This window comes from Oncorhynchus kisutch, linkage group LG17 (genome assembly GCF_002021735.2).
Source record: "Oncorhynchus kisutch isolate 150728-3 linkage group LG17, Okis_V2, whole genome shotgun sequence".
Taxonomy (NCBI): domain Eukaryota; kingdom Metazoa; phylum Chordata; class Actinopteri; order Salmoniformes; family Salmonidae; genus Oncorhynchus; species Oncorhynchus kisutch.
This window is the reverse complement of record NC_034190.2, coordinates 60539961-60684139: the sequence shown is the minus strand read 5'-3', so window position 1 is coordinate 60684139 and position 144179 is coordinate 60539961. Positions and strand designations below refer to the sequence as shown.

Sequence of the window (144179 nt, the reverse complement as noted above, 5' to 3'; positions counted from 1 at the left end):
TAATAATGATATATTTGATTGGTCAGAGAGTCCACTCCCCTGGCGTCCCAGGTCCCTGATTAGACGGACAGAATGAAAACCAGAAGCATTTCATCCCTCCATGACCGCAGTACAGAAGCCCTGTCCTATTTCTGTTTAGAAAAAGGTATTGAACATACCCCCCTTTCTTTTATGTTTTTTGTTCATACAGTGACCCTTGCCTGGCCACTGACTGTAAGTACTCCAACAAGGTCCACTTCCACTGTCTCTTCGGGAACTGCAAGTACGTCTGCAAGACCTCGGGAAAGGCCGAATCCCACTGCTTGGACCACATCAACCCTAACAACCACCTGGTCAACGTTCGAGACCAGTTCTCCTACTTCTCCCTCCAGTGTCTCTGTCCCAACCAGGTAGGTCCCCACCTTCCCTCTCCAAGCACCAGCAAATGACTGTCATATCATCAAGTTTTCTAACCATGAAGTATACAATCTATTAGACCTGTATTTGAGGTGATTTAACTCCAGTCTTTCAGAACCGCTCCTCGTCTGTCTTCTGTCTGCTGGGAGACGACAGTCGACTCACCCCGTAATGTCTGTTTATATGTCAATGATGTCATTTTGACTGCCGCATTCTCCCCTCAGAAAAGGCCAATTTAGCTGATATTACCTAATAAATCATTGTCAGCCGCACAATAAACAAGGCTGTCTTGAATAGGGCAAAATTTGGCAAATGTTTCTCAAATTAAACCCCTTAATGGAGGCTCCTGCCTGCCTCTCGTGAGCCAATATTTGGAGGATTTTTTGTATTTTATTTCATTAATAATGTGTCTAAAATCATCCTCTCACTTAGCCCCCCCCCCCCCCCCCCCCCCCCATATCCACCTCCTACCCTCCCTCCCCCTACCCACCTGAACTGAGATAATCCTATATAGCCTGGCTCCTATGGGGGACACAGGCCAGAAACAGATAGTGGTGTGGAGGCAAGTTTAAAAAAGGGAGGGGTGGGTTAGAGTATTTGATAGACCGATCCTTCCAAATGTACAAGGGGGTAGTTGGTGTCAAGGTGTGAATTGTTGGTAGAGTAGAGTAAAATAGATGTCCATTTGAGCAGTCAGCAGCACCCCAAAATCTGTTTATTGTAGGACCTGCAGTAACTATAAATAAATACAAATAGGGAAACAGAAGATTCGTTGAACAGACATCAGAACAGAAACTGGTTGGGAATTCAGCAAGCTTATCTCGCAACATTTTGTTCTGTAGTTTGTATCCACAAGTCAAGTCGATCAACAGCAACTTAGGTTTAAAGTCATTGTTCTAGCCTGTTTCCCAGTCTTACATTAGGATGACCGCCCCTCTGTCTCTCTGCCTTCCTTCCTCCAGCACTGTGAGTTCAGAATGAGGGGCCATTACCACTGTCTGCGATCCGGCTGCTACTTTGTCACCAACATCACCACCAAGCTTCCCTGGCATGTCAAGAAGCATGAGAAGGCAGAGAGACGCGCCGCCAATGGCTTCAAATACTTCACCAAGAGAGAGGAGTGTGGCAGGCTAGGTAAGCTTTCAATTTAAACTAGTCTCTTTTTCTCTTGTCTCTTTGTCTCTCACTCTCTCACTCCCTCTTTCTCTTTCCGATTCTCACTGCTAGGCCAGTGAGAGATGTAAGGGTTAAGGGTGTGAAATCAAGAGAGATGTAGTGATGTTTCCACATTGATTTTCTGTGGACGCTCCGAGCAGATATTCTCTCTATACGCCTCAACTGTCACAGAGAGAGCTGCTCCCAATCCTGGCAAACACATTGTCACGCTATCACAGAGCAATTCACATGGCTTAAAACAAGTCTGGCTCGTACTCAACGTTTTATGGAATGTTTTGCATAGGCACTATGAATGTGAAACCTTATTTTCCTAGTGATTACATTGTCGGCGCTGTAACATATATATTTGTTGCTTTCTTTCTCATATAACTTAAATATCTGGCTATATGTTATACTAGACTTGAATGCATATGTATATATTTATAAGGGACAAACCCACTAAGGTTGTTTAAAAAATATATATATTGTCAGAAATGAGCGATTACATACTTGTTTGTGTTTGCTGTGTACTTTTCTCAGTCATCCCTCATCATCATTCCCAAATCATTTTAAAAGTCATGTCTTATTTCTGGCTGTTCTAAAATGTTCTTCTGAACACAAATGAAAAAGACAAAAAAGGAATTCCTGTCTTCTATCCTGATCAGCCCTGTTGTATTGTTTTGAAAAGGTAAAAGGGATCACTAAAGCAAGCACTCAAGTTATAAAACATTTATGGGTTTGGTGGTATCCATGGCAGCAACATTCAACTGAACACGGCCGATTAAGTTACCTGGAAGAGTCTCATAAAGGCCCTGAATGTCAGTGGCTACAGTTATTGACTCAACTTTGCATGGTTAAAGTATATGTGCAGTGTTACTGTGTACAAAAGCTATTGTTTCGTGCACCTGGTCCCATGGTTACTGACATGCTAGCACCTGCCCAGCATTTTGCTCTTTCAATTATTTCTGCCTGCTTTTATATAATGATATTTGGAGGAGCCGACGTTTAATTTGAAATCATGAAGCAATTCGAAAATGGCTCCCTAAAAGTGAGGAAAAGAATAAAAGAGGAAGAATCCAACAACAACACAACAGTGCCATGGCACAAAAAATGAAAAGACAACAATGGCTCGATTTTGAAAAATGAATTTAATATGGGAATAATTGTATATTTACTTTGGTTTGCAGGGGTGTGTGCATTATTGGCCTACACTGCATAGGATAATGTATTTATGTAAATTCCTAATTGAATAAAGGATGTCACTGTAATAAAAGAGCTCCACAGGTTTAGTCCACGGCAGCCTAGACTGGCTCAGTGTGACACTGGAGTCATCTAATCTAATATGCCTCCTACATATACGGTTGTTTTTGTCCCTGCTATGTCATGATGCTGAATCTAAACCAAAGTAGAGCTTCTTAAAGACAGGATTTTACCAGGTTTTCAGAGCTAGTTAGAGGACATCTTTAAATGGACACTTACACTTCACATTGTACAATAACTGACATTTACAGCTGCTTTGTAGTTTGGGCGAATCTCTGAAATGTGCCAGGCAATAGTAAATTGTGAAAACATCACATTTCTCACGTAGCATTGAGTTAAACTCTGTGAAAACATCATATGTAACAAATTTTTTAAAAGTCGATTTCTTCACCTTGTGATAGAAACCGTGTCATTGTCTCTATGCAGGCTGCAAGTACAACCAGGTGAACAGTCACTTCCACTGCATCCGCGAGAGCTGCCAGTTCTCCTTCCTGCTCAAGCACCAGATGACCTCGCACTCCCGCAAACACATGAGGAGAATGCTGGGAAAGAACTTTGACAGGGTTCCATCCCAGGTAACGAAAAGTGTGTGTGTGTCTGTGTGTGTGCGCGCGCCACATAATGTTCTGAACAGTGCAATTATTAAGACAAATATGTGGGGAGTTTCCATAGAACCATTGCCGGTGATAGTTTGCATATTGAAAGTATGCAAAAACACGCAGTTCCTCACACACCCTTTCACTGAAAAATGTGACTGTGGCAGATCATGTCATAAGGTTTTGGGTTTTATAATTTTCCATTGTGCTTCCTGATTCCTGAGTCAGATGCATGGATAATGAGTAATGAACACCTTTGGTGACACTGTGCATGTTTTATTTGTTTTAACCTTCATGTTACAGTGTATCTATGGGATTTGCTGCTAATATGCTGTCGTTCTCAAAAAAAGTATCATGGAGGTACATTTTTCCCACTGAAAGTGTCTCTAAAGAACTGTGTTTTTACATACTTGCAATATGCAAACCACCGCCAGCAATGTCATTGTTATATCAGTACTCTATGGTGATGTAGTGCCAGTATACGTATGCCTGACAGTTGGTGCCCCATGAGAGAATATCTTACATAAATGGGGAATCCCTACATTTAAATATGTCAATAAATATAATGTTTAAAAAAGAAGAATCCTGTGTGAGGAACATTCCCTACAATATGTATTCCCCCCTGTGTGGTCCTCTATAGGTGGTGTCCCATGGCCAGAGGGCCGATGACATGCAGCACTTGTCGGGCATGGGCTCGGGCCTCATGGGCAGCCACCCGGGGATGACCCATGGGTTCTCCAGCATGATGGACGAGACGGATGACTACATGGACTACATGGGCGGGGGCAGCCCCCTGTGCCTTTCCTCTGAGTCCTCCAATCAGGACCGCAGTTGCAGCAGCACCCCCGTGGGCAATGAAAGCTCCCCAGCAGGTGAGTTGAGGAGCGGGGGCAGGATATAGAGGCTAGGGTTAGCCAGACTGGTTGAGGAGTGAGTATTAACATTGTGGCCATAGCAACTTGCATACAAATGCATACTGTAGAGTTGATAACAAGAAAAACAATGGATTTATGGACGGTGTTGCTTAGTGAAATGATGGCGATATTGTTTAATTTCAGTGAAAAGTAAATTGTCTATCAAGTTCTATTAAAGAAGCATGTAAAACTTGGCTATGAAGTTAGAATGAAGTAGTGTGTTTGTATTGTAAATCCAGCGTCATTTACAGTACCATTAAAACTCACAGGACACAGCCATGTCAATTCATGTCCATATCTCATCAAAATCATAATTTCCTGATTTCGTAGTGGATTCCATTTTTACAAAAAAAAAAATCAAACAATAGGAAGAGTGGGAAACCAATAAAAATCCATAAAGTATCTGTTCTCTTATTCGGAGGCCATTTATTTTCTATTATTCATTTTCTACAGTAATAACTTATGGCAATGTAAATTTGATATAGTAGACTACATTTCCCTTTTACCTGAAAGCTATCCCTGTGGCAACAAACTTCTCAGATTCTCTGCTTTTCAAAATCTGATCTTGCCTTCATCAAATGAGTTTCACATTTCCATTATTTTGTGTCAAATGTTATCCACCATTTTCATCATTGTTGCTTTGGCTGGTGTTTGCTTTCTTGATTCGGCTTCATTTTGTATCATTCTCTTATCTTTTCCCTTTTTCCCTTCCTTCCCTGTGTGTTTCAATGGGTCTGTGTGTGTTTGAATGGGTCTGTGTGTGTTTGCGTCTACCCGTCTGTCTGTTTCCCTTCCTGTCTTTCTACACTTCCTGGTCATCCTGTCTTTCCAGGACCAGGCTGCCCGGTCACTACTGCTCCCTCTACCCCCGCTGACACTAGCGCTCCCCAAAACGCACCTCCTCCACCACCTCCTCCTCAGCCTGGACTTCAGTCTCAGGCTCCATCTTTCCCTCCTGCCCTCCTCCGACCTCCTCTTCCCTCGCTCCCATATCTCGTCTCTCCATCCTGTCTGTCATACTCTCTGCTCAGCGCCTCTCTCGGAGCCACTCGGAGTGTTGTCATGCCAACCAACACACCAGCTTTCAGCCCCATCATTGCCACTCCGTCTCCGGTTAAAAATGACGTCCCTATAGTGCAGGATGCTGCAGGTACTTATCCCGACGCAAACCAACATTGTAGCTGTCAGTGTCAATTGGTGTAGATGTAGTCTACTTCAGTGTGTACTTGTTTGATCCAGTATGACTTCTCAAAATTGTTGTTGAAGCTTGAAAGAAAGTCAATGGGGAAAGTCACCATACAAACATTATTTGGGAAAACTGTGAAAAAGATGAACATTTGGGAAAATATCTGTAAGTTAGCCTGAAAAAGTCAGGATATACGGTCTAGATGAGACATAGAAACGTTTTTGTTTGCTTAATCTTTATTTTCCATTTGAGCCATTCCCTTATTCTCATGGAGCTTGGTCTTACGTCTCCATTACACGCAGGTTATGCACAGTGTCCCCCTTTGGTATTTACAAGGCTGTGGAAACAGCACTGTAAATTCAGCACCTGTAGTCCAAAGCCGTGGCCTTGTTTAGCTTCCATTAATGGGCAGCGCATCAGCCGCCTCTTATTTTAATCGTGCCCCCACTTTTATCGAGGCCCCTGCTTCCTGTCGAGCCGAACAGGGATCACATCATTAGCAGTGACTCCAGGGGACTCGGCAAGGTAGGCTACCCCTCGTAAACCAAAGGCAGATAAGAGGGGCCGCCAAGATCCACATCTCTGCCACTGTTTGGAGGCTGTAGACACCCAGTAAAAATGTCAAGTACCGATTAGCAGCAAAGTCAATCTATCATTTAACCCCCCCCCCCTTCCCTTCTTCTTATTCAATAATTTGTAAAGACAAAACAATATACAATTGGGAATGCAGGACAGCCTCTCAGAAATTCCGCAAAGGAAGATCTCCCCTTGGCCCAGCTTGTTTAGTGTGCTGTACCACTAAAAGTTGATCAGTTGTGGAGTCCTAATGTTCTTTCCTCTCTCTGTAGGCAACACCATCTCCATCCCTACGGCCACCGGCGCCAAGAAACGCTTCTGGATCATCGAGGACATGTCCCCCTTCGGCAAGCGGCGTAAGACGGCTTCTGCTCGCAAAATGCTGGATGAGGGCATGATGCTGGAGGGCTTCCGCCGTTATGATCTGTACGAGGACTGCAAGGACTCCGGCTGCCAGTTCTCTCTGAAGGTGACCCACTACCACTGCACCCGCGAGAACTGCGGCTACAAGTTCTGCGGCCGCACGCACATGTACAAGCATGCGCAGCACCACGACCGTGTGGACAACCTGGTCCTGGACGACTTCAAGCGTTTCAAGTCATCGCTCAGCTGCAACTTCTCCGACTGCCAGTTCTCCGGCAACAGCACCCACTTCCACTGCCTGCGCTGCAGCTTCCGTTGCACGGACAGCACCAAGGTGACTGCCCACCGCAAACACCATGGCAAGCAAGATGTGATCAGCGCCGCTGGCTTCTGCCAGTTCAGCTCCAGCGCTGACTGCGAGGTTGCCGACTGCAAATACAAGCTCAAGTGCTCACACTTTCACTGCACCTACCCCGAGTGCAAGCACACTGTAGTCGGTATGTCCCAGATGGACTCCCACAAGCGCAAGCATGAGAAGCAGGAGCGCGGCGAGCTGCCGTCGGTGTCTCCCCGTCAGGAGGGGGCGCACCACATGACGGGAGGAGTGTCCGCGGTGCCCCACGCCTCCATGGGCCTTCTTCCAGCCTCGCCCGGTGGCCTCCCAGGACTCTCCCACCACCACCATCACCACCATAACAACAACAACCATGCCCCCTCCATGCTCTACCCCCCAGCCAGCGTGGCATCTGACTACAACCACCCCTATCCAACCTCCTTGGTCAGTCTGGACAGTTCCCTCAACCTGGGCACTGACACCAGCAGCTCCCTGTTCTTCCTGAAGAACGCCGCTGGCCTGGGCCTCAATGACTCATTGGACCTGAGCAAAAAGATGCAGCATCACCATGACCCGAGCCTGACCATGGCTGCCGGGCCCAACCCCATGCCACCGCTGGGCTTGCCCGCTCCTCAGGATGACACCACGGGAACATCGGGCGACCCCGAAGATGACCAGTCACCCGAGGAAGAGGCCAATGCAGAGGAAGATGAGGAGGATGAGGATGAGGCGGAGGAGGATTTGAACACTGACTCGTACGAAGATTCGATGCCACAGCCCGACGGCGACAACAAGGACAATGACGAGAGTTTTGACGCTTCCTTAAACCACACTGACACTTCCCAACTGGAAAAGCAAGAGGCCGACCCATGAAAGATACTCTGACACTGAAGAAGAAGTATCCTGTATACTATGAACAAACAAATTAAAGTGGCCTCATTTATCAAGGTTAGAGACACTGCAGATGACAACAAGAAGACAACAACAACAACCACAACAACAAGAAATTATGGCCCAAAATGATTTACGATGATGTTTACAAGATGACCAACAATAGAAATTAAATTATGCATAAAAAAATGAACAGAGAAACAAACAAATTAGGCCCTGTTTTACACGTGGGGCAGCAATGTAAACATTTTACTACACAGCAGTCTTTTTGTGTGCGTGCATGTTTGACTTTTAATTTATTTTACTTTTATTTTTAACCTTTTTTGTGCGTGGAAAAAAACGATAAGAAAAAAAAATCTCTATATAACTATATATGTAAGTGTGTGTGAACTTTTCTATACAAAGGAAATGACTGGTTCAGTCTTTACAGGAGCTGCAGGACCCTTGTTACCAATGAAAGGGAAAGACATCACTGTTCAATTACATTGAGGAAAAGTTCTAAAGCAGAATGTGTTTGAACATTTGATCCTATTTCTGTATTAATATTATTATTATTACTATTATTACTATTATTATTATTATTACTACATTAAGTGCAGGGGTCTGCATTAGTGTTTTGGCTTGTACCCTTCTCTCTTCATCCTTTGCAAGGTTCTTTTTCGTTCTCAATGTACATTTTCAAATAGAAGTGACCAGTGACTGTGTCCTCAGTCTCAACTGCAGATGGGCATAGATCTCTGAGCGAGCATTGCTCTGTGTATGCAGCTACCTGGGAAATTATGTTAAATTCTCACCAAAATCAAGCTTGTGGACTTGCAATTGTAACCCTTACCCCCTGTCGAGGAACCTATTAAGTTTGCATTTGGATAGTGCACTTTTATATAAACGATGATAGATATTCAAACATATTTTTGTTACCATATGCATCATTGCATTACGATTGCGTTATACTTGCATAGTAAAATCAGACGGCTCGGAATATTGATTTAGAACTAGGCGAGGAACCATCATGACTAACTAGCTGGGGGTCTGAATGAACTGACCAGAGGAAAAGATGAGTCACTCAGATGCAATGAGGAATGACAGAGGTAGCGTCAGGGAGTGTTTGTTTGAAATGTACAGACAGAAAGCAAAATGTGTCAATGTTGGACATTTTGTTTTCCATTTACTATGGCTGTGGTTTAGCGCCTATTGTAACGGTTTTATTTAATATTTATGTGACCTTGCAATGAGACATTTTTAGGGTGTTCTAGCACTTTTTTAGATTTATCTTCAGAAAAAATATGGCATGCATCTTTTAACAGGGAATTTGCTTTAAGATGTCGTTTTAGTTCACTTTGCTTTGATGCACAAATAGTTGTTAAGTGTGACAAAGAACTGTTGTTCTGTGTTTTATTTAAAGTAAGGACTGATTTTATTTGCTTCTGTGATTGGAGGATTTAAATATGAAATGGGCATGCCCGAGTTATGGTGGCCTAATAACGACACTAATAAGAAGAACTGTGATTTCAATTAATTATTAAAAACATGACAATGCTCAGATACTGTAGTACTAAATTATCACACAAAACACGTTAGTCTAACCTATCTTCAGGTTTACTGGGGGGTGAAAATTGTTATGATGAATTATTTCTTGAATATGGCTTTGGAAAAAATAATCATAATATAGGGAATTATGTGTGTAGATTGTTATCCACAAAATATTGTTTAGAGAAGAAAAAAAGGTTGTACAGTATTTTCTTCTGTAAAAAGACTATATATGAACAAAATGCTCTTTGATGAACAGCTTCCTTTAAAAATAAAACAATTAAAGGAGAAATGAATAATAAAAAGTCAAACATTGAAATAACCCCACTATAGTTTGCTTGTGTGTGTGTGTGACCTTTTTTTAAATATAATTTTTCTCCCCCCCTTAGATTTCTAGAGGAAGTCAGTAAACATTGTTAGGACCCTTGCCATACTGTAGCACTGAAGGCAGTAAGGGGATTCCGTTTTTTACCTTGACATTTTCAAAGCTAATACAAAAGAAAACACTGATTTAGACCTACTAATGGATGTTTCTGGTTTATTTAACACTTTGTTTTATTCATTTTTCTGTTTGTCATTTTTGTGTGTGCTTGTAGTTTTTCCTTAATTTGATATTTTCTTTGACATTTTACTTTGCTGTGGGCATACATGCCTCTCTCACGGACTCAAATGCAAGGCAGTGCATCACTTTTTATTTATTTTAGTTTTTCTGACAACATTTTGGGAATAGCTATTGGGCTGGAAGATATTGTGCACTTGAATACAGTTTATGTGTGCGCCTGTGTGTGTGTGTGTGTGTGTAAAATAGCAGGATTTGTAAAAAGTTGAAAATAAAGAAACCATAATTATTATAACGATACATATGTTCTGCTTAGTAGTGCTATAGCCCGATGACGTCTGGGGTCATGTGTTGTGGGGGAAGTCCCAGAATACTGACACTATCAAAACCTCATGGGGAGAGAGACTAACCCATATACGGTAGCTAGAGCAAGTCATGAGGGCAGAGAACTGGTCTCTCGTTCTGTGATAATACTTAGTGTCTGGCTAGTCTCTCTCCCCCCGGATAGAGACCGCTAATAGCAGAGAGACCTGTGGAACTGCTCTGGTCGCTTAGAGCTACAAAGCCTCGCTTCATGTGACCTTTCCTCGTTCTATTCTTCCAAATGCTTTTGTCCCAGTAGACATTGAAGTAAAAGTTTGTCCCAGTAGACATTCAAGTGAAACATCTGCATCGTTGCAGATAGCAGAGAATCAACAATATTTGTTGTCAGGCCGCCCAATGAGGGCTCGCCTCTGGTCAGAGATTAACCAATCAGAACCAATACAATTCAGAGTTTGAAATGGGAATAGTCTGGGGATGAAAGGAGAAATTTGCTGGTGCCAACAAGATGGGTCTCTGTGTCTCTTCACGAAAGGAGTACACTTTTAGTTTCTGGTGGGGTTTTTTCTTTGTGAGCTTTGTGCTGTTAGGTCCCTTCCTCTCGTTCAGTGACACACAATGACCAGCGCGCCGCTCTGGTGGTGTCTGTCCTCCCTCAGCCTACAGCTGTTGCCGTCTCTCCTCCTCCTCTTCCTTGTGATGTTTCTTTAAATAAAAAACGGGTAAAGGCATCACCATCTGTCAGCCAGCTGGCATCCTGTATATAATCTACGAGAAGGAAAAAAATAAACATGAAAATTATATTACACAAAAACCAGACGGAAACAACCTCCAAATCCTACATAGGCTGCTGCTGAAACGACAGATTGCTTTACCGTTTTAATTAACGGGGAAAAAGATGACATGAAAACAGAAAGAAAAACTAAATGAGATGTCTTTTCTCTGTTGCGTAATAATGTACTCAAAAAGCAGTGTACTACTACGGCTTGGTGGCAGACAAATAGAGAAAAGTTGTCAAATATTTTGCACTCCAGGACTAAAAGCCATCTCTAGCTCATTTTCTTTTTGGTTTTATTTCACAACCACACAGGGAGACAAATCAGACATTTTGTATGAAAAGTAGACAGTGAAGTTAATGGAAAAGTATTTGAAATTACTTGAATTTGCTGCCCTCTGCACTGGTGTTCATCACTGCATATTTACCACTTTGATTTAGTGCTGTTTAGTCCTTCAATGTGCTATATTCGTTTTTTTTCTTTCTGCATGTCTTATGCAAGGGTTGAGCTTTTCACTCAATAAAATAAAGATGTATTGAACAAAAATAGATGTATGGCCTGTTTCAATGTTGTCTTTTAACAGTCCAGTAAGAACATGAAACGTTATTTAATGATGACTTATAGGCTACCACGCTTGATTGCATGACATGTTTGGGCCAATGTGAGTGGTGCACATGCATGTATACACGTGTGTGCGTGCGTGCATGTGAGTGCATGTACGTGTGTGTGTCTTTGCCTCAGCTTGTCCCAGGTTGATGTGCCAAGAACAGTTTGTGCAAGGGGACAGCAGCAGTGAAGAGACGATCGTCCCTGGGAACACACACGACAGGTGTGCAGTGCATATGTGGTCACATGATGGCTGTGAGGCAGATTAGGCCCCAAACAGATGAAGCGCTCCTTAATGGCAGCTTTTATTAAGTTCACAATGTGAGGGAGGCAGGCAGGGGAGGGGGGGCAGAGGAAAAGCAGGTGGCCTTGTCTCTACAGTCATGGATGAAGATACATCTTTGTACAGCCAAGTCCGAAGAGGACGGCCACTACCGAAAGATTTATTGATATTTGATTGCCCTGGCCTTACTGTCTGGTTGTCCTGAGTTCAGCAGTAATGGCTGTAAAGGAACTACTGCAAATGCTCTGAGAAAAATGTCCCATCTAAGAAATATTGCACTTGCCACTGATCATATCATGTAGACCCATGTATGATGGAACACTAGCTGCACCATACACATTCTATATAAGTCGGACAAACCATTTACGAACAAGAGAGATTACATTGTGAAAGGAGCGGCTCATTTTCTTTCTCCACCCACCCTATCTTCTTGTTGCTTCTCTTTTAATCCACTGCCCTTTGCGTTCATTTATCTATTTTGGCACGTGTATGGGGTTATTTTCGAGTACCTCTGGTCATGGGGTAAAAAAGACTGGGTGTGCATTCCAAATGCACCCTATTCCCCATATAGTGCACTACTTTGGGCCCTCGTCAACAGTAGGGCACTTTATAGGGAATAGGGTGCCATTTGGGACGTAGCCTCTGAGGAAGGCTGCTTTGCCATTGGTAGCAGCTGTTGCTATTGAGAGACCCCAGAGGAAATAGAGAATTGGACACACATTCAGCCAATTTAACATTAACTAGACCTTATTGGAGGCTGGAACACATGGCAGAACCATGCAGCGCTACCGTATGGGGTTCTGTTTATATATGCTCTTACTCTCCCTTAAGGAGTATTACGGGGTTGTGTGATGGCATTTCAAGATGAAAAAGAGATGTTGGAAAAGTGCACTTATAAGGTCACTAAGATCGACTAACAGGCAAAAGCAGACGGAATGTGTAAATGTGTAAAATAGAATCACAAATGTATATCTAAGACAAAAGTACACAAAAGAAACAGTTCAATTGTCAATCTGCATTTATTAATATACTTTTTCCTCGCTTGTGTATCCTTTTGACCTTCTCTTATTGAATCACATATAAGGGACTTGAAAGTAACCAAAATAATTTTGACTGCATGAACCTTGGAGTCTAATATGGAAGAATAAAAACTTTGAGCAGTTTTAAGATGAGATCATTTAAAATATCAAACACTGTTGTTTTACACTGATCTTAAAAGAGATTTCCCATCCGCTATTTGACATTTTTTCCACTGTTCAATCAAACCACAACATTAAATACTGTTTTTAAGGTTCCGTCTTAGCAACCATTGCTCAGAGGGATCGTGACTTTAAGATTCAGTATGATTTCATCCTGTAGCTTTAAAATAGATACAGTATATAATTATTTATTACAGTATGTATTATTACACATTTCTGGAAGTGTACAGTACATATTACATGTTATGTCCACAAGTTTTTAGGCTTATGCACAGTATATGTACTGCATTTAGAGCTGATGCTTTCTTATTTTTTTTTTGACAGACCTGAGTTTTTACAAGTTTCAGGTTGGGTAACATTTCTTTTCAGTAACATGACACATTCTCTGGGAGTGGTGAATCTATAAATATTTGCCTTTCAATGTATTGTTCTTTTCAGACCTCAAGATAACAAGACATTCTTTTCTCAGCTCAACTAGAATATTCTTTCAGTTCAACACCTGCATGTGTACTTATTTCCTTGAAAAACTGGAAAGAAATCTGTTAAGCGGAATGAGAGAAACATCAGAAAATCTACCAAAGTGTTTACTTTTTTTCTTGAAATGAGAAACAGGACAGAACCCTTCACTAAAAGAAGCATGAATCTTGTATGTTCCGTCATTTGGGTCGTTCCATGAAATGAGTTCCTTTTGCGTCCGTTTGATATTTTAAGTAGAAATTCCTTACAAATATAGAATTTTAAAAGCCTGTTATATTAAATGAAGTGCACTTTAATATAGACCACATGGATAATTCAATAAATCAGATTAAAAAATATAAAGAAAGACGTGCTTAAGTAGGAATATTCAGCATTTTGACATGTCCCTCCGTCAACCCTGTGTCACTTCTAGGAACATTTCAATCCACTTATCCCAAAATGTCTCATTGCTGCATTGACAGTCATTTCTGAATATTATTATTTATTTTCATGTGATTAGTGATGCATTTTCATCTGTCCCTCATTTGAAGGTAAACCCTGTTATGCAAACAATTAACCACTTTAAAATAATGTACCATTCTACCAAGTTAAATGATTCACAGCAGGTGACATCGTTTGGGTCTTCTGAACAGCATGGTGGAAAAGAGAGGAAGTCTTCTCTCTCTTCGGTCTATTTATAAAAGAATGTATCTTTGACTGAGGTGGTTGAGCTCAACACGTCAACCCTGTTCGCTTAATTAATGTTAGGACTTTAATCATATGTGGAAAATATGTATAATTTCATGAACACCATGTGGTCCCATGATTTTCATCACTTGAGGAGTAGTGGCCGATCTTCACCTAAAACCTCAACCCTGTTATCGTCAACCCTGTTAGAGGCCCAATGGTAACTTTATCAGTTTGATGTGAGTTTATTTGTACAAGGCATACTTAAACAATGAGAAAATGTTGGATTTATATCAAACAGGCTTTTAATTAATAGTCAGAAAGCTACATACGTATCAGTGACAGGGTTGACAGACAGTGTGGTAAAAGTGAAGCTGAAATGCTCTTAGTTCATAGGATTGTAATGCCTCAGATGGGAAAAGGTGTTTTTTTTCCGTAAGCTAAACATATCCTCCGTGCAATTGAATGTTGAAAGATAAATATTTGTAAGTTCATTTCTTAAATGTTTGCATGTCCAAAAGGCACCCATTTTGTGGAATGACCCATAGACTGTATGTTTGAAAAACAGCATTACGTCTTATGAGAGACCTGTGTAGGTTGTTCATAACTAAAAAATGTATTCCGACATCGATTGAATGTCCTTCTGCATCATGTCACTGCAGCAGATGAGAATGTACATTTGATGATTCAGAAAAAAAGCGAGGCCATTTATCGATATGAGCAAAATATATTGTAAAAAATGGATTATTCTTGCTGTTAACCTACACTATTATGTTAAAGAGCATACATGACTGTTCTTGTAGGTACAAAACCCTCTCACAGGCTCGCAATTCAGAATACTTAACTGCCTGCTGATGGGTCATCAACTGGATTCCCATTGTATTCAAACAGGTTGGGTAGGTTCTCAGAATAATCATACTTGGGCAAATCAGCAAGCAGTTCACAAAGCAGTGGCAAAGAAAAGGAAACCATCACACAGTTGCAGTGTTATTCATAACATCAATATGATATAGATATTGGTTCCAAAAACTACAGTGCCTTCCGAAAGCATTGACACTCCTTTTTCCACATTTTGTTGTGTTACAGCCTGAATTTAAAATGGATTGAGATTTTGTGTCACTGATCTACAGACAATAGCCCATAATGTCAAAGTGGAATGATATTCAAAACATCATTATTATTATTATTTTTTACAAATGTATTAAAAATGAAAAGCTGAAATGTCTTGAGTCAATAAGTATTGTTATGGCAAGTCTAAATAAGTTCAGAAGTAAAAATGTGTTTAACAGGTCACATAAGTTGAGGGGTGTTATGTTGCAGTGGGAGTATTTTATTTGGTCAACAAGCAGTTGTCCGCATCTGTCAAACACAAACACAATCCAATGGAAAGATTAGTGTAGAGGCCCTATAAACAGCATTTGAAAAATGAGACGCCTGTCAACTCCGTTACATAAATGTTTACCAAGGAATACCAAACATTGTGTTCTATTTGTTTTAGTTAGCCCGAAGTTTGCGCCTCACCGTAAATTAGTTTTACCCAGTGTTCAACAGGACTTTACAAAGAGAACAAACAACTAGCATCAAACAGCGACGAGAAACAAGCACATAAAATGGTTAATCCTCCGTGGCGAGGAGCCAAGGAGCCATTAAGTTTCAAGTAGTTTGCTTAAAAAATCTGACGGGAGGTCTCCAGAGCGGAAAGGAGAGTGTTTCATCACTTTATAACTCTGTCCAAAAAGGAGAGAGCTAGGAGCAACAATCAAATGCCCAGAGCTAGCAAGCAAAGAGCCAGAGCCATTCGCATTCAGCTTGAGCCGCCACAGCGCACCACTCACTGACGAGAGAGAGAGGCCCGGTTTCTTGGCAAAGGAAGAAGTTCTTAAGTGCTAAGCTGTAAATTTGCTTAATTTGACGTGAGTCCGAGGGGAATGGGATCGTTTTCTTTCAGGGAAAAACCCTGGCAGATTGGCTGACAATGAGCTGCAATGGTCCAACATGGTGTATTGCTGTGTGATGATGGGAAGAAAGCAGGACTGGCAGCATTTGACAGGGCAGTAAAAGACTTCGACCCTGGCACCAGCCTCTTATGACTCACTGGGACATGCATACTGTAAAAAACTGATCTGGCTAATTCCATAGTAAACAAACCTGACTATTTACTTCGAGTGGCTTCTTTCTGTAAAAACATTTCAAAATACTGACATATCCATCATAACATGCTATGAGAGTTTACACCGATATAGTTTTTACTACATACTGACAGCCTATTCTTAAATGATTTGTGGGCATCGATCGGATTTCGACTTAAAAAATGTGATATTGTTCTTCTAAGCCACTTTTCTCTTTGTCCTTGCCCAATATGAATCCTAAAACAGCGACCCATGACAAGAGCCTTTAAAAATACCGGTTTCAGTGACAGCTGCGTCCTTCATAAAAAAGTAGGTGGACAACAGGTGAGCATGATGTGTGTGCTAATCTTCTACATTATGGCTGTTGATAACACTCTGCGTCCAGCAGCTCAGTTATTAAAACGCTGTAATTTAATATGGAATACATCAGCAATGTGACATTTGTATCATGGAAGAAGGAAAGGTTTCAAAGATTGGACTGACGCTAATAATAGAAAATGTCTATCATTGACTTTGGTTTCTGTTACCAAAGGAATTTTGCGAGTACCACACTCCTTCCAAAGTCAGACGTTGGGCATCCAGTGAGGGATTGTGGGATTCTTTTTTTCACTTGCTCTGCCTCTCTCTGAGGGCTCAAAAATGAGGATTGTATTTCGCAGTGACAATCCATGCCAATTCTGTAGGACAAGGTCGTCAAATCTACATCCCTCCCCCTTTTCCTAGAGACCACCCTTCTCTACCCATCAGCGCTTTGAGGAGAGTTCAGGAAAATGTGGCATCCAAAACAACAAATGATTCAACAGTTATGATTAGGAAGACACTACTGTACAGTATATCAAGAAGTTAGCATCAGCAAGCTACATTTATTTACTACATGCCTACTACATTTAGAATACATTATTAGGGATCAGGTGCAATATAACCAGAACAAGTTGTTGAATCCTGATGACATTTGGAATGATGAGTGGTGTTACTCATATCCTGAATAACCATATATGACTCTGGGTGTATTTATTGGAAGCAGTAGTTTGAGTGTGTTGCTCAGGTTGTTGTAGTGCTTTATTGCCTCTATGCAGAACATAGTCTCAAGGGGAACGTCACCACTACTGTGCATTGTGTGAAGAGGAGAGTCGTAAAGAGGGAGTATCTACTCCATTTTAATTTCCTCTTGTTCCCTTTCCTTTTTATTTTTTTCCATCCCTGCCTCCCTCCCTCCTGCCTGGCTGCAGTCAGGCCCTGTGATTAGTGTAATTTGCAAAAACGTTGGCGAGCGCCGCACCTGTTGCCCCTGCGCTGCCTGCAGCCCTGGGTCCTCGACAGACTGACAAGCACACCCCTGGATAATCCATTCTTCTCTCCACCAGTGCAGGACAACGGCAATTTTTCTCCCCCCTCTCCTTCGTCTCAACTTCGTGTTCTCATATCTGCCACACTCCTGATGCCTCATTACTGGGCCATTCATAAATATCGCCGGCAGTATCCCCTACTTCCAGGGGCTTTCGGTGCTTGAAAGATTTATCGGCCTCTTTTACAGCACCACTATTGTTTTTCCTAACACTTTCCTCTCTCTGTCGCTCTCCACTGCAGACACCTTCACTTACCTGCCAATAAAGCGACAAAAGCTTTCCACCTGGTTCACATACAGGGGCCCCGTAGCTCCCCCACATGACAACCCTAGCGGTATATGGTGTGTTCCATTTGGATTTGACACGGTGCCAGGAGGAAAATCAAGTGACACGGGCCACACAGGAGGGGAGAAATGTGATCCCACTCCATTGTGGAGAGTTTATATAACGAGTGATGACAAAGTACTTTATGACTTTGCAGTGTTTGTCGGGCTCCGACTGTGATAGAGGCCTTATACAAGCAGGCCCCCGGTGACCTTGACTTATCAAGCGTTCTCATTTTGATCAGAAAGAAGCCCGTGTTCAGCTGCTGTTGAGGATTGTTGTGCTGCTTTTAGAGAGACAGTGATGGCTACAGTACAAAGGACTTTTGGAGGTTACCGGGTTCTCCCCACCCTTTCACTTTGAAATAGTATTGACTAGGAGCATGTCTGTCTGAGCAGGTAGAAGCTTTTGGATTGCTTCAATGATTTCAGGGGCTATGCCAAATTTACTTAGATATAGGACGCTCCCATGTGTCTCAACAGCCTATGCTGGGAAAGTGGCATGCAAATGGTACAGTACCTGCTTATATAAATAAAATAGTTAAAACACACGAAATTCAAGTGCACTCCATACTGTTATTTCAATCTTCAGATGCATTTATCCCCGTGATATTCAATAAATTATAGGATTTTGTCATATTTTTGACTGTGTGCGGGTATCTATTCTTTCCATTATACAGCTTTTTTAAACATACGCACCTGTGACTAACATTTTGCATTAGGTAGTCAAAAATAACTATTTATTTAACAAAATTGTAACATTCTGTCATAAATAGTGGATGTTCAACTTCATAACAAACATGTTTTCCCATGCATTTTTTTGGGGTTGATGATTTAATCTTAAATCAGCCATTACTCCCCTTGTGACATGTGGAATGGAAAAGTGTGCAACAGGGAGGTGAAATAGAATGCAAGCCTAATAAAAAATATTTGAACTTGATTAAACATTTCTAGCCCATCTATGGGTCACAGGGTTGACGTGTTACGCCCGACGTACTTTGTTTTCCACCACAGAACACCAGTTAAATGGCCAAAAAGAGAAGGGCAGGATTCAATTCGGTTGCTGAAGATCCGTGTTGTAGTGTGGTTGACATTTAAAGGTAATATCTGATTTATTCAACATCTGCAGCATTTACTTTGAATGTGATCTCTGCGACTGCGGTTACATTGCCTTTAATGGTGCATAGTCAAAAGGGGGGGATCGTATTGAATTGCGGCCAACAACCAGCTCACCTGCTTTTACACTACAGATGTAGAATCTTAATTTGATCACCCTGTTGCAGGAGACCTTTCCTGCAATGCAGGACATTTAAAACATGTAGTGTATTTGAGGTTTTTAAAAGGCATCTTAAATTTAAAATGTCAGACTTGATTTCCCCTTGTATCAACCCACATAATGTATAATCCACATTTTCTGTTGCTGCAGGATTATTTTCCTGCTGTAGAAAACTGGCTCAAATGAAGATCCTACATTTGTATGATTTGACTATTAGATGTTTGTTTATTTAGATTTTCTTTTTTAAGGAATAGCTTTACCATATTAAAACGATAGTTCAGTTCACATTACAGGGTTGACCTTAAGCCTGAGGGACAAATGTAAATTAATCACTAATCACATTCAAAAAGTAACAATCTTCTGAAATTACTTTCCCAAAGCAACAAAATAACTAGGGCTTTATAATGATGGTGAAAACTTGGTAAAATATAGGTTAAGTGGGGCTAAAATCATCCCAAAAGTCAAACAAACATGATGTGGGATATTCCAAAATGTAGATTTAGCTGAGAAAACATATATTTATTTTATTGAAGATACACTGCTATTGGAATTGTTAACATGATTTTGTTCAGTTAGAGTGTAGATGTACAGGAACTGCCAAAATAATGGAAACACTTGAGCAAATGAGGGATACCTAGTATATTGAAAGCAGGTGCTTCCACACAGGCGTTTTTCATTAGTTAATTTAGCAATTAACATCCAATCATGCTTAGGGTCATGTATAAAAATGGCGGGCAGGCCATTACTATGTCTACCATGGCTATGACCCCATAGGATGACATTGCTCCGATCCACAGGGCATGAGTAGTCACTGAATGGTTTGATGAGCATTAAAGCGATGTAAACAATATGCCATGGCCGTCTCAGTCACCAGATCTCAACCCAATTGAACACATATGGGAGATTCTGGAGTGGCGCCTGAGACAGCATTTAATATCACTTTATTTGGATAGTACATCTGTAGATGCTCTACAGAACATCAGCAACATTTCATCTAACTATCTACTAACCCTAACCTTAACCTAAACTTAACCTTTGTAAGCAGTTGCTTATCAACAGAATGTTTCTTGATAGTATGAACCTCTGTAGAGCATATGGACTATCCAAATAAAGTGTGAGGCAACAGGGTAGAGTTCCAGAAACGTGTAGAATCTACACTGAGTGTACAAAACATTAGGAACACCTTCCTAATATTGAGAATGACCCTATTAATAAGGACTATAAAAGAGTGCAGACCTTGTTTCTAAAGTCATTCTTCCCCAGAGAAAGCAGCATAGTGAATGATCTCATATTTTAAATAATAGCCTCAGCGTGCCCTTCAGATTACGATACAATCTACCCAAACACAGATTTCCCGGGTGTAAGAGGATTTTTCGAGAGGAGAGAGAAGCCCCCCGGTGATGAGACGGGGCTAGATCCACATAAGTGTGAACATCAAAGAGTTCCAATTCCACCCTCTTGATGCTGCGATCCACATACATCTTATCTCAGAGGGAAGAGGAAGAGTATTCCACCATCACACCATTGGTCTGCATTGTCTGTGACCTTTCCAATGCAAAGTGTTTTAGGCCACTTCACTTGCACTGGTTTGTATTCATTAGACCATACCTTAGCAAAAAGTATTGCAACGGAAAATGAAAAAGAGCTGTTATGTTTCTTAACTTCGACAAAGTTCTGTTTTCTTCCATTTGGTGCCTAATGAACACAGTCCTGCTGTGGTAGATACTTCAAATTAGTGGATTCAGCTATTTCAGACACACCCGTTGCTGACAGGTGTAAAAAAAAAAAATTGAGCACACCGCCATGCAATCTCCATAGACAAACACTGGCAGTAGAATGGCCTTACTGAAGAGCTCAATTACTTTCAAAGTGCCAATGCCATTGGATGCCACCTTTCCAACAAGTCAGTTCGTCAAATCTCTGCCCTGCTAGAGCTGCCCGGTCAACTGTAAGTGCTGTTATTGTGAAGTGGAAATGTCTAGGAGCAACAACGGCTCAGCTGCGAAGTGGTAGGCCACACCTCACAGAACGGGACCGCCGAGTGCTGAAGAACGTAGCGTGTAAAAATCGTCTGTCCTCGGGTTGCAACACTCACTACCGAGTTCCAGGAAGCAACGTCAGCACACTAACTGTTCATCGGGAGCTTCAAGAAATGGGTTTCCATGGCCGAGCAACTGCACACAACCCTAAGGGGGCGGCAGGGTAGCCTAGTGGTTAGTGCGTTGGACTAGTAACCGAAAGGTTACAACTTCAAATCCCCGAGCAGACAAGGTACAAATCTGTCGTTCTGCCCCTGAACAGGCAGTTAACCCACTGTTCCTAGGCCGTCATTCTTAACTGACTTGCCTAGTTAAATAAAGGTAAAAAAAATGTTTTAAAGATCACAGTGCGCAATGCCAAGCGTCGGCTGGAGTGGTGTAAAGTTTGCCGCCATTGGACTCGAGTAGTGGAAATGCGTTCTCTGGAGTGATAAATCACGCTTCACCGTCTGACGGACCAATCTGGTTTTGGCAGATGCCAGGAGAACGCTACCTGTTCATAGTGCCAACTGTAAAGTTTGGTGGAGGAGGAATATTTAATGGTTCAGGCGGCTTAGTTCCAATGAAGGGAAATTTTAATGCCACAGCATACAATGACATTCTAGACAATTCTGTGCTTCCAACTTTGGGATGAATTGGAATGCTGACTGCGAGCCAGGCCTAATCGTCCAACCTCACTAATGCTCGTGGCTGAATGGAAGCAAGTCCCAGCAGTAATGTTCCAAAATCTAGTGGAAAGCCTTCCCAGAAGAGTGGAGGCTGTTATAGCAGCGAAGATGGGACCAACTCCATAGTAATACCCATGATTTTGGTATGAGATGCTCGACATTCATACTTTTGGTCATGTAGTGTATGTATGGTAGCCAGGAGTGGATGGTGACAAGCCTTCTTCCAGGCTGATGTTGCCCATGGTCTCAGATCAGTTCAGCCGATCGAATCCTATCCTCAAGTCAGTAGGATTAGAAAACAGACCTAATCCTGAATCAGTCATTAGAGACAGTCATCCACCAGCACTTCAGCAAAGAGCCTCTACAAGCAGCAGTCGTGTGTGTGTGTGTCTGACAGTGCGTGTGTGTGTGGCAGTCAGCACCACAGTAGCCCCCTCACAGACCAGGCTGGTAAGGGCTAACAACCCTCGCATTGATCCGAGGAGACACTCAGCCCTCTAACCTGCTGAACAATGGAGTTCAGAGGCGCGTCGATACACTATCCTATTGAGTGCTCTCCGTTTAGCAGCAAGATTGATGAGGTTAAGTCTTCTAACCGGGTGCCAACCAGTGTCAAAACCAAGGTGCTGCTTGGACAACAAATTCGGAATTCCTAAATCTGGAATGCTAATGTGGCTGTTTGTTTGGGGATTCTAGACCCTTCACACTTGTTCGCGTTATTTGGTGCTGGCAATTAACTCGTTTTGAAATGAGATGCAAACTGGGGTTGAGTGTGGCGACTGACGGACGGGCCAATGTCCCCTTCAGATGGAGATGAGAAATGAAGATTAGGATAGATGAGGGTTATGTCCCAAATGGTACCCTATTCCCTACAGAGCCTATGGGTCTTGGCCAAAAGTAGTGCACTATGTAGGGAATTGGGTGTCATTTGGGACGCACACCAGGATAGACGAGGGCTTTCTGGGCCAGGAATGCAATGCAGGTCCCATAAGACACTAAATGACGTACAAGCGCATTTATTACAGTAGGCCTCTATAAATCTAAGGTTGGCCTGAACTCCAGGGAGAGGTTAATGGATTACAAAGGGATGCCGTATCGAGCCACCAAGAAGTTTCACCTCATCAATATGTGAAAAGCTATTGATCATTCAGACCTTGACAAATGAAATTCATAAACTTGATAATGCACTGGAATATTCGTATCACCTGAGGAATGGGTATTTTTTTAATAACGTTTTGTTGTTGTTGGGGGAGTCAGTATATTAATAATTCTGGAGATCAAATAGAAAATACTGATTAGGAATGATATATTTTATGTGCTGCATTGTAAACAGAGTAAAACACCACTCAGCATGGCCATGATTCAATCCAAGGCGCAGCGCACCAGACAGCTGACAATACGCCTTTTCAAGGCATTTTCCCTGACTTTCGCAGAGACTGCATTCACGGTAGTCTGCGCATTTTGTCTCGAGCGTAAATTACTTTTAAAAGGCTGTTATAGTGTGCTGCTCTATGAAACCTGAAACACACAGCAAGGTCTTTTCAATACTGAGACCACTGTATATACTCTTACCACTGCTACACAATAAAAATAGACCTTTACATTTAGAAAAACCCACCGAGCCTCGAGGAACTGAACGCATCGATATGACTCAGAAACATTTATTCCAGTGCTAAAATTGACTGAAACATGTAAGTAGGATATTTTGGTCAAAGGCAGTATCTTCTAAAACTGAGGTCGTCACCATTTATAATTGGGTTGGGTTTGGATTACAACCTTGCCCACTAACATGAGATGAAACAGCTGCGCTGATTGTGCCCTTTCCAATTGTAGCTTCCAGACAGTAAGACAGACCTGCCCACTGCTCAGTGGACTAGTTTACATAAGACAACACCTTGCCAATATTATGTTGAAAGAACTCTTGGCCCCTAAGCCCTTTATGGAGGGCCCACTTGCTGATGTGTTGGATAGGGATCACTCCAGTCTGCCATTGTTTTGGGTAAAATGAAAATTGAAACTATGCACACCTGCATCCCAACTGCCACTTGTCAATATTCCAGAATTCTAAACCCATTCGCAAGTGACTTGTGCCCCTCCGCGACCTGTTTTGTAACATTATTCGCTATGAAACACTGCCAGACAGAAGTACACTCTTGTAATAGATAGAGAAAGTTGTAAAAAAAAAAAAAATGGAACCCGAAACAGACGTTGCCACTCGCCAGTGACTTGATAAACTGATTTAGCTAACGTGGTCTGCCTGCTCAATGTGCCTGCTAGCTGCTACTAGCTAACTTCATTGACAAACACAGAGATGGAACTTAGCTAGCCATCTAGTGATAAACAGCATGTAGCAGCTTGTGCTTTATTTACAATAGTTTGACAGCTTGCTGATGATGAAGTTGTACACAGGTTCTCAAAATCAGTCCTGAGCACAGTCAGAACCACCTGACTCGATACTGTCTGCAGTGCACTAATCTCGGTTAACCCAGAACTAAAATCTTGCGTAATTTGTCAGACGCTCAATTGAGTTCTGGGTCCATACAAGTTAAAATAATAGATAGAACGCGGATTGGAAATGGAACGAAGAGTTCTACCCTCTCTCTTTGCAAGTTAAGTCTATGGGTCAAATGTTCACTCACCTTTCGAAATTCGAAAGATTCTAACAACTGCGAAATCGTGATTTGTCCAAAGCACTGGAACTAATCCTGCTCGTTATCTCATGCATCATTTAATTACAGATTTCTTGATTATCTTAATTCTGACTATTCTGAGGAAGTGGTAGTGGCTATGTTGTTGCTACAGTAACTGCCAGGGTACGAAATGCGAACATAACACACCCACATCAAACCACACACCCCCAAAACCAAAATAGTATTTTTCTTAATGAGCAGCAGAAAAACAAAAACATGCTAACATGTTTGTTTGAATTAATGTAGCAATGTCTTTGTTAAAAAGACATACGACTGGGGCAGGGATTCAATTTGATCGCCCTTGTAGACAATGCGACTTTTAAAGGCAACGTTAACTCATTCACAGATGTCGGCTCAATTGGAAATTACCTTTTATATGACAAGGGTGTAGGGGTGTAACGGTTCGGTATGTATTGCGGTTTTGTGGTCACTGTTCGGTTTCGGTACAGTGTGAAAATTAAATGCCATTCAATGTTCAGTATTCACAATGTTCCTAGCATTGTCTGTTGTGAGAGGATTGTTGGGCCTCTCTGCATCTGCCAACACCTCAAATGTGTTGATACATTTACGCCAACATCACCGCAGTATACTGGAGCAAGATGGAAACGCAAAGAAACTACACAACATCGTCTCCCCTCTGCATTACAAGATCGATAGGTAGGCTATGTTTATATATTTTACAGGCTTTGTTTAATTGCCGCGGATATGTGCCCATTCTCGGTGGTTGAGAATAGGGGGTTTCGGCACATTGTGAAAGTGCTCAAAAGCCATGATATAAACTTCCCTTTTGCGCCAATTTCAGCAAACCGGTTGTATCCGCTCTATATAAGCAAACCAAAGCCGAGTTTTGCAATGAATTGACCAATAACTGTTATGTTTACTCAACAGTGACCGCCCATCACGTTACCCCGGAGTGGGAGATGTACGGTGCTCCAGACATGCCGCCTTTATGAGTCAAATGTGCGCATCTGGACTAAAGGAGGCAGTGTCATGGTGCGTTTGTAACCACGTGTGAATTTACCATTTGGCTTGGAAAAACCACTTGAATGGTCCTCAAACTGGTCATTTAAAGTGGGAAACTCTCCTTTCATCCTAAGAACCCACTTCTCCCACATGTTGACCTCTGACGTCATCTACTAAGGAAATGGCCTCTATAACAGCATTTTCAGTAGTTAAATGCAACAAAGCAATCTTTAAAAAAAAATGTTTACTCAAATTTGTTTACAAGCATTATAGCTGATCTCTTTAGTTTATGGTTAATGCAGCTTGTTGGCCATTAGCCAATCGGCGTTTCTCAACGAGTTCAAATCACATGAATGTATCCAACTGGTATTTACGACTTCACAACTGATAAATTCCCACCTCCCACATGGTTACAAAAGCAGCATCAGAGTGGAAAAGATGCATAGGCAATTTTCATTGAGAGTGGCGACATACTGTTAAAATTTTATCCAATTTATCTCTGTCCATCGCCGTTGTAATCTACTGGGAAGCCAAAATGTTCCCAAACTGGAGATTAAACGATGATTGAGGATCCTCCAATTCTGGTTTATTGACCCCACCACTCGCTATGATCGTACAGAACTAGTTCTCGGCTGCGTCTCACAAATAGACAGTTTGAAATGCGGCAATTACGATTAGAATGATTTGCTTACAACCTGCGCATAAACTCTAGTTGTTTTAACGGAATAGCCTGAATGTGTTTTTTTTCTCAGCCAGATTTACTCAAGAATCAGACATACAACGCAGTGTAGACATAGCCTATAGGCCTAGTGTTATTATTTTGTCATTTAAAAAATTATGTATTCATTCAGGTTCACAGTGCGAACCGAAGTCACCTTACCAAACAGTTTGGTACAAACATGTGTACTGTTACACACCCCTACAATGTCGCTGTGCCCCAGTGTCAGATTGAATCACGGCCTAATTGATTCGATAAAAAAGTGGCAATTAAAGTAACTTGAGATAAACCAAATTTATTACAATAATATACATTTCTGTTTGATATCAGAAGCTCATACAGTCACAATTATAAGCTGGGTACATTTTATACATAGAGGACCAGTCAGTGAAACTGCAGTAGTTTAAAAGGCATGAGTGACACATGGGGACCTCTCATTTTAGCAATTCTGCCACATTATCAGCCAGTGGTCTTCATTCGCAGACAAATTCATAGATCAGAATGTCAGATCATGTCCAATACAATTGCAAACAAAATAATCTCTCATGACAGTATCATACTTCAGATTCTTTACTACCTTGTTACTTCTATTCTAAAAGACACAGCGTTTGCGGACTATGACTGCTGCCACTTAGAAAGGTTCACCTCCCTCTACCGTTATTGTGTTACTTTGAAGGCCCTTTGATGCAAGTTAAAATACCACAAGAGAGCTGATACCCTCATTTTCACTCGTGGACCTTTTTTCTCTATCTCATCAGCTGGCGAGTGAGTAATTTAATAAGGTAAGTATTCATACATTACTTTCAGTTCCCCACCCGCCCCCACCTCTGCCTTCAGAGCTAGATTCCCACCTGCCACAACATCCATGGCGACATCCATTGTTTTATACGGTTTAATTACAAAATATTGGCGCTGTTTTAGCGTAAAAGATTACTCACTGTAGGAGGCCTATATAATTTGGACCGGAGGGTTTGTCATGAAATAAAATATAATACAACAGGGCTTTCACGATTAGATTTCCGCTTTTAGCCTCCTTGACATTTCAAGCTGCATGAACTAATACATCTGTTATTTGTTGATCATTTGATTATTAACATACTTCATAAACCAATTCAGCTAGCCCTGCTGGAGACTGAGATGCAGCTGAAGAGGCAGGCTGGGATCTCTCTCACCACATACAGAGTGACAGAATGCACGAGGCAGCCCCTTTAGAAAGAGGTAAAAAAACACATTTATCTTCCCTTCCTTTCAGCGCTCTTGAACGCTCGTGGAACAAAACCCGTCATCGTGTTCTAATCTCAAATTTCAAGGCTTTTATTTCAGCCCAAATGCCACCTCCTGGCCTTTCTGAATTATTGACAGACTGACACCAATGTGAGGGGACACATGAAAGATCCTAAACGTTGCCCTAGCCTAACGCTGCCCTAGCCTAACGCTGCTTGTCCTCTCCCTCGGCTCTGTTGACAGGCTGCGTCTGAAATGGCACCCTATTCCCTATGGAGTGCCCTACTATTGGTCAAAAGTAGTGAATCGGATAGGGAATAGTGTTCTGTTTCAGACGCAGTCCCAGTAATATTTTCAGTGATCTCTGGGATGACTTTGAGACGAGTACAGGGGGACAAGCCGTCTGACTCCTTACATAGAACTGAAGAATATAGGGGAGCATACAATTTCTTTGGTGTCCAGAACAGGTTACTCAGGCTGAGTACCAAAGGGCAACCTATTCCCTATATAGTGCAATACTTTTGACCAAAGTTCTACAGACCCTTGTCAAAACATAGAGAATAGGGTGTCATTTGGGACACAACCTACATAGGGAATAGGGTGCCATTTGGAACACATACTACATAGGGAATAGGGTGCCATTTGGAACACATACTACATAGGGAATAGGGTGCCATTTGGGACACACCCTCAAATGATTCTTCAAATGAGCTCAGATACATTGGAAACCAAGCTCACTACACCAGGTGATTATTGTCAGTCATGAAAATTGACAGTACCAAGTGCCACACAAGGAATAAGAGAAGGCAGGATTGCAAATAATTTTTGATAGTAATTTGTATTGAATATTGCTCTTATCTCCCCCATCCTGCTGAAACGTCACATTACTTTCCCAGGCATGCAATCGTTTTGTTTGAATGATGAAAAGTAAATTGATGTAAGCCAGGTGCTTACAAGGGCCAGACACACCAACATGAACCTTTTTTTTTTGCTATGTTTCTCAAACCTTCGCTCATAATTGAGATTGTTCACTATATAACAGAGGCAAAACAGTACAGTTACAGAAAGGATGGTCAAATGGGACCAGACTGAAACAGGACCTTCAAATGAAATGAGAACCATAAGGAAAAAGGGGTTTTGTTGTGCTTTGTGCTCACGGTCTGGTCTAATCCACCTCGCTCTCGTTGCTGGCCCCCTCGGGCCTCCTCAGCTTGTCCACCTGTTCGTTGATCTGTCCGTCCCCCCCTCGACGATCCTCCGCTGGCACGCTCAGATGCTCCTCCTCCTCCACATGGCTCACGTCATCTTCCTCCTCCTCTTCTTCCTTCACATCCTCCTCTTTCTTCTCCTCCTCACCCTGCACCTCCATGCGGACCTGATCCTTAAGGTCCAGGGGGGGCAGTGTGGCTCCTCCTCCCAGCCCCACGCCATTCTCTCCGTTGAGGCCGTGGGCTCCGTCAGGACCTCCCAGGACGTCTTGGGGGCTGTGGCGGCCATCTTTGATGGGGGAGGAGGAAGCCGACTCGTTGCTGACGGGGGAGATGTCGCTGCTGCTGTTGGTGTGGTTGATGGAAGGAGAGCTGGTGGAGATGGTGGCCGGCTTCAGGGGCATCTGCCAGGATGGAATCTTTGGGACGGATGGTGATGCGGGGAACTGCCTCCTGGAGAGAGATAGAAGGCAGGGATATTCGTTCAACACACATCATGTCATCCAAATCAAAATGTTGTCATCACAATCAAAAACTTGTACACTGAAAATCGAAATAAGCACAGTGGAAAGATCACTGTTTCCCATAGTAGAAATGTTATTGGTTTTGAAAGAAAATAACATTTTTAGTCCATTAAAATAACATCAAATTGATCAGAAATACAGTGTAGATATTGTTAATGTTGTAAATGACTATTATTGCTGGAAACGGCAGATTTTAAATGGAATATCTACATAGGTTTACAGTGGACCATTATCAGCAACCATCACTCCTGTGTTACAATGGCACGTTGTGTTAGATAATCCAAGTTTATCATTTTAAAAGGCTAATTGATCATTAGAAAACCCTTTTGCAATTATGTTAGCACAGCTGAAAACTGTCGTTCTGATTAAAGAAGCAATAAAACTGTACTTCTTTAGACTAGTTGAGTATCTGGAGCATCAGCATTTGTGGGTTCGATTACAGGCTATTCCATGCAAGAAATTGCCAAGAAACTGAAGATCTCGTACAACGCTGTGTACTACTCCCTTCACAGAACAGCGCAAACAGGCTCTAACCAGAAAAGAAAGTGTGGGAGGCCCTGGTGCACAACTGAGCAAGAGGCCAAGTACATTGAGTGTCTAATTTGGGGAAACAGACGCTTCATTAAATAGTACCCGAAAAACACCAGTCGTCAACAGTGAAGAGGCGACTCCGGGATGCTGGCCTTATCAGTGTGTGTATATATAAATAAATAAGAGAAAAATAGGTAGAGCTTTTTTCAACAGCCAGATGTTCTCCACACCTGCTAAAGATTGGCCAAGATATTAAATTATATTCATTAATTCTTTCAAGATCAAAAAGAAATGGTTACGCCTTAAAAGGGATCTGCACTAAAGGAATACAAAATGTTTACTGCCTAATCAGGTCATTTGAAAATAGGGAAAGAGAGAGAACAAGTTTGGCGACAGATGGTGCTTCTGTGTTTTTCTTCGCTGATTAACCCCTTACGCAAAACTTATTGTGAAAGTCAGGCAAAGGAGAGTGAAACAAAATACTTAAAAGCTTATTAGGATGTACACAGGAAAACAAAACATGTACAACCTGACAGTTCTGAGGCAATTTTCATCTGGCTGATTTTTCCGACGTAAACTGTTGCTTTGAGCCTCATTAGCGGCACTGAGTACATAATCATGCATGCTAATGACTATTACAAAACAGAATCCATTTTCATGCTGTGACAGACAGACAGTGCCAAACGGGGTAGAGCTGAAGGCGCTGCGGAGGAAGGTAGTAGGATGAGCTTCGATAACGATTCCCTATATATTTTTTATTTTATTTAACAAGGCAAGTCCTACTACCTTTTGCCAGTAGTGCACTAGATAGGGGATAGGGTGCCATTTTAAATGAAACCACAGTGTTTGAGTTATTACCTGCCGAGAAGCAAGCCCTTCAATGACCCTATTTCAGCTTTCAGATCGCCGATGGTCTGGGTATCCAGGATGCGGTTGGTTGAAGAGGATGCCTATTGGAAGAAGAGGGAAGATAAACTATAACATACCATGGGTCAGGGAGCATACAGTACAGTCTAGGTCCATAAGCAACATTAAAAGAGGACAGAAAGCTACTTTCGTCAAGCATGTTGCTACATCTCTGTGATCTTCATTTGTTCATGCGACCTAACAGGATAACACTTTCAAACGAGAGAATGGTTGAGAGGGCAGCGATGTAAACAAACAGAGCAAATGCCTAATGCCACACAAGCTGGTGTGTAATCATATCACAACAGCGTGTGAGTCTACATACAAGTCCCCATGTGACGGGAGAGGGGTGGTAGCAAACAACAAGCCTCTGGACTAAAGTTCATCTTTGTAGACAGGATCGTCACAAAAAGGTAGTGGTATTTTCCCAAATGGCACCCTACTCCCTATATAGTGCACTATTCTTGATCAGAGCCCTATGGGCCCTAGTCAAAAGTCGTGCAGAAAAAAATTGGGTTTCACTTGACTGTGGATCATTCCAATTTTTACATAGTTTTCCATATTTCCCAAAATGGATTAGGGCAGGATGGCAGTTTTGGATAATGAACCTTATCCTGAACAATAGGGGCATTCATAAGGCAACCATAAGTTGACAGCTATTTTTCTTCTTTTATCAAAGGTGAGTGTTATCACACACAGCCTGGCATGGCATGAATTGCGACAGGGAATGACGGCTAATTGTAGTGGCCTCTGGCAATATTTGAATAGCAAATAATTTTTTAAAAATCCATCCATTGTATTTCTGTTCCAAGCAGACGTATGAAGTCATTCGTCAAAAGAAAGACACAATATGTGAACATGTAGCCAATAGCGTTGATTTTGTTTGTTTCTATGACATTTCAGTCCTTCTATGCAACTGCAATAGCCAGCGTGAACCGAATTGCTTTTAGCTATCACTGTCTTAGCGAAAATCCACATTTGGTTAAAGACAAATACACTTTAGCATTTGTAATGGACACTCCTCAACTGGGAAAATACTCTTAAAACCAGCCCATATTCACCTGGACAAGCAGGTGCTTTTGGACCCTTGGTAGTCTAACCGAACAGACCTGCACCTCTATCCTTTTTGTTTCTGAAGGGGAGAAGGGCGGTATATGGATGAGACCAGAGAAAAGGAGAAAAACAAAGTGGGGAAAGCAGGATAAAATAATACTAAAAAACTGTAATTAAGAACTCCAGACTCACTAGAGGCAGCTAGTTAGGAAGCTGAGACACCCTATCACGGTGAGACGGATAACTTGGTCTCTTTCAATTGTAATTACATCTAAGAGAAATTAATTGAATCACATCTGAGAGGGATCAGACTCATTTACATCGGAGGGAGGGAGAGTGCGGTGTTTTCCAGGGAACATCAGGGGCTGTATGTATCAAGCTTCTCAGAGTAGGAGTGCTGATCTAGGATCAGGTGCCCCCTGTCCATGAAATCTTATGAATTGTGATCTAAAAGGCAATACTGATCATAAAATCGGCACTCTTACACGAAGACGCTTGATTACATAAAGCCCCAAAACCGTCCTGGGTGTGCATCGGTAGGAGCCTTGGTGAAGACATTCATGGTTCACCTCATTAGAAGCATCTTAATCCCAGGTCTCCCCAAGGCCCCCCACATAATAAGGTTGGAATGTGCTTCTCTCTCATTTTACCTTTGGAAAGAAAAAATGTTATTGCTCCACAGGCTGAGGCTTCTTCTAGACTTCCAAGACGTAAAACTCTTACCTAAGAAACAGGGAAACGCTTCACAGTCATGACGCCTACTTAAAACTGTGGATACAACCCAAATGGCACCCTATTCCCTACGTTGTGCACTACAGCGAAGGTTGACGCAACCGTATGGTAGTTTTGGCCGCAGACATAATATTCCTGCATTATAACCACGCTTATACATGGCAACATGACATATGTCAGCTGGCATTATACACCATGCTAACTGAACATAAGGTGTTAGTTATGTCATGTTGACATTGTGATTTCAGAAATAGCCATGTGGTCATTTCCTTTGTCATATGTGGCATGACACCATGTTCATAATAAAGTAATGTACAGAAAGCATTATAGCAGCATAGTAAGAATTACATGCACATAATTGAATCTTCTAATTCTATTCATATGATTATAACTGCCCCTATAATCACTTTGCGTACTCTGGCTTAAGAACGGAGACTTTGATCTATGACCAGTGCTGTTAAGCGCTATACAGTTTCCTCTTAACTGGTGTAATAGCTGTGTTCCTAATCTGTCTTGAGTGGTTGCTTGGGTGTGATAGGGGTCAGCCCCTTTCTGCTGCTTAACTAAGTGGTTCCAGAAAAATATATTACGAGCAAAAGAGAGAAAAAAATCTAACAACTCCTCCATGGATGGCAATGCGTGAAATAAATGAAGATAAAATGCCTACGGACCATTAGCAACAGATAGGATCTTAACAAGCCTTGTTTCAAAATGTCTAAAGGCAAATTAATTCACAGTTACTCCACCAGCCGACTGTGTTGTCTTTTTCCTTGTAATGCATGTATATTTATGGTAGAATTAGCTTCAAAAGAAATCCCCGAGGAGCGTTTTCCAGGGAAAACACGGGCGCAATTGATTTCAGTCTATTTATTCTACTTTCCCAGTGCCGGAGTGCTTCTTCTGGTACAGAACAGCAGTTTCTTAATCTTCTATGTGCAGCCACTAATAAAGAGAACTATCACTGAATTGAGACAGCGGAGCAAACACAGTTAACTGGCAGATTTGTAATGATAATGGGACCAAAATAGGGGGCTACCCCTCCTGTTAACATTGGAGACGAATTACCCTGAAGCCTATTCATTCTTCACCGAGGCATTTAACAGTAGTGGTATGATGTAGCTAGGTGATCATTTTCAAAATAAGTCATGATTATAGAGTAAATACCCACAGAGTACATTTTGCTGGGCCCTCTGAGGTTTGTAGGCAGAAATATATCATATGTGTGTGTGAGTGTGTGTGCGCAATCTCTCACTTGTATAATGACATCCCCAGTCAGTTTGTGTTGGGGTGCCATATACATTGCAATTCAGCGGTTTCCAAACTTTAAGAACTGTTTACTTAGCAGCTGATGAAACAGAAGTCGGCATGTGTTTCGGGTTAAATGCACATTTCCGCGTTGAGAGGTATAATTGCCAAGAGTGGCGCACTTTGAGCGGCGAGGGGAGAAACCCAGAAAGCCGCTAACTGCAAACGATAAGTAGCTCGGCAGCTCCAACATGTGTTCTTAATCACACGCTCCGGACCTGAAAACAATTTCCCAATTTCCCATATGGCCTGGGAACAACAGGGCTTCTACGTCTCTCTGTGGAAAATTTAAGATCAACACTATAGCTATAAAGCAGAGTTTATGATTTGTTTAATGGGTGTTTTGATGTGAAATATACTTTTTATACACTGCCGCCTTCCAACAAGGCACTCATAGCAAATGAAGCGGGCACTTTTTAATCCAATCTGTGTTTTGGCAAAAAAAAAACATCTCTTGTTCTCCAGTGCTGCAGATGTAGTTCATTGTTTAAAGTGGGCTTAACAGTGACTGGATCGGACTGGGGCTTGCCAGGACAAAGAAAAATGGTACACACAAAGTTCTGTTTGCATAGTGGCTCAGTTAGGGTTTTGTCCACCCCCTCCCTCCCTCCCACCCAAAAACACAACTATCCTTTCAACTCAGTTTAGGAAGCGGCGTGGGGGCAAGAGAGACTCACTCGAAAATGAGCTATGAGTCGGCGGTTTTGATTAACCTCATCCAGGGGAGAGATTCATATTTTTCTCTGCCGTTTGCAGAAACAGATGCGTACGCATATGTTTTCCTGCGCCATCCAGATGCTACAGACGAACACCCCATGTGCTTAACAAGCTGTGGACATAAAACATTGTCTGAGATGGTCTTGATTCCAAGGGAGTTTTTTGGGCCGATGATCATAAAACGATTTATGACAGCGTGATAAAGAACAAGTAACATTTCATACTTGCACTTAAGTTCACCAATTTTTTTTGACATGACGAGTTTTAAAACAATCATTCGGCCCTTAGCACCTAAACGGTTGTAACTGTGGATTGTGAAAGTGGACGATAAAATTTAAGCCAAGAACAGAGTTATGGCAGAAGATGATAACATCATGGATGTCATGATGAGATGACAAACTGAATTGCTTTCATGGAGAACTGGCCACACAATTTATTTTCACCAAAGTTGCTAAGAAAATGTTGTGATCCATTTAATAAAGACTAGAGACCAGCACAATTAAAATAAAAAAAAGGTGTGGCAGTAGCAGGAACAGCGACATCTAGTGGGCGAACTTCGTACTTCACTTATGGAAAATAATGCAAGCAACTTCAAAGGATTATTTCTCTATAAAAGGGAGAAGAAAAAAAAGCATCACCAGATTCACAGGGAATACATTACATAGGATGAAGAAGCAATACTCCAAGCCACACCACCATACTACTTGTGAGACAGAGAACTAATACAGTATACTGGTTGTTGGGTTGGGATTGGGGTGTGGGGGATCCGTGGGTGGATTTTGATCATTTTATTGGATTTCTCATGCGATACTCATTGTTAGGAAGAATTATGGTCCAAATCAGATGTTAGGTACTATATTTATTGAAGATTATATGAATCCTATAAATGAATATGAAAATGTTTTGTTCAATCAATTTGCTTAATTTTCTCAGAGATCAAATTATATTTTAACAAAATAATGTTTCAGGAATGCTAATCTTATGTTTCTAACACATTTTGCACAATCTGAGATGGTGGTAGGAATATCTATCCAGATATCCAAACGGACGTTAGTAATCAATTACTTGAGTGAGTACATTTGGTAGCAAAAAAAATGTGTAGGCCTATTTGGACAATTGAAAAGCTTTGTTATAAATGTAATTACCATTGTGTCATTGTTACCTACATGGATATACCATGACATTTGACTTAATTTAATAAACAAAACTTTGAATGTAGTTTTTATAATGTCTTGAGAGCTAATACTGTGCATTTAGCCCTCCAGTCTGCCCTGACATCGGTATGCTATTTTCGGCGCTTCAAATAGCAATTACAGGTGTTCACCTAACCGAGTTTCCACAAGGCTAGGCACAGAGCAATGCAAAACACTCATCAGAAAACCTTTTTTGTAATAGAGTCAAATCAAAGTTAATTTGTCACGTGCGCCGAATACAACAGGTGTAGGTAGACCTTACAGTGAAATGCTTACTTACAGGCTCTAACCAATAGTGCAAAAAAGGTATTAGGTGAACAATAGTTAAGTAAAGAAATAAAACAACATTAAAAAGACAGGCTATATACAGTAGCAAGGCTATAAAAGTAGTGAGGCTACATACAGACACCGGTTCTATCATGGCGAAATTCAGACTTCTCTTTCCCCACAGTGTTTGGCTAAAACCAACAGTGAAAAGCAGCATGTTCGCTGTTTACAATTGCCATGTGCATTTGAGTCAGTCTGATTGGTCAAGAGAGCTGAGAGTTTTATTTTTCTTATTTAGACTATTCTGATATCTGAAAAAATGTCATGACATTATTTGAATTGTAAAATAATCTCAAATGCCCATCCCTTAGATGGTGTCGAAATTCTCTTGTGCTTTTTTGTTGTTGTTATTGTTGGTAAGGGCACGTTAAGTAAGCATTTCATTGTTTGTCTACACCGGTTGTTTTACAAAGCATGTGACAAATAAAATGTGTATTGAACCACCTTTTTCGATCTTGTCTCATCGCTGCAACTCCCCAACGGGCTCAGAAGAGACAAAGGTGGAGTCACGTATCCTCCAAAACATAACCAAACCGCACTTCTTAACACCGCCTGCTTAACTCGGAAGCCAGCTGCACCCCCAATGTGTCGGAGGAAAAACCATTCAACTGACGACCGAAGTCAGCCTGCATGCGCTCTCCCCACCACAAGGAGTCACTAGAGAGCGATGAACCAAATAAATCCTCTGTCTTGGGTCATGTTCATTAGGGCATGCATCGGAAAACATTTTCAAATGTTTCACAATGGAAAACGAAGTAGTCCCTCCCTGCGTCAGTGCGTTGTCTTTCATTTGGTGCCTTATGAACAAAACCTTGAACTTTCCACTAAAAACAGCAGACAGGTGGAGTGTGTTCTACTTCTTTTTACCACTGGCTGTAGCCAGACCAGACCTGGTTCAAATACTAAGTCAAACACTTTCAAATACTGGTATTGCATTTTTTGTTTTCCCAGTAAAACAGAACCAATGAAATTGTCCCAAAAGTTGCGGCCTAAAAAAATCAAGCACCACTCAAACACATAAAGTATTTGATCTACGTATTTGACCCAGGTCTGAGCCAGACTAGTATGTACGGCACCAGTAGCCTGAGAGACAGGTGAGATTAAGCATATGTGTTTGAGTGTGTGTGTGAATATGATGATGTCGTACCTCAGAGGTAGATAGCTCCTGAGACAGGTCATGCATTTTCTGCTGCTGCTGGACCAGGAGGTCCTGTACTGTAGCCAGGGTCTGCTGGAGCTGGGTCACTGCAAACAGAGACAACAAGTACACTTAAAACGCTAGATGTCAGCTGATACTAAAGTTTTATTTAGTGGAAGCATAAAGTAGAGGAAGCTGGAACATTTTTACTTTCAGTTAAGTTAGTCCAGAGAAGTCCAACTCAAATACAATATCTGTAAAAAAAAAAGTATAGGCTAAGTCATTTATTAAAGTTGACCTCTGATATTTATAATGATATCCAATAACCAGTCAAATTGGCCCCAGCTTTTCAGTCATAGATGCTTTGGGATATTTTTGACGTGTAAAATAAAGATATTAATCTCTGGTGTCTGAACTTAAATCAAATAACAGTCTCTAACCTTCCATTATCCATGCAGACACTGGCTTCAAATGCATCTTAAATCCTCAAACGATCAACAAAGGGGGGAAAAATGCCTCATTTGGGTGGAGGCTGCCAGACAAAATGTCCCGCCTAATCCCAATAAATATTGCTCTTTTCTCATTGACTTTGAAGATTGAATTATTTCAAGTGTTGGTGTAAGAAGAGGGTGTATGATTTCAAATAACACGAGCCCCAGTTTGTTGGCCCCTTGCTTTCCAGTTGCACGTGTATTACCAAACAATGCATTAAGTTTCACCGACTGATTCTATTACCGAAAGACAATAAACATTCATATAAATCACTGTCGTGCAAAGTGTTAAATCAAGCCTAATCGCATTAACATCAACAGATATTGTAGCTGCGAACACTTGAGGTTGGTGTCAGCGAATGGTTAAAAGCTTGCCTACTGTGCAAGACTGGACAGACACCAATGTGCCAGTGCTGAGCTTTAAGTATCCGTTTGACGAAAATGGGACCCTGTTAAGACATGACGGAAGAACTTTAGGTCACCTGACATACACTCTCCTCCGTATTTATTTGGACAGTGAAGCAATTTTTTTTTAAACATTTGGCTCTATACTCCAGCATTTTTGTTTCGAGATCAAAATGAGGAGACAGTGCAGAATGTCATCTTTTATTTGAGGGTATTTTCATACATGGTTTAGTAGAAACAAAAGCACGTAATGTATTTACTCCCCCCCATTTGAAGAAGTCATAAGTATTTGGATAAATTCACTTTTAATGTATTCAGGTGGTCAAAAGATTAGTATTCGGTCCCATATTCCTTGCACACATTGAATACATCAAGCTTGTCACTTTACAAACTTGCAATTGCAGTTGGTTTTGGTTGTGTTTCGGATTGTGTTTTGCCCAATAGGAAATGAATGGTGAATCATGTCATTTTGGAGTCACTTTTATTGTAAATAAGAATATAAGATGTTTCTGACCTGTTTCAGAACACTACAATAACGTGGATGCTATTTCGATGAGAAATAATCATGAATGAATTGTGAATTACGATGAGTGAGAAATGTACAGAGGCACAAAGATCATACGCCCCCAAAACTGTTAACCTCCCCTTTTATTGGTAATGGTGAGAGGTTTGCATTCTTTTGAGGGTATGATATTTCTTCATGATTGTGGGGGTCATTATTCATGATTCAGTCATAATTATCAGTAATCATGGTAGCATCCTCATGAATGTAGAAGTGTTCAGAAACATCTTCTATTCTTATTTACAATAAAAGTGACTCAAAAATGACAAAACATTAATCCCCACTCAGTTCCTATTGGGCAAAACAAAATCCAAAACAACTGCAAATGCAAAGCAAACTTCAAATGCATAAAACAAGTTTTTAGTCACAAGCTTGATCTAGTCATTACATGCTAGGAATATGCAACAAATACTACACTTTTGACTACTTTAATACATAATACATGAATTTGTCCAAATACTTACAACTTCTTCAAAAGGGTGGACAAGATATATAAAGTGCTTTCATTTCTAAATGTTAAAAACAGACATGTATGAAAATACCCTCAAATAAAAGGTGACATTCTGTACCGTTGGAAAATTCTGGTTGAAAGACTCCCGGAATAATGTGGGAATAAGCAGGACATCTAAAATCCTCATACCACTATTTTGGAAAAACAATTTCTGGGTAAATTTTCCAGAGCCCACAACCTTGTCCCCCCCAAAAAAAGTGTTAGTGACTTCAGGGTTTGTAAACTTCACATTTAGTTGCCCAATGCTCATTACTGTAAATGGCTACTGCGACACCGCAATACATCAACAGTTCCAGATGTTGGAGTGAAGTCGCTAGCCACTACGACTATACTTTCAAAATGATCATTGAGACTGAGGCGCAAAGAGTAAACTGCTTGTGCAGATCTTGCATGCCGCCATTTTAGTCCATCCAGTTCTTAGCCACTGTGTATTGTTACCCCTCGCTATCGCAGATAGAAGCCAAGAATAATGAGGTCAATGACTTTGGCTGGCTTGAGTCATCAGAAGGAGACTTTGTAGCTGGGCAAGAGCATGAATTTGAGAGACAGAGCAGGGGCTCGCAGCTGCTGCCGAAGTGGCCGACATTGTGTATTCAGTAAATTATTCAGTAAATACCTCCATATAATGTACACTACATATGTCCAGGCCTGTCTCCGCCTTTAATGGCCAGCTGGTCACCAATATGGTTCCCACTGACAAAGAGGGCCAAACAACCGCACAATTCCATTACAGGCTGTGTGTGCTGAAGTGCTTCCAAGACCCATTCATTAATTGTCCGTGTGAAGTTGTAGGGAAATCATAATGGGAGTCAAGGCCCTACTCTGGGCGAAGAGAGTAATGCAGTTGTATTCAAAAGGATACATCACTTCATTGCGCCCGGCACTAGAGCAATACATGAACTTTAACAAAAGGGGTTCAAGCAATTGGCAGCCAGGCAGTCGGACGCTATTACTCAGCGTTGTGAAGAGAAAGAGGGAGAGAAGGGGGGGGGGGGACTCTCAGTGTAATTGCAAACCCTCTCCCCAACTGTTAACTGCAACAGTCATTAACTACAATAGCAGCTTGGCTACTGCAGTCACAGCAAATTAGTTTGCCGTGGTGACTGAGGGAGACGACAGTGGGTTTTCCATGAGAGGGCTTAAGGTCTGGAATATCAGCTCCCTAAGGAATACAAGGGACTCTTATCACGGAATCGGTTCTTTAACAATAAACAAAACAGGACTTATGTTATACGGAGGAAATGTGTTTGCATAGCTGGGGCCAAAATGACAATAAAATAACTAATTTGTTAATCAGATTGCAGGAGGCACACCTTGCACACAATCTCATACAATCGACACGCACCCTACCAGCTATCCACCTTCCTAAAACACAATAGAACGGTACGATCCGATCAAACTGACAGTATGAGCACTTTCCATTCACATTCCTTCCTTGACTGTATGTAATAGTTTGTTTGATTGGATGATATAAACTCAGCAACAACAAAAAAACGTCCTCTCACTGTCAACTGCGTTTATTTTCATCAAACTTAAAGTGTAAATATTTGTATGAACATAACAAGATTGAACAACTGAGACAAACAGAACAAGTTCCACAGACATGTGACTAACAGAAATGGAATAATGTGTCCCTGAACAAGGGGGGGTCAAAATCAAAAGCAACAGTCAGCTGCATTAAGTACTGCAGTGCATCTCCTCTTCATGGACTGCACCAGATTTGCCAGTTCTTGCTGTGAGATGTTACCCCACTCTTCCACCAAGGCACCTGCAAGTTCCTGGACATTTCTGGGGGGGAATGGCCCTAGCCCTCACAGTCTGATCCAACAGGTCCCAGGTGTGCTCAATGGGATTGAGATCCGGGCCCTTTGCTGTCCATGGCAGAACACTGACATTCCTGTCTTGCAGGAAATCACGCACAGAACGAGCAGTATGGCTGGTTGCATTGTCATGCTGGAGGGTCATGTCAGGATCAGCCTGCAGGAAGGGTACCACATGAGGGAGGAGGATGTCTTCCCTGTAACGCACAGCATTGAGATTGCCTGCAATGACAACAAGCTCAGTCCGATGATGCTGTGACACACCGCCCCAGACCATGACGGACCCTCCACCTCCAAATCAATCCCGCTCCAGAGTATAGGCCTCGGTGTAACGCTCATTACTTCGAAGATAAACGCAAATCCGACCATCACCCCTAGTGAGACAAAACCGCGACTCACCAGTCCTTTTTGCCAGCCCTGTCTGGTGCAGCGAAGGTCGGTTTGTGCCCATAGGCGACGTTGTTAACGGTGATGTCTGGTGAGGACCTGCCTTACAACCGGCCTACAAGCCCTCAGTCCAGCCTCTCTCAGCCTATTGCGGACAGTCTGAGCACTGATGGAGGGATTGTGCGTCCCTGGTGTAACTCGGGTAGTTGTTGTTGCCATCCTGTACCTGTCCCGCAGGTGTGATGTTCGGATGTACTGATCCTGTGCAGGTGTTGTTATACGTGGTCTGCCACTGCGAGGACGATCAGCAGGCGTTTCACAGTACGGACATTGCAATTTATTGCACTAGCCAAATCTGCAGTCCTCATGCCTCTTTGCAGCATGCCTAAGGCACGTTCACGCAGATGAGTAGGGACCCTGGGCATCTTTCTTTTGGTGTTTTTTAGAGTCAGTAGAAAGGCCACTTTAGTGTCCTAAGTTTTCATAACTGTGACCTTAATTGCCTACCGTCTGTAAGCTGTTAGTGTCTTAATTCCACAGGTGCATGTTCATTAATTGTTTAGGGTTCATTGAACATGCATGGGAAACAGTGTTTAAAACCCTTTACAATGAAGATCTGTGAAGTTATTTGGATTTTACGAATTATGTTTGAAAGACAGGGTCTTTTTTGCTGAGTTTATACTGAACAGAAATATGAAAGCAACTTGCAAGAATTTCAAAGATTATATGTACTGTAACTCATTACAAAGGAAATCAATCAATTGAAATCAATTATTTAGGCCCTGATCTATGGATTTCACAACTGGGCAGGGGCTCAGCCATGGGTGGGCCTGGGAGGGCATAGGTCCACCTAATTAGGAGCCAGGCCCACCCACTGGGGAGCCAGGCCCAGCCAATGAGATTCTCGCCACAAAAGGGCTTTATTACAGACAGAAATACTCCTCAGTTTCATCAGCTGTCCGGATGGCTGGTCTCAGACAATCCCGCAGGTGAGGAAGCTGGATTTGGATGTCCTGTGCTGGCGTAGTTACACGTGGTCTGCGATTGTAAGGCCGGTTGGACGTACTGACAAATTCTCTAAAACGATCTTGGAGGCGGCTTATGGTAGAGAATATAACATAAGAATTCTCTGGCAACAGCTCTGGTGGACATTCCTGCAATCAGCATGCCAATTGTACACTCCGGTTGGACGTACTGACAAATTCTCTAAAACGATCTTGGAGGCGGCTTATGGTAGAGAAATTAACATAAGAATTCTCTGGCAACAGCTCTGGTGGACATTCCTGCAATCAGCATGCCAATTGTACACTCCCTCAAAACTGAAGACATCTGTGGCAATGTGTTGTATGACAAAACCTCACATTTTAGAGTGGCATTTTATTGACCCCAGCACAAGCTGCACCTGTGTAATGATCATGCTGTTTAATCAGCTTCTTGATATGCCACACCTGTCAGGTGGATGGATTATCTTGGCAAATAAGAAATGCTCACTAACAAGGATGTAAACAAAGGTATGCACAAAATCTGGGATCTTTTATTTCAGCTAATGAAGCATTTGCCATTTGATTAATTGTATTAATTGTTCAGCAGTCTTATGGCTTGGGGTAGAAGCTGTTAAAGGAGCCTTTTGGTCCAAGACTTGGCGCTCCGGTACCGCTTGCCGTGCGGTAGCAGAGAGAACAGTCTATGGGTGACCGGAGTTTTTGACAATTTTTTGGCCTTTCCTCTGACACCGCCTAGTATATAGGTCCTGGATGGCAGGAAGCTTGGCCCCAGTGATATACTGGGCCGTACGCCCTACCCTCTGTAGTGCCTTGCGGTCAGATGCAGAGCAGGTGCCATACCAGGTGGTGATGCAATCCGTCAGGATGCTCTCGATGGGGGCAGCCGTTGAACATTTTGAGGATCTGGGGACCCATGATAAATATTTTCAGTCTCCTGAGGGGGAAAAGGTGTTGTCGTGCCCTCTTCACAACTGTCTTGGTGTTTTTGGACCATGAAAGTTTGTTGGTGATGTGGACACTAAGGAACATGAAGCTCTCAACCGGCTCTACTACAGCCCCGTCGATGTTAATGGGGGCCTGTTTGGCCCGCCTTTTCCTGTAGTCCACGACTTGCAGTCCTTTGTCTTGCTCACATTGACGGAGAGGTTGTTGTCCTGGCACCACTCTGCCAGGTCTCTGACGTCCTCCCTATAGGTTGTCTCATCGTTGTCGGTAATCAGGCCTACCACTGTTGTGTCATCAGCAGACTTAATGATGGTGTTGGAGTCGTTTGGCCACGCAGTCGTGGGTGAAGAGGGCGTACAGGAGGGGACTAAGCACGCACCCCTGAGGGGGCCCAGTGTTGAGGATCAACTTGGCAGATGTGTTGTTGCCTACCTTTACCACCTGGGGGGGCCCGTCAGGAAGTCCAGGATCGAGTTGCAGAGGGAGGCGTTTAGTCCCAGGGTCCTTAGCTTAGTGATGAGCTTTGTGGGCACTATGGTGTTGAATGCTAAGCTGTAGTCAATGAACAGCATTCTCACATAGGTGATCCTTTTGTCCAGGTGGGAAAGGGCAGTGTGGAGTGTGATTGAGATTGCGTCATCTATGGATCTGTTGAGGTGGTATGCGAATTGGAGTGGGTATAGGGTATCTGGGATGATGCAGTTTTGGTGAGCATTGATCAACCTTTCAAAGACTTAATGGCGACCAACGTGAGTGCAACTGGACGGTAATCATTTAGGCAGGTTACCTTCGCTTCCTTTGGCACAGGGACTATGGTGGTCTGCTTGAAACATGTAGGATTTACAGACTCGGTCAGGGAGAGGTTGAAAAGTCCCGGTAATCTGTCTGGCCCCGCGGCTTTGTAAATGTTGACCTATTTAAAGGTCTTGCTCAAATCGGCTACCAAGAGCGTTATCACACAGTCATCCGGAACAGCTGGTGCTCTCATGCATGCTTCAGCGTTGCTTGCCTCAAAGCGAACATAAAAAGGCATTTAGCTGGTCTAGTAGGCTCGCATCACTGGGAAGCTCGCGGCAAGGTTTCCCTTTGTAGTCTGTAATAGTTTTCAAGCCCTGGCACATCCGACGAGAGTCAGAGACGGTGTAGTAGGATTCAATATTAATCCTGTTTTGATGCTTTGCATGTTTGATGGTTTGTCTAAGAGCGAAGCAGGATTTCTTATTAGCATCCGGATTAGTGTCCCTCTCCTTGAAAGCAGCAGCTCTAGGCTTTAGCTTGATGCGGATGTTGCCTGTAATGCATGGCTTCTGGTTGGGATATGTACATATGGTCACTGTGGGGACGACGTCGTCAATGCACTTATTGATGAAGCCGATGACTGAGGTGGTATACTCCTCAATGCCACTGGATGAATCCCGGAACATATTCTCATCTGTGCTAGCAAAACAGTCCTGCAGTGTCAACTGACACACACCCCCACCCCTCGTCTTACCAGACGTAGCTTCTCTGTCCTGCCGATGCATGGAAAATCCAGCCAGCTCTATATTATCCGTGTTGTCGTTCAGCCACGACTTGTGATCATTGTTACATGATCGCAAACTAACTAGATGCTTGGCATCACTCTGCAAGAAGAGTTTGTCATATTAACAATGTACCATTGCTGAACGACTGGCATTTAGAAAATTAAAGGGATAATCCATTCAAAAACTATTGTTACTTATGTTAATACAATCCCAACTGCATGTCAGCAGCAAGGTTGTTATAGTGTGTTTTTCTATCAGTTTTTATTTCTATTAATTTTAAGATTTTTATTTGAAATTCAGTTTAGTTTCAGATAAACTAAATAAATAAAACAGTGTAAGTTTTATTTAAAAAATATATATATTTTGTTTGTAAATTGTAAGATGGCGCCGATGGGGTTCCTTTGGAAACTGTGAGGTATTATTTCTTACATTGTTAGTCGAGAAAACCTTAAGTATTATTACATACAGCCGGGAAGAACTATTGGAAATCAGTGACCAGGAATGACCAGGAATACGACTTTCCCAAAGCGGATCCTTGTCTTCACCTCCCAGGGCATTTGAACTGATTCCAGAGGCTGACCAAAAACAACGGCGTGGAAGAAGAAGGTACCGGAGTGGTCCCTAGTAAACAAAGTCAACGTAATTAGGGCAAGAGTTGCTTTCCAAAGAGATATCCGAGATTGTAACATACTCTGTTTCACAGACACATGGCTAGCTAGGGACATGCTGTCAGAGTCCGTACAGCCAACAGCATTTTCAGTGCATCGTGCCCACAGGAACAAACATTTTTCCGGTAAGAAGAAGGGTGTGGGTGTATGTTTCATTATTATTGACTCATGGTGTAATTATAACAACATACAAGAACTCAATTCCTTTTGTTCACCTGACCTAGAATTCCTCACAATCAAATGGCGACCGTATTATCTCCCAAGAGAACTCTCCTCGGTTATCATCACAGCCATGTATATCCCCCCACAGCGGATACCAAGACGGACATCAAGGAACTTTATGCAAACTGGAAACCATATCGTTACAGCCTTATTCTAAAATTGATTAAATTGTTTTTTTCCCCTCATCAATCTATAGACAATCCTCAATAATGGCAAAGCAAAAACTGTCTATAATTTTTTGCACATTTATAAAATAAAAAAAACATATCACATTTACATAAGTATTCAAACCCTTTACTCAGTACTTTGTTGAAGCACCTTTGACAGCAATTAAAGCCTAGAGTCTTCAGGGGTATGACGCTACAAACTTGGCACACCTGTATTTGGGGAGTTTCTCCCATCAGGTTGGATGGGGAGCGTAGCTGCACAGCTATTTTCAGGTCTCTCCAGAGATGTTCAATCGGGTTCAAATCCAGGCTCTGGCTGGGTCACAAGGGCATTCAGAGACATGTCCCAAAGCTACCCTTGCGTTATCTTGGCTGTGTGCTTAGAGTCGTTGTCTAGTTGGAAAGTGAACCGTCGCCCCCCAGTCTGAGGTCCTGAGCACTCTGGAGCAGGTTTTCATCAAGGATCTCTCTGAACTTTACTCCATTCATCTTTCTGTCGATCCTGACTAGTCTCCCAGTGCCTGCCGCTGAAAAATATCTCCACAACATGATGCTGCCACCATGCTTCACCATAGGGATGGTGCCAGGTTTCCTCCAGACGTGAAGCTTGGCATTCAGGCCAAAGAGTTTAATCTTGGTTTCATCAGACATGAGAATCTTGTTTCTCATGGTCTGAGAGTCCTTTTGGTGCCTTTAGGCAAACTCCAAGCGGGCTGTCTTGTGCCTTTTACTGAGGAGTGGCTTCGATCTGGCCACTCTACCATAAAGACCTGATTGGTGGAGTGCTGCACAGATTTGATTTATTTAACTAGGCAAGTCAGTTAAGAACAAATTCCTATTTACAATGACGGTCTACCCCGGCCAAACCCGGACGACACTGGGCCAGATGTGCACCGCCCTATGGGGCTCCCAAACACAATATGATTTAGCCTGGATTTGAACCATGGACTGTAGTGACGCCTCTTGCACTCGGATGCAGTGCCTTAGACCAATGTGCCACTTGGGAGCCCTTTAAATGACGGTTGTCCTTCTGGAAGGTTCTCCCATCTCCACAGAGGAACTCTGTCAGAGGGACCATCGGTTTCTTGATCACTTCCCTGACCAAGGCCATTCTCTCCCAATTGCTCAGTTTGCCTGGGCGGTGGTTCCAAACTTCCTCCATTCGGCTATTTCAGCCACAACGGTTGCTGACAGGCACACAGCCATGCAATCTCCATAGAAAACATTGGCAGAAGAATGGACTTACTGAAGAGCTCAATGACATTCAACATGGCAATGTCATAGGATGCCCCCTTTCCAACAAGTCAGTTTTTCAAATTTCTGCCCTGCTAGAGCTGCCCCGGTCAACTGTATGTGCTGTTATTGTGAAGTAGAACGTCTACGAGCAACAACGGCTCAGGATGCCAGGAGAACGCTACCTGCACCAATGAAGTGCCAACTGTAAAGTTTGGTGGAGGAGGAATAATGGTCTGGGGCTGTTTTTCATGGTTCAGGTTAGGCCCCTTAGTTCCAGTGAAGGGAAATCTTAACGCTACAGCATACAATGACATTCTAGACGTTTATGCGCTTCCAACTTTGTGGCAACAGTTTGGTGAAGGCCCTTTCCTGTTTCAGCAGGACAATGCCCTGAGCACAAAGCGAAGTCCATAAAGAAATGGTTTGTCAAGATCGGTGTGGAAGAACTTGACTGGCCTGAACCAAGCCCTGACCTCAACCCCATCGAACACCTTTGGGATGAATTGGAATGCCGACTGCGAGCTAAGCCCAACATCAGTGCCCGACCTCACTAATGCTCGTGGCTGAATGTAAACAAGTCCCCGCAGCAATGTTTCAACATCTAGTGGAAATCCTTTCCAGAAGAGTGGAGGCTGTTACAGAGCAGCAAAGAGTGGACCAACTCTATATTAATGCCCATGATTTTGTAATGAGATGTTCGGCGAGCAGGTGTCCACATACTTTTGGTCATGTAGTGTACATGTGATATTTGAGGCCCTCTATCACTAAGTGAGGTACACAAATCCCAGCTAGCATATAACATTCTGAGAACCATATGTTTCTTAGAGATTGGTGAGAGTGTAGTTGTCCTATGGTTATTTTGTGCAGGATACCCAGCAAGCACATCATTTTGTGAGAACCATATATTTCATAGGTGGGAATTTCAGTACTTCAGCATAACCTTTCAAAAGCTTTCCCCATGGTTCTATTTAAAGGCATGTTTTCAGAAAGTTAAGAAACGACGTTTTTCTGTGGGAATTTCAGTACTTTTCTGCAGGTTTCTCAGAACATTAAGACAACTTTCCATAACAAACTAATTGGCCAAACCTGATCTTAACGAATGCTTGTTTGCTTTGAAATGTGGTGTTTCAATAAACAAAAATTAACAGCTTTGCATGTGTACAAAAAACGTACATTGCATACTAGCTCCATCCTGGTGGCACAGTTGACTAATTCTATGTATAAAGAAAATATCATAGGTTTGAATGTCACTGACACTGTGCCACAATAAAAAATCAAATGTGTCTGCATGATTAATGCCTAAGAAAATTAATTTCCATGTGTCCTATCTGTGCTTGGAGTTCAAAAAGTGAACCCAAACTAAGCTAAAAGTGTTACTCAAAGTCTTGTTGAACCATGTTCTCAGATCGTTATTTAAATACCTTCAACTAACTTATAATATTTGTTCTCAGAACCTCCCTGCAACATAAAAATGAAGGTTCCCAGAGCAGGAGAAATCACTTTTGTTTCCCAGAACGTATTAAAACAAACGTTCATTTTTAACACTCAGCAAACTTAAGGCTTCATTCCCCAAACCAATGGGAAACCAATATCTTGCGTTACAACAACTTCCAAGGAACCAAATGTGGTAGCTGGGATTATATTATGATTTCAGTTTGTGAGTGTGTGATATGGGTGTTAGATACAGTACAAGTTTATTTCGACATTGTGAAAGAAACGCACACCTATTTAGGCGAGGTTCTAGCTAGCGGAGTGGAACACTTAAAAAATAAAGGGGAGCCGCACACTCTAGGAGCACAGATGCAAAGTTTTGACAGACATTACAAAGAAAACATTTTTAGAAACAATGCAGACCTGGGTTCAAATACATGTGTATTTGAGTATCTGGTATTTAAAATACTTTTTCTGTGTATTTGAGAATTTTCAAGTACTTTTAAATGCATGGGAGTGTATTTGAGTCAGTGTTTTTGATTATTTTCATATACTTTCCAAGTGTATTTTCAAATACATTAAAAGTCAGATAAAATATAAATCGGAATACTTTCTTTGAATGTATTTGGAAGTAATTGAAATATTTTTGAAATATTATTTGAACCCAGGTTTGAAACAATGGCAACACTGCCATGTTGATCTGAGCCTTGCTGTTGGAAAACCACATTAGTGTCTTACTTTTGGCTGTAGCAGATGCACACACCCCGACTTCACTCCTGGACTTCTGTCTACATTCGGATACTTTAACCTTACCGATAAAATGCGGCCAACATCTACGGTGATGCTTGTGGCAACGTCATCTGGCTGAGTCTACCTTTAAATGATAAAGCCAATCTCAATGTGACCAGCCAGATTCAGAAGCTTGAGAACCCCATTGAAAAACCCATTTGACCCCCCCCCCCCCCCCCCCCCCCCCAAAAAAAACATGACATCATTTTTTATTGTTGTTAGTTTTGGAGTCAAAGTTAATAGTTTCAGTATAGTTTAGGTTTTTGAAACAGGTTTGTTAATTATTTTATTTCAGATTTTTAAAAAGTTAGGTGAATATACAAGTAAAATAGTTGCACTGTAGAGCCCTGGTAAAGGGTTAATTGAATTGTCTGCAAACGTGAACCCTACTTGAAATAAACCTACCCTTGAAATCTTGTTGTTGATTTGTGGTTGCATTTTTTCAACCCAAAAATCCATTGATGTTCAATGTCAGTACATTGAAAATAAATTACATGAGTTTGATAGGTTGGTTCAACATACTTATGCCCCGTGTGGGTATAGCTTCTACTATGCTTTTGATTCATCAGTACCTCCTCTTCTCATGATTCAACAGCATACCTCTTACGGGACTATTTCACTAAGTGTGATCAACTCTTCTGTCTCAAACCAAGAGATCCATCTCGCTCAAATGAAAAGAGACGGGGAAAAAACAGCCCAGAGTTGAACAACGCTACGCTAATAAGACAAAAGTTGCTCTCTGAGGTGTCCCTCGTTCACGCTTCTTCCCACCATGTTTAATTACACTGACGCCGAGCGAGGGATGCATCTCTTTCTTCCCTCCCCCCAACGTTCTCTCACTCTCACACTCAGTTTCTGACAGCCAGGTTGAGATTCCTCACCTGTCCAACATGGGAGACGCACCTGTCACTGCACACTTAATCACTAGGCCCTGCGCTGAGACCAGCCGCCAAGCATCACACTTCCCAGTGCAAAATTAAAATGAACTTTCTCACCACCGAGAGAGAGAGAGAGACAGAGGGCGAGACAGCGGTATAGAGAGAGAAAGAGGGTGGGTGGGAAGGAGGGAGGTAGGGAGTGACAAAAAAAAGTTGTCATTTCCCAACCCCTCATTAATATTCTGAGGTTAAGAGCTTTTCAGCGAAACGTAATTAATTGAGGCCGAGCCTGACAGTAAACAAGCAATTTCAAATTAAAGCAAAATGACAGCAGAGTCGTTTGTTAAAAACACGCGGCGGCGATTTTGGCGACAGATAAATGACGGAAAATGTTAAGGAGGGAGGGAGAAGTGATGAAGATATTAATCTTCACCTGTCTGTGTCAGCGTGCCACTCATCTCGGCGATGTTGCTCTCGATTCTCTGCAGATGCTTCTTGTCCTCTTTGCTGCCCATAATGAGGGGAAGGATGTATTTCTGCAATTAAAAACATGACATGCTATTACACTTCTTGCCAGGAAGGGAGAGAAAGGGTGTGTTCTAAATGGAACCCCATTCCCTATATAGCGCACTACTTTTGACCAGGACCCGGGGGGTTCTAGACAAAAGTAGTGCACCATATAGGGAGCCATTTGTTACACAGATTGAGAGGCAGGGCGAGGCATGTTAAGCAGTTTCAACTCTGAATGGACAAAGTCAACGTCTTATGTTATCACAGTGTGGCCTAAACTGTCTAAAGGTCAATGTTGTAGATTCAGATTTTCACCTGAAAAAAGGAACCAATAAACAAATGAACTGCAGTCTGCTTAAGGAAATTCAACTATTGGTGTGGAAAAGGATACTGAGGGGAGGAGGTAACATCTGACAAAGTGACAGAAAATGCTAAACCTACAGTATACCCAGAATATCAATCTCACCACTGTTTTAATATCGAAAGACATGATTGAATTGAGCGATAGCACATGTACAGTACCATTCAAAAGTTTGGACACACCTACTCATTCCAGGGTTTTTCTTTATTTGTACTATTTTCTACATTGTAGAATAATAGTGAAGACCTCAACACTATGAAATAACACATATAGAATCATGTAGTAACCCAAAAAGGGGTTAAACAAAAAGTGTGCAAAGCTGTCATTAAGGCAAAGGGTGGCTACGTTGAAGAATCTCAAATATAAAATATATTTTGTTTAAAAAATAAGAAATTGGTTACTAAATTATTCCATATGTGTTATTTCATAGTTTTGATGTCTTCACTATTATTCTACAATGTATATAGTAAAAATAAAGAAAAACCCTGGAATGAGTAGGTGTGTCCAAACGTTTCATTGCTAGTTTAGACAAATCTTTGATCCAATGTGAATGTGGTGGCCAGATGAGACATGAGAAGGCTGACTGTGTCGATGACAGTCATAGGTTGGCTTCATTATTAGACTACACAACGTTATAAAATGTTTCGCAACAGAAGATGAAAAGCATTGAACAAGTCTAGCTAGTCCCTCCCTGTTTCAGTCTGTTTTATTTCATTTGATGAATGAACACAACCCTAGAAACATGTGCGTAGTTGAACTCTGCACATGTTAAATGGGCCTCTAGACCAGGGATACTCAAATACACTGAACAAAAATATATGCGCAACATGCAAAGTGTTGGTCCCATGTCTCATGAGCCGAAATAAAAGATCCCAGGACATTTCCATACGTACAAAAAGCTTATTTTTCTCGTCTTGTTCACAAATTTGTTTACATCCCTGTTAAGTCAGCATTTCTTGACAAAATCCTCCATCTACCTGACAGGTGTGGCATATCAAGAAGCTGATTAAACAGCATGGTCATTACACAGGTGCAATAAAAAGGATGCTCTAAAATGTGCAGTTTTGTAAGATAACACAATGCCACAGATATCTCAAGTTTAGAGGGAGCGTGTAATTGGCATGCTAACTGCAGGAATGTCCACCAGAGCTGTTGCCAGAGAATGTTAATTTCTCTACCATAAGCCGCCTCCAACGTTGTTTTAGAGAATTTGGCAGCATGTCCAACCGGCATCACAACAGCATGTGTAACCATGCTAGCCCAGGACCTTCACATGCAGCTTCTTCACCTGTGGGATCGTCTGAGACCAGCCACCTGGGCAGCTGATGAAACTGTGGGTTTGCACAACTGAAGAACTTCTGTACAAACTGTCTCAGGGAAGCTCATCTGCGTGCTCGTCGTCCTCACCACAGTCTTGACCTGACTACAGTTTGGCGTCGTAACCGACTTCTGTGGGCAAATACTCACCTTCGATGGCCACTGGCACGCAGGAGAAGTATGCTCTTCACGGCTGAATCCCGGTTTCAATTGTACCGGGCAGACAGCGTGTATGGCGTCATGTGGGCGAGCGGTTTGCTGATGTCAATGTTGTGAACAGAATGCCCCATGGTAGCGTTGTGGTATGGGCAGGCATAAGCTACAGAAAAAAACCACCATTGCATTTTGTCTGTGTTTACAGCGTTGGACTAGTAACCAAAAGTTGCCTACTTAAATAAAGGTCAAATAAAAATTGTAGCATGTTGGGTGTATATTTTTGTTCAGTGTAGATTAGCAAGAGGGCCACATTTACAAAATCACAAGAGGTCAGGGGCCAATTATTAAAAAAATATATATAGTGAGCTACAAAAGTATTGGGACAGTGACAAATGTTGTTGTTGTTTTGGCTCTGGATTTGAACTGATACAAAGTGCAGACTGTCAGCTTTAATTTGAGGCTATTTTCATCTATATTGGGGCGGCAGCGTAGCCTAGTGGTTAGAGCGTTGGACTAGTAACCTGAAGGTTGCAAGTTCAAACGCCCGAGCTGACAAGGTAAAAATCTGTCGTTCTGCCCCTGAACAGTTAACCCCTAAGCCGTCATTGAAAATAAGAATTTGTTAAATAAAGGTCAAATAAAAAAACAGTTTTTGTACATAACAACCCCCCCCCCCCCCCCCCCCCCCCCCCCCGGCCAATTAAGGGGACCAAAAGTATTATGGGAAAAAGTATTTATATATGCACTAAAGTAGTCAAAAGAGTAGTATTTGGTCCCATATTCCTAGAATGCTATGATTACCTCAAGCTTGTGAATCTACAAACTTGTTGGATGCATTTGCTGTTTGTATTGGTTGTGTTTCAGATCATTTTGTGTCCAATAGAAATGGTAAATAATGTATTGTCATTTTGTACTCACTTTAATTGTAAATAAGAATATAATATGTTTCTAAATACTTATACAGTCATGTGGATGCTACCATGATTACGGATAGTCCAGAATTAATCGTAAATAATGGTGAGTGACAAGGTCACAGTTGCACAAATATCACACCCCCAAGATATGCTAACCTCTCACCATTACAATAACAGGGGAGGTTAGCATTTTTAGGGGTGTGATATTCGTGCATACAATTTTTTAAACCTTCAAAGTTTATGTTTAGGTAAGTCCCACAGATGGATTTACTGAAATGTCTTTCTCTTTGGAACGGAGCGTGTGGCCGTCAGGACCAGGTTGTCCCTGCAACACCTGAGGCTGGGTGACGCCAGTCCTAGTAATAAACACTTTTAAGTTGAAAAATATTAAATTAGTGTCAACAGCGAGTAATTAATAAGTAGGCTACTGGGAGGGCTGTGTTTACATGGCGCCTTTATAGCATAAATAAAGTATGGGCAGACGGAGCATATGGTGTGGCTAGCACTCCGCTCCTGTGACATGACAGCAGGACGCAGCTCCGTTAGGGAATCCCAACTCCCATGCTACGAGCTGGTGGGTCTCTCGCTCGATAGAGAGTAGGAGAGACTGGTACAGGTAGGGTGTGAGAGGGTGCGAGACAGAAAGAGAGAGAGAAAGAAAGATAGCGAGAGATATTTTTAAAAGTAGAGCGAGTGAGCAGGACAGCGGGTACGGAAAGGTAGGGTGTGAGGGGGAAAAAAATAAAATAACCGAAGAGCCCATACTGTATTATAATGCTGGGCCTCTCACTAGATAGAGAGCAGGAGGGGCAGGTAGGGTGAGAGATAGACGGCCAGAGGACAGGTAGGATGAGACACAGAGAGGGCCAGAGGACAGGTAGGATGAGACACAGAGAGGGCCAGAGGACAGGTAGGGTGAGAGACAGAGAGGGCCAGAGGACAGGTAGGGAGAGAGACAGAGGTCCAGAGGACAGGTAGGGTGAGAGACAGAACTAGACAGAAGGAGAGTTAACAAGACACCAAACTATTTTATAAAACTGTAGATTATAATTTCATGAAGTGCTACAAGTGGAGACATGTTATATGGATGCTACTGGACAAGCTCAATGTAGAATAGTGATCATTACATCGTAATGGAACATATTGTAGCTTAAGGGAACTTGAGCGTAAAGTAGTCACTTGAAGGAATGTAGCAGAGTATAGGATAAACTAGTCTTCAGATAGCATTACTGTACTTGTTAATTTCACCTCTATAATTAGAGAATATATTGAAATAGAATAAAACCCCAGTACTCTATGAAGGAAGGTTATTTTCAGATTTCCTTTGGTTCAGAGTAGTAGATTTATTATGGCATATAGATCATGTACTGCTGGGGCTGGCTCCATAGACAACTCCATGGATGTGTCCCAAATAGCACTACATTTGACCAGAGCCGTATGTGCCCTGGTCATAAGTAGTGCACTACATGGATAATAGGGTGCCATTTGGAATGGAACCCATACACACAAACTCCTGCCATGGCACCCGCCATCCACAAGAAACAAGTCTCAGGCCCTACACCCCCAGAGTCATGACATCATGGGAGCGTTGTGATCCAGCAGCTACACACACACACACACACACACACACACACACACACACACACACGATGGCTGGTCATACTGGTTGTAACGGCTACTGCTAAACTCTCATCCACCTATAAAAGAGAGTAATGGCTTCCACATGCCACTCACAGCAATACGAACAGCTACAGAGGGATTCATGTCAGTGAGGAACAAGGAGCCTCCCAGGCCCATGTTCAGGGGCTCTGGAGCGTGATAAAAAACCAAGGGCGATTATTTTTGGAGGGCGTAATATCAAAAGAGGGTCGTGTGCTGTGCTGGCAACTTTCTTTTTTTTGCAATAAGGAAAAAAGGATTGAGAGAGAGAGAGACAGAAATAAATATAATTAAAAAGAGGGGTTCAAATGAGATCATGTGATTGGGCAAGCCAGACATGAGCTTTTAACAACCAGGCAAGACTGATGTACGGAGCGTTTGGCATTAGAATCTAACAAAGTTACAATTGACTGATGTACCAACAAACCCCACTAATATAAATGTAATATTGGGGCAAACTGCGTTGACAGAACTCACTGGACTGTGTAAAATAAATGGTTGGATGAAATAGATCCTCTAGATCAGAGTCTTGAAATCCGGAATACTGCTAGTTCTTTTCTCCCTGGTAATTATTTGATGAAATGATTGATTAATATCACTGATTGGCCAAAGAAACCAGTGGCGCTGCAGACCTTGAGGCCCAGTCTAGATTATGGAATATGATATCAGCCACCTTTCAACCTTTAAATCCTTTGATTTCAACAGGAATGTCAATAAATGCTTACTCAAGGAATAAGCTGACAGAATGCAATCAAGGGCTGAATGACCACCCAATTAGGAGATAACAGAACAGGTGCTTAAAGTAGGTATGTTTAAAGGTACAGTCTGGGATCTGGGAATCTGTTCAACGGCCATCTCAATTCTTGATATTTACCCATTGATTACTGAAGATCATAATCTAAAATATAAGAACACAACAAAACGTAGCCAAACATTGAATATCTTCAAAAGATGGTTTAACTATACTTTTGATCTCATGGATTGTCAATCCTTGCATCCACAGCTCCATCTAAGAATTTGAGAATGGTTACATTTCTCCAGCCCCAATTCTCAACTTTTTACCAAAACAAGTATGCTCCCCCCAGACAGTAGCTTTCACTTCCTGCCTACCGGAAGAGACATTTCTGGACCGAATTAAAATGGCGTACCTTGTAGAGGTGATGGAAGCCAAAGGCCATGCCCATCATGATGACAGTGAGGGCACCGTAGTCTCTCCATCTGTAGCCACGGGGACCTGAGGAGAGACAAAAACACAACATCAAATCCCTGAGTAAAGGTGACACCCTGTCATGGTGAGAAGACCATGTGCTTTGTACTGAGGTAACAAACTCATGGTAGGTTGAATTCAGTATTTTAATAGTTGAAATCAAACCCAAAAGATCTTGAAAACAGGGATGGAAATCTGCAATGTTTCCAATCAGAAATTGAATAAAACATTGCAATTAAATCAATTCTGTAAACAAACCAACCAAAAAACCTTGAACTAGCTAAAAGTAATCTCTCAAGTCAAGACAATGCCAGACAAAACACTTATGTTATATGTGTATGGGTTGAGAAAATAAATCACAGAGAAAAAAAAATACATCTTAGATTGTGCTTCTATAAACATCTAGGAGAGGAAGAACCTGTAAGGGTTGAAAGGTGAGTGTGTCTGTGGGACTGGAACTAGACAGTGTGTATCTCTGGAGGACAGAGTGAAAGCGTGTAATTGTTTCACTGTTTGAGCTGTCATCTGGGTGGGCCTGCTGTTTCGCTGAGTGGAATTTCCCACATCACAGCAACATTCAACATTCAACTGAAAATGTCCCTAAACTACAACTAGTAGAGTGTTGTTTCCCCTAGATGTTTTTCTAGGCGGGAAAAAGAAATCTTAAAATGGAGGGGATGAGGACAACTAGGCTAGTTCAAGAAGTTTAATGTGTGTGTGTGTGTGTGTGTGTGTGTGTGTGTGTGTGTGTGTGTGTGTGTGTGTGTGGTGAGGTGAGGTGAGCGAGTGTGCTGAGGGAGTCATGTACCTGTATCTATAGTACATCAAGATGAACCATTGACCTAACATTCAATTCCAAATTCTATAGCAAGACTAAAACCCCGTAGGACATGACTGTAAATACCATATTTCACTTAGGTGTATCACCAGGGCCTGCGTTATGGGCATGCCTTAGGGGACCTGGCTCGCCCTACCGTACCTCCTTGCCCATCCAAATAAAATATTGAAATATTGAGAATTTATTTGACCAAGACGCGCCGACAGAAAGACCCATCAATCTCAGTTAAAGCATCCGAGCGAACGAAACAGCGCCCCTCTGTCTCAGTATGTGTAGACCACGTATCTGATGCTGTCTGGACCAATAGAGTATGGAATGTAATACTATTTCTGTCCAGACAGCATCAGATACGTGGTCTACACATACTGAGACAGAGGGGCGCTGTTTCACTCGCTCGGATGCTTTCTCCGGGGATATAGGTTCAGCAGAGAGGAAGAGGCGCTCTCACCAAAATCTGTCCACTATAAGCCCAATGCGTTTCTATAGGAATAATATGCAGACCTAAGCTCGTCGCCTGCATTCCCGCCTTTGTGACAAAGACTCCTGAGCGTAATTTGCAATGTGTTTACACAGCGGGAAATGCAGAAGTATTTTCTTTTTTCTATGATCAGCTTGTCAAAAAAATTGACTGTAGCCCGATTGTCCATTGCATATTGTCCATTTAACTTTGACCTGTCCTGTTTTTAGGATAGGCTGTTGTTTGTTAACATGTAATCACATTCTTTATTTGATTGGGTGCCATTTAGGTTACGTATTTGATCAGAGAAACTTGTATGGATAGAAAAATGTCTCATGACATTGTCTCTCCAGCCTGTAGGCTACAGAAAAGGACACATGCTCTTTCTACCATATGCTATATCTGCTACAAGATTTACGTTTGATCATTTTTTTTGATGGAATGTTGGTGGAGTGTACAGCGATGCATCTCTCCAACAGCACCATAGAGAGGCACGCTGGGAATGGACAAGATAAATATTTAGCGTCCCTGCCACTTGTTGAGAGAAATTTTCATTGTTTTTGGGCAGAATTATGTGAGGTTTTATAATGTTGCTGGAGCTCAGAAAATGCTGCTCTCATCAATCTGCCACCATGGGAGGCCGCCTAATCCTCCCTAATGAGTGGGCCGGCCCTGCACCCATTTAAAAGATGCGTGCACACATAGGAGGTCCCGTGAAAAAATGGTCCCACCTATGGAAATGAAATTCCCGTCCAACTGATTGGTTCTGGCGCCGGGTCTGTGTATTACACATTAAATGATCAGAGCATCCAGTTTTCATGTGATTCTACAAGGGATTTGATTGATCTTATTGCTTTGCCACTTGTGTGATTTGCATGTCAAAAAACCCACTGCTGGTCTACTGTACATCGTCAAGGTGAAAAGGACGGCCCTCTCCTTGGTCAAGGGCACACGTCAACACAAATGCAGTGACGACAGGAAGAACCGGCAACCTTTCCCATCAAAAATTCTAAATCACTCTCCCATTGTCCATATGGTATACCACATACATTTGAGTCATCATCAACATTATGGCTCCCGTGGATCGTCGCGTCTGGCTATAGCGTGCCGCTCGGCAGGCGGAAGAGTCCTTGAGGTGGATGGTTGACCCTGGCTACCCAGTAAACCTCTGCATCAACTGGGGGGTCTCGCCACTCACCAGTCTCTCTTCCACCTCCTTAGGTCCCCCCATTACCTCTCTCTACTCCTCAATACTCTTTTCCCACCATCTCCATCTCTCCTTTTTTATTTGGTCACTTAAGCCATGGATGGAGCTCGAGTCTCCATCCCCCGTTTTTCCAATCTCCTCTCAAATTTATTGGGTTCAGAGGAGGCCTTCCTGTCCTTCCGCCGGTTGGAAATAGAGATCAGAGGATCCATTACTCCGACAGAGATGGATGCAGGCCCCTGTGTGGCGTCCCCATAACAAGGATATCAAAGAGAGGTAGCCCCCTCTTTTAGGCATGACCCCCATACAAGACTCCCCGGCACTCACCTCATTATGCAGCTTCCCTTATAGCCATTTTGATATAAAAAATAAAAAAACAGTATGGAATGGTCCGAGCCAGAGCCCCTAACTACATGGCCATCCCATCAACATCACTTCCATTACAAAACATGAGATGCCGGGGGAGTCAAGGACAGTGCAGTAATAAATGAGGGTGGAATACATTGGGAATCATTGTCATACAGGTTAAGCATTATGCGGACTTCATTCTGCATTGGTAAATCAGTGGACAGCACTCATAACCCGAGCAGTAATAAAGATATAGGTTGTACCAGGGCCTTGCTTGGGGTGAAACCCCCTGGTATGAAACATCATTGGGAGAGATTTCACGTGATGGAGGGGCGACGATATTGGTGAAATAATTACTACGCGAGGCAAATGTGTTGCTTCTGCTACTGGTAAGCACACTTATCATTGGATTGAGGGTAAAAAGGTAAGAGTGCATGTTGACACAATGAATATTACATGTTGTGTAAAAGGCGGTTTTACACCCACATTCACTAACTTCCATTCACACTCTACTTTTACTGTAGCATCTTGTCATGCAAATGGTCTTCTGTTTGCAGTTCATGGTATCACAGAACATTGAATACTGTGAGTTACTGAGTACAGAGTAGTAGTCAGTAGTAGAGATTGTGTATATATACAGTTGAAGTCAGAAGTGTACATACTCCTTAGCCTAAATACATTTCAACTCAGTTTTTCACAATTCCTGACATTTAATCCTAGTTAAAATTCCCTGTTTTAGGTCAGTTAGGATAGTTTAAGTTTAAGAATGTGAAATGTCGAATAATAGTAGAGAGAATGATTTATTTCAGCTATAGTTTCATTCATCACATTCCCAATGGGTCAGAAGTTTACATACACTCAATTAGTATTTGGTAGCATGGCCTTTAAATTTAACTTCGGTCAAACGTTTCGGGTAGCCTTCCACAAGCTTCTCACAATAAGTTGGGTGAATTTTGGCCCATTCCTCCTGACAGAGCTAGTGTAACTGAGTCAGGTTTGTAGGCCTCCTTGCTCGCACAGGCTTTTTCAGATCTGCCCACAAATTCTCTTTAGGAAGGAGGTCAGGACTTTGTGATGGCCACTCCAATACCTTGACTTTGTTGTCCTTAAGCCATTTTGCCACAACTTCGGAAGTATGCTTGGGGTCATTGTCCATTTGGAAGACCCATTTGCAACCAAGCTTTAACTTCCTGACTGATGTCTTGAGATGTTGCTTCAATATATCCACATCATTTTCCTCCCTCATGATGCCATCTATTTTGTCAAGTGCACCTGTCCCTCCTGCAGCAAAGCACCCCACACAACATGATGCTTCCACCCCCGTGCTTCCCGGTTGGGATAGTGTTCTTCGGCTTTCTTCGGCTCCCCTTTTTTCCTCCAAACATAACGATGGTCATTATGGCCAAACAGTTCTACTTTTGTTTCATCAGACCAGAGAACATTTCTCCAAAAAGTATGCAAACTGTAGTCTGACTTTTTATGGCGGTTTTGGAGCAGTTGCTTCTTCCTTCCTGAGTGGCCTTTCAGGTTATGTCGATATAGTACTCGTTTTACTGTGGATATAGATGCTTTTGTACCTGGTTCCTCCAGCATCTTCACAAGGTCCTTTGCTGTTGTTCTGGGATTGATTTGCACCAAAGTACGTACATCTTTAGGAGACAGAACGCGTCTCCTTCCTGAGCGGTATGACGGCTGCATGGTCCCATGGCGTTTATACTTGCGTACTATAGTTTGTAATGATGAACGTGGTACCTTCAGGCTTTTGGAAATTGCTCCCAAGGATGAATCAGACTTGTGGAGGACTACAATTGTATTTCTGAGGTCTTGGCTGATTTCTTTTGCTTTTCCCATGATGTCAAGCAGAGGCACTGAGTTTGAAGGTAGGCCTTGAAATACATCCACAGATACACCTCCAATTGACTCAAATGATGTCAATTAGCCTATCAGAAGCTTCTAAAGCCATGACAATTTTCTGGAATTTCCCAAGCTGTTTAATTAAAGGCACAGTCAATTTAGTGTATGTAAACTTCTGACACAGTGGAACTGTGATACAGTGAATTATAAGTGAAATAATCTGTCAGTAAACAATTGTTTGGAAAAATTGTCCTAAACGACTTGCCAAAACTATTGTTTGTTAACAAGAAATTTGTGGAGTGGTTGAAAAACGAGTTTTAATGACTCCAACCAAAGTGTATGTAAACTTCCGACTTCAACTGTATATATGTGTGTGTGCATGGAGGGGATGGTGTACTCACTGTAGGGTATAGGTGCCAGCTGGGGGGCAAGGAGAGGGTACTGGGGTCCCACAGGGGTAAGGGCCAGGGGCTCGTCAGTACTGCCCGAGCGCTGGATGGCAAGCTCAATCTCCTTATCATTCAAACCTGGAACAGAACAGACATTTACCACACAGGGTTTCATCAAAATGAAAGAAAAGTTATCTTGCAAATTCAGCAGGCTATGGTGTGAAATAGGCTATTAGAAGCGCTGTCTTTCTTTTATTACATATCGTTAATGCAGTCTTTGGTGTGCTTATCAATGCACAAGCACCTTTTTCCCCCCACTCCTATCAATAAAATAAATATATGATGTCATACAAAAGTTTTACTGTGCGTGAAGCTTCAAATGCATTCGGTCATTACTAAATGTGTAATGTGATAGGTATTTTAATATTACTATTTTTTAACTCAAAAAACATTTGATTACTAAAATATTTTGGTCTTCCTCAAATGAAAGGAATGATGACGCAATCTTTGCAAGAGGGAGGGAAACTGATTCCATTGGTCCTCAACTCACGGCTCAGACACTTCATTCAGGATGAATGGAGTTAGCCCTGAGTTAGCCAACGCTTCATTGTCATAGAAATGTACCTGGCCAAAAGGAGAGCAACATTCATGTGACTGGTTGAACTCAGAGTTGACCAAAGTTACCTCGCTCAGTAGGCCTTTCCACTCACAGCCCCGGTCAGTCCGCATAGGGGTTGAAAATGGAAGATTTCATCACCGATAAGTGCATAAATAGAACATGTTTCATGACCTGAAATAAAAGATCCCAGAAATGTCCTATATGCACAAAAAAATGTATCTCAAATTTTGTGCACAAATATGTTTACATTACTGTTAGTGAGCATTTCTCCTTTGCCAAGATAATCCATCCACCTGACTGGTGTGATTAAACAACATGATTATTACACAGGTGCACCTTGTGCTGGGGACAATAAACGGCCACTAAAATGTGCAGTTTAGTCACACAACACAATGCACAAAGCAATTGGCATGCTGACTGCAGGAATATACAGCAGAGAATTTAATTTTAATTTCTCTACCATAAGCTGCCTCCAATGTCGTTTTAGAGAATTTGGCAGTACGTTCAACCGGCCTCACAACCGCAGACCACGTGTATTTTTTTCTTTAATTTATTTAACTGTGTGGCGATGTGTGGGCTAGCGGTTTGATGATGTCAACTTTGTGAACAGAGTGCCCCGTGGTGGTGGTGGGGTTATGGTATGGGCAGGCTTAAGCTACAGACAATGAACACAAGTGCCTTTTATTGCTGGCAATTGGAACGCACAGAAATATCGTGGCAAGATCCTGAGGCCCATTGTCGTAACATTCATCCACCGCCATCACCTCATGTTTCAGCAGGGTAATGCACTGCCCCATGTTGCAAGGATCTGTACACAATTCCTGGAAGCTGAAAATGTCTCAGTTCTTCCATGATCTGCATACTCACCAGACATGTCACCCATTGAGCATGTTTGGGATGCTCTGGATCGACGTGTACAACAGCTTGTTCCAGTTCCTGCCAAATTTACCACGGAACCCGTACTTGAATGCACTCATGACTCCCATTCTAGGCGCACCAAAATTACAAATAGTTTTTCCTGAAGTGCCTTGTGAAAGCCTAACACTGTAAGATCGCATTTTATGACTGAGCTAGTCATGTTGGCAATAGAATACCCAGATTGCGATTTATAGTGTATTTCGATTGCGTAAACAACAACAGTTATTGTGTGATCGTGGGAGGCATGGCTATGTTCTAAACAAAAAACTATAAGTGTGCTTGCTTCAGTTCCTCAACGCCACAGCTAGGAGAGCAAAATAATAATAATAATTTAAGACTCTTTCTTTGAGTCATAAAAGTGCATTGAATTACTTAGGAACTGATCATTTCCCCATAATCTCCCAAGTGTTCTCTTTCAATTGCTACCATGGTTATGCATATGCTTTCTATATTTATTCTGTTAGAAACATTTAAATTTGGCACTGTCCATGTAGGCCAATTCCCAAAAGAGTAAAGGGTTAACTCTTCAAACCTCATTTGTAGTATAGGGCCCTGGGCTGGCTGGGTTATGCGTCCACCATGGTAGCTGGAATTGTGCAGTAAAGAATCATGTAAAAAATTAAATATCTTAGCTAGCACAGTACGGTTAGGGTACACCCTATAGTGTGAATCAGGCATTGGACAGCACCTCTTCAGTTACCCAGACATCTGCCTACAGCAGACAGCAGAGCAGGATCAAACAAAGAAAGCTGAAACCCCGTTCTCACTAACGGCCACCAAAGGCAAAGAAAATCAGTCTGTCCACTTCTCCAGTTATATTTCCCAGGTGGAGATCTCATACACCCCAGACAGAGAAAATGCATTATTTTAATTTCCTCATTGTGATGTAAATGTATTACATAATTTTGCAAATGCCAATATAACTTAATCTTCAGATCTTTTTTAATGATTTTAGTGATGATTAAATTGCAAAGAGCTCCCTAATGGAGAATGGGAGGGGGCAGGGGGGGGAAGTCTTATTTTATTTTGTGGACTGAAAGGATTTTATTTCCGTCGCCATATGCTTCCATGGGTATGTGTCTCGTCTTTAATGAGCATCATAATCTAAACAAAGACGAATAATTACAACTTTCAATGAGCGTCTGAAAAAAGGCTGGCATTGTTCATTCCGAGATCAACCAAAACACAACAGTGGAGAACTAAAATCAAATATACTGATGTGACTCACTAGACAAAAGAACAGGGTTGTGTTCAGTAGTACATACTGTAGCAAAACACTTTGCAGCAGAAAACGAAAACAAGCATCTCTTATTGGATACGTTCAGTTAAGTACCTCCCAATTTCAAAATTTTTCCTCCCTACTGACCATGACTTTAAACACTTCCAATCAGCTGGCTCCATTGAGGCTTGTTGCTGGGGAGAGGTATAAGGGCTAAGGTGTGGACCATAAAGCACTTTCCTCTGTATTGCAATGTGTAGCATCACTGGCTTGCTCCTGCTACCATTTTACCTCCATTTCCCCATGTGATTTCCCTGAGTGTGCTACTGGGCTTCCTGGGTTTCCCTTCCTCCTGCCTTCTGACAGAAAATCCCCATTGCCGAGATGGCCTTTTAACTTGGGCCATTCCCCTGGGCTTTGAACCATTCTACTCCACACAGCAGGCCTCCCTGCCGTGCTGTGTCATCCCAAATGGCACCCTATTTCCTATTTAGCGCATTACGTTTAGGGCGCTGGTCAAACGAAGTGCACTAAATAGGGAATAGGATGCCATTTGGTATGCACAACTGAGTTGCAAGAGAGTCAAGGGGGATGAGGTTTGCTTCATTTGAGACCGCTATTCTTATTTGCTGTACTATACAGGGCTGTGGGAATGGCGGAGAGATGAGAAGAAGGTTGAGAGAGGAGAAGAAGCGATTTGTTGAGCCATCTGTATACACATCAGAGTCTGAAATCCATGTGGAGCTAATCATTACAATATCAACATGTGTTGTGTGACATTAACACACACACACACCATTTCTTCTATTAAATGTCTATGAAATGAGAGAGCAATGACTGCCTGTTAACCAAATCATTTGAGAAGCATTGTGTCACCCAAGTACCTGTGTGAGTGCGATGCAGAAGACTCGTAATTGCGGTCCCAAAAGATGTCAAATGAGCATGTACTGCCCATCTACAAACCCATCTTGATGAACAAGAATCAACCACAATCTAGCCCTCTTTTTGACATCTTCATGAGGGGCTCTAAAGGTTCTTGGAGAATCAACATGTGTGATGCTGAGAGGCACCTACAGTATTTAAATGCACCAAGGGCTTCAAATGGCCATGAAAATGGTTGAATAATTTAAGGCAAATATTGGCCAGCCTGTCGTCAATGGCGGGCCCTGAGTGCCAGGAAGTGGCCACCGCCATGTGCTGAGCTCGTGCAGTCAGGCTGCACTGTCCAATAAGCAATAATGTGTCCCTGAACTCCGGATTCATCTGACCACAGCAGACACAACAGTGGCAGATTATTGAGTGAGACATGCAAGGGTTGCATCCTGAATGGCACCCTATGCACTAGTTTTGACCAGGGTCCCTACAGGCTCTGGTCAAAACTGGTGCACTATACTGTATATAGGGAACAGGGTGCCATTTGGAGCACAAGCCCATATTTCCATTTCACCATAGAATGAAAAAACATATTTTAGTACCCTGGGAGAGGTTCCCATTTTCCCTTTTCACCTTGAAATGTAGTTTCTCCAAAATAACTTTATAAAATGTCCTCTTAAAAATATGTGCATGTTAATGGTGTTGGACCTCTTTAATGTTGTTGTGTGTGCAGCACTATGAAAAGGGCTTATTTACTTTACATCAAAATAAAATGCATGGAAATTCATAAAGCTGTTAGGTTTTCTTGTCGAATTAAAGCTTGCTCCACTATTGTGTGCTCTGATCCGTTGATTGTTCAGAAAAAGGCGACGACAAATGAAAGACACCTCATATCCATTTAGAAAAGAGAGAACAAGGTGAAACAGATTTTTACATATAAAAGGAAAAGCCTACAAAAAAGGATTGCGGAAATTTATTACGGGTTTCCAAACCTGTGGAATGACCCCTGGACCCCCATTTCGGATCGACCTGGCGAGGAGATGAATTTTTTAAGACATAAATTACATCTAATGACGACACCGTAAAAAAGAACAATAATGGAAAGCTATTCTGTATTTCATTATACTGTATTTGGTGCACCTGATACACGCCGCGCCTGTTTATGAGTCGCCGTATTAGCAGATGCTCAGCCGAAGCATTTGCTGTGACCTTGCCATTCTCATTGGGGCATGAAATTACGGTGCTGGCACCTCGATATTACAGCTATAAATACTGTAAACCGCATATCTGGCCTACGTTTTCTATTGTCTTTCAACATAAACCTGATCGGTATTTATTTAAAGGAAAACCCATTGCTCGTCACATTATTTACGCCTCTATTTTCAGTAGGCTCTTATTCTCAGGGCATTTTTTTAAGGGCAAAGGAGGCGGCGAGGCCCAGCCACCATAAAACACATTTTTCCAATTCTGGCACATCTGAACTTTATGGGTTAAGACCCGGCCCGGACAGCCAATTATAAAAATTGCTTACTAAAATATTTTGGGTGCTAAAAGGTGAATGCTTTTTTACTGTCCTACAAGGTGAATTATTAAGTTGCCCTTGAATGAAAATTACTTACATTATGAATATGAATTCTTTTAAATATATGTCAGGGGTCATAAATAGATGGAGGTCAATGGGTTATTGAAAGCCGGAGTGCAACTTTAACCTGTTTCTCATGCTGTGCTGGAGGAGATTCTAGTCATGTCATTTGGTGTCCCCGAGAATGGCACTATTGCTGCTTGAAAATGGCATGCCCTAAATAATGACCACTCTCATAGCTTATTCATTTATGTATTAAAAAAGAAGACTCTCCTCTCATTTCCCTGCTTTATCGCCTTGTACTGATGACAAAGTGGGAGAGAACCGGGGCTAGGTGGCGCCGTGGAGTAATTTATAACCACATCAATCCCTTTACCTTCTATGCAGGCCTTGGTCATTGCCATTTTTGTCCGAGAGGTGAGTCGCATAACCCCACTTGCAAACAACATCCTATTAATATCTGGAATGATGAACCTTATCCTTACCCTTCATATCAATAATGGTAATCAAATGTTCCCCATGACCCTCTATCAATGGCCCACTACTCAGGGTGAAACCTATTATATATAGTTACCTGCTGTATTACTTCTTCAGCTTATTGAGCCAAACAACTACTGGAAGCTTATTTTCAGAATAAAATAAAAAAATTCACACACTTATTTTAAAAAGTCTATATGATTATTCTGAATATGATGCCACAGTAGACGTATCCCCAGTCTACCAGTCATTTTGCAACGTAATCAGGGCAGTTACTGCTTCCCTTCTGGACATGTATCAGTGTCTCAGCTAAAGGCCTGCTTTCAAAACATGTCGAAAGAAGGCTAAGGGGTGTTTTCACTGTTGCCGAAATTAGATTTATTTTTTTGTTACATGTAGCCTACTTGTGCACTTGCTAGTTGCAAAGGGAAATCGTTGTGCCAAAATGAGGCACAGAGCTCTTCAGGTGCTGCAACTGTTAATTGTGGGGCCTAGATAGCACAACAGCCTATATGAGTCAGGAATACATTACCGCTCATTACAAAAGAAAAAACATAACTTTTAGATGGAAATTTCCCCCAAATCGTGCCTGTTGTGATTGGAAAACAACCATTGATGCGGACTATGTGGACTTATTCATCTTGACCCAAAGGGGGGTCGTTAAGCCGATGTACTGTTTATGGCACTAGATAGCTTGGCACTGATTATATCCCTTATTTTGCATGTAAGAAGGGACAACATGAGTGGTCTATTATTCACTATATCAAGTCAAACGAAGGTGGAAAGGATCCTTTTGAAAATACCCCTCTGTGCATGCTGTAGGTTTAACGTTCAAGATCTCAAAACAAGTCAACTACCTGACACATAGCCATCAGCGAACATGCATAATTACATATTGATCTAAAAAATACCTATTTTTACTAGTTCTGGAGGGTCTAAGTTTCTAACATCTCCTAGAATAAGATATTTTAGACACTTTATTAATCAGTCATATCGGGGCTGTGAGAAATACTTCAGCACATTTCCCATTCATTCAGTGATATTGACCGTATGCAAAACACAAAATGACATTTTTTTTCTATGCATATTGAAATAGACCACATTATTACGATCTCCTTGGGGAAAAAAAGCTGAGAAATAACAAGAGGCATCCTTCAACGTAGATTAGGGCACAAATCTGCAAGGAAATAATAATGTGGAGGCGAGATTATTGTGTAAAGAATCTGCAACATGCAATCAAAGTGTGCCCTGTTTTCCCCTTCATCAGCTGGCCACCATAAGTACTGGCAGAGAGAGGAATCCAATTTAAATTCCACTCTACCGGGTGATGGTATTGTTTCATTTTATGTGTGCTTTGACATTTCTGCCTGTTAATATAGAGTAAAATCGGGAAGTATTTACATAAATATGACATTAAACTCTATTAGAAATTAAGAGTGACATATATTTGTGCTCATAGCAGAAGGGAGGAGGTAATTGAGTTCCAGGGTCAAAAGGTTGAGAGAAGTGTTTGGTAGGCTGTGGATACATGGAGAGAGGAGGAGGAGGCAGTGACTATTGGACTGTCATCTTGTCCATCATCATGTTTGCCTTTGCTCGTAAAGGATGAGACAGACAATGGGCCAATAGTCACCACATTCATTGGTATGGGGTGTGGCCTTCTGCAAATTAAATAGGGGTTGACTCATTTCAATGCTGCTCTTACATGTGAATGTAGGCCTATTCATGAATTGTTTTTAGCAGAATAAGTGACAAACAGCTTTAATAAGAATATACAGTTATTATGAAAGTATATTCTCTAACTGAACATAACTAAGATAAAAAATCTCAATGAACAAATTACCTTTATTTAACTAGGCAAGTCAGTTAAGAACAAATTCTTATTTTCAATGACGGCCTAGGAACAGTGGGTTAACTGCCTTATTCAAGGGCAGAACGACAGATTTTTACCTTGTCAGGACAGGGATTCGATCTTGCAACCTTTCGGTTACTATTCCAACGCCCTAACCACAAGGCTGCCTGACGATCCCTTTAAAAAAATAAAAATAAATCATTAGCTTGCTTCTTACTTACCTAGGATGTTTTCTTTTCAACCAAACCGTTTTACATATCTGTTAGTTGGTTATTTAGCAAAATCCAGAATAATCTGGTTAGCATTTTTTCAGAATTTAGCAATGCTAGTGAAAACAGATTGTACCAGTTAGCGAGGCATTCAAAAGCATGATTCAAGCAGGAATGGTTCAAATCTACGTTTCTTACTACTGAAAGCAGAGCTGTTTCTCCACGCTTTTGAATGAACCACTAACTGATGCAATCCACTTCCAGTAGCATTGCTACATTATCCAAAAATGCTAAGCAGGAGATTCTGGACATTGTTGAACCAACTAACAAATGTAAAAATGGTTTCGACAGTAAGTCAGTCAACACACTAGGTAAATAAGAGATACAACTTTTTTTAAAGTTAACTGTCACCATAAACTTTAAATATGCCTTTGAGCAACATTATCCAATTGTTAGCTTATTATTTTAATCATATCAACACCAGTAGGCACCAGTGCCTAAAATGTTGTAAGAGAATTCTAAATTCTAACCCACTGATTTTGAATTGAGTCTGTTCTCCTGAACATTCCAGATCAACATCAATTGACATTTGGAAATGTTCTTGATATGATTTCAAATTCTAATAGAAGAGAAAATAGTGAACAATTAGTACAGTTTATTTTTTCCCTATCATGATGGGAAAGGATTCAGAATGGCATGACAATGATTTGAGATTCAAATATGTTTTAGTCTTATATCAAACCATTTGATATACAATAGGACATATCACATGAAAGAAACATTTTACCCCTTGAAGAAAATGTACTTTGTAATAATATGAGAATTCTACCTTGTGTTGATAAGGTTTTAATAACCTCTGCATTCTGCATACCTAATCAATGAGTCTTGCAAATAATGCAGGCGACATCATCAAACGTAAGCCTATTATGCAGACCTTTCTGGCTCGGAGCTTTCTTTATTTGAAACTCTACCCCCCAAAATATGTGCTAAATCTAACAAGAGCGAGAATGATGGGCATAACTCATTGGGAAGTCTTCTGCAATAACATGAATAAGGGCAAGGCGAACTTGCTTCAGTGAACTCAGCAGGACCATGAAAAAAGGAACATTTTATATAAAATTTAATAAACTGAAATTGGTTTAAGATTAGTCAGCACTTTGTCTAGAAGATTAGTTTCCCTCCTACCCTTCAACACATGCAAGGCGCTCACAAAGTGATACAGCATTGTGACATAATTACATTGTTCAAGGTGAAGCTCAGTAGAAATGGCTTTTTGCTTACAAGGCAATTTGAGAACATGCACATTTACAAATATCATAGTAACCTGGTGCTACTCAAAGGCAGTCCAGGGAAAAGAAACCAAAAGAAAACAACACTTGCTTCAATCCAATTTTGGGGTCACAGGGAAAAAGACCCTGGACCGACTGATGTCTGCTTTGCGATATTACAGTCGGGGTGTGAATTGGCTGAAGTGCTCTCTATTGGTAAAATTACCATATACACTGAACAGAAATATAAACGCAACATGTAACAATTTCAACAATTTTAAGGAAATCAGGCAATTTAAATAAATAAATTAGGACCTAATCTATGGCTTTCACATGACTGGGAATACAGACATGAATGTGTTGGTCACATATACTGTACCTTTAAAAGGTACTTGATTGTAGCCACACTCCTCTTCAATGGCTGTGCGAAGTTGCTAGATATTGGCGGGAACTGGAACACGCTGTCGTACACGTCAATCCAGAGCATCCCAAACATGCACAATGGGTGACATGTCTGGCGAGCATGCAGGCAATGAAAGAACTGGGACATTTTCAGCTTCCAGGAATTGTGTAAAGATCCTTGCGATACGGGGCTGTGCGTTATCATGCTGAAACTAGAGTTGATGGGGGCTGATGAATGGCATGACAATGGGCCTCAGGATCTCGTCACGGTATCTCTGTGCATTCAAATTGCCATCGATAAAATGAAATTGTGTTCGTTGTCCGTAGTTTATGCCTGCTCATACCACAACCCCACCGGGTACTCTGTTCACAACATTGACATCAGCAAACCGCTCAACCACATGATGCCATACATGCTGTCTGCCATCTGCCAGGGAGAGTTGATACTGCGATTCAACCGTAAAGAGCACACTTCTCCAGTGTGCCCGTGGCTATTGAAGGTGAGCATTATCTCCCACCGAAGTCATATATGACGCCAAACTGCAGTCAGGTCAAGACCCTGGTGAGGACGACGAGCACACAGATGAGCTTCCCTGAGACAGTTTGACAGTTTGTGCAGAAATTCTTCAGTTGTGCAAAGCCACAGTTTCATCAGCTGTCCGGGTGGCTAGTGTCATATGTTCCCGCAGGTGAAGAACCGATTGTGGAGGTCCTGAGCTAGCGTGATTACACATGGTCTGCGGTTGTGAGGCCGGGTGGACGTACTGCCAAATTCTCGAAAACGAAGTTGGAGGCGGTGGTAGAGAAATTAACATTGCATTTTCTGGAAACAACTCTGGAGGACATTCCTACAGTCAGCAAGCCAATTGCACGCTTCCTCAAAACTTGAAACATCTGTGGCATTGTGTTGTTGCAAAACTGCACATTTGAGAGTGGCATTTTATTGTCCCCAACACAAGGTGCACCTGTGTAATGATCATGCAGTTTAATCAGTTTATTGATATGCCACTAGTGTCAGATGGATGGATTATTTTGGCAAAGGCGTAATGCTCACTAACAGGGATGTAAATAAATGAGAGAAATAAGCTAATATGCGTATGCAACATTTATGGGATCTTTTATTTCAGCTCATGAAACTTGGGACCAATATTTTACATGTGTTTATATTTTGATCATCATCCCTCAAGCATGTCCAAATGACTATTTTGTCCAAAGACGAAACATGCCAGGTTGTGTGTTTTATGTTTTCTCCCAATCTCTTGTGGATCCATGTGCCTTTACTATTTCAGTACTTAAATGACTAAAACCAGATAAAAGTATGAAGAAAAGATAATGGACCTATATATGTTTTAAATAAGATCATATTTGAAAACTAATAATCACCAAAATACAAACTAAATAGTCAAGGAGAATCTAAAATAAAATAAAAAACTATGCATTTGTTAGAATTTGTTACAATGTTTATAATGTGACCAAAATGGCAAAATGTGTAGAATTGCAGGAAATTCGTTTTAAAACCACCAAAATGCGTCACTGCAGTCAACTGGAAGGCCTCTAAATTGTTACGTCAGCGACCATTACCATTGGCCAGGCCCATGACCCTGCCCCCAAACATTTATTTATTGCACAGAATAGAATAGGCTGACCTTTGTACTATGGGGGATAGTACAGTCGTGGCCAAAAGTTTTGAGAATGACACAAATATTAATTTTCACAAAGTCTGCTGCTTCAGTGTCTTTAGATATTTTTTTCAGATGTTACTATGGAATACTGATGTATAATTACAAGCATTTCATAAGTGTCAAAGACCTGTATTGACAATTACATTAAGTTGATGCAAAGAGTCAATATTTGCAGTGTTGACCCTTCTTTTTCAAGACCTCTGCAATCTGCCCTGGCATGCTGTCAATTAACTTCTGGGCCACTTCCTGACTGATGGCAGCCCATTCTTGCATAATCAGTGCTTGGCGTTTTGTCAGAATTTGTGGGTTTTTGTTTTTCCACCCGCCTCTTGAAGATTGACCACAAGTTCTCAATGGGATTAAGGTCTGGAGTTTACTGGCCTTGGACCCAAAATACCGATGTGATGTTCCCCGAGCCACTTAGTTATCACTTTTGCCTTAAGGCAAGGTACTCCATCATGCTGGAAAAGGCTTTATTCATCACCAAACGGTTCCTGGATGGTTGGGAGAAGTGGCTCTCGGAGGATGTGTTGGTGCCATTCTTTATTCATGGCTGTGTTCTTAGGCAAAATTGTGAGTGAGCCCACTCCCTTGGCTGAGAAGCAACCTCACACATGAATGGTCTCAGGATGCTTTACTGATGGTAGCGCTCACCTTGTCTTCTCCGGGCAAGTTTTTTTCCAGATGCCCCAAACAATCGGAAAGGGGATTCATCAGAGAAAATGACTTTACCCCAGTCCTCAGCAGTCCAATCCCTGTACCTTTTGCAGAATATCAATCTGTACCTGATGTTTTACCTGGAGAGAAGTGGCTTCGTTGCTACCCTTCTTGACACCAGGCCATCCTCCAAAAGTCTTCGCCTCACTGTGCGCGCAGATGCACTCACACCTGCCTGCTTCCAATCCTGAGCAAGCTCTGTCCTGGTGGTTCCCAGATCCCGCAGCTGAATCAACTTTAGGATGCGGTCCTGGCACTTGCTGGACTTTCTTGGGCGCCCTGAAGCCTTCTTCACAACAATTGATCCGCTCTCCTTGAAGTTCTTGATGATCCGATAAATGGTTGATTTAGGTGCAATCTTACTGGCAGCAATATCCTTGCCTGTGAAGCCCTTTTTGTGCAAAGCAATGACGACGGCACCTGTTTCCTTGCAGGTAACGATGGTTGACAGAGGAAGAACAATGATTCCAAGCACCACCCTCCTTTTGAAGCTTCCAGTCTGTTATTCGAACTCAATCAGCATGACAGAGATCTCAAGCCTTGTCCTTGTCAACACTCACACCTGTGTTAACAAGAGAATCACTGACATGACGTCAGCTGGTCCTTTTGTGGCAGGGCTGAAATGTAGTGGAAATGTTTTTGGGGGATTCTGTTCATTTGCATGGCAAAGAGGGACTTTGCAAGTCATCTGATCACTCTTCATAACATTCTGGAGTATATGCAAATTGCCATCATACAAACTGAGGCAGCAGACTTTGTGAAAATTAATATTTGTGTCGTTCTCAAAACTTTTGGCCACAACTATGTAAACTCCCGACTTCAACTGTATTTTCACACTACCGTTCAAAAGTTTGGGGTCACTTAGAAATATGCTTGCTTTCCCACGAAAACATACATGAAGTGAGATGCAAAATGAATAGGAAATTTAGTCAAGATGTTGACAAGGTTATAAATAATGTTTTTTTATTTAAATAATTGTGTCCTTCAAACTCTGTTTTCTTCAAAGACCTTTGGCGTTCTAGTTGTCAATTTGTTGAGGTAATCTGAAGAGATTTCACCCCATGCCTCCTGAAGCCCCTCCCACAAGTTGGATTGGCTTGATGGGCACGTACCATACGGTCAAACTGCTCGCACAACAACTCAATAGGGTTGACATCCGGTGACTGTGCTGGCCACTCCATTATAGACAGCATACCAGCTGACTGCTTTTTCCCTAAATAGTTTGGAGCTGTGCTTTGGGTCATTGTCCTGTTGTGGAGGAAATTGGCTCCAATTAAGCGCAGACCACAGGGTATGGCATGGCGTTGCAAAATGGAGTGACAGCCTTCCTTCTTCAAGATCCCTTTTACCCTGCATATATCTCTCACTTAACCACCACCAAAGTACCCCCAGACCATCACATTGCCATGCTTGACAGATGGCGTCAAGCACTCCTCCAGCATCTTTTCACTTTTTCGGCATCTCACGAATGTTCTTCTTTGTGATCCAAACACCTCAAAATTAGATTTGTCTGTCCATAACACTTATTTATTCCGCTGTCCAGTGTCTGTGTTATTTTGCCCATCTTAATATTTTCTTTTTATTGGCCAGTCTGAGATATGGCTTCTTTTTTTAAACTCTGCCTAGAAGGCCAGCATCCCAGAGTCGCCTCTTCACTGCTTTTTGCAGGTACTATTTAATGAAGCTGCCAGTTGAGGGCTTGTGAGGCATCTGTTTCTTAAACAAAACACTAATGTACTTGTCCTCTTGCTCAGTTGTGCACCAGGGCCACCCACACTTTCTATTTTGGTTAGGGCCAGTTTGCGTTGTTCTGTGAAGGGAGTAGTAAACAGCGCTGTATGAGATCTTCAGTTTCTTGGCAATTTCTCACATGGAATAGCCTTCATTTCACAGAACAAGAATAGACTGACGAGTTTCAGAAGAAAGTCCTTTGTTTCTGGACATTTTGAGCCTGTAATCGAACCCACAAATGCTGATGCTCCAGATACTCAATTTATCCAAAGAAGGCCAGATTTATTGCTTCTTTAAATCAGCACAACAGTTTTCATCTGTGCTAACATAATTGTAAAAGGGCTTTCAAATGATCAATTAGCCTTCTCAAATTATAAACTTGGATAAGCTAACACAACGTGCCATTGGAACACAGGATTGATGGTTGCTGATAATGGGCATCTGTACGCCTATGTATATATATATATATATATATATATATATATATATATATATATATATATATATATATATATATATATATATATATATATATATATATATATATATATATTTATTTTTTAAATAAGCAGTTTCCAGCTACAATAGTCATTTACAACATTAACAATGTCTACAATGTATTTCTGATCAATTTGATGTTAATTTAAAATCTTTCAAAAACAAGGACATTTCTAAGTGACCCCAAACTTTTGAAGGGTAGTGTATAGAAAACAGTGGACTGCATTTGGACTTTACCCTTTGCCAAAGTTTAAAAAAAAAACTGCATTGTTTAATAGTATAAGGGTAAGAGCGAATTGAGTTATTGCACATGTGCACTTCACACAGCAGGTGTTCCCTAACGGAAATATTCAAATAAATGCTAGAACACGCCAATTGGATCGCACTAGCTCGTGCTTGGCACTGCCTACCTCCTTGCTTGTTCTGCCCACTATGATTAATTTGCTCCCATTGGAAACAACAGGCTCTCATCTATCTCGGGTTAGTTATAAAAATCTTTGGTGCGAGCATCAAACAAACAAAGGATTTTAAAGAAGAAAAGAAAGTGGATACATTTATTCTCATGAAGAGTGTAGTAAATGGCACTGGATTAAGAATAGTCCTTAGTTGCTGCTAATGAGAAGCACAAAGCAAGTACTTTTCAAAAGATATTGGAAGTCATTATAGCCTGCTGATGTGTGTAGTAGCAGCCGGTAACAATGGATTTGGTTTCGGGTTACCTCTGGTCATGGAGCTTTTAGGCTCACTTTTCACTGCTTTGCTGCTCTAATGATAGAAGCCAAATCCCTGAGCTCTTACTATGAATTAGTCCCCAAGTAAACAACTGTTTTGAAAAGAGGGCTCATAAAGAAAATGGGCTCATAAACAAGCAGTGATCAGTTGTAGAACAATCTAAGCCAATGTCCTGGGTGCCACTGCCAACAATTCATGAACTACTTAAGGGCCCAAGCCATCTCAATCATTAAAAAGTCAGTGCAGCTTGTGAAGTTGGGGTGTCTTTCTTATTTCTTATTCTTATTATGTGATTTAAATATTGACTGGCTATCATCAAGCTGCCCACTCAGGAAAAAACTACAAACCGTAACCAGTGCCTGCAACCTGGATCAGGTTGTCAGTCAACCTACCAGGGTTGTTACAGGAATTACATCTTCAACATGTATTGATCACATCTTTACAAACGCTGCAGATATTTGCTTTAAAGTAGTGTCCAAATCTATAGGATGTAGTAATCACAATATAATAGCCATATCTAGGAAAAGCAAAGTTCCAAAGGTTTGGCCTAATGTAGTGTATAAGAGGTCATACAAGAAGTTTTGTAGTGATTCCTATGTTGATGATGTAAAGAATATTTGCTGGTCTGGTAGAGAGAATTATTTTTTTCAGATTTCATTTCTTTCATCACATTTCCAGTGGGTCAAGTTTATATAAACTCAATTAGTATTTGGTAGCATTGCTTTTAAATTGTTTAACTTGGGTCAAATGTTTCGGGTAGCTTTCCACAAGCTTGCCACAATAAATTGGGTGAATTTTGGCCCATTCCTCCTGACAGAGCTGGTGTAACTGAGTCAGGTTTGTAGGCCTCCTTGCTCACACACACTTTTTCAGTTCTGCCCACAAATGTTCTATACGATTGAGGTCAGGGCTTTGTGATGGCCACTCCAATACCTTGACTACGTTGTCCTTAAAAACGTCTTATGGCTGAAATCCCGTTAACGGGATCGATTTGACAACAGCCAGTGAAAGTGCAGGGCGCCAAATTCAAACAACAGAAATCTCATAATTAAAATTCCCAAACATACAAGTATTATACACCATTTTAATGATAAACGTGTTGTTAATCCAACCACAGTGTCTGATTTCAAAAAGGCTTTACGACGAAAGCATACCATGCGATTATGTTAGGTCAGCGCCAAGTCACCAAAAACACAGCCATTTTTCAGCCAAAGAGAGGAGTCACAAAAAGCAGAAAGAGATAAAAATTAATCACTAACCTTTGATGATCTTCATCAGATGGCACTCATAGGACTTAATGTTACACAATACATGTATGTTTTGTTCGATAAAGTTCATATTTATATCCAGAAATCTCAGTTTACATTGACGCGATATTTTCAGTAATATTTTGCCTCCAAAACATCCGGTGATTTTGCAGAGAGCCACATCAATTTACAGGAATACTCATTATAAACGTTGATGAAAGATACAAGTGTTATGCATAGAATTAAAGATATACTCCTCCTTAATACAACTGGTGTGTCAGATTTCAAAAAAGCTTTACAGCAAAAGCACACCATGCGATAATCTGAGTACAGCGCTCAGCCAGCATACAGATACCCGCGATGTTGTTGGGTCAACAAAAGTCATAAAGAGCATTATAAATATTCCCTACCTTTGATGATCTTCATCGGAATGCACTCCCAGGAGTCCCAGTTCCACAATAAATGTTTGTTTTGTTCGATAAAGTCCATAATTTGTCCAAATACCTCCTTTTTGTTCGCGTGTTTAGTCCAGTAATCCAAATGCACAAGGCGCGGGCACAAAGTCCAGACAAAAAGTCTAAAAAGTTCCATTACAGTTTGTAGAAACATGTCAAACAATGTATATAATCAATCTTAACGATGTTTTTATCATAAATCTTCAATAATATTCCAACCGGACAATTCCTTTGTCTTTAGAAATGAAAGAGAACAGAGCTTGCGCTCACGGGCGCACGCGTGACTAAACTAAACTAAAGGCTTTCAGCCAGACCTCTGGTTGAAACAGCTCTTATTCGCTCCCCTTTCATAGTAGAAGACTGAAACAACGTTCTAACGACTGTTGACATCTAGTGGAAGCCTTAAGAAGTGCAATCTGACCCCATAGACACTGTATATTGGATAGGCAATCACTTGAAAAACTACAAACCTCAGATTTCCCATTTCCTGGTTGGAATTTTCTCAGGTTTTTGCCTGCCATATGAGTTCTGTTATAATCATAGACCTTATCTTAACAGTTTTGGAAACTTAGCTTTCTTGGGAACAGGAACAATGGTGGCCCTCTTGAAGCATGTGGGAACAACAGACTGGGATAGGGATTGATTGAATATGTCCGTAAACACACCAGCCAGCTGGTCTGCGCATGCTCTGAGGGCGCGGCTGGGGATGCCGTCTGGGCCTCCAGCCTTGCGAGGGTTGACACGTTTAAATGTTTTCCTCACATCGGCTGCAGTGAAGGAGAGTCCGCATGTTTTAGTTGCGGGCCGTGTCAGTGGCACTGTATTGCCCTCAAAGCGGGCAAAAAAGTTATTTTGTCTGCCTGGGAGCAAAACATCCTGGTCCGTGACGGGGCTGGTTTTCTTTTTGTAATCCGTGATTGACTGTAGACCCTGCCACATACCTCTTGTGTCTGAGCCGTTGAGATTCTACTTTGTCTTTATACTGACACTTAGCTTGTTTGATTGCCTTGCGGAGGGAATAGTTACACTGTTTGTATTCGGTCATGTTTCCGGTCAACTTGCCCTGATTAAAAGCAGTGGTTCGCGCTTTCAGTTTCACACGAATGCTGCCATCAATCCACGGTTTCTGGTTTGGGAATGTTTTAATCGTTGCTATGGGAACGACATCTTCAACGCACGTTCTAATGAACTAGCCTGTTCAACCTCTCTTTCGTGTCGTCTGAGATTCCCAAAGATTGGAAAGCAGCTGCGGTCATCCCCCTCTTCAAAGGGGGGGGGGGGAAACTCTTGACCCAAACTGCTACAGACCTATATCTATCCTACCCTGCCTTTCTAAGGTCTTCGAAAGCCAAGTCAACAAACAGATTACCGACCATTTAGAATCTCACCATACCTTCTCTGCTATGCAATCTGGTTTCAGAGCTGGTAATGGGTGCACCTCAGCCACGCTCAAGGTCCTAAACAATATCTTAACCGCCATCGATAAGAAACATTACTGTGCAGCCGTATTCATTGATCTGGCCAAGGCTTTCGACTCTGTCAATCACCACATCCTCATCGGCAGACTCGACAGCCTTGGTTTCTCAAATGATTGCCTCGCCTAGTTCACCAACTACTTCTCTGATAGAGTTCAGTGTGTCAAATCGGAGGGTCTGCTGTCTGGACCTCTGGCAGTCTCTATGGGGGTGCCACGGGGTTCAATTCTTGGACCGACTCTCTTCTCTGTATACATCAATGATGTCGCTCTTGCTGCTGGTGGGTCTCTGATCCACCTCTACACAGACGACACCATTCTGTATACTTCTGGCCCTTCTTTGGACACTGTGTTAACAACCCTCCAGGCAAGCTTCAATGCCATACAACTCTCCTTCCGTGGCCTCCAATTGCTCTTAAATACAAGTAAAACTAAATGCATGCTCTTCAACCAATCGTTGCCTGCACCTGCCCACCTGTCCACCATCACTACTCTGGACGGCTCTGACTTCGAATACGTGGACAACTACAAATACCTAGGTGTCTGGTTAGCCTGTAAACTCTCCTTCCAGACCCACATCAAACATCTCCAATCCAAAGTTAAATCTAGAATTGGCTTCCTATTTCGCAAAACAAAGCATCCTTCACTCATGCTGCCAAACATACCCTTGTAAAACTGACCATCCTAACAATGTCATTTACAAAATAGCCTCCAATACCCTACTCAACAAATTGGATGCAGTCTATCACAGTGCAATCCGTTTTGTCACCAAAGCCCCATATACTACCCACCATTGCGACCTGTACGCTCTCGTTGGCTGGCCCTCGCTTCATACTCGTCAGCAAACCCACGGGCTCCATGTCATCTACAAGACCCTGCTAGGTAAAGTCCCCCCTTATCTCAGCTCGCTGGTCACCATAGCATCACCCACCTGTAGCACACGCTCCAGCAGGTATATCTCTCTGGTCACCCCCAAAACCAATTCTTTCTTTGGCCACCTCTCCTTCCAGTTCTCTGCTGCCAATGACTGGAACGAACTACAAAAATCTCTGAAACTGGAAGCACTAATCTCCCTCACTAGCTTTAAGCACCAACTGTCAGAGCAGCTCACAGATTACTGCACCTGTACATAGCCCACCTATAATTTAGCCCAAACAACTACCTCTTTCCCTACTGTATTTATTTTATTTATTTATTTATATTGCTCCTTTGCACCCTATTATTTCTATTTCTACTTTGCACATTCTTCCACTGCAAATCTACCATTCCAGTGTTTTACTTGCTATATTGTATTTACTTTGCCACCATGGCCTTTTTTTTGCCTTTACCTCCCTTATCTCACCTCATTTGCTCACATCGTATATAGACTTGTTTATACTGTATTATTGACTGTATGTTTGTTTTCCTCCATGTGTAACTCTGTGTCGTTGTATGTGCCGAACTGCTTTGCTTTATCTTGGCCAGGCCGCAATTGTAAATGAGAACTTGTTCTCAACTTGCCTACCTGGTTAAATAAAGGTGAAATAAAATAAAATAAGTAAATAAATTAGGCTATCAGATGCTTCTAAAGCCATGACATCATTTTCTGGAATATTCCAAGCTGTTTAAAGGCACAGTCAACTTAGTGTGTGTAAACTTCTGACCCACTGGAATTGTGATGCAGTGAATTATAATTGAAATAATCTGTCAGTAAACAATTGTTGGAAAAATTACTTGTGTCATGTGCAAAGTAGATGTCCTAACCGACTTGCCAAAACTATAGTTTGATATCAAGACATTTGTGGAGAGGTTGAAAAATGAATTTGAATGACTCCAACCTAATTGTATGGAGACTTCCGACTTCAACTGTACACACACACAAACAAACACACACACACACACACACACACACACACACACACACACACACAATATCATACTCACTATACATACACATGGATTTAGTACTGTAGGAATTAGGTTGTGGTGGAGTAGGGGCTTGAGGGCACACAGTGTGTTTTGAAATCTGTGAATGTATTGTAATATTTTTTAAATTGTATAAACTGCCTAAATTTTGCTGGACCCCAGGAAGAGTAGCTGTTGCTTTGGCAGCAGCTAATGGGGATCCATAATAAATACAAAAATGTAACCTATGGATTAGGGGTAGTGCATATTAAAAAGAGAGATAAGACAACTCACTGATGCTGTTCGCTGGGAGCATAAAATTACTTACAGTAGACAAACAGACATATGATCATATCTAATAATCATAAGGTATTGTACTAACAAACTGATGAGCCGTCAAACAGACTCCCTCTCCCTACCTAATTCCACCTTCTAATGTCGTACCTCATATTTATGGTAACGGCTAAATTAAGTAAAAGGCTTAAAAATGCTGAAAGGTAATATCATTGGCAATTCCAGTGTAAGTGCAGGAGGGTTTGTCAATATTAATTTTCCTGAGCCCAAAGAAGCGTCCCGACTGGTGGGTCATTTATCCACAGAGCTTGAATCATGCACTCCACAGCAAAATCGACCACGATCCGACGCCCAGGGCAAAGAGCTATGGCCTTGACCTTTGACCCCTAAAAGCCAACCAACCTCCCCAAAAAAGAACATTGCATGAACATCTCTGGCCAATGTCCATCAGATTCCCGGCTTCAGCATCAACATGGATTGTGTGAACATCAATGCATATAAAACGGATATACTGTAGAGGCCCTGTTGGGACTGATTAGGCTTTTGCATTTACATATGGTATTGAACAAATTTGAGAGACATTACTGGGGATTTTCAATACAGTATTACAACAATAATTAACTAGTATTTACATCAAAAACAAAATGCGCCACAAATGTCGCTCACCTTTTTTCTTCAGGAAAACTTTTCTGGTTTCCAGTGGACTTTGACGCACTTTATGGTTCTGTAAAAATTTCACAGCTGTGGCTATCTGTGGAAAACAAAGAAAGAATGTAGAAAAGGTTGGATTTCAACTTCAAGAATAAAAAGATTATCCATCTTATGGCTGTATACAACAGCAAACAAACATTCTCACTCAGTCTAGACAGAAGTGGTAGCCTAGGTTTGTTAAAACCCAGACATGGTATAAATTGATTTGTTTGAAAGTCACTTCTGAAAACTTCCCTGCATCGAGTATTAAGACCACCTGACCACTTTCTAGATAATTCCAGAGAATGACCAAATCAGCTGTTATAAAATTAGCCCATCAAAGAGTGCTGGACAAATGGAGTACGGAGCATAATTCGCTATCATCCTCTTACAAGACAAACTTCCAGTCTTAAGTGCGTGGGGGAAGAAAATCTATACTTAATGCAGAGGTGATCATTTGTATCTAATAACTTAAGAATCCTTGGCTGAAAACTTCTGTAATTCTTTCAGTTAAAAACGCACCATGATCAAATCACTAAAGCCTAAATGTTGTAATGACTCGAGACGTTAATGCACTAGAACGTTAAATGGCATCAGAACATCAGTAGTTTCAAGTGCATGGCATTCATCAATTCTATTATGTTTTCCTTCGAGATGCACCTTAATTTCCCCCACTCCAGTTTGCTTTTCCAAGAATTAGAGAAAAAAAACCATCCTTAAATGCTATTAAAACATACATTTGAAGTGGGCGCCTTGAAGTGGTGCCTCTTAAAACAGATAAACATTAAATAACATGGAGAACGGGGGAAACACACACTGGCAAGGAGGGCTTAGATGACTTGTTATCTCACCTGTGGTCCCCTGTGATTCAATTGTAAAAGTCATCCCTCTAATAGGTTAAAAGGTTTTGATTACCCTTCCTTTTCTTGGAGTGTTGAAAGAAAAAAAAGTGATTGAGCACACTGCCAGTGGGTAATTCATTTTGGGTAATGCATTGCATATACTAAAGACCTGTTTCAATCCAAAATAATTACATTTTTAAACTCATCTAAAAAAGGGGCAGCTATGGCAGGGAAGCAGTCTAAAAAGCCATAATATTCTGTGACAAAACACAGTGTGGTGTGGGTGTGATGAAAACATACTACTCCTCAACATCTAAGTTTTGCCACGTGAAATGCATCCAAACTCAAATGATAGTGATCTATTATCAGCTTTAGACATCTGTATTGTATGTCAGAGAGGTTGAGAAATCTTTGAAAATATGACCATTATTGTTTAGTTATTCCTAAAGTGGCATAACATGACTTATTATAAAATACTAAGTTTAAAATGGGGCCAAGTTGTATCATTTTATCAAAGGAGTAGACAAACCGTTCAGAAATATTTATTATCCATTTATTCACCATAACATTAGCATGACCTTTGATGTACACAAGGGTTGCACAAGGGGTGTGGAAATTCCTGGATCTCTATATGCTGAGGGCTTATTAAAGTCAGTCGCCCGGAACCTTCATTGTGACAAGCAGATTAAACCATTTGCATGGTGAACCACCGACTGATGTTTGAGGAGAACATATATCTGTTTGATAACAAGATGGAAATATTCTGGCTTTTAGGATTCTGAAAGATCATTTACTGATTCAGTGAGTGAAAAGGCCATAAAAATGTGCAGCTAAATTAATCCAGGACAATAGGTAATGAATGAAAACTAGAAAAGAATGGATAACACATTGCTAATAAACGGAGGCTATAGAACCGCATTAATTGTAGTGACTGAAAGATTGAGACGTGAGAGGAAAATAACCTAAATGTGGAAGAATACGCTACATTTGTTTACATTATTTCCTTAAACTATAAATATTGTACAATTGACAAGTATCTTGTCATCTATGTTAAAACAAGAATGTTGTAATCTACAGTATGTGTCGACATAATAAAAAAAAACACAACATCAAAAAAAATCTAAAAACTAATAAGTCAAAATGTCAATTTTAGTAAAATGGTTGCAGTGTATCTTCAGGGAGGGTAAAAGTGCTGTTCTTAGCAGATGACATAGCTGGTTTGCACAAGTTCCACCCAGACATCTCAATCAATTATAACCACATTGCACAGATTTCAGTCTTGTCTTGTTATTGACTTATAGATCATCCCTGCTATAGTGTACGGTAGCACATAATTGGGCTTTTAAGGGGTGGGCTGTATGTTAGTACAAGGCACATTTGGTTTGGCAGGATAAATATCAATTGAAATTAAAATGGTGGGTGTGTCTGGCTTTTCCGAATACCGGTAAATACCTTTTGGTTAGTTGAACAATCATTTTCTAATGCTTCTTGTAAAGCTAAAATTGCTAATGCACCAAAGTGCTCCATGTACTGACCAATAATCTTTACAAATGAGATAACCAATAAAGTGTCAGGTACAGCCGAAAAAGAGGCGAAAACTCAATCATAGGAAGAGATGAACACTAACCAATGTGCTTTAAGAGAGTGAAGTTGATGAGCGGACAAGATTACAGCATCATTATTGAGTTTGAATTGGCACCTTTTTTTTTTTACCTTGAATCTTTACTTTAACATTTTGAAAAATGTCTAGCAAACCTAATTATGTTTGAACTAACCAGTAGAATGTTTTTTTCTCTCACACTAGTAACAGCATTGAAGTAAAATATTGGTATAAACCTATGAAAATTTACCAATGCACCATTATTAGTTACATTTTTGAAAAATAAAACACTTGGAAAATACTGACTAACTGGCTGGGAGGGCACTGTTTTTATTTAATCATTTCCTTTTTGTTGGTGGTTTTTTGATGTTTAACTGTATGAATATATGAAACAATAAAATATATTTTTTAAAGGGATGCGTTGCTTAGAAATGCTGCCATACAACGGCCATATTGAAAAATAGGATTTCCTGAGTGACTATATTTAGAGGTCAAGTGGGGTTTCAAGAGTTTTCATTTCACTTTTTAGTTTTCCAAGAGAAAAAGCACTCTTACAAAAGCTGAGAAGTGTAAAAGACTTAACACAGACAACTTAAGTGATCAATGTTACAAAAGTAGAGGTGGAAGTGTGTGAAGACTGAGTAAGAATTGTCATATAGAATGAACAGGAACAGATTGTTTCCAAACTGATGGTAGTCTATACTAAAGCTATATCATACCCATGAAGGCACAGATGCAAAGTGAGGGAGGTGCTGAATTATTTCATTATCAAAGTAAGACCACCAATAATGTGAACTTCGATAGCAACAATTCCACAGATCGTTGCTGTAAATGAGAATGTGTTCCTAGTCAACTTACCAGGTAAAAAAAAAGAAATACCCAACATTGTCACTGAGCGCTACTGTAACTAGCTAATGTTAAAGGACCATCGTATCAAATAACATTTTATTTGTCACATGCTTCGTAAAGAACAGGTGTAAACTCTTTATTTACAATAAAAGTGAATCCAAAATTACACAACACATTATTTAACATGAATTTTTATTGGGCAGGTAGCCTAGTGGTTAGAGCGTTGGGCCAACAACTGACTAGGTATCCCCCTCTCCCTTTCATTCAATGGGCACAAAATAATCTGAAACACAACCAAAACAAAAATGTCCCAATGCATCCAACAAGTTTGTAAAGTCACAATCTTGATGTAATTATTGCGTGCTAAGTGAATTTGTCCCAATTCTTTTAGTCCCACAAAAATGGGGGGACTATGTACAAAAAAATGCTGTAATTTATAAACAGTTCACCCGATATGGATGAAAAGAGCCTCTAGGGCTGGGCTGTATACCATATACTGGTGTTGATGCATGGACCGGTTTGGGTTTTTACTTTATCTTCAATAACAGTATTTGAATGTTTGGTTTGTTAAATGTGATACGCCGTGTGTCACTTACATTTTTATAGTTTACTACACTACTTGAGTCATCGCTCTCGGCTCCCTCTCTCCATGCTGCTTTCCACACAGACCTAGCCCGTCACTCAAGGAGCGCATTTGTTGTTACTTGACCACAAGACACTTGCGTTCAGTCTGCATGGTCAATGCAGCACATGCAACAATGTTGATGACTATAATGCGGTTTACACTTGCTTCTTAGCCGCTAATGATAATCGCTAGTTAGCTGGTCAGAGTAAACGTAGCTAGCTATACAGCCTGATACCAATGAGGGTGTAGAACTAAATCAGCATGTTGTCTGTGTAACAGTATCTTCTAAATCAAAGAAGAATAAGCAAAGCATGGATATGTTAGCTACATGAAGTAGATAAGAGAAAACATTTAATGTAGCCAAAGAATATAAGGTCCCCTAGGAAACGCTGACAAACACTTTGGTTCCTACCCTGTCACATTAACTCCTACCTGGCATTTTTAGTCATTGTGACCAACATGCCATTTCAAAATCATGGGAATTAATATGAAGTTGGTCCCCCTTTTTCTGCTATAACAGCCTCCACTCTTCTGGGAAGGCTTTCCACTATATGTTGAAACATTGCTGTGGTGACTTGCTTCCATTCAGCCACCAGAGCATTAGTGAGGTCGGGCACTGATGTTGGGCGATTAGGCCTGGCTCGCAGTCGGTGTTCCAATTCATCCCAAAGGTGTTTGATGGGGTTGAGGGCAGGGCTCTGTGCAGGCCAGTCAAGTTCTTCCACACCCGTCTTGACAAACCCTTTCTGTATGGCCCTCGTTCTGTGCACAGGGCATTGCTGAAACAGGAAAGGGTCTTCCCCAAACTGTTGCCACAAAGTTGGAAGCACAGAATCGTCTAGAATGTCATTGTATGCTGTAGCGTTAAGATTTCCCTTCACTGGAACTAAGGGGCCTAGCCCGAACTATGAAAAACAGCCCCAGACTATTATACTTCCTCCACCAAACTTTACAGTTGGCATTATGCATTGGAGCAAGTAGCATTCTCCTGGCATCCGCCAAACCCAGATAAGTCTGTCAGACTGCCAGATGGTGAAGCGTGATTCATCACTCCAGAGTCCAATGGCGGCGAGGAATACACCACTCCATTGCGCATTGTGCATGGTGACCTTAAGCTTGTGTGCGGCTGCTCGGCCATGGAAACACATTTCATGAAGGCCCCAAGTGAATAGTTACTGTGCTGACGTTGCTTCCAGAGGCAGTTTGGAACTCACTAGTGACTGTTGCAACTGAGGACAGAAGATTTTTTACAAGCTATTCACTTCAGCACTCAGCGGTCCCATTCTGTGAGCTTGTGTTGCCTACCACTTCGCGGCTGAGCCGCTGTTGCTCCTAGGGGGTTCCACTTCACAATAACAGCACTTATAGTTGACCGGGCCAGCTCTAGCAGTGCAGAAATTTGGTAAACTGACTTGTTGGAAAGGTGGGCTCCTATGGCGGTGTCACGTTGGAAGTCACTGAGCTCTTCAGTACGGGCCATTCTACTGCCAATGTTTGTCTATGGAGATTGCATAGCTGTGGCCTCGATTTTATACATATGTCAGCAACGGGTGTGGCTGAAATAGCCAAATCCACTAATTTTAAGGGGTGTCCACATACACTACATGGCCAAAAGTATATTTTCAACTATAGAATTAGAATAATCATTATTTTTCCATGATTCCAACCGTTCACTCAAGGGTTTTGATCTAAATCTCAAGTCAAATCGCAATTGCAACATTTGGTTAAAAATAAGGCTTAGGTTTTTTGCCCATATCATGCAGCCCTATGTTGCAGTGTGGGAAATTATCTTAAATGAGAGCAGGAAATGCAGAAATGTATGAAAATGCAGAAAGATATTTTGGGTTGAAGTTTAATTGAACAGTATAAAACAATCAAAATGGAGAGAGACCAATTGAAATCACTTAGAATATTCAGTGCATTCGGAAAGTATTCAGACCCCTTGACTTTTTCCACGTTAATACATAAATTATTCAGACCCTTTACTCAGTACTTTGCTGAAGCACCTTAGGCTTTTTATTATTCAAAAACATCAAATACAGTCAATAATTTTAATCTGTGATATGATATTTTTCATAGTTTAGAATTTATTTTATTATTAAACCTTTATTTAACTAGGCAAATCAGCTAAGAACAAATTCAATAAAATAATAACAAATTATTTACAATGGTGGCCTACCAAAAGGCAAAATGCCTCCTGTGGGGATGGGGACTGGGTTAGAAAATAAATGATATAAAAGTATAGGACAACACACACATCACGACAAGAGAGACAATACATAAAGAAACACCTAAGACGACAACATAGCATGGCTGCAACACGTCTTCACTATTATTCTATAATGTAAAAATAGTAAAAATAAAGAAAAACCCTGGAATGAGTAGGTGTGTCTAAACTTTTGACTGGTACTGTATATATAATTAGGCTACTTCAAGGAGAGGATCTGCTGATTTCTGCCTAAGTAGACACACCCAAGCTATTTACTTACATTTTTCATGAGATTTCCATAAACAATAACTGGTAATGTTGCATAATCTTAGAAAGATCTGGAACTCACCTTTCTTGCAAAAATGTTTAATAAATTGCTGAGGTGTACTTTTGAGGACACAATCTCAAGTACATAGTCAAATACTATAAAAATATGAAAAAGCATATATTTTTTCATATTCAACAAAAGTAGGGCAATAGGGCTTGAAATGACTGAAATGCTTTCTAAATATAGTAACAATCAAATAAATATGATCATACTTAGTGACTACATCATTGGCACTATTCAAATAAGTGACAAATGTTCTTTCTCCTTAACGTCAACTAAGTGGCACAGAGACACAGTTCAAATGTGTGCAGACTAGTTATAACTTCAGCTTTAAACATGAACAGATTTTGTCAGTCTGTGAGGAAGAGAAAGTGGTCTTGTTTCAATTCTATGAAATTATTTAATATTTTTTTGAGAGCTCTAAATCCAGCTGAGAACATCACAGCGAGATGAAACCACAACAGCTGGGTGGAGAAAGAGAACATTTATTATTTGTCTGGATAGGAGCAAAAATTTGACATGTCACTCACTATGCAAATGTTGGGTCCGAAACCTGACACTTCAAGTCAGCTCCTTTGTACACCAAAATGTCAGTAGGAACTGGTCCCAAAACGCTCAACATCTAACAACACCAGCACCAAATTGAGTTACACTAAAACACTAGTCGTACTTTTCAGAGCTTTTTTTTCTCCAAATAGTGGAGGTTTAGCATAGCTGCCAAGGTCTAAACCGCATAAAATCTGCTCAAGTCATGGGGTAAATAAACAAGATGTAAGAAGCATTTCATTAAGTGAAAATCAATTCATAAAATGTTTCATTCATTAGAAGTTAACTTGCTCACATTAAATTCTGAGCCAAGTCATATATTCTACAAAAAAGGTATGTGTACATTTATCTGCAATAATGAACACTATGAGAAGGACAGAACAACTAGCGGCCAGGGGAGCAACAATGGAGGGCTAAAATGAAATCATTAGCAAGTATAGGATTCAGTCTCAGTGCGAATCAATTCATTTCAAATTGGCCTGTACATTTGTGGAGAAGCACCCCTGATACTATAATAGGCTAATAGACATGGACAAAATTGTGTTAGGCTGGTCTCAAATTTCCCCCAAACAATAGTTTTCAGGACTGAAAAAAGAGAAAGAAGGAGAGGGAGAAAAATTAAGCTTATATTAATTAGGCTATATGCTTTCAGGGGCGATTCACTAACATGGATGGTTGTCTTAAATGCTTAACCCAATTGCTTTGTGTTACCAGAACCCTGCTAAAAGGAATGAGGTTTAATACAATTAAAGTATTTCCTTTTCTCTCTTAACTGGTTGATATACCCAACAGTGCTTTAACTCCATTTTATAACTACATCTTTAAATGCCCTTCTAATTGTTACATCTTTCCCGCCTAATGTGACCTTTAGCTAAGGAAGCAGAGCCTCATGGGAGCAGCTGTGTGAAATCAGTGACCCTGGGAGACATGGAAGAGTGTGACGAAACAGAACCATCTATGTGGATATTAATGCCGGCGCCACACAAAGTCAACATTATCTACAACAGCAGCTCTTCCAAAGTTTAAACATCCGAATGGTCAGGCAATGGCAATACCGGGATCTTTGAAATTGGACCTTTGATTTCATGTTCTGCGTTAAACTGTGGTTTAACTGTTCGGTGTCAGCTTGTTTGACTGTTTTGGATTGTTGAGGCATTCCCCGTTATTCCCTGTTGTTACCTCATAACCCTAACCCATATTAAAAACAAAAAACAGAAATGCCTTATTTACATACAGTAAGTATTCAGACCCTTAGCTATGAGACGCAAAATTGAGTTCAGGTGTATCCTGGTTCCATTGATCATCCTTAAGATGTTTCTACAACTTGATTGGAGTCCACCTGTGGATAAATTCAATTGATTGGACATGATTGGGAAAGGCACATATCTATCTATATAAAAGATCCCACAGTTTAGAGTCCATGTCAGAGCTAAAACCAAGCCATGAGGTCAAAGGAATTGTTCGTAGAGCTCCTAGACAGGATTGTGTTGAGGCACAGATCTGGGGAAAGGTACCAACACATTTCTGCAGCATTGAATGTCCCCAAGAACAGTGGCCTCCATCATTTTTTAAAATGGAAGAAGTTTGGAACCACCAAGGCTCTTCCTAGAGCTGGCCGCCTGGCCAAACTGAGCAATCGGGGGAGAAGGGCCTTGGTCAAGGAGGTGACCAAGAACCCGATGGTCAATCTGACAGCTCGACTGAACAGGCCTTTATGGTAGAATGGCCAGACAGAAGCCACCCCTCAGTAAACGGCACATGACAGCCCACTTGGAGATGCCAAAAGGCACCTAAAGACTCACCATGAGAAACAAGATTCTCTGGTCTGATGAAACCAAGACTGAACTCTTTGGCCTGAATGCCAGGCATCATGTCTGGAGGAAACCTGACACCATCCCTACGGTGAAGCATGGTGGTGGCAGCATCATGCTGTGGGGATGTTTTTCAGCGGCAGGGACTGGGAGACTAGTCAGGATCGAGGAAAAGATGAACAGAGCAAAGTACAGAGAGACCCTTGATGAAAACCTGCTCCAGATAGATCAGGACCTCAGACTGGGGCGAAGGTTGACCTTCCAACAGGACAACGACCATAAGCACACAGCCAAGACAACACAGGAATGGCTTCAGGACAAGTCTCTGAATGTCCTTGAGTGGCCCAGCCAGATCCCAGACTTAAACCGGATCGAACATCTCTGGAGATACCTAAAAATAGCTGTGCAGCGACACTCCCCATCCAACCTGACAGAGCTTCAGAGGATCTGCAGAGAAGAATGGGAGAAACTCCCCAAATACAGGTGTACCAAGCTTGTAGCGTCATCATACCCAAGAAGACTCAAGGCTGTAATGGCTGCCAAAGGTGCTTCAACAAAGTACTGAGTACAGGGTCTGAATACTTATGTAAATGTGATTGCAAATGTATTACTTTTTTATTTTAAATAACACTTCCAAAAACCCATTTTTGCATTGTCATTATGGGGTATTGTGTGTAGACTGGATTAAATGTTGTTTTTCTCATCATTTCAGAATAAGGCTGTAACGTGACAAAATGTGGAAAAAGTCAAGAGGTCTGAATACATTCCGAATGCACTGTATGAATCAAAACTGAAAAAGGGGTAACGACCAACTTGTTTAAATATGTAACATGCTCCCCTGCTAATGACAAAAGTATAATATAGTTCCCGTTTTACATCTGTTAAAATGCTCAAGAGGTATGGTGGGGTTGGTTTTCCAAGATATAGAATTTTCCAAATGTGGTTCATCTTTATTGAATAATCTTAACTTCTGAAATTAAAAAAGGTCAGCGTGAACGTTTCAATGCATAAAAAGGGCCATGGAAAACTTCATTGACGTTTGTTTGGCAAAGGTTTAAAAATAACAGACAGGCTGCATGTGTGACAACTTTAGCCCCATGGGCAAGGCTACAAACATGACATCAACATCACATTACGCAATTTTAAAGGGGGGTGGTGGACGGAAATCAGACTCTTTTGAGACCAGTGCACATTCAGACCAAACTTTCCATTCATAAGTATTTGCCTATCAGATGTTCTTCGTCACAACTAGGCCTAACAGTTGAATTGGTCAATGCAATGGAACTTTGCAGGCTGGAACTCCTGTGAGGCCAGATCTAGACCCTTCAATCAAGCTGTCCCTCACAAAATAAAGCTTTTAGATCAGCACAGATTATAATCAGGCCTGTGGAATCTTATTCTAGAAATCACATTTTTTTATGAAATGTGTAAACACCCCCATCCCATTCATAGACATATTTCCTTACGAAAAAAGAACAGGGATATATCTAGTTGAAGATAGAAGTTTACATACACCTTAGCCAAATACATTTAAACTCGGTTTTTCACAATTCCTGACATTTAATCATAGTAAAAATTCCCTGTCTTGGGTCAATTAGGATCATCACTTTGTTTTAAGAAGGTGAAATGTCAGAATAATAGGAGAGAGAATGATTATGCTTTAGTTTCTTTCATCACTTTCGCAGTGGGTCAGAAGTTTACATGCACTCAATTAGTATTTGGTAGCATTGCCTTTAAATTGTTTAACTTGGGTCAAATGTTTCACAAGCTTCCCACAATAAGTTGGGTGAATTTTGGCCCATTCCTCCTGACAGAGCTGGTGTAATTGAGTCAGGTTTGTAGGCCTTTCCAGTTCTGCCCACACATTTTCTATAGTATTGAGGTCAGGTCTTTGTGATGGCCACTCAAATACCTTGACTTTGTTGTGCTTAAGCCATTTTGCCACAATTTTGGAAGTATGTTTGGTGTCATTGTCCATTTGGAAGACCCATTTGCGACCAAGCTTTAACTTCCTGACGGATATCTTGAGATGTTGCTTCAATATATATCCATATAATTTTACATCCTGGCCATCTATTTTCTGAAGTGCACAAGTCCCTCCTGCAGCAAAGCACCCCAACAACATGATGCTGCCACCCCCGTGCTTCAGGTTTGGGATGGTGTTCTTCGGCTTGCAAGCCTCCCCCTTTTTCCTCCAAACATAACTTTGGGCATTTTGGCCAAACAGTTCTACTTTTGTTTCATCAGACCAGACTACATTTCTCCAAAAAGTACGATCTTTGTCCCCATGTGCAGTTGCAAACCGTAGTCTGGCTTTTTTTTTATGGCGGTTTTGGAGCGGTGCCTTCTTCCTTGCTGAGCGGCCTTTCAGGTTATGACGATATAGGACTCGTTTTACTGTGGATATAGATACTTCTGTACCCGTTTCCTCTAGCATCTTCACAAGGTCCTTTGCTGTTGTTCTGGGATTGATTTGCACCAAAGTACGTTCATCTCTAGGAGACAGGACGCGTCTCCTTCCTGAGTGGTATGACGGCTGCATGGTCCCATGGCGTTTATACTTGCATACTATTTTGTACAGATGAACGTGGTACCTTCAGGCGTTTGGAAATTGCTCCCAATGATGAGCCAGACTTGTGGAGGTCAACAATTGTTTTTCTGAGGTCTTGGATGATTTCTTTTGATGTTCCCATGATGTCAAGCAAAGAGGCACTGAGTTTGAAGGTAAGCCTTGAAATACATCCACAGATACACCTCCAATTGACTCAAATGATGTCAATTAGCCTATCAGAAGCTTCTACAGCCATGACATCATTTTCTGGAATTTTACAAGCTGTTTAAAAGGCACAGTCAATTTAGTGTATGTTAACTTCTGACCCACTGGAATTGTGATACAGTGAATTATAAGTGAAATAATCTGTCTGTAAACAATTGTTGTAAAAATTACTTGTGTCATGCACAAAGTAGATGTCTTAACTGACTTGCCAAAACTATAGTTTGTGAACAAGAAATTTGTGGAGTGGTGAAAAAAACGAGTTAATGACTCCAACCTAAGTGTATGTAAACTTACGACTTCAACTGTATCTATTAAGGGACGTGTTTCAGCAGGTTGAAGACGTGCTAGCCTAATACATGGCATTTCATGATGTTAGGATCATTACATTGAAACTTAGGACAAAGTGTCTGAAGTTCTCTCTTTGTCAGTTACAGTTCACATACACAATTTTTAGGAGGTGAATGATTCAATGTAAGTTTGATGAGAAATATTGATAAACAATCAACATTTTGATGATCCGGTTAAGTTACACATTCAAAACAAAATCGGGTGTCTACTATATAAGGTTTACAGGCTATAACCCATAAAAAAAAACATCCATCTAAAATCTACAGTTCCTTGAGTAAACAAAAACTACAGTATTCAAATAAAACATCCCTCATGAAGTATTAACTTCATATTAATGTTATTTTTTTTCCAATGGCTGCATAGGGTCGTGTTAGCCTCACCAAAACACAAACATATGACTGCTTGGATAAATACATCCACATAGTGGTAGGGGCTGGGTCTGGTGCCGCCCCCATGACTAAAGACCACTACCCCTATCAGTGACACTTCACTTTCACTCACTTTGGCCAAAAGGCCGGCATATATATCCCACAAATTTATTTTAATTCAGGTAAAAGGCCTAAACAAGAAGGCTGGGGCCGCTCTGACAGATAAGGGTCATCAGAGATTAAACTGTGGCACTTTAGCTGGAGAAAGCAGCAGCGGTGTAGCACAACAAAACTACTCAGCCACCACAAACATTCAAGCCCCTTCTCAGCAGCAATCCAGTAATGGATACTTCCTTGGCTTCTCTATTGGTCAAAATGTTTTCATACAATAATTTAATTCAGAAACACTTTTACAAAGCAGGAGTGATCAATTTTAATTAGTTGATTTTTTTTCTCAATCGCATAAAATGTAATGTACTGCCATCGATCTCCTTTGTTCTTTAATGCAGTGCCTCTTTCCTGTAATTTGAAGCTTTATTTTTTTTTTTACTCTTACAGTCAATGATGACATTTTGTGACAAGCAGCTCCACTTGTCTTTTATGAGCATTACCGGAAACAAAGACACATAAACGCAAATAGAAATAATTTAAAAGAATACAGTAAACTGAATGTGTTACCACAATAATAATTTCCATTTTAAAAATGTAAAGTGCTCACAGGAATACATGTACACTGTACAACAGTGGTAATCAACCTGGGATCCGCAGCACCCTAACTTTGAAATGCATACCTTCAGTAGAAAAGAGGATAATATTTCCTTTCTAATGATTTCTACTCCTAATATTGAACAAATTACACTCACTGGAGTATCTGACATACTGTACAGCGCGTTCAGAAAGTATTCATACCCCTTCACTCATTACACATTTTGTTATGTTACAGCTTGAATTCAAAATAATTGATTAAATATATTTTACACACACAATAACCCATTATGGCAAAAGTAAAATGAAAAGGAAATACAGAAATCTGATTTACTTAAGTATTCACACCCGCGAGTCAATATTTTGTAAAAGCTCCTTTGCCAGCAATTATAGTTTTGAGTCGTCTTGGGTATGTCTGTATCAGCTTCGCACATTTTTTCAAGCTCTGTAAAGTTAAATGGGGATTTGCGGTGAATGGAAATCTTCAAGTCTTTCCATAGATTTTCAATGGATTCCAGTCTGGTCTTTGGCTGGGCCACTCAAGGACTTTCACATTCTTGTTCTGAAGCCATTCCAGCGTTGCATTGGCTGTGTGCTTGGGGTCAATGTCCTGTTGGAATGTAAATCTTGGTCCCAGTCTAAGGTCGTTTGCACTCTGAAGCAGGTTCTCATTTAATTTATTTCACCTTTATTTAACCAGGTAGGCTAGTTGAGAACAAGTTCTCATTTGCAACTGCGACCTGGCCAAGATAAAGCGTAGCAATTCGACACATACAACAACACAGAGTTACACATGGAATAAACAAAACATACAGTCAATAATACAGTAGAACAAAATGAAACAAAAAGTCTATATACAGTGAGTGCAAATGAGGTAAGTTAAGGAAATAAATAGGCCATGGTGGCGAATTAATTACAATATAGCAAATAAACACTGGAATGGTAGATCGGCAGAAGATGAATGTTCAAGTAGAGATACTGGGGTGCAAAGGAGCAAAATAAATAAATACCAGTATGGGGATGTAGGTAGGTAGATAGATAGATAGATCGATGGGCTGTTTACAGATAGGATAAGTACAGGTGCAGTGATCTGTAAAATGCTCTGACATCTGGTGCTTAAAGTTAGTGAGGGAGATGTGAGTCTCCAGCTTCAGAGATTTTTGCAATTCGTTCCAGTCATGGGCAGCAGAGAACTGGAAGGAAAGACGACCAAAGGAGGAATTGGCTTTGGGGGTGACCAGTGAGATATACCTGCTGGAGCGCGTGCTATGAGTGGGTGCTGCTATGGTGACCAGTGAGCTGAGATAAGGCGGGGCTTTACCTAGCAGAGACTTGTAGATAACCTGTAGCCAGTGGGTTTGGCGACAAGTATGAAGCGAGGGCAACCAACAAGAGCGTACAGGTCGCAATGGTCGGTAGTGTATGGGGCTTTGGTGACAAAACGGATGGCACTGTGATATACTGCATCCAGTTTGTTGAGTAGAGTGTTGGAGGCTATTTTATAGATGAAATCACCGAAGTCGAGGATCGGTAGGATGGTCAGTTTTACGAGGGTATGTTTGGCAGCATGAGTGAAGGATGCTTTGTTGCGATATAGGAAGCCGATTCTAGATTTAATTTTGGATTGGAGATGCTTAATGTGAGTCTGGAAGGAGTTTACAGTCTAACCAGACACCCAGGTATTTGTAGTTGTCCACGTATTCTAAGTCAGAGCCGTCCAGAGTAGTGACGGGCGAACAGGTGCGGGCAGCGATCGATTGAAAAGCATGCATTTAGTTTTACTTGCGTTTAAGAGCAGTTGGAGGCCATGGAAGGAGAGTTGTATGGCATTGAAGCTCGTCTGGAGGTTAGTTAACACCGTGTCCAAGGAGGGGCCAGAAGTATACAGAATGGTGTCGTCTGCGTAGAGGTGGATCAGAGAATCACCAGCAGCAAGAGCAACATCATTGATGTATACGGAAAAGAGAGTCGGCCCGAGAATTTAACCCTGTGGCACAACCATAGAGACTGTCAGAGGTCCAGACAACAGGCCCTCAGAGTTCAGTGTGTCAAATCGATCAGAGAAGTAGTTGGTAAACCAGGCGAGGCAATCATTTGAGAAACCAAGGCTGTCGAGTCTGCCAATAAGAATGTTGTGATTGACAGAGTCGAAAGCCTTGGCCAGGTCGATGAATAGTCATCAAGGATTTACAGGGGGCTGCAGGGGTGCGTGCTACGCAACTGCTTATAACTAACTAGACGTTAAGTATAACTATAAGAAATCTAAGACATGTTAAATAAAAATACATCCACAGCTCAGGAATCCAGCTTTGCTAACTTGCTAGCTAAGAGGCCAGAAGTCAAGATCAAACTTCTTGGTTGCAGCAGAGACAGTCTAGCCTGAGTACCAGTCTCTTAAGCTAACATTTCTCTCCTTGCCACTCATTGTCATTGCCAAAGAGACTGGCATATCTACCATTTTCAAATATGAACATTCTATCATTAATGAGCTTGAGGAGAATAGAGGATTCGATAACCCTCACAGCTATCCTCCAACAATTATCCAAATATTGGAATGTTATCACTTTTCCTTCACAGAACACGTTGGTATCTGGTTGCTAAGCAATCCATTTTTTGTTTGTCCAGATGAAACTAGTCTGTCAAAATTTGCTAGCTCACGTCTAAATACATACTGCAATTCCAACCACAAAATCTATTTGCTTTGATTTTAAGCCTCGAAATACAACTTGCCTAACAGCTAAATGTTTGTTTTTGACTTTGTCATAATTATAATTCTATGAGGCTCTACATGTTGTCAAATGTTAATGTTATTTCCAATGAGCAACTCCACCGTAAATCCAGCTGCATATTAAACATTGAGGTTACCAAAGAGACTGGCCGTTTGGCAATGACAATGGACTGGCAAGGAGTGGAATGTTAGCTAAAAAGACTGGTACCCAGACTAGACATTCAATCCCTCCTGGATCGAGATCCCTGTTGATCCCTGTCCCAAATTGTTTTGTAAGTAAAAAATTATGATTAAAATCATTATTTTTATAGCACCCATTGTGTGCACATTTGGTATACCCTGGTATAGTCCAGAAACGGTATGAACATCTGGATACCGCCCAACCCTAGTGGACTCCAAGTTGTAGTGACATCAAGGATGATCAAATGAAATTGGATGCACCTGAGCTCAAGTTGGAGTGTCATAGCAAAGGGATATGAATACTTACAGTACCAGTCAAAGTTTGGACACGCCTACTCATTCAAGGGGTTTCCTTTTTTTTCTTCTTCTTTTTCTACATTGTAGAATAAGTGAAGACATCAAAACTATGAAATAACACATATGGGATTATCTAGTTACCAAAAAGGTGTTAAATATATTTTAGATTTGCGAATCTTCAAAGTCGCCACCTGTTGCCTTGATGACAGCTTTGCCAACTCTTGGTATACTCTCAACCAGCTTCACCTTGAATGCTTTTCCAACAATCTTGAAGGAGTTCCCCACATACGCTGAGCATTTGTTGCTGCTTTTCCTTCACTCCGCGGTCCAACTCATCCCAAACCATCTCAATTGTGTTGAGGTCGGGTGATTGTGGAGGCCAGATCTGATGCAGCACTCAATCAATCTCTTTCTAAGTCAGATAGCCCTTACACAGCCTGGAGGTGTGTTGGGTCATTGTCCTATTGAAAAACAAATGACAGTCCAAGTAAGCGCAAATCAGGTGTAATGTCGTATTGCTGCAGAATGTTGTGGTAGCCATGCTGGTTAAGTGTGCCTTGAATTCTTAAAAATAAAAATTAAATCGCTGAGTGTCACCAGCAAAGCACCCTCACACCTCCATGATTCACGGTGGTAACAACACATGCAGAGATCATCCGTTCACCTACTCTGCGTCTCACAAAAGACACACGGCAGTTGGAGCCAGATTTCCACTGCTCTAATGTCCATTGCTCGTGTTTCTTGGACCAAGCAAGTCTCTTCTTATTATTGGTGTCCTTTAGTAGTGGTTTCTTTGCAGCAATTCGACCATGAAGGCCTGATTCACGCAGTCTCCTCTGAACAGTTGATGAACAGTTGATGTTGAGATGTGTCTGTTACATGAACTCTGTGAGGCATTTATTTGGGATGCAATATGAGGTGCATTTAACTCTAATAAACGTATCCTCTGCAGCAGAGGTAACTCTGGGTCTTTCTTTCCTGTTGCGGTCCTCATGAGAACCAGTTTCATCATAGCACTTGATGGTGTTGGACGACCGCACTTGAAGAGACGTTCAAAGTTCTAGAAATTTTCCGGATTGACTGACCTTCATGTCTTAAAGTTATGATGGACTGTCATTTCTCTTTGCTTATTTGAGCTGTTCTTGCCATAATATGGACTTGGTCTTTTAGCAAATAGAGCTATCTTCTGTATATCAGCCCTACCACAACACAACTGATTGGCTCAAATGAACAAGGCACACCTGTTAATTGAAATGCATTCCAAGTGACTACCGTTGTGAGAATGCAAAGCGTGTTCAAAGCTGTCATCAAGGCAAAGGGTGGCAACTTCGAAGAATCTCAAATATAAATATATTTTGATTTGTTTAACACTTTTAATACAATATTCTACAATGTAGAAAATAGTAATAATAAAGAAAAACCCTGTAGCTGTGTACAAACTTTTGACTGGTACTTTACGTAAATGTGATATTTCAGAATTTTATTTTCAATACATTTTCTAAGATTTCCAAAAACATGTGTACACTTCGTCAGTATGGGTATTGGTATTGTGGTATTGTGTGTTATTTTTATCCATTTTGAATTCAGGCTGTAACAACATGTGGAATAAGTCAAGGGGTATGAATACTTTCTGAAGGCACTGTAGGCTATGAAAAAGGACCAGCAAGAAACATTGGCTGCTAGTAAGCTTTCTTGACTTGACATTTTTGCCAACAGATGGTTAACCTTTGCTTAACCTGCTAAACATGTGCAATTAGCGAAAACGTGTTTAGAGTTAGCTTTCAAGTTAATAGGATATGTAAGGATAACCCTAAATAGGAAAATATTGCAGAAAATTAGCTTTAAAACAGCAACATTGTCTCTCAGCCTCGTGGAAAAATGCGTAGAATAGCATGAGATTAGCTAAAAATCTTCAAATGTTTCACCCTGCCCAATGGAAAAATGTGTGGGATAGGCTAATTGACATCATTTGAGTCAATTGGAGGTGTACCTGTGGATGTATTTCAAGGCCTACATTCAAACTCAGTGCCTCTTTGCTTGACATCATGGTAAAATCAAAAGAAATCAGCCAAGACCTAAAAAAAATAAAAAATTGTAGACCTCCACAAGTCTGGTTCATCCTTGGGAGCAATTTCCAAATGCCTGAAGGTACCACGTTCATCTGTACAAACAATAGTACGCAAGTATAAACACCATGGATCCACGCAGCCGTCTTACCACTCAGGAAGGAGACGCATTCTGTCTCCTACAGATGAACATACTTTGGTGCAAAAAGTGCAAATCAATCCCAGAACAACAGCAATGGACCCTGTGAAGATGCTGGAGGAAACAGGTACAAAAGCATCTATATCCACAGTAAAATTTGTCCTATATCGTCCAGCAAGGAAGAAGCCACTGCTCCAAAACTGCCATAAAAAAGCCAGACTACGGTTTGCAACTGCACATGGGGACAAAGATTGTACTTTTTGGAGAAATGTCCTCTGGTCTGATGAAACAAAAATAGAACTGTTTGGCCATAATGACCACCATTATGTTCGGAGGAAAAAGGGGGATGCTTGCAAGCCGAAGAACACCATCCCAAACGTGAATCACAGGGGTGGCAGCATCATGTTGTGGAGTGCTTTGCTGCAGGAGGGACTGGTGCACTTCACAAAATACATGGTATCATGAGGCAGTAAAATTATGTGGCTATATTGAAGCAACATCCAGACATCAGTTAGGAAGTTAAAGCTTGGTCGCAAATGGGTCTTCCAAATGGACAATGACCCCAAGCATACTTCCAAAGTTGTAGCAAAATGGCCTAAGGACAACAAAGTATTGGAGTGGCCATCAAAGGTATTGGAGTGGCAATCACAAAGCCCTGACCTCAACCCTATAGAAAATGTGTGGGAAGAACTGGAAAAGCATGTGTGAGCAAGGAGGCCTACAAACCTGACTCAGTTACACTAGCTCTGTCAGGAGGAATGGGCCAAAATTCACCCAACTTATTGTGAGAGGCTTGTGGAAGGCTACCCGAAATGTTTGACCAACTTAAACAATTTAAAAGGCAATGCTACTAAATACTAATTGAGTGTATGTACATTTTTGACCACCTGGGAATGTGATGAAAAAAAATAAAAGTTGAAATTAATCACTCTACTATTATTCTGACATTTCACATTCTTAAAATAAAGTTGTGATCCTAACTGACCTAAGACAGGGAACACTTACTAGGATGAAATGTCATGAAATGTGAAAAACTGAGTTTAAATGTATTTGGCTAAGGTGTATGTAAACTTCCGACTTCAACTTTAGCTGTTTTCCTATAAACAAATGCTTTCTTAAAACTTGCTCGGGACCGTACGGGGGGCAAATACTGCCCCACACCACTGAGTTAACACTTCCTCTTCCAATTATGAAGTGGGCTGATCAAAATAATAAAATATTTACCATATCTTTTCACCAAATCATTTTAAAATGTTGACATACATCTCCTTGCCAAGCCTTGACAAAAAAATGTGTTTCGGTAACATATGATGGTGGTCCCTGGGTTGCCACTTTGCCTGGGCGGTGGTCCCTGGGTTGCCACTTTGCCTGGGCGGTGGTCCCTGGGTTGCCACTTTGCCTGGGCGGTGGTCCCTGGGTTGCCACTTTGCCTGGGCGGTGGTCCCTGGGTTGCCACTTTGCCTGGGCGGTGGTCCCTGGGTTGCCACTTTGCCTGGGCGGTGGTCCCTGGGTTGCCACGTTGCCTGGGCGGTGGTCCCTGGGTTGCCACTTTGCCTGGGCGGTGGTCCCTGGGTTGCCACTTTGCCTGGGCGGTGGTCCCTGGGTTGCCACTTTGCCTGGGCGGTGGTCCCTGGGTTGCCACTTTGCCTGGGCGGTGGTCCCTGGGCAAGTAAAAGTTGAAGACCCCTACTGTACAAAAAACTACAGTAATATAAATTGTGATCATCACAGGCAGAAAACAGTTTGTAAAAGTGAAATTCCAAACAGAAGAAAAACAGCTGCAAAATGCACTGCATACCTACATTAACGTATAAGATTAATATTACATAAGTAAAGTGAATATACAACAGTATAATTGTGAAAAATATAATTTTTTTTTAAATACATAAATACAACAAACCATTGCACACAAACAACATACTTGCTTATTGTCCAACACATCATGCAAACAAACACAATGGCATTTTTTAACTGCCATAGTATCTTGTCCTTCACATCATCAAGAAACTATAACCCTTCACATGCAATTAGTTGATTGAAGCAGAACGTAAACGGCACCAGTGACAAACAATGTGGAGCTTGTGTCCAAGCGACGCACCACAGAAGTTGTTTTGTGGCGGCACAAGAGCCACCCTGTCACATGCAACTAACAGTGACAAGCCTATCCCCCTCCTCCGTCAGCCCCCTGAAACGCACACACGCGGGCACGTACGTGCACGTGACACCGATACGCACACATGCATGCAAGCACACACACACACAAACATACAGTACACACACACAGACACAAGGGACACATTGTGATGGGCATATAAAGCATAGTGCATTGCTGGACACGCAGCAGGTTGGCATCAGTTTGGGACGAAGTAGCCTGGCCTGCCAAGACGGCTAATAAACATACAATGGAGGGGCAATTGACAAGAGAGGTGTCGTGCTATTGATCATATGATTCCTTTCTGAAGGGCACCGTGACACTAGGATGAGGGGATGCCCACAAAGACGACGCACTGACAGATTGTGACATTCCGGTTGACATAATCTTGCGTCTCCCTCGCGAGTCAATAGCCGAAGATGCTAATCGTGCGCCGTCTTGGATCAACAATTTCACGGTCTTCAGAAAGGGGAAAGGAATTGGTGGCATGACCCTCCATGCAGGGGTGAGAGCACTTCTCCTCAGGGAGAGCCACAGAGGGAGAAGGATGGAAGCCAGGCAGGCAGGCACATCGGGGCCTGGGCTGCGCCTGAATAGATTAATATCGCCATCTACTGGTCAGGAGTGGTTGGAAGCCGAAACTGGGAGGCCATGACGGCTCAGTCTCTCAGTAAGAGCCGTCAGAAGCGGTTAGGCACTCACCAAGACAATGGGCCTCGCATTATAATACGTACCTGGACAAAAACCACACCCACACCATCAGGGGGGAAACCCAGGCAGTAGACCTGCCGCAGCACACTGAAATAGTGAGCAGGCTAGGTCTGTTCCTAATCAAACTAACTGACATGGAGAAAAATGTTGGCAAAGTCTCATTTCTGGAGGCTTCTCAACTGCCAGTGTCTAACCTTAAGCGTTGGATTAGGAAGCAAACATTGCCATGTTTGAGACAAATGAGATGACAGCATCTGAGGAAAAGCAACAATCAGAGTCACAGTTATGCTAGTCCTCGCTTCTCAATCAAGATAAATTGGGTCATTGCATGCCTAAAAGGCGTGTGAACATTTAAGTACACCCCTTTTGCCCTCAGAACAGCCTCAATTCGTCGGGGAATGGACTCTACAAGGTCTCGAAAGCATTCCACAGGGTTAGCATTCCACAGGGATACCAATGCTTCCCACAGTTGTGCCACAATTGGGTGGATGCCCTTTGGGTGGTGGACCATACTTGACACACACAGGAAACTGTTGAGAGTGAAACACCCAGCAGCATTGCAGTTCTTGACACAAACCGGTGCACCTGGCACCTACTACCATACCCCGTTTATAGGCACTTAAATCTTTTGTCTTGCCCATTCACCCTCTGAATGGCACACATACACAATCCATGTCTCAATTGTCTCAAAACGTAAAAATCCTTCTTTAACCGGTCTCCTCCACTTCATCTATACTGAACAAAATTCTAAACAGAACATGCAACAATTTCAAAGATTTTACTGAGTTACAGTTCATATGAGGAAATCAGTCAATTGAAATAAATTAATTAGGCCCTAATCTATGGATTTCACATGACTGGGAATACAGATATGCTTCTGTTGGTCACAGATACCCTAAAATAAAATGGGCCTCAGACTCTTGTTACTCGTTACGTTTTTTCTGTGCATTCAAAATGCCATCCCTAAAAGGCAACTGTGTTCACTGTCTGTAGCTTATGCCTGCCCATATCATAACCGCACCGTCAGCATGGGGCACTCTGTTCACAGCATTGACATCAGTCCACACGACGCCATACACGTGGTCTGCAGTTGTGAGGCCGGTTGGACGTACTGCGAAATTCTCTAAAACGACGTTGGCGGCGGCTTATGGTAGAGAAATTAACATAAAATTCTCTGGCAACAGCTCTGGTGGACATTCCTGCAGTCAGCATGCCAATTGCATGCTCCCTCTAAACTTAAGACATCTGTGGAATTATGTTGTGTGACATAACTGCACATTTTAGAGTTGCCTTTTATTGTCCCCAGCACAAGCTGCACCTGTGTAATGAGCATGCTGTTTAATCTGCTTCTTGATATGCCACACCTGTCAGGTGGATTAATTATTTTGGCAAAGGAGAAATGCTAACAGGGACGTAAACAAATTGTGTGTGTATGGAACATTTCTAGGATCTTATTCTAGCTCTTGAAACATGGGAGCAACACTTTGCATGTTGCATTGATATTTTTGTTCAGTGTACATGGAAGTGGATTTTTAAAAAAGGGACATCAACAAGGGATTGCAGCTTTCACCTGGATTCACCTGGTCAGTCTAGGTAATGGAAAGAGCAGGTGTCCTTAATGTTTTGTACACTCAGTGTATACACTCAAGTTGAAAATTAAAACCAGTCCACGTAGCATGCCAAAGCTGAAGTGATACTCATAAAAGTGTGATATCGGAGGCGGAATCTAATTTTCCCCCTAAGTTCAGCCAGAATGCTCCTGATTTACTATATACTTTCAGAAACCCTGTAGGCCTAGACAATGGTGCCAGCCTACTCTTTCCACCACAGTAATAAGATTATAAAATCAGCACTATTGCATCTGTACTTGATGCGTCTAACAACTATCAACTTGAACTGGCATCTCCACCTCTATTACATAAAACTGTAGGAGTATATTGTAAGGTAGCAGATTGAGCATATCATTTGCAATAGCACTGCGGTTGACGGCACAAGGCGAATTTTGACAGTCACCCGCCACGAATTCAGCACACACTGTTGGTGAAAGTACATGTTAAGATTTCACTGGGCCTCAATAGTATGAGCCGAACAGACAGCCCAGCCAGCCACTCTAATATCACACAGGGTGGCATGTTACAGCAAAGGGGCTGAGTTGGCAAGACGCTCGACAGCAGACGCCCCACCTGTTCTGTCATTGTGTCGACCTAGACACATAGTAACACAACAATACCACTCTCCGCATTTCAAAAGAAGAGGCATTTGACGAACCCCCCTACTTCCCTTTTCCTGTCGCCCGATACTTAAAACCACTTTCTACAGGTTGGCGGGGGCAAAAAGCATGACAGGCTCACACAGAAATGGGGAGGGACACACCAGTGAGAAGTCACGTACTTATAATAAATTAGTCGGTCAAACAGGTTCTTGTTGAGCTGGTGGGAGAGATGGATAGAACAAAAATAATAATTAATATATAGCCTGATCTACATGCATATCTTGGTTTCATGATCAAAATTCTGTGTCAAAGATTGATTTGCTTTGTCGGGTGCAGAGTGTTGAGGTGAAAAGTTAGAACAGATAGCGGTGACAAGAGAGGGGCAATGGAAAAACATGTCTTTCTGTCAAACCTTCAATTTTGAAGATGACTCGCACCAGAAACACTGCCACTGGGGCCCAGGGAAGTGAGCCAGTCCAGGTGTTTAATAATTGCGCAGTCGTGCCAATGGGTTGAAGAATGTGTCAGCCTTTGTTTATCTGCTGGTCTGGACTTGTGCCACACCTTAATGACAGCTCTTAACACTGCTCTTTCCCTATAGACTGCCTGTGGGCACATACATCTCCTGACAAGAGTCAAGTAGTCTACACAGAGTATAGTGGGTCTACCATATTATGGGGTGGCTGGCTGATGATGATGTCACGTCGGGCTACTGATAATGTCTGCTCTTCTCTATGTCCCCCAAAAGTGTGGGAAAGTCAGGTTATCAGTGTAGATGTACATTTAAGGTCCAGAGAGAGGACGGGTCTAGTTTAACAAAATGAGACAGCTCCCTGACAACAAAGTAAGCTAAGAGAATGAGACAGTTTTCAGAAAGCAAGTCTATACAATGACCCTGTCCGACTGAAAACAGATGATTTGGAACTGTCAGAAGTGACTTTGCCAGAAGGGCCCCAAGTGCTTCGTTCCAACAGTGTAAACCAACAGGCGCTTAACTTCAAACTTTTGAATTGAATGTAACGCAGATCACCTCATGGTACAGAGAGTGTTCGGTACGTACAGTATCTTGTCTATTGGCCTAATTAAGGTAAAACATGCAAAATATTCTATTTGGAATGTTTGCATTCATTTTAAGCAGCAGACCTGAATTTCTACTCATTTATAGAGTGCTATCTTATTCTGATACCCTTGATAAAGTCATAATCTCGGGGCACCACACACAGAGAAACTCCAAAATCCTATTAGCGTTTCCCTTTCATTATTTTTCATCAAACTGAGAAAACTGACACGTATTAATTAATATCCATTACGTGTTTTTTTTCCTCTCTCCCCGAGAAGACGTTGTGGGGAAAAGAAGCAATTAGCTTAACAAAATAATCAAGAAAATATGTTTCAGAAATCCCTGATAAATGTCCTATGAGGTCCCATCTAAATGTAAGAAGTGTAATACATTCTTGCTGTCATATTCCATTAAACTGCTATTACAGTCTTGATAGAACTATTAGTCACTACATTATTAATAACATTAATGTATTTACATTTTTGGTGTACAAGCCTGCTTTCAAGCAATAATTTATGAACTCGACGTCAGATATGTTATAATGTTCCCCATCTACGGTCTTTTGTGTTTATTATTGATTGTGAAAACAGTCCGAATTCTAAGTTAAATCCCCCACCCGACTCCCCCTTTGTCTTAATGTATTGGAGTGGGGTCTTTGCATTAAGGGACTGAAATAAAGTGCATTTACATCTGAAGCATAACTTCATAATTTACATTCCAACATTTATTAGAGGTGACAAACGAGCGTTTGGTCCACTCATGCTTTTCCACAATGCAGCACTCATTCAATCCATATAAATTACAGCTGGGGTAGTGAGTGCAAGTGCAAATTATTTCATTATATTTATGCAGCACATGTATGAGTCTGTAGGGGGTTACCAGCATGAACAGACTCTGGGCTCTAGTGAGACTAACAAGGGCATTTCCCTTAAGTCATTGTGTAAATCTAGTAAAGACTGACTGATATCTGACTTTTAGATGGGGCCTGCATGGTCTAAAAAGACAGTTGTCCTACATGGTGTTAAAGGGGTAGTCTTAATAAAAAGGCAGTCTTCTCAAATTTCAGTATTCTTTCAAAACTTAATTTAGAAATGTGTGGATTTTGAGATAATGGGTTACTATATAATTTGCAATATGGCAAGCCTTTGGCCTTTAGTTAGCAACATATGATCTCGCTTCTGAACATACATGTCAATTTTCCTGTCTGGAAAACACTTTAAAGGGATAAGTCTAGTTCAGCGAAATTACATATTTAGATAGTGTACCTAAATATGTAATTATACTAAACTATCCCTTTAAGTGAAGTGACTTTTTAGCTCTCCTTATTCATAGCTCGGCCTAATATTCTCCCACTAACCAGCACTAGCATTGCGTTACGTAATTAGAGAGAGCTCAGCAGCATTTTCAGAAGTATACAGTAGTTACAATTGCACTGAGGGAATCCCACCATTTAAACAAATATCTGGCGCTGCAGGGGAGCTGGCAGACAAATTAACAGCTAATAACTCACTGGGAAGCCAGATAAAAAATATATGAAAAGAAAAATCCCTGAAGTGTAAATTACTAATCATTTCTCTTATTTCCACAAAACTGAAAAAAGCCGTGCAACAGTGTAGTACAGGCAAAAGGCAGCTTTCAAGATTATGCTTTTTACACACTTGATCAAACCATCAGAAGAAACAGAATTCAGTATCAGTGGAGGGATTTGGAATATGGCCTGCAAAACAGTTTGGGCCTCCCCTACTGACAATGCTTTCAGGCCAGAGAAATGAACGAATGAACGAGAGAGAGAGAGCTTCAATCACCCTCCTGTTCATTAAAATCAGAGGACATCGCCAAAATGAAAAAGATGCTGACAAATCAAAGGGTCTCAGTACCTGAATTACCATAGTCATTTACTTATTAAAGCCAGGATGCTTGCTGTCAATCAAGAGGCATCACATCCCCCATTTGCGGCGGAAAGCCGGCGTAATTGCATCTCATACTAATCAACACAACTTGTGTAATTATGCCTTGAAAGTGACATTGGAGGCTGAGAGCGATGTGAGCAGTCTTGACAGCGTAGACATCTCTGATTCATCTGGAGATTTCAAGTCTCTCTGTGAGAAACGAGCCACTCACAGACCCAAGTTTCCCTGCTCTCCGATTCTGCACACAAATGTGACGCAAATGGTAAATCAAGCCGAAATAATTACAAAGTGGAACAGTAGTGAGTGTTAAAACCCAACTCAATGATGATTCTTTCCCAAGCATATTGAGACAAACTAACTACGCCCTAATTAAAAATGTTTTAAAATTATATCATGTTAAGCAAACATATGACAGCTCACAAATTTATGACAGAATTTGGAAATTATAGCTTTGTTACCATGTTGTTTGCATTAGTGTATTCGCTATGATTAACATTTCTACAAATAAATTCAAAAGTACTAATTAAAGTTGATGGAATTCTTCATAATCATAGACTTCAATGTTTGAAAATGGAACTTTCCAGAAAGTGTCATTCTTTTAGGCTGCATCTGCCATTGCACTGTAACTTAGCCCACGGGTCAATGTGAGGTCAAAATTACTACAGCGAACAAGAGGCTCTGAACAGTTTACAATATGAAATCAAAACAGCCTTACAATCAATCCTTTACATGAACAATGAAATATATGTGCTAATTATTAGCGTGAACATTTTCACAGTTTAGAAAGAAAAGAGGCAGCATTGGGGGAAAAAAAAGTGTCCCACTGCATTAGAGGGATACTTCAGGATTTTGGAAATTAAAAATCCACATCCCTAGAGATGAACTCATGGATAACATTTTTATGTCTCAGCATCCAGTATGAAGGAAGTTGGAAGTAGTTTCGCGAGCCAACGCTAACTAGCATTAGCGCAATGATTGGAAGTCTACAGGAACAGCTATCGTTAATTAGCAAATTTGTTCAAACTGCACGCAGAGACATAAAAATGCTATCCACAAGTTCATCTGATTCTGGGTATGTAGATAAAGGGCCTCATTGCCAAAATCCCGAAGTATCCCTTTAAAGGAAGTGAGGAACACAGTTCTGGTGCAGCAGAGCAGAAACCACAAAACAGTAAACATTTGGCTTGGACTCCTCTCTACTTATCCTTTTCAAAGAGCAGGGTGGAACCATAAGAAAATCACCAACATCAGAAAGACATTTGGCACACAGAAATAAAGAGGAAAGATTTATTAACAGACCTTTTTATAAGCGCAAGAATCCTTGCCTGTGTCATCCCTTCATCATGACCTCAATATTTCTCACATTCAAGAACCCGCTGGAGAAAGAGCATTTTGTGGCCAAAAGGGATGGGGGTGGGGAAGCCTGTCTGATTCACCCACATTCTGGTCTAATGAGTCAAAAAGTGTGACCTGCACTTAAAGGCCCAATGCAGTCAAAAATGTGATTGTGTTTTATAAAAATGTGTTTTATATATACATTTCCACACTACGAGGTTGGAATAACAATGTAAATTGTGAAAAATATGGTAATGCCTTTTTAGTGTAAGAGTTGTTTGAAAAGACCGCCTGAAATTTCAGCCTGAAATTTCAGCTTGTTTTGGTGGGATGGAGTTTTGGCCTCCCTGGTGACATCACCAGAAGGAAAAGTTAATAGATCAATAACCAAAAAAATATTTTTTTAAATCACACCTCTCTGCCAATAACAGCTAGTTCTGTTACAATTCCTTCCCATTACACAAGTCCAATAAGGCCACTCACTCAGACTACTCTCAGACTAGCAAAATTCTTGCATGAGAAATTGGTCTTTGCTAAGAAGCTATTTTTGTTTCTTTTTAACCATTTTAATAAAAAAATTGTTACTCAGAAATGATTTCATATTGAGATAAAAACTGCTGCATTGGACCTTTAAACAAGAAGTCCAAGCCAGGAGCAGTAAACTCATTTTGAGAAGCCAGCAGTGTCGGCAGACCTGGAAGATGTGCTCCGAGCATGCACGATAAATCTGACGTGAAATCATAATCATAAAAGCAATTAGCTGACCCTGCGCCACTCGTCCTTGGACATGACAGTGAGAATTCATACAGAGTCCTCTAAGGAGGCTACCAGGGGGGTGAGGGGGGGGGGGGGAAGGAAAAAAGTGCAACACAGCAACAATAAAACAGTGGGTCCTTCCTGTATCATTAACCACTGACACAAACACATCGAATAGATGCACAACAAGAGCGACTCAGAGAAATTGAGTCTCAGATACAGGTTCACCAAGACCTAAGAAGTACGCTCAACTAAGTGGACAACTTTGACAAGTGTTACAAAATGCACTGAAAGAAATGAGAAAAACATTGTTTTTCACAACACAAACTCCATATGGTGTAATAATATAGCATTATGGTATATTGTATGCCCCACAAAATACCATAGATTGTGTTCCCTAGGGAGGCTCTGCAAAACAGTTTTTTTTCTGTTCAATGTGCATGAAACCCCCACTCAATACGAAGGACAGATCTATAAAGCAAACACTAACATAGCTCGTCAGAGCAAATGTCAGACGTACAATACATAGAGCATGAGGCGTCAGGCGTTATTCAGATGCTTTTGCACTGAATCTTCTTTTTAAGCTCGGAGAGTGTTTGGGTAGAAGCAGCTAGAACCACCAGCTAACACACATGCTCAGTCTCTCACACAATCATCAATTCCCAACCCAGTAATCACAGTAAGGCCGAAATACTGGCTGCCACCTAGTGACCGTCTTCTCCAATAATCATGAAATATCTCTGTGGCTCGCGCCCCCACTCTGACCATAATTCTCCTTTACTGCAGACAGCTCCAATAAAGGATTACAATTACAATTAAAGTAATGAGCAAAGAGGAAAAAAGAAAAATCTAAAAAGGAAGGTTCCCTAGACAAACTAAATTGCAGCCTAGTTTTCTGACAGACTAAGTAACACCCTACTGGACCCATTACTGAATATCATTGCTTATTCTGTCGGAATAAGGAATATGGAGTGTTGTAACAGTTTGTTCAATATGAAAACACATAGGCCTTTCTAAATAAATTTGACATCAGTGAGAGGCTTCTTGTTTTCAGACATGTTGTCTTATGTTTTTTTAAATTAAAATCGAGAAGATTTTCCTCCTTTACAAAACTAGTACTGTAGCCTAGTAGTTAGCTAAATGTGGCAAGCTAGGTGACTTCAATGTTTCGGCTATTATTCACCCATATCTGATTGGTGTCAGATTTGTAGTCCTCAATTTATAGCTTGCCGCTTTAAAAAGTTGTCAAATGTTTTACACATTTCAACAATTCTTCATTTGCATTTTTGTTCAAATGTTGGCTATGGAGGACAAATATAATTTTTTAACTACTTGGGGGGGGGAATCACAAGTTAGGCTCCTGGGGACCTCATGACTTCCTGATATCACTATCATGTCACATGGGCCTTACACCCCCAACAGAATCAAAATGTTGTTTTCAAAACAGGCATTTGAAGACCATAAATGGCCTTCAGCACGTATTCAGATTTTGTTGTGTTAAAGCCTGAATTTAAATTGGATTAAACTGAAAAATGTGTTACTGGCCTACACACAATACTCCATAATGTCAAAGTGGAATTCTTATTATTTTAAAAATGAAAATCTGAATCGTCTTGAGTCAATAAGTGTTTAACCCCTTTGTTGTGGCAAGCCTAAATAGTTTCACGAGTAAAAAAATGTGCTTAACAAGTCACATTAAGTTGAATGGACTCACTCGGTGTGCAATAATAGTGTTTAACAGGATTTTTGAATTACTACCTCAACTCTCTACACCACACATACAATTATCTGTAAGGTCTCTCAGGTTGAGCAACAAATTTCAACCACAGATTCAACCACAAAGACCAGGGAGATGTTCCAATGCCTCACAAAGGGCACCTATTGGCAGACATTTAATGGCTGTGACAGGACAAAACTGAGGATGGATCAACAACATTGTAGTTACTCCACAACACTAATCTTATTGGCAGAGTGAAAAGGAAGCCTGTTTGCAATAAGTAAAACTCTAACATTGGTGGCAAAGAAATTAACTTTATGTCCTGAATACAAAGTGTTATGTTTGGGGCACCACTTCATATTTTCAAGCATGTTGATGGCTGCATCATGTTATGGGTATGCTTGTCATCAGCAAGGACAAGGGATTTTTGGGTGGGATAAAAATAAACAGAATAGATCTAAGCACAGGTAAACTCCTAGAGGAAAACCTGGTTTAGTCTGCATTTTCTTTTTTTTTAGGTTAGAATTTTTCTTCCACTTTGACAGAGTAATTTGTGTAGGTTGTTATTTTTTTGTTAACAATCTATTTGAATCCCACTTTGTAACAACAAAATGTGGGAGTAAAAAGGGGTGTGAATACTTTCTGATGGCACTGCATGTCTGCCAGGGCTCATGGGAACAGGGAAGAATAGCAGAAGAGAAGGGGAAAATGAGAAGGAAAGAGGTAGAGATAGACCAGGGGGAGCAGAAGCAGTCTTGACCCATGCCACTGGCAGTACTTCCAACATATACGTTGGCATCTCTTCAACCCCCCCCCACCCAACTCCTGGGCTTTATGCATTTTCATTTTCTCTCACTCTCTAGCTAGCTAGCATGATGGTGATAGCAGAGGGGCTACGGAAATTCAGAGACTGCTGAGCCAAAACAGATCACTTCAAAGCGCCTTATTTAACGCTCGCTAAATTTTTCATCACAGTCGCTTAATATCCTGGGGAAGGGGAGCTTTTGAAGTTGTGTGAGACCGGGATGTTCTTCTTACAACTTTCCCCCCCTCCCATTACCTCCTCCCTCTGCTCCTCCAACCCACCACCCCTAAACACACATGCGCACATAGGCCTACTGTACACACACACACTATACATGCACCCACACACATAGTTGCATACACACACACACCCTCGGTTCCCTGAGGGCCAGCTGTACACAACACTTCCACAGCATCATGTAGAGCCCCAGCCTATGCAGAGACACAGTATGGGAGACACAGCAGCCAGCCAGTGAGATTGAAACAACCTGCTCCTCTTCTCTTTCTTTCCAGAGGTCATGCCCGTTAGCATATCCACATTGAATGGTGCGAGCTGGGGTTGACAAACAAACATGGTTCTATTTTTCTGATGACAACGATTGGAGTTTTTTTCAGAGAACTAGATAGAATTGGGAGGGGGAAGGACAGATTTGATGGGGGGCAATGAGGTTAAAAGAAGCAAGATGGCGGGAAGGAGAGGCAGTGAGTGGCAAAGCGAGGACAGGGGCGGGCGAGTGAATGAGAGGGACAACCCCAGCCCCCAAGGCAACAGTGGTAGCGACTGACTAGTACTCCAGTGAACCGGAGGGAGCGCTCGGTCTGTGCCAGCCCGCTGAGAGAAAAACTGCAGGTCCAAACCTGCTCCTTCTCAGTGTCTCACCCTGGCCGAGGCGGTGGTGGCAGTGGCTTCACCCGAGCTACCGAGCCGTTCGGTGAGCCAGGGCCCGCTGATCGGGCGAGGTGAGTCAGAACCTGTTAACATTGACTGGTGTCCCTAGCCTGACACTCAGACGCGTGCGTGCACACACACACACACACACACACACACACACGTACACACACCTAGAAGCCTCCTCCCTCCAACCCCTGCCAGCAGTCCCCTTCCTCTCATCCAGATAAAATGCTTTCAGACACAAATTTCAATTATTCACCTCATCCAAATAATGCCATGTGACAAGAATTATCCCTACTGTAATAATCCACTTAACTGGGAAAGAGCAGCTCATCAAAAAGAGAAAGGAGAAAAAGAGGAGGGAGGGGGGGGACATGTCAACCATGTCTTGAACCAGGACCTTCATAACAAGAATATATCCTCTTTTTAAGAATGGGGGAGAGGGGGGTAACACACTTGGATAAAGATGAATTAAATTGAAATAAAGCCTAGGAGAAAACTACAACAATCAATGACCCCATGACAGGATTAAAATCAGCCTCGGTAGTAGCGAATGAGAAAGGTAAGAGCGAACACTAAGACAATGTGTCACAGATGTATTCAAGAATACATATCGGATCCCTGTTATGAGGCGCACCAGTGCGTTGACGTGTGTGTAAGATATTAGGCTACTAGTGCCACTAGGTTACTAGTGCGGTGGGTACAGTACGCGGACCCATAGCAAGCACCCAGAGTGCCCAAACAGTCTCACAGACTTCACTCCACTTATCACTTTTGGCCAATTCCACAGTAACAGAATGATGTTGAAACTCAGATTGGTTTGTTTAAAATGTATGCCAAACAAACAAAAAAAACGATTATTGCAAAAAATGGTTTTACTTTCTGTAAAGTTTTCTGTGGAAGCCATTAAAAGTAGTCCCTGTGCATCGAGTCGTATGGTTTGTTTAACTTTGCAATCAATGTTCTTTTGTTTGAAATACTTTTTTTTTTTAAGGGAAAAATCTGTCTCTGCATCATTCTCTTACTGTAGAATTAATCTAACTCACACATTAGAACCACATTCGGACCACAATGGTAGAAGATCAAAGCTTTGTACAACAATTCAAACATCCAATCGACCCCTGACTTTAAAGAGACGTATCAATGTAGCAGAACAGTTCAAAAAGTCCCTTTTTTTATTCCTCAAAGACAAAACACTAGAAGTATCATCTAATTAAGAAGCCTATTAGATAGTCACTGGTTCCAAAGTGACTGTCAGATAATTGGTCCCCTTGAACAATGAATGATAGCTGGACAATCTTCCATCTTACAAGCCACAACAAAGTTCATGATAAGAATGAACATTCACTGCTTTTTTCTTTTTAAGTGGACTGATATGTGGACTGATATGTGAGCTGCATAGCTCACATACTGTATCTGTGTGACAAGGTTAGTCTTAACTTAAACATATCCTGTAAGTGACACCTTGTGTGGACAGGAGGCTACCTAAACACGAATGACTACAATAAATATCCTTGGATACAACATTCAAAATGCAAGCAATATCCTATGTGGTTGTTTGGTGTTGAAATGACCATTGCCATGTTCAAGGTTTACCTTTTTATTCCACTGTATTTGTTTTAATGGCCAATTTATCATGCCATTAAATTGTTGCACATCATGCCATTAAATTGTTGCACATCATGCCATTAAATTGTTGCACATCATGCCATTAAACTTACAAAACAAAAACACAACAGTACTTTAACAGCATTCTGAAAGGTTTGAAAGGAGCACAGATTCTGATGCAAAATAAAATGAGGCCTAACGGACATATTTGTTAAGAATAAACTAACTAGCAAGGAAAACGCTTTTCATCTGTGGTTTAGGAGGAAAATCATACATGACATAAGGGAATAAAAAATGGAAAGATGCAGGGCGTGGTAGTGGGCAATTAAAATGTAGGCCTACAGCCCCTTTGAAAGAGACTTACAACAGCTAATAAAAAGATAAGCTATTCAATACCAATCTGTAACACACGTTTACAGAAAATAAGAAGCATTCTTCCAGGAAAGGGTCATTTCATTTCACATTGCTTCATTTAAAGTCAACAAAACAGTGTTGAACTATCTAAACATGTTCATGAAAAACAGTATTTTTTGACTTATCTAAAAAAAAAAAATCCAGTTTAGCCTTAGTTTTGATTGAATAGGGCTTTGTGTTCACTCTCTGCCTAGTGAAAATAGGACTAGAAATAAGCTGGTAAACAGTGGAGGGTTTCACTTGGTTAGTTGTGCAGAACACAGTGATGTCATCTTACCAGTGCTTCTCTGGGGGCAACTTCATCTCTGGACGGAGCACGAGGCTGAAAACATGAACAGATGCTTGGATTAGAGCTCCACCTACTGGCAATGTGGAGTGTGCGGGTTGGATTTGTCTAATATTTCAGCAAATGATACTCAGAAGTACACTGCCACAGGGGACATTCATGTAGCCTGAATAGGCTATCTCTGTACACAGTCGGCACATGCTTGAAAATCCAAGATGCCAAAGGTTAGATGAACATGTGAATTACAGCAGCCTGAACAAAATATCTATATAGTATAGATCGCAAATTGTATAGAAAAGCAGGTTAAGGACCATTAGATCTTTAGTATATTAGTCAGATAATAATAAATAGCTTAGGCCTACACCATTTGAAGACTAAATATCTTAGTACAAAATCTAGGCCTAATTTATCAAAAGGGTTTCTAAAAACAACATTAGGCATGGGCCAACTATCAATAGCCTAATTAGAACAACTTTGTATTAAGAGGATATTGACATAGTACAATAACATTCACAAAATGGAGAACAAAACATCCTTAACATTGTCATTACATTTTATTTAGTGTATAATAATACAAATGTAATATGTAAGATATGTCCGTTTCGAGAGTCCCATGCCCAGAGGCCCAGGTCTGCCTGAAGGGTATGATAGGGTAGAAGATGACATTTAAGATAAGGTCTGAATCATTTACATTTCGGAAATCAAATTATGTTATCTTGTCTGTCTCAGTTCCGCATGTAGGCCTGACACTGTTAGTTCGGTCTTCACAGCAATGGATGACAAAGCAAATGTTGCACTAATTCCTGGGTTGCTGATGTAAAGTAAGCACATTATTGAGGGCCTAAAACATTTAGGCTAATCTAGTTGAATCAGTTGGGGGGGAAAAAATCTTCAGACAGTTCCATTCACTTGTCACATTTCGGCCATAAACCTGATAAACTCCTGTAATACATTTGTATTTGTAGTTCCTGAAGCATAGGCTTAATCTCCATTTTGACATTCTGTAGGAAACTGTTACATGACACGACTACGGCTCGGACCCAGGTCCACTCCAGGCAGGCTACAATACAGTGTATTCGGAAAGTATTCAAACCCCTTGACTTTTTCCCACGTTACATCCTTATTCTAAAATGGATTAGACCCCCCCCCCTCAATCTACACATAACTCATAACCAAGCAAAAACAGGTTTATAGAAATGTTTGCAAATTTATTACAAATAAACTGAAATATTACATTTACATAAGTATTCAGACCCTTTATTCAGTACTTTGTTGAAGCAACTTTGGCAGCGATTACAGCCTCAAGTCTGCCACTCCTACATTGTCTTGGCTGTGTGCTTAGGGTCGTTGTCCTGTTGGAAGGTGAACCTTCACCCCCAGTCTAAGGTTCTGAGTGCTCTGGAGAAGTGTTTTCATCAAGGATCTCACTGTACTTTGCTCCATTCCTCGATCCGGGCTAGTCTCCCAGCCCCTATCGCTGAAAAACATCCAAACAGCATGATGCTGCCACCACCATGCTTCACCGTAGGGATGGTGCCAGGTTACCTCCAGATGTGACACTTGGCATTCAGGACAAAGAGCTTAATCTTGGTTTCATCACACCAGAGAATCTCGTTTCTCATGGTCGGAGTCCTTTAGGTGCCTTTTGGAAAACTGTCTGTCATGTGACATTTACTGAGGAGTGGCTTCTGTCTGGCCACTCTACCATAAAGGCATGTTTGGTGGAGTGTTGCAGAGATGGTTGTCCTTCTGGAAGTTTCTCCCATCTCCACAGAGGAACTCAAGAGCTGTCAGATTGACCATTGGGTTCTTCATAACCTCCCTGACCAAGGCCCTTGTCCCCCGATTGCTCAGTTTGGCCAGACAGCCAGCTCTAAGAAGAGCCTTGGTGGTTATAAACATATTTTTAAGAATGGAGGCCACTGTGTTCTTGGGGAACTTCAATGTTGCAGAAATGTGTTCGTACCCTTCCCCAGGTTGGTGCCTCGACACAATCCTGTCTCGGGTCTCTACAGACAATTGCTTCGACCTCATGGCTTGGTTTTTGCTCTGATAGGCACTGTCAACTGTGGGACCTTATATAGACAGGTGTGTGCCTTTCCAAATCATGTCCAATCAATAGAATTACCACAGGTGGACTACAAATCAAGTTGTAGGAACATCTCAAGGATGATCAATGTATACAGGAGGTACCGGAGCTCAATTTCGAGTCCCATAGCAAAGGGTCTGAACACTTATGTAAATAAGGTATCTTTGACTTTGAATACTTTTTTTGACTTTTAATCCATTTTAGAATAAGGCTGTAAATTAACAAAAGGTGGAAAAAGTATATACAAAAGTAGGCGGACACCCCTTCAAATTATTACAATGACATTCTAGAAGATTCTACGCTTCCAACTTTGTGGCATCAGTTTGGGGAAGGCCCTTTCCTGCTTCAGCATGACAATGCCCCTGTGCAAAAAGCGAAGTCGATACAGAAATGGTTTATCGAGATCGGTGTGGAAGAACTTGACTGTTAGCATTAGCGGGGAACAATTAGCGCCTCACAAGATTTAGGGCAACTTGCTAAGAGACAAACTTGCTGATGTAAGAAACACAAACTAATCGTGTTATTATAGAATGCTAGTGGATTTAAATTAAGAAGCAAAGTGAAAACAGCATTGTTGTCATCAACATTGTTGCATGTGCTGCATTGGCCATGCAGAATGAACGCAAGTGTCTCGTGGTTGAGTAACATCGAATACACTCCTTGAGTGACAGGGTAGGTCTGGTCTGTGGCTAGGTCTGTGTGGATAGTGGCACGGAGAGAAAGAGTGGAGAGAGATGACTCAAGTAGCGAAGTAAACTATGAAAACTGACACATGGCTTATCACATTTAACAAACCAAACCTTCAAATACCTCTATAGAAGGTAAAGTAAATATCATAAAACACGGTATACAACCCAGCCCTACTGCACAGAGATGTTTTCTAGTAATGGTATTGAAAACAATAAGACTGCCATGTTCAAATGAAACATTTCAGTCACTAGTCCATTTCTCCATTGAAGTCTTGGGCTTGTAGGACATTTCTTCTTATGAGTATTGCACCATTGGAATAGCCCTCTCAGAGAACTGGCATTTATTAGACTATTCAAGGGGAGTTGGGTTGAAGCATTTAAGGTTGATAAGGTAAAACTTTAAAACAATCATCTCTAGCCGGCTTCCACACAGTACCCTGCCCTGAACCTTTGAGACTGCTAATGTAATAGTTTAGCTTCTGTCCCACTCCAAGCCCCTACCTGGGCTCGAACCAGGGACCCTCTGCACACATCAACAACCACCTACCACGAAGCATCGTTACCTATCGCTCCACAAAAGCCACAGCCCTTGCAGAGCAAGGGAAACAACTACTTCAAGGTCTCAGAGCGAGCGATGTCACTGATTGAAAGGCTATTAGCGCGCACCCCACTAACTAGCTAGCCATTTCACACCGGTTACACTAACCTATGTACATAGAGTCGTTGATTGGTCACTTTAATAATGTTTACACACCGTTTTACCCACAACTATATGAACAGTACCAGACAAAAGTTTGGACACCTACTCATTCACAGGTTCTTCTTTATTTTTACTATTTTCTACACTGTAAAATAATAGTGAAGACATCACAACTACGAAATAACACATATGGAATCATGTAGTAACCACCAAAAAAAAAGTGTTCAATAAATCAAAATAAATTTGATGACAGCTTTGCACACTCCTGGCATTCTCTCAACCAGCTTCACCTGGAATGCTTTTCCAACAGTCTTGAAGGAGTATTGCTGCAGAATGCTAAGTTAGCCATGCAGGTTAAGTATGCCTTGAATTCTAAATAAATCACCGACAGGGTCACCAGCAAAGCACCTCCATGCTTCACGGTGGGAACCACATGCGGAGATCATCCGTTCACCTACTCTGCATCTCACAAAGACACAGCGTTTGGAACCAAAAATCAGATGTGTCTGTTACTTGAACTCTGTGAAGCATTTATTTGGGCTGCAATCTGAGGTGCAGTTAACTCTAATGAACGTATCCTCTGCAGCAGAGGTATTTATGGGTCTTCATTTCCTGTGGCGGTCCTCATGAGAGCCAGTTTCATCATAGAGCTTGATGGTTTTTGCAACTGCACTTGAAGAAGCATTGAAAGTTCTTGAAATTTTCCGGATTGACTGACCTTCACGTCTTAAAGTAATGATGGACTGTCGTTTCTCTTTGCTTACTTGAGCTGTTCTTGCCATGATATGGACTTGGTATTTTACCAAATAGGGATATCTTCTGAATATCACCCCTACATGATCAGAACACAAGCGATTGGCTCAAATGCATTAAGTAAAGAAACTCCACAAATTAGCTTTTAACAAGCCGCACCTGTTAATTGAAACGCATTCCAGGTTACTACCTCATGAAGCTGGTTGTGAGAATGCCAAGAGTGTGCAAATCTGTCAAAGGCAAAGGGTGGCTACTTTGAAGAATCTCAAAGAAAATATATTTTGTTTTGTTTAACACTTGTTTGGTTACTGCATGATTCCATATGTGTTATTTCATAGTTGATGTCTTCACTATTATTCTACAAATTAGAAAATAGTTTAAAAAAATGAAAAACCATGGAATGAGTAGGTGTGTCCAAATGGTACTGTATAGACTGTACTTTAGTATTGGCTCATCCTATATGTACACACATGTTCTATTCATTTACTGTCCATACAGTCTATATACACACCATTCACATACAGTACATATATATTTATTTATATTCCGGATTTTGACATCGATCGTTCTGATAGGTCTTAATTTCTTGTTATTTTTTCTACTTTTGGATAATGTGTGTATTGTTATTGTATTGCTCGATATTGCTGCATTGTTGGAGCTAGAAACATGAGCATTTCCCTGCACCTGCGATAACATCTGCAAAACTGTGTATGCGACCAATAAACTTTGATTGGAATTGCTTTCATAGAGGACTATTTTTAATTGTGAGGATGAACACACACTTTGTTTTCATCATGAGCAAACGTTACTGGTTTTCTACCCAAAGTTGCAAATCCATTTTATAAACACAGGAGACCAGGAAACTGGATAAAAGAGTGGGGCAGTATAGCAGGAACAGCTCAATTTAAAAGGTCAAAACTTAACACTATCATACTGTATAATGGGATATTAAGGTGAATGACTTCATTGACTAACATCTCTGAACAGGGAAAAGGACCCTAACCATCACCACATTTAATGGAAATGTATTAGGCCACATTGTATGAAGAAACAATACTCCAAGCCACTGCTTCATACTACTTGTCAGACAGAGACAACTCCTATTGTATACTGGTCTTTGGGATGGGATTACTGTAGAGTTTGAGTGGGGGGGTGGATTTTATGTGGGTGGCTTTTGACCATTTTTGGGAATTCCTCATGTCTTAATTATGGATGTTGGGTACTATATTTGTTGAATATCATATGAATCCTTTAAATTATGATGGCCAATTTGGGTGCAATCAATTTGCTTAATTTCTAAAAGATCAAACTATATTTCAACAACACACTTAATCAATGTGATTTCTAGCTGGGCAAGTGGGAGTGCGATGATAGCTCACCTATTCGTTTGCTCATCTATCACTGATCAGAAATATTTAGCATGCTATAACGTAGCCTAAATCAAGTGTAGGCCAATCATTTTGCTCGATCGCATATAGGCAACTCCAAAATCCTGCAGATGGTGTGAAATATCAACATGAGACTAAAATGTGTTAGAAAATTATAGCAATCTATAGTTTAAATCTGTATCTTCACGAAGATACTCTCGATGTAAGACCCTACACCACAAAGCAGAGTGAGGGTAGGAAATAGAGGTTGACCGATTATGATTTTTCAATGCCGTTACCGATTATTGGAGGACCAAAAAAGGCCGATGCCATATAAAAATCGGCCAATTTTTATATTGTAATAATGACAATTACAACAATACTGAATGAACAATGAACACTTATTTTAACATAATATAATACATAAATAAAATTATTTAGTCTCAAATAAATAATGAAACATGTTCAATTTGGTTTAAATAATGCAAAAACACAGTGTTGGAGAAGAAAGTAAAAGTGCAATATGCGCCATGTAAAAAAGCTCATGTTAAAGTTCCTTGCTCAGAACATATGAAAGCTGGTGGTTCAATATTCCCAGTTCTTCAATATTCCCAGTTAAGATGTTTTAGCTTGTAGTTATTATAGGAATTATAACGCGTCAACCATTTCTCTCTATACCATTTGTATTTCATTTACCTTTCACTATTGGATGTTCTTATAGGCACTTTAGTACTGCCAGCCTAATCTCGGGAGTTGATAGGCTTGAAGTCATAAACAGTACTGTGCTTCAAGCATTGCTAAGAGCTGCTGGCAAATGCAGTAAAGTGCTGTTTGAATGAATACTTACGAGCCCGCTGCTGCCAACCGCCGCTCAGTCAGATTGCTCTATCAAATATCAAATCATAGACTTAATTATAATATAATAAACACAGAAATACGAGTTTTTGGTCATTAATATGGTCAAATCCGGAAACTATCATTTTGAAAACAAAACATTTATTCTTTCAGTGAAATAAGGAACCGTTCCGTATTTTATCGAACGGGTGGCAACCCTAAGTCTAAATATTGCTGTTGCATTGTACAACCTTCAATGTTGTTGTTAATTATGTAAAATTCTGGCAAATTAGTTCACAGTTCGCAATGAGCCAGGCGGCCCAAACTGTTGCATATACCTTTCCTCTGCTTGCACTGAACGCAAGTTGAAATTGAACACAATTTCCCTAGTTAATATTGCCTGCTAACATGAATTTCTTTAAACTAAATATGCAGGTTTAAAAAAATATACTTCTGTGTATAGATTTTAAGAAAGGCATTGATGTTTATGGTTAGGTACATTTGTGCAAAGACTGTGCTTTTTTCAGCAATGCGCTTTTCTTAAATCATAACCCGTTTGGCGATGTTGAAGTAGGCTGTGAATCGATGATAAATTAACAGGCATCGCATTGATTACATGCAACGCAGGACAAGCTAGTTAACCTAGTATCATCAATCATGTGTAGCTAACTAGTGATTATGTGAAGATTGATTGTTTTTTATAAGATACATTCAATGCTAGCTAGCAACTTACCTTGGCTCCTTGCAACCTACTAGGTCCTTTTGACGCTGCACTCGCGTAAAAGGCCGTCAAGCCTGCCACAGTTTCCTCGTGGATTGCAATGTAATTGGCCATAATCGGCCTCGAAAAAGGAAGGTTACCGATTCTTATGAAAACTTGAAATCGTCTCTAATTAAATCGGGATTAATCGGTCGACCTCTAGCAGGAAAGAGATGAAACGTGGATCAAAAAGGCATGGGCTTGCCTTGGGCTCCGTTTCAACATATCCTTTTTTTATATGACAGGGGTTCCACACGTTGTCGTGACACAAGTTGTGTGGGAAAAATATGATTTGTATTTTATTTTTTATATTTCCATTATATTCTTAGCCTTTGGTGTTGATTGTGATCAGGTTAGCCTAAGTCTGTCTTGTCTATTTAATTAACAAAATAACTATTGATTTCATGTGAATATGCCAATCTATTATTTTTAAAATACATTTTATTATCGTGTTTCTTAGGACCTGCCTAAAATGAATTAATAATGGATTTTTTGGGTAATGGTGTATATTCAATGGATTTATTAAAATAGTCCACCCACATGGGACTACATCTCCTCCCACTCCAGCCAGTATATGCATGGAGATATAAAATTATTATCCTGGCAAGAATGTGGTAAATGAATTGGGCTCTAAAAAAACATTGACCGATTAATCTATTTTTTTTTTTACAGGCAACATGCCGTAAAGTCTGTCTGTAAAGGGCATACGTATGTCTTTTTTATTTTAAAGATTATTTCTCGCTGATATGAAAGATAAGGGGCATGTCAACATATGTTTAGAAAACCGGTTTGAAAGCTTTGACTATTTGCTTTTCTAAAACACAACGTCGAAATTGTAGTTCGCATGGGGCCAAATGTGGGAAAATGTAAACGCTGAAACCCCTATATATGGAGAAGGATTTTCGAGCGCTATTACTTCGCTAGCTAGAGCATTGATATTTTCGATTCTCGTTGAACTATTACCTACCTAGACACCATGATAGCTACATGACTTTCACATGTATAGAAAGTATGGGTAGTGTCGTGGCCTTCACCTGTCAACACAGAAACATTGAAACTTTTTCGAGCTAGCAAGCTAGACCAAGCTAGCAACTAACGTTAGCTGTCTAGCTTAATCATAGCTAATTCATAGGTTCAAGCAAATGTAATTCATAGGTTCAAGGAAGTGCAATATGCAACTACAAACCATTATATAAGGTATGAAAGTATAAATAGAGACCTGTGTTTGCGGATCAGGTTGTTCAGAAGATGCCATCTTTCCCAGCCTACTCCTCTTCAAATCGATTCATTCGGGAACGATTGCTTAGGCCTGAATAAGGACGACTGGACTAAAACTCCGACATTATGTTTTTTTTCGTTCCTTCTATTATGTTGAGGCAATATAGTAAATATTATTTTCTGATTAGATCTATATAGATATATAAATCAGTGGAGATTGCTGAGGGGAGTATTTGATACTATTTGATACTCTATTCTACTCATTCCTCTCCAGCCATTACCACGAGCCCGTCCTCCCCAATTAAGGTGCCACCAACCTCCTGTGATATATATATATATATATATATATATATTTATATATATATATATATATATATATATATATATATATATATATATATTTATTTATTTATTTATTTTTTTCCTTATTCAACTTTGTTCAAAATCAGGTCCGTTTGACTTTAAATAGCAAAACACTACATTTCCCATGAGGGGTTAGTTCCAAGCTCAGGACTTCCGTTTTTGCGGATATGTCAAGAAGGTGCATACCGTAAACGACTGTTAGGTTTGGTTTGGTTTAGATATATATATATTTTTAATGTATTTTATTTTTTATATGCATTTATTTTATTAATTTTCTAAATCAGAACTTTGATTTTAAATCGCATAACACTACATTTCCCATGACATCATGTCAGGACTTCCGTGTTCGCGTTTGAATCGGCCAAGAAGGTGCATGCAGTAAACTTCCGTAAGGTTATTTAACTTTCGGCATAACAAAAGAGTGATGTCTGAACTAAAACCTTGTAAGGTGTGTAATTTTACGCGACAACAATCATACGGTTTGGTTGTTCCTTCTCTGGACCAACTAAAGATTAAAGGTACGCTAATGAATGTTGTAAACAGCTGTCTAGCCAACCACAACTAGCTAAGTTAGCTAGCTAAGGTTAGATAGCTACAGAAAAGTTAGTTATCTTTGCGTGTGTTATAATAGTTTTGGTAGCTACTATAGATAGTATCCCTGATGAGCTGGGAGCATGCATTCCTCCTTAATGAAGACAAGTCATTGTAACTACGTGTCATATAAATAAAACCCAAATGCAGAATACATTTTTCTAGCCTAGCGCCAGGTAGGTAGGTATCTGTATGTAGCAGCATACGTTGCCACTGTATCAGCTGTTAAATCATATAATGTTTACAGTATCTATTATTCGTTCATTGGGAAATCAACTGGCAGTCAACTATGATCTCTAATCTTCGTGAATCATCATTACATTCTGGAAACTGTATGAGCAACATTTTGCTCTGTGTGCTCTACATATTCGACTTGTACAAACTTGATTGAATTAGATATGGCACCTCAGCAGACCGAGGTAAAATTAGTTGTATACTGGATATTCGGTGTATATCTGTTTTCTCTAGTCAATGGCTATTGAACCAACCATGCCATGACTATGAAGATAGTATATTCGGGAATCAGGGGTGGATGGAGAACAATCCATACTTTTTTTCTTGTTTGTTTTTTGGGATATCGCCAAGGTCCTATCTGATAAGGAATATTTTCTAAGTAAGAGAACATTACACCTTTTAATTTGTTTTTACATTTAACCTGTCTTCTCTTGAGACAAAAGTATTTTACTTTAAGATATGAATTGCCACAATTATGTTTGTTCTTAAAATTATGTATTTTATTAAAACATAAAGTAAATAGCCTGAATTATCTTGAAAAAAATGTTATATTTTTAAATCATACAAATAGGAAAACGTGTCTCTAAAATAATCAGTTGTTCATTTAAGTTCTGGGCCCATACATGTTAAAGGGAAATGTTTTAAAAAATATATATATATTCATAATCTCCAGTACCACCCCAACATCAACATCCAATGACATTGGTGTGCATAGTGTGCTTTTAACCAGTTACAAGTAGACATTGCCTACTAATTGTCTGCTAATTGGTTTATATCATTGGAAGCACTTGTCATCCTCTATTGTTTTACTACTAAACATAGACATGTGCCACTTTAACATATGTTGATGTTGGGGTGGTGCTGGAGATGACAAACATTAAGTTGAACTATTTAGACACTTTTTTTATTTCACCTTTATTTAACCAGGTAGGCCAGTTGAGAACAAGTTCTCATTTACAACTGCGACCTGGCCAAGATAAAGCAAAGCACTGACACAAACAACAACAGAGTTACACATGGAATAAACAAATGTACAGTCAATATCACAATAGAAAGTCTATATACAGTGTGTGCAAATGGTGTGAGGAAGTAAGGCAATAAATAGGCCATAGTAGCGAAGTAATTATAATTTAGCAAATGAACACTGGAGTGACAGATGTGCAGATGATGGGCAAGTAGAAATACTGGTGTGTAAAATAAAGTAAATTAAAACAATATGGGGATGAGGTAGGTAGATTGGATGGGCTATTTACAGATGGGCTGTGCACAGCTGCAGCGATCAGTTAGCTGCTCTGATAGCTGATGTTTAATGTTAGTGAGGGTGATATAAGTCTCCAACTTCAGCGATTTTTGCAATTCGTTCCAGTCATTGGCAGCAGAGAACTGGAAGGAAAGGCTGCCAAAGGAGGTGTTGGCTTTGGGGATGACCAGTGAGAACCTGCTGGAGCGCATGCTACCGGTGGGTGTGGTTATCGTGACCAGTGAGCTGAGATAAGGTGGAGCTTTACCTAGCGAATACTTATAGATGACCTGGAGCCAGTGGGTCTGGCGACGAATATGTAGCGAGGGCCAGCCGACGAGAGCATACAGGTCGCAGTGGTGAAAGTGGTATATGGGGCTTTGGTGACAAAACGGATGGCGCTGTGATAAACTGGATCCAATTTGCTGAGTAGAGTGTTGGAGGCTATTTCGTAAATGACATCGCCGAAGTCGAGGATCGGTAGGATAGTCAGTTTTACGAGGGTATGTTTGGTGGCGTAAGTGAAGGAGGCTTTGTTGCAAAATAGGAAGCTGATTCTAGATTTAATTTTGGATTGGAGATGTTTAATATGAGTCTGGAAGGAGTGTTTACAGTCTAGCCAGACACATGGGTATTTGTAGTTGTCCACATATTCTAAGTCCGAACCTTCCAGAGTAGTGATGCTAGTCGGGCGGGTGCGGGCAGCGATCGGTTGAAAAGCCTGCATTTAGTTTTACTAGCGTTTTAAGAGCAGTTGGAGGCCTAAGGAGTGTTGTTATGGCATTAAAGCTCGTTTGGAGGTTTGTTAACACAGTGTCCAAAGAAGGGCCAGCTGTACACAGAATGGTGTCATCTGCGTAGAGGTGGATCAGGGAATCACCTGGAGCAAGAGCGACATCGTTGATATATACAGAGAAAGGAGTCGGCCCAAGAATTGAACCCTGTGGTACCCCCATAATGACTGCCAGAGGTCCGGACAACAGGCCCTCCGATTTGACACACTGAACTCTGAGAAGTCTGAGAAGAGTTGGTGAACCAGACAAGGCAGTCATTTGAGAAACCAAGGCTGTTCAGTCTGCCCGATAAGAATACAGTGTGCAATCCGGTTTCCGAGCTGGTCAGCCATGCTCAAGGTGCACCTCAGCCACGCTCAAGGTACTAAACAATATCATAACCGCCATTGTGCAGCCGTCTTCATCGGCCTGGCCAAGGCTTTCGACTCTGTCACCGTACCTCGACAGAGTCGAAAGCCTTGGCCAGGTCGATGAAGACGGCTGCACAGTACTGTCTTTTATCAATGGCGGTTATGATATCGTTTAGTACCTTGAGCGTGACTGAGGTCACCTTGAGCGTGGCTGACCAGCTCGGAAACCGGATTGCACAGCGGAGAAGGTACGGTGGGATTGAAAATGGTCAGTGATCTGTTTGTTAACTTGGCTATCGAAGACTTTAGAAAGGCAGGATGGGTTTGGGTCTAGATTGTCACCCCCTTTGAAGAGGGGGATGACCACGGCAGCTTTCCAATCTTTAGGAATCTCGGAGGATACGAAAGAGAGGTTGAACAGACTGGTAATAGGGGTTGCAACAATAGAGGCGGATAATTTTAGAGAGGGTACAGGTTTTGCAGCTCTTTCAGAACATCTGCTATTTGGGTGAAGGAGAAGCTGGGGAGGCTTGGGCAAGTAGCTGTAGGGGTAGCCAGGTTGAAAGCATGGCTAGCCGTAGAGAAATGCTTATTGAAATGATTGATATTGTGGATTTATCGGTGGTGACAGTGTTTCCTAGCCTCAGTGCAGTGGGCAGCTGGGAGGAGGTGCTCTTATTTTCCATGGACTTTACAGTGTCCCAAAACATTTTGGAGTTAGAGCTACAGGATGCAAATTTCTGTTTGAAAAAGCTAGCCTTTGCTTTCCTAACTGACTGCGTGTATTGGTTCCTGACTTTTCTGAAAAGTTGCGTATCGCGGGGACTATTCGATGCTAGTACAGGAAGTTTTTGTGCTGGTCGAGGGGGGTCAGGTCTGGAGTGAACCAAGGGCTATATCTGTTCTTAGTTCTATAAAAAAAAAATGAAAGGGCATGCTTATTTTAGATGGTGAGGAAATTACTTTTAAAGAACGACCAGGCATCCTCTACTGACGGGATGAGGTCAATATCCTTCCAGGATACCCGGGCCAGGTTGATTAGAAAGGCTTGCTCGCAGAAGTGTTTTAGGGAGCGTTTGACAGTGATGAGGGGTGGTCGTTTGACTGCGAACTCATAACGGAAGCAGGCAGTGATCGCTGAGATCAGCAGAGGTGAAAACAGCAGTGGATTTGGAGGGCAAGTTGGTCAGGATAATATTTATGAGGGTGCCCATGTTTACGGATTTGGGGTTGTACCTGGTGGGTTCCTTGATAATTTGTGTGAGATTGAGGGCATCTAGCTTAGATTGTAGGACTGCCAGGCTGTTAAGCATATCCCAGTTTAGATCACAGAACGAACTCTGAAGATAGGTGGGGGGCAATCTATTCACATATGGTGTTCAGGGCACAGCCGGTAGCTAAGGGGGGTCTATAACAAGCGGCAACATTGAGAGACTTATTTCTGGAGAGATGGATTTTTTAAAATTAGAAGCTCGAACTGTTTGGGCATAGACCTGGAAAGTATGGCAGAACTTTGCAGGCGATCTCTGCAGTAGATTGCAACCTCTCCCCCTTGACGGAAAATGTTGGGGATGGAAATCTCCGAATATTTGGTGGCCTTCCTAAGCCAGGATTCAGACACGGCAAGGACATCAGCATTAGCGGAGTGTGCTAAAGCAGTGAGTAAAACAAACTTAGGGAGGAGGCTTCTGATCTTAACATGCATGAAACCAAGGCTTTTACGGTTACCTCTCTTACTGTCATTGAGTAACGATAAGAGAGCTTGCATCTCTGGATGCACTAGTTATGCTGGGTGAGGTCACCGCATGTGTGGGAGGTGGGACAAAGGAGGTATCTGAGGCATGTTGAGTGGGACTAGGGGCTCCGCAGTAAACTAAAACAATGATAACTATCCTAAACAACAGTATACAAGGCATATTGATATTAGAGAGAGACATAAAGCAATCACAGGTGTTGATTGGAAGAGCTAGCTAAGACAACAAGAGGAAGAGAACAACATCAGTTAAATCAAATAATTTGTATTTGTAACTATCTTTATGAATTGTAGTATGTCATTTATACAACATTTTAAAGAAAAACCTGTTTAACAACTAACCCACATTTCTTCTTAAAGAATCTTGTAAGAGTCTGCTGACTAACGCAGGCTTCAAGCTTCCTTTTAAGTAATTTTTTTGCAGGTAATCGCCATAAAGACTACCAGTATGCAAATTAGTCATTCATTTGACTGCCTATCTTACCGATGCGATTCGTTAGGCTACTGACGAGTCACTAAAATAGCAACCAAAAAACAGCATTGTGTGTGTTTGTGGAAAGAAAGACAAAGATCATAGACCATAGCTATGATTGTAGCTGCTTGTCCTTGTTATGGGGCAGCACATAGTCATGGCACACCATTTATATAAGAGCTATTAACGATTTGAAATCTTAAATCTTACTTTTTTTAAATATTTGATGTAATAAAAACATTGTGAATTGTTTTCCATCCATCCCTGAATCAAAATATACCATCTTCATAGCCATGGAAGGCTTGGTTCAATAGCTAGTGATGAAGTGAACCAAAAATCCAATATAAAACACATTTTACCTCAAACCTCTATGGGACTTCCCTTAAATTCCTAAAATGCTACTCACGAGGCGTGGTGCTGTCTTAACAAAGCTCACATCCCTGGCCTGGACACAAGATCTAGAATACTACTAGATAATAAGTATAATCATGTGTTTTGTGGAAATACATACAGTGCCTTCAGAAAGTATTCACACTCCTTGACCTTTTCCACATTTTGTTGTGTTACAGCCTGATTTTAAAATGGATTAAGTTGAGATTTTGGGTCACAGTGCAATAATAGTGTTTTAATATGATTTTTGAATGACTACCTCATCTCTGTACCAGACACATACAATTATCTGTAAGGTTCCTCAGTCGAGCAGTGAATTTCAACCACAAAGACCAGGGAGGTTTTCCAAAGCCTCGCAAAGAAGGGCACCTATTGGAAGATGGGGGGATTGTTATTTTAAACAACAGACATTGAACATCCCTTTCAGCATGGGTGAAGTTATTAATAACACTTTGGATGGTGTATGTATACACCCGGTCACTATAAAGATACAGGCATCCTTCCTGACTCACTTGCCGGAGAGGAAGGAAAACTGCTCAGGGATTTCACCATGACGCCAATGTTGACTTTAAAACAGAGTTTAATATCTGTGATAGGATGAATCAACAACATTGTAGTTAGTCTACAATACTAACCTAACTGACAGAGTGAAAAAGGGGAAGCTTGTAAAGATATTCCAAAACATGCATCCTGTTTTGAATACATAGCGTTATCTTTGGGTCAAACACATCACTCAGTACCACTCTTCATATTTCCAAGCATGGCGGTGGCTGCATCGTTATTTATATAGCCCTTCTTACATCAGCTGATATCTCAAAGTGCTGTACAGAAACCCAGCCTAAAACCCCAAACAGCAAGCAATACAGATGTAGAAGCATGGTGGCTAGGAAAAACTCCCTAGAAAAGTCAAAACCTAGGAAAAAACCTAGCTAGGTACCAGGCTATGAGGGGTGGCCAGTCCTCTTCTGGCTGTGCTGGGTGAAGATTATATTAGGACATGGCCAAGACCAGCATGGTCAAACAGCAAGGAGTCATCATGCCAGGTAGTCCTGGGGCATGGTCCTCCGAGAGAGAGAATTAGAGCGAGCATACTTAAATTTGCATGGCTTCACCATGTTTCATCGAAATGTACAGCTGTGTGTCATCCGCATAGCAGTGAAAGTTACCATTATGTTTACGAATGACATCCCCAAAAGGTAAAATATATATTGAAAACGATAGTGGTCCTAAAATGGAACCTTGAGTAACACCGAAATTTACAGTTGATTTGTCCGACAGATAAGATCTAAACCAGGCCAGAACTTGTCCACGAGGGCAGATGCAGAGCCTCGGTCTGACTCCATTAAGAGGTCATTTACAACCATCACAAGTGCAGTCTCAGTGCTATGATGGGGTCTAAAACCAGCCTGAAGCATTTTGTATACATTCTTTGTCTTCAGGAAGGCAGTGAGTTGCTGCGCAACAGCCTTTTCTAAAATGTTTGAGAGGAATGGAAGATTCGATATAGGCCGATAGTTTAAAAAAAAAAAATTCTGGGTCAAGGTTTGGCTTTTTCAAGAGAGGCTTTATTACTGCCACTTTTAGTGAGTTTGGTACACATCTGGTGGATAGAGAGCCGTTTATTATGTTCAACATAGGAAGGCCAAGCACAGGAAGCAGCTCTTTCAGTAGTTTAGTTGGAATAGGGTCCAGTATGCAGCTTGAAGGTTAAGAGGCCATGATTATTATCATCATCATTGTGTCAAGAGATATAGTACTAAAACACTTGAGCGTCTCCCTTGATCCTAGGTCCTGGCAGAGTTGTGCAGACTCAGGACAACTGAGCTTTGGAGGAATACGCAGATTTAAAGAGGAGTCCGTAATTTGCTTTCTAATAATCATGATCTTTTCCTCAAAGAAGTTCATGAATTTATTACTGCTGAAGTGAAAGCCATCCTCTCTTGAGGAATGCTGCTTTTTAGTTAGCTTTGTGACAGTATCAAAAATACATTTTGGATTGTTGTTATTTTCTTCTTCGATACTGCACGGTACTGTCTTTCCAAGCTAGTCGGAAGACTTCCAGTTTGGTGTGGCACCATTTCTGTTCCAATTATCTGGAAGCTTGCTTCAGAGCTCGGGTATTTTCTGTATACCAGGGAGCTAGTTTCTTGTGACAAATGTTTTTAGGGGTGCATCTAGGGTATTGCGCAAGGTTAAATTGAGTTCCTCAGTTAGGTGGCTAACAAATTTTTGGGTAGGCAGAGGGAGTCTGGAAGGGCATCAAGGAATCTTTGGGTTGTCTGAGAATTTTATAGCATGACTTTTGATTATCCTTGGTTGGGGTCTGAGCAGATTTGTTGCGATTGCAAATGTAATAAAATGGTGGTCTGATAGTCCAGGATTATGAGGAAAAACATTAAGATACACAACATTTATTCCATGGGACAAAACTAGGTCCAGAGTATGACTGTGGCAGTGAGTAGGTCCGGAGACATGTTGGACAAAACCCACTGAGTGGATGATGGCTCTGAAAGCCTTTAGGAGTGGGTCTGTGGACTTTTCCATGTGAATGTTAGTCATCAAAACTTTGAATATTATCTGCTATGACTACAAGGTCCGATAGGAATTCAGTGGGGAATGCTGTGTATGGCCCAGGAGGCCTGTAAACAGTAGCCATAAAAAAGTGAGTAGGCTGCATAGATTTCATGACTAGAAGCTCAAAAGACGAAAGCATCGTTTTTTATTTTTTTGTAAATTTAAATGTGCTATCGTAAATGTTAGCACCACCTCCGCCTTTGTGGGATGCGCAGGGGATATGGTCACTAGTGTAACCAGGAGGTGAGGCCTCATTTAACACAGTAAATTCATCAGGCTTAAGCCATGTTTCAGTCAGGCCAATCACATCAAGATTATGATCAGTGATTAGTTCATTGACTATAACTGCCTTGGAAGTGAGGGATCTAACATTAAGTAGCCCTATTTTGAGATGTGAGGTATCACAATCTCTTTCAATAATGGCAGGAATGGAGGAGGTCTTTATTCTAGTGAGATTGCTAAGGCGAACACTGCCATGTTTAGTTTTGCCCAACCTAGGTTGAGGTACAGACACGGTCTCAATGGGGATAGCTGAGCTGACTACACTGACTGTGCCAGTGGCAGACTCCACTAAGCTGGCAGGCTGGCTAACAGCCTGCTGCCTGGCCTGCACCCTATTTAATTGTGGAGCTAGGGGAGTTAGAGCCCTGTCTATGTTCGTTATGGGTATGCTTGTCATTGAAAAGGACTAGGGAGTTTTTTAGGATAAAAATAAATGGAATAGAGCTAATCACAAGCAAAATCCTAGAGGAAAACCTGGCTGTCTGCTTTTCAACATATACTAGAAGACAAATTCACCTTTCAGCAGGACCATGACCAAAAACACAAGGTCAAAATACACTGGAGTTGCTTCAAGACAACATTTAATGTTCCTGAGTGGTCTGGTTACAGTTTTAGCCGAAATCGACTTGAACATCTATGGCAGACTTGACAATGGCTGTCTAGCAATGATCAACAACCAATTTGACAGAGCTTGAATAATGTGAAAATGTTGTACAATCCAGGTGTGCAAAGCTCTTAGAGACGTACCTAGAAAAGACTCACAGCTGTAATCGCTGCCAAAGGTGATTCTAACATGTATTCACTCATGAATTTCAATACTTATGTAAATGAGGTATTTCTGTATTTGATTTTTCAATACATTTGCAACAGTTTCTAAAAACATGATTGTCATTATGGGGTATTATGTGTAGATGGGTGAGAAACTAATCTATTTAATCAATTTGGAATTCAGGCTGTAACACAACAAAATGAGGAGTAAGTCAAGTGATATGAATACTTTCTGAATGCACTGTAGCTAGATAATAATGCAAGTAAGTACTGTACCAAACTAACAGTGATGTAAATAGGGGCGGCAGGTAGCCTAGTGGTTAGAGCATTGGGCCAGTAACTGAAAGGTTGCTAGATCGAATCCCCAAGCTGAAAAGGTATAAATCTGTCGTTCTGCCCCTGAACAAGGTAGTTAACCCACTGTTCCTAGGCCATCATTGTAAATAAGAATTTGTTCTTAACTGACTTGCCTCGTTAAATAAAGGTTAATAAAAAAAATCAACTGGGGTGTAAACTCTGATCGCTGGTCTGCAAAAAGTAGAAAATTGATGGGCAAAAAGAAAACGTTGGTAAACTGTGTTTACCCTCCGCTACACAACTGCAAACTACAAATGAAAGATGGCAACACACTTCATCTAGGCCTATTACACTCCAGTGAGCATGCAGAAGTGCAATGTTCCACTTAATTGTCTCTCAGCCACAAATGGTGCCCTGCACTGATTCTGCATTCATCCCTGTCAGGTGCTTCTGATATCAATAAGTTAGCAAAGGTTAGCTTAAAGGGCTATGGGTTTCAGGGAATCCCCCTGGGGTAGGTTTTGCCTATTGTGACTTTTGTCATCACACTGTTTTCTGACCATTTATATTCATGAAGTGCTCATGACACTCATGCAGGTGGTATAATCAGGGTGTCAAGGCTAAATACTGCTACGCATATAGATGTCATTACATTATTACATTTCTAAGTTATGAGTGATGCATGCTATGAAGCTCTTGTTATGGTGGCAAGTTCAAGTAAAGTGTCAGTAATCATTCATTCCATATACATGTTTATGTACCTGCACTTTTCTGTAATTCTACCTCCCAGGAAGCGAATCTCTTGGGTTTAGCCCAAGTACCTCCGTCTCTGTGGTATTAGAAGATGATGGGACAATAGTTGAAGATGAGGCCTATTTCTTGTGCTTACCTACAAACACAAAGTTTATGCTCTTGCATGAAAAAGAGACGTGGGCCCCACTACGAAGAAGTAAGCTTTTTCTGTTCTGTCAATGCAAATATGTATTGTCATATTAGGCTATAGTCATTGTTTAAGCCTACTATTGTGTGATCCGTCATTTTGCGGTTTATAAGTTGATCTATCTGCAGTTTGAGCCAACCTCTTGGGAAAGCACATCCTCTGACATTCTATGCCTATATTGCAAGAGTATGTTTGTTTCTTTGCTTGTTTTTTGGGCTAACTAGTTAAAGACCAAACTCTGTTCTTTGATTCCTCGGCATTGGTCATCTGTTTTAGCTCTCCCAGGTTGCATTCCCATACTAACGCATAGTGATTTTATACCATGCTACTATAGTTGATGGTGGCACAGCTTGGATGACCAGGGAGTCTGTGAATCTTGAGAGCGATGCTGTGGACAGCTCAGTCAGTGGGATCGAGCCCTGGTTCTACCTGGCCCAGCAACTCAAGAAGGACTTGGCCAGCATCATACTGATGTCGGAGGCAGACTTACAAGTAGGGTAACTTCAATAACATTTCCACCTCCATCCCCCCTCTCACATTTAAATGTATGAATATAGAATATCTTGTTAAAGTTATGTCCTATTCCATCAGATAAAAACAACATTTATGGCTACAGCGGGTATGGTACAAATATTGTGTATACTACTTCAATACAAAGCCCTCTTTGCATTATGTTTATGTGCTTGAGGATAGCTGTATGTGTAATAGCGAGAATAACTATACATGTTGCGTGTTCCAGACCCTAGTGGACGTGCCTTGTTTAGAGCTGGCCTCAGCCCTGGGCTTCCCGGAGAGGAAGGCGCTGAATCTCCAGGACACTCTACAGAGAGTGTTGGACCGCAGGGAGGAAGAGCGACAGTCCAAGGAACTGCTCCAGCTCTACCTCAAGGCAGTGGAGAGAGAAGACAGTCAAGAGGCAGAGCCTAGAAATGACGGTGAGAGCGCTATCAGGAATAAAATGGGATCAATCTGTTAGAAGATCCACCTATGTGAGTGGAAATGCCATTTGAAATGAGGGAAGGCATTTTAACTTCAACTCAAAAGTTGTGTTAGTTTATGTAAAAGCAGTGTGTGGCTTTTTTGTCACTAGATGGAGACATTCTTTAAGCAATAGACAACTAGCCCTGAAATATTGCTTCTAAACCTCTGGCTCAGCCAAGTTGTGTTGTGATCGTGTTCTACCATAACCCATGTCTCACAGGGTCAGGTGATGTGGATGTGACAGACGGGCTGGTGGTAGATTCGGCATCAGGATTCATGTCCAGAACGCTGATGGTTCTCAAGGGTAAAACGAGCCCTGAGACCAGGCTCTCCAATGAGGAGCTGCAGGTATGTCACAAAGACCAACGGCTAAACGCTGCATTTGGTTATACAGGATCATATTAATAGACTAAAGTGGACCCCTCTCCTTGTCTACTCGCTCCTTGTCTACTCTCCTTAATCTGCATTGATATGAAAGGGCATGCATTGTGAAAACAAAGTCCCTGGTAGGTATCCACAGTATTACAGTGATATGTCCTAAGTTATTCAGTTTAGTGCACAGAAAAAAACACACAGGAGAGAAATACTTTCCATTATTGAGATGCACTGGATTGCGTCCCAATTCTCCTGAAAGGGTTCACTTCTCCCCACGTATTTTAAAGCATTCGATTAGTGTAAGCATAGGTTAGAGGGAGTTTATTACACAGCTCCTTCCCTTTTAAATCCATGAAGGGAAGTGAACAAACGCACAGTTAAGGTAGAAGGGTAGAGAATTTGGACGCATGAAATTGTTTCCTTTCCACCACATGAGGGAAATGGGAAGGCTACTACAGTATATGTGAGAATTTCTATATTCTGTCCACTTGGTGGCACTATCCCTCTGCACTCTTGATTTCAGTATACACAGCATGTGAAAATGGACTGCCTAAGTACATCTTTTATCAAGCTGTTAACTCTATCACCAAACCAAACTACATACATTTTTTTAGTACAAGTGTCTGTAAATATGCCAAGTAATCCTGACAACAACAAAAAATCTAATAACATCACTGTACACCAAGGAATTGCATTTCTTATATTGAATTCCATTTTTGTCCCAAATGTATCTGTTTGAAATCCAAGATGAAGGGCTTTTCACACCACTAAGTATACTCGGAGCCTCTTATCTCCCAAGTCAATTACCTTTGAAAACAATATCAATTACATTGAACATAATGAATGTAAGAACATTTACTTATTAAGTCCGCATTATATTAATCCAATGTGATCCATTGACATTCATGAACCATGAGCAACTAATGCAAATCTCTGCCATGTCTATACAGCGCAGAGACTATCCTATCCCCCATCTCTGCACTTCTGTCTTTCTCAGAATAGATTGCAGTTCTGATTTTAGCTGTATACAACATGAAATAAACCAAACCAAAATGTTGTCAACTGCAGATGGTGGTGAACAAAGGTGCACGGGCCATGGAGCAAGTCCTGGGCTGGGACTCTGAGAGGACATTGGTGCTGCTGCAGGCATGTGAGGAGCAACTGAGCAGGCGGCTCCAGCAGGTTCAGGCCATGCAGTACCTCCGTAGCCACACACAAGAACAGGCCAGCACGCAGCCCTCCGACAAGAGCCAAGCCACACAAGCCAAGCGCAGCAAGTAAGGAGTAGGGAGAAATTGCCACTACACGCTGATCTTTGGTGAGTTTAGCGTTTTCCCACTTATGGTTAGGATTAGGGAAGGGGAAACTGATCCTAAATCTGTACTTAGGGAAACTTCACCCCAGAGCCAGCTAGTAATACCCCTCTGTCTCTGACCACAGAACACACACTATCTGCCTTAAGACTGAGACGATAAGTATTTGGATGGTGAAGCATTTTTTCTTGAAATCGAACAATGACCATGAGGTTAAAGTGCACACTGTGAGCATTAACTTGAGGGTATTTATCTATATTAGGTGAACCATGTAGAAATTCGGTCACTTTTTGTACATGGTCCCCCCCAATTTACTTATTTGTGTGTTTAAAGTAGTAAAATGTTAAGTATTTGGTCCCATATTTGTAGCACACAAAGACTACATCAAGCTTGTGACTACAACTATGTTGTGAATAATGATGAGTGGGAAAGTTACAGATGCAAAAATATCATTCCCCCAAGGAATACTAACCTCTCACCATTATAATAACAGGGGAGGTTAGCATTTTTTTGGGGGGGTATGATATTTGTGCAACCTAACTTTCTCACTCATTGCTCATGTTTCATTCAGGATTATCCATAATCATGGTAGCATCCACATTCATGTAAAAGTGTTAGAAATTCTGTTTTTATTTAAAATAAAAAAGACGAAATTCTGTTTTTATTTACAATAAAAATGACGCAATACATTATTTACCATTCATTTCTAATGGGCACAAATAATCTGAAACACAACCAAACCAAAAAGCAAATGCATCCACCAAGTTTGTAGAGTCAAAATCTTGATGTAATTATTGCGTGCTAGGAATATGGGACCGAATACTAAACTTTTGACTACTTTAATAAACATATATAAGTGAATGTGTCGTAATACCTTTGGTATCCTAAAATCGGGGGACTGTGTACAAAAAGTGCTGTAATTTCAAATTAAATCTGACAGTCTGCACTTTACCTCATAGTAATTGCTTGATTTCAAATCCAAACTTTGAGTATAGAGCCAAAATAAGAATAAATGCTTCACTGTCCCAATAATTACGGAGGGCACTGTATATCGCCTCCTGGTATCAATAAATGCTCATAAACGCTGACATTATTTGCCAAATGGCTTTGGTGCCCCTTTTATGAGTAAACCACATGATGGCTATCTCTTTAGGTACATTAAGTAGAAGTGTTATTAGCATAGGTAGATGTTAATGACCAGAACAATTAGGGATGGACCAACTGTGCAACCCTTTTGATATGTTGTCTTGTTCTACTCCTCTGGTACTTTACCTACTCAGGAGCAAAGTGTGACACAATACCTGATTCTTGCCCCTGGAAGCTGTAACAAAATGATGGTTGATGTTAACTTAAATTGTAAGCAAATACCTTGGACAATCCATTTGTGGTCAAAGATTAGTAACCCAGTAATCTGTTGACATTATATTTAATCCTATTTTCCTGAAGATTTAAAATGAGAGCTAATTGTTCCATTCCTGTCAATTTTGTATCCTGAATCGTTGATATGCCTCCTAAAACCTTGCCAAATACTTAGCCTATTTCTTCGGCCTATTTTGCTTTCCCTTTTGACTCTACTTGTTTTGACTGCTCTGCATATTATTAACCAATATACATCAAATATAACTATCGATCTGTACTTAAACCCTGTATATTTAGGAATGTTAATGTAAGAAAGGATATCAGATTTGATATGTAATTGTGATGTAAGCGTGCATCTGTGTAGTGTGGGCCCATGTGAGCTATCTGGTTGTATTGACAGGACATCCTTGTTAATAGAACAGACTTAAAGGGCTGTAAGATCACATTTGAAACCAGCCGTTTACAACAAGGACATGGGGCCAGCAAGGAGGCACATGTCATGACAATGAGATGTCAACAGCTTTATATATACAGAAAAAGTGTATTGAAGGCATTTATGGTGACAAATGGATGGGGAAACATGTTATCTTCACCTGTATTATGATGTGATTCTTGTACTCCACGTGAATATTAATTGAAATGCTCTGAAGTCCGCTACGCACTCGTTATTGCTTCCAATGTTCCTTGAAAGAAAAAGGTGTGTGTTCAGTTTGAAATGGTGCATCTTGGGAGCCCTCTGTATGAAATGAATGAACATGTACGTACTGTACATATATTTTTATCATTGAGCCACAGAGTTGTGTAATCAAAGTTTTGCATTGTGATTAATGAGGCTTTTTTTAATGGAACTGTTTCAAATGGAACTGACGTGGCAAGCGGAGTGTGTTAAGTATGACAGCTTTTCTACAATAAAGCGCACAATCCTGACATCACTGTGTTTTCATTCACAACTTTTTCATATACTGCTTGTTATTTTTTCCAGGGTATATAAAAATGTGCTTCCCATCCATGGACAGAAGAATGTAATGCTGTGTGTTTTTTAATGAGCTAAAGGAGTATAGAGGATGACCTCAGGAAGACGAGAGGAAGGCCAATATAGGACATTTGATCCACCATTAAATGGTCAACTTAACTCACGGCTTGTGATGCCAAGATACTCTTCTCCGTATCGTCGATATATTGGTCCAGAAAAAAAAACGTTATGGATTGTTGATATTCAATAAAGTAATTTTATACGTCATGGCGTGTACATTGTTTGGCCCTAAGATACAATTGTAAAGGAATAATGATGGGTGTGAGGGAAAAGAGGGGACTGGCTTATGTACTGTTGCTGTATGTGTCTGGACAGTCAGTTGATGGGTTTTATGGCGTGCGCAATTCCGGTGACATTACCTCCGCTTAACCAGTGTTCCCGGAATGAGCAGAAGTGACATGTAAGCAGTGTGTGAAGTGTCTCAGCATTTTGGGGGGTTTTGATTGGGAATTGAATATGGTTATATTCATTTTATTATCATTATTTCAGAATATTTCCCTTTGTTTTGCATCAAATATCAATCTGAATGTAAACCAAGTCTTTCAACCATGTTTAGTGGTAGACATTAAACAAAACAATTATGGCATTTGTGAGGTCTGAAATGAGGTGAGTGACTTAAAGGAGGCCTTCAAGCACAATAGATCCTTTTCTTCTAAATGTCAAGGTAATGTCATCTGATGGGTCATTGTCCATGAGAACTCGCGCAGCTTATCACAAGAAACTGTTGGCCTTCAAATGATAAAGTTAGGCTCATGCTAGAAGCAATTTGTGAGAACTACAGTTTTCTCTCCTTCCAACAATAGCAGTTCATTTAAAGGGGCAATCTGGGATTGATACATCCATTTTTGGACTGTTAAGTTAATGATAGCCTATAGCCATTGATTGTGGATAGAAATGATAAATGCATCATGAGCTCAATTCAACTGTCTTACACTCTTGCAACCCACAATCTAATTGTTTTACACATTTTTCTGTAAACAATGTATTTAAAAACACACTGCTTTGATTCACATGATTTAAAACAAATTTGTTCTCATAGAATAGAGATGGTTAATTCCTGCATCCATAGTTGTAGCTATGAATTTGAGTGATTACATTTATCCAGCCCCATCCCTTAGCTGCTTGCTAAAGTGTCTGAGAACAGGCAATTTCATCAGACTGAAGCACCGTAGAATATCAGTTTTTATAGATGAGTAGCTAGGGAGCACGAAGAATAAATGCATATTGTATGAAGGTTAAACAACGACAAATCATTGCTTCTTAGACGGAAGACATAGCAGCAGCTGATTTGACTTTTAAACTACTTTTACTGCATTAATTTAATGCTTTGAGTGCCTGTTTGTGTGGAAAATATCAGCCAGAGTAACTGTTTGCATATAGTAATTGTGAAGTTCTGGCTTTGAGGGTCACTACAATATCTGCTACCTTCGGAAAACCATTGGATATTACAAGGACAGTATTACGGCAGTAATTTTATTTGGGAGGTACATGTTATATCAGAAACCAGAGGGCAAAATTGTGAATATGGGTATTTATCTGAATGCATTTGAACTATTTAGAGGTGTCCCGCAAGGATGCCCAGTGTCTCTTTAGTTATTATGCTAGCTATTGAGATGTTGACCATCGCTTTGAGGAACTCATTTATAGATATGGCCCAGAGTTTTTTGTGGTAAGGTCATGTGATCGGGTAAAACTCTGGGGCCTTTGCAGTAACATTGGATGTTCATTGAAGTCTAGGTAAAAGTGGACACGTTTAGGGTGCTGATGTGCTTTGATCCGTAAGATTTTGTTCTCCTCTGCTTGGCAGTGTACTGCATGACAGCACCCCATTTCAACGAGTCCTGTTAGTCTGTCTCCAAGTCATTGTTGCACTTATATTGTTTAGTCTTTCTTCTGACCTATGCATCTGTACAGGCACACAAAGATTGCTCTAAACAAAATGGTTTTAAAGCTACAGTCTGGGATAGTAGTAGACTGCCCTGACTGAAGCTGTGAAGATGCCTGGGGGAACTTCCGGACAGAAGTTGCTACTGTAGCATCACATTCATAATCTTCATAGGAGATTAGCCTCCACCTTGGTCTCCAGAGCTTTCACTTTGGTCTCACTGGCATTCAGTATGTCCTTCAGAAGTATTAGGATCTTCAAGAGGACCTCAGGTTACTCCTCTAGGGCTTTGAACCGGACCTGAAGGAAATTGGGATCCTCAGCCTTCACCCCACAGACACAACACTGAACAGCAACAACAGCACAGCTACCACTGACTTCATAATCACATTATAGAATATAATTGAGTAGAATAGTCCAACAACAACAACCTGGGGATAGGGGGGTTGAAAACCCCAACAGCAATCAAACACACACTACTAATTATCAAACTAAGCAACAGAAAGCACATGTGATAAACACACCATTTCACCATCTGACAGAGTACAAACAACATTCAAAAAGAAGTGTAGTACTGGGGGAATGTAGTACTGCAGGATGTAAGTTAAAGAACTGCTCACGATTACAGTAAACCCTAAAAAACAATACCAGAGGGGTATCCTATGAAGCACGCTAGATCCACTCAGGATTTTATTACCTATTGTTTATGCCGTCTTTGGTGTGGTTATCAATGCATGAGCACCTTTTTTCCCCACTCCTATCAATAAAATCATTTCATCATAATCATTTTATTTTTCAATCAAAAGTTTTAATGTGCGTGAAGTTTCAAATGCATTCTGTCATTACTATCTTCTTCAATGAAGGTGATGATGACAATATTTCTGCGAGAGCAAGGGAATCTGATTTCATTGGTCTTTAACTTGCGGCACAGAAACTTAATTCTGGGTAAATGGAGTTAGCCCTTAGTTAGCCTGCCCCAGAGCAGGTTAAGGATTCATTGCCATAGAAGTGTGCCTGGCGAAAAGGTGAGCCACATTCGTATGAATGGTTATACCAAGTTGAACTCAGAGTTGGCCAAAGTTACCTTGCTAACTCCTCAAACCTGATTCGTAAGATACCACTCTGGAAACAAAAAATAGTCAATGTTTTGATTGATGGGAAGTTAACTTATCTAATTATGACTAGAAGGTAGTGCTCTATTTGAAAGGGAAACCTACTTGCCAATAGTTTCCTGTAAATTACTGGAAAATTCACAGTAAGCCCTTTACAGTGTTATGTAATTAACACTGGAGTTTGCTTGATGAATTAGGCCCTTTATATCATGTGG

At 41.1% G+C, this 144179-nt stretch overlaps 4 protein-coding genes across 12 annotated transcripts in view; 2 read left to right on the top strand and 2 right to left on the bottom strand.

Moving 5' to 3' along the window:
• casz1 (castor zinc finger 1) overlaps positions 1-9520 on the top strand; it is a 246598-nt gene extending 237078 nt beyond the window's left edge. For 5 of the 8 annotated variants that reach the window (XM_031794213.1, XM_020506403.2, XM_020506406.2 and 2 more), the window contains 6 exons: positions 182-389; positions 1359-1530; positions 3238-3386; positions 4048-4279; positions 5154-5471; positions 6356-9520. In XM_031794213.1, the coding sequence (XP_031650073.1) occupies positions 182-389; positions 1359-1530; positions 3238-3386; positions 4048-4279; positions 5154-5471; positions 6356-7653 (2377 nt within the window). In that variant the 3' untranslated portion in view covers positions 7654-9520. The remainder of the gene's footprint in view (positions 1-181; positions 390-1358; positions 1531-3237; positions 3387-4047; positions 4280-5153; positions 5472-6355) is intronic. The other 3 variants (XM_020506402.2, XM_031794215.1, XM_031794214.1) reach the window with 3 other exon arrangements.
• A 16992-nt stretch (positions 9521-26512) lies between these two features.
• pex14 (peroxisomal biogenesis factor 14) lies at positions 26513-125197 on the bottom strand. Its single transcript, XM_020506400.2, has 9 exons — positions 124860-125197; positions 116440-116484; positions 82151-82235; positions 61364-61489; positions 56200-56285; positions 50568-50670; positions 37105-37202; positions 30583-30674; positions 26513-29122 (listed from the first exon to the last, which is right to left on the bottom strand). Exons 1-9 carry the CDS (start codon positions 124893-124895, stop codon positions 28627-28629), a joined length of 1167 nt encoding a protein of 388 aa, XP_020361989.1. The 5' UTR covers positions 124896-125197; the 3' UTR covers positions 26513-28626.
• A 196-nt stretch (positions 125198-125393) lies between these two features.
• On the top strand, positions 125394-140863 carry dffa (DNA fragmentation factor, alpha polypeptide). The gene is made up of 6 exons (XM_031794210.1): positions 125394-125739; positions 135757-135915; positions 136241-136398; positions 136646-136841; positions 137108-137235; positions 138331-140863. The coding sequence occupies exons 1-6, from the start codon at positions 125646-125648 to the stop codon at positions 138541-138543; spliced, it is 948 nt and encodes a 315-aa protein (XP_031650070.1). The 5' UTR covers positions 125394-125645; the 3' UTR covers positions 138544-140863.
• Positions 140864-142424: 1561 nt separating this feature from the next.
• masp2 (MBL associated serine protease 2) overlaps positions 142425-144179 on the bottom strand; it is a 7882-nt gene continuing 6127 nt past the window's right edge. For both annotated transcript variants that reach the window (XM_031794211.1, XM_020506398.2), the window contains one exon: positions 142425-144179. This exon is cut by the window's right edge and continues 222 nt beyond it. The gene's annotated coding sequence lies outside the window, so the exon portion shown is untranslated.

Coding starts and splice junctions, on each gene's coding strand:
- dffa (XM_031794210.1), top strand. CDS start 125,646: ATGTCTGAACTAAAACCTTGTAAGGTGTGTAATTTTACGCGACAACAA. Junction 135,916..136,240: donor GTGGGCCCCACTACGAAGAA/GTAAGCTTTTTC, acceptor ATGCTACTATAG/TTGATGGTGGCACAGCTTGG. Junction 136,842..137,107: donor GGCAGAGCCTAGAAATGACG/GTGAGAGCGCTA, acceptor CATGTCTCACAG/GGTCAGGTGATGTGGATGTG.
- pex14 (XM_020506400.2), bottom strand. CDS start 124,895: ATGGCATCTTCTGAACAACCTGATCCGCAAACACAG. Junction 82,236..116,439: donor TTGCCCCCAGAGAAGCACTG/GTAAGATGACAT, acceptor TGTTTTCCACAG/ATAGCCACAGCTGTGAAATT. Junction 30,675..37,104: donor AGGAGCTATCTACCTCTGAG/GTACGACATCAT, acceptor TTCTTCCAATAG/GCATCCTCTTCAACCAACCG.